Genomic DNA, 144,179 nt, shown 5'->3' on the forward strand with positions numbered 1-144,179 from the left:
TTGGGCAGAATAAGCCATCAGTCCGCTTTGTTGCCAGAGTGATTGGGAAAATCATTTCTACATTCCCAGCTATTCAGTACGGCCCTCTCCACTATCGCTCCCTAGAAAGGGATAAGATAAATGCTCTTAAGAGGAATAGAGGTCATTTTGACCGTCCAATGAATTTATCAGAGAATGCTAAGCAGAACTTAAGATGGTGGATTCTTAATGTGAAATGATTTAAATCCCCAATACAGCGGAAAGGACCGCAACATGAGATACGCACTGATGCAAGTGGGGCCGGATGGGGTGCTAGTGACCTCCGCATAAAGACGGGAGGAAGATGGAATGAACAAGAAATAGTCAGGGCAAGAAATAATGACATTAATTTCCTAGAAACTCTGGCGGCAGAGTTTGGATTGATGGCCCTTTGTGCAGAATTGCATGATGTGCACATATTAATCAGACTAGATAATACCACAGCTGTGGCATATCTAAACAATATGGGAGGATGTAAATCTAGAGACTGTGATGAGGTAGCACGCCGGATCTGGGGATGGTGCGTTGAGAGGAATATATGGCTAACTGCAGAGCACCTCCCTGGGCGGCTTATCACAGAGGCAGATACCATGTCCAGAAAATTTAATGACAAATCAGAGTGGATGCTTGACAGAGAGGTGTTCAATGATGTTGTGGGTCAATTTGGTACCCCAGAAATCGATCTATTTGCATCGAGATTGAATGCACAAGTACCTCGATATATCTCATGGTATCCAGAGCCAGAGGCAGAATCAGTCAATGCTTTTCTAACAGATTGGGGTCCGCTGAATTTTTATGCTTTCCCACCTTTCTGTCTAATTGCAAAATGCTTACAAAAGGTACAGGCAGATAAAGCAATGGGGATAATAGTTGTTCCGAATTGGCCCACACAAGCGTGGTATCCACGACTTAAAGAGCTTATAGTTGGGGAGCCCCTCTGCCTGAAAAAGAGCAGAAATCTATTAAAGCTGCCAGTCTCCAATACCCCACATCCTCTTAATGACCGTCTCGAATTATTGTGTTGCAGGATTTGCGGAGACAGTACAAAAACACAGGCCTGAGTGACAAGACAGTTGACATTATTTCAGCTTCTTGGAGATCCTCAACCAAGACACAATATGGAATCTACATCAGAAAATGGAAAGATTTCTGCAGACGCAGACAGGTTGACTTCATTCACACCACAACAAGCCTGGTTTTGGATTTCTTCACAGAGTTGTTTCACCAACAAGGAGCTAGTTACAGCTGTTTGAATACAGCAAGAAGTGCACTATCTACTTTGGTGGTGCTTGATGGTCCTCACACAGTGGGATCACATCCCGTCATATGCCAGTTTTTCAAAGGAGTTTTTCAGCTTAGACCCCCAGTAGCCAGATACAGTCACATCTGGGATGTTAAAGTGGTGCTAAATTATCTCCGAAAAATGTCTCCAGCAAATTCACTTTCACTCATGCAACTGACGCTAAAGGTTGTCATGTTAATGGCGCTTGTAACAGCACAAAGGGTGCAATCATTATCTCTTTTATCATTGGACAACATGATTTTGAAAGAGAGTTCTGTTGTTTTTTCATTTGACACTCTGCTAAAGCAACACCGGCAGAGAAATAAGAGTTGTTGCAGACACATTAAATTGAAAGCTTATCCAGCGGACAGGCGCTTATGTGTGCTTCGGTATTTGCACCAGTACGTCAGACGTACCGAACAACTAAGAGGAAGTGAAAAGCGACTCTTCATTAGTTACCGTAAACCACACAAACATGTGACGAGACAAACGATTTCGCGATGGCTTCGCACCACGATGTCAGCAGCTGGAATCGATACGGACACATTCAAGCCTCACTCAACAAGGGCAGCAGCTACTTCTGCCGCAAAGAGGAGTGAGGCTCCGGTAGTTGAGATTATAAGCAAAGACTGATGGTCTCGGGAAAAAACATTCCGAAAATATTACAATAAGCCCTTAGAAAGACAAACATTTGATTTGGCGGTGTTGGGGCACTGAATGCCAACAGATCTACAGTGTAGTACGCAGTACATACTGACCTGAGAGTAAAGACATTTACCTGCTGGTTGTACTGACCAATTTAACAGCCACACCAGGTGATTGATTTATTGTGTGTCTAATCTTCTTGATGGTATCAAATTGATACACATCTTTTTGCATGTCAATGTACCCACAGTGTCTTTGAACTCTCATATTATGCCGTACGGAGAATTACGAATTAAAATAGAAAGATTAAACGAGAACTTACCGTTCGAAGTTTGAGATTTATTTTAATGAGTAATTTGAGGGGAGGTATAATATGCCCCCCTCTTCCCTCCCTGGGATTACTCAAACTTCAGTAAGTTCTCGTAGTTTCATCTCCTGATTCTTGTGACTGTGGGCACATTGTTGCTTTGAATATTGTCGGCGCATGCGCGAGCGGGATCTCATATTATACCTCCCCTCAAATTACTCATAAAAATAAATCTCAAACTTCGAACGCTAAGTTCTCGTTTAATCTTTCTATTTTATTGCATTTTGCACAACTGCAGGATACTATGCAGATCAGGTACGTCATTTAGTTTACTCTCAAGTCAGGTATCATTGTACTCTGACTGTTTAGGACGGCTAAATATCCACTTTCCATATCAGATGACACGCGCCGTTGTCCATTCGTTTACTGCAAACTGCTGTAACATGAATATTCATAAGATGAGCGGACGTAGAGGAAACCCTCGCTTTGCCGACCGCCCATTTTTGAATTTACAAGTGGAAATAAAATGGGTGATTCTATTGTCCATCAAACCAAGTTTTGGTGATAAAAATAAAAAAAGAGTGAACAAATGAAGACAAAAATATTCTTCTTTCTCCCATAACGTGGGAAAAAGAAAGAAAAATATACGAGGCCATGAGACCCATGGATTCCCACGGGTGCCTACTTATCAAACCAAGTGACTATGATCTCCCCCTCCCTAAATAATAATGATTATTGTAATGATAATATAATAATAATAATAATAATGATAATGATAATAATGATAATAGTAATAATGATAATAATAATAATAACGTACAGTCTGAAGCAGATAAACGTGTGGTTCTATGATCTCCCCCTCCCTAAATAATGATTGTTATAATGATAATGTAATAATGATAATAATAATGATAATAATATTAATAATAATAACAACAATAATAATAATAATAATAATGTACAGTCTGAAGCAGATAAACGGGTGGTTCTATGATCTGTCAAACCAAGGTTTGGTGATAAAAACAAAAAGAAGAGAGCAAATGAAGACGAAAATATTTTAGTTCTCTCAGCACAATAGCAACAAAAACACAACTGGGATAGTCCTGCTCAGCACAAGATTACGTATGTTAGTGCAGTGAAGCAGTTTTTTGGACAGCTTGCGCAGGACTGTCTTCAGAAAAGCTTTTTATCAAGAGCAGAAAAAAGGGGGAAACAGATTTTTACAATTCTTAACAAACTAACATTCCCGCCTCCCTATAATATGTTGATCATCCCTACATTATGACTCTACTCTCTCCTCTCCCCTAATCAATAATAATGTTAGTAATAATAATAGCGATAATAACAATAACAATAATACACTGAAATAATGATAATAATACAATGGGCCAATGCAAATGAATGGGGATGGGGTGCTATGATCCACAACTAAGAGTGGGCAGAAGAGACACAAACAGGTATTGGATTTTTTTAATGTTTAGAACGAAATATCAACGATAATGTAGCTATTTGAAACGTCTATCAGTCGTAGTGTAACCTTGACATAACGGGGAAAAAAAAAAGATTACTATCCTTGACCGATAAACTTTTTTCCTTAATTCCCTTGATTCATCCAAATGTCAGTAAATTATATAAAATAATAATAAAACCGAATGACTGTGATCTCCCCTCCCACAAAATTACAATTTCAATTATGATGATAATAATGATAATTATAAAGATACTAAAAATAATTAACAGTATCAATGAGATAAACGGGCTGTTCTAGATCCATCAAACCAAGTTTTGATTATGAAAACAGAAATGAGGGAGAAAATGAAGACAAAAATATTCTTTGTGTATTTCATCTATCAAAACGTGGTTGAAGAAATATTAAAGAAAAAAAAAACAAAGCCCTGAGACCAGTGAATTCCCATGGGTGCCTAATACTTAAAAAACCTAATGACTATGATCCCCCCAAATAACAATAATAATCATAATAACAATATAACAATAGGGGCCTAATAAGAATAATAATATGATAATAATAATGATGATGTAGGCCTGTAGTCTAAAGCAGATAAACGGATGGTTCTATGATATATCAAACCAAGTTTTGGTGATTAAAAACAAAAAGGAGGGAGCAATTGAAGGCGAAAATATATTTTTCTCTCATAACGTGGGAAAAAAAAATAAGAATGAAAAAAAAAAAAGCGAGGTCTTATGAAACCAGCTGTGGATTCCCTCGGGTGCCTGCATGGATGCAAGAGCAGGGGGTATAAATGATATAAAAATCATAGTGTCAATAGTATCTCCCCGTTCAGACTGGAAGAATCTGTGGGCAGAACTTTCGGAGAATCTCATAGGCGTTTTTGGTAATTTGTGTGTGTGTAGGGGGGGGGGGGTGGTCATGGGTAGAAGAGAGGACAAGTAACGAAAATATTAGAAAACTTTTCTTTTTATTTCATCAATAACGATGTGCAAATCGTAAATAAGAGAAAAAAAAAATAAAACCCCTCAGACCCGTGGATTTCCACGGGTGCTGCTAGTCTATATATATAATACGCGAAGTTGTTGTTGTTGTCGCGGCCTTATGTATTTCCTGTTTTATTCCGGCGTTCCGGGATTGTCTATCTCCTCCCGAGCCGTCGGCTCCGGGCAGCTGCGACCGGTGCCGTCGGCCGCGGGAGAGTATCCTGCATCGAATGGCGCGGGTTTCGTCCACTCTCCGCCTCCGTGTCGACGTCGAGGACGAAAAAGAAAAAATAATGAGATAGATGCATAATGCATTTTTGTGCGTGACGTCAGAGCCGAGCGTTTAAATATTCACCGATCCTGCGCTGGACTCCTGCTTTCTCGATCGTCCATCTTTTAGCTGGCAGAGACAGTGGGGATACTAAAGATGATGGCGTGCAGCGAAATCTCTGTCATCTTCCTGCGGACACGCACGCACGCACACAATGTACTCCACAGAACTTGAGTTCTGTGATGTACTCTCGGGTGGGTACGGTATGCCATTGTGTGGCCTGCGCCTGTGTATGTATTGACGATGGTTACACGAAACACTATCTGCGTGCCCGTGATATGGACTTTCATATGGTATAATACACGGCGCGGTCGTAACGTACAAGGGCATTTACGTACAGTGACGTTCGCCATTGGCGTGCATTATTGTATTTTGCACAACTACAGGATATTATGCAGCTCAGTTCCGTCATTTAGTTTACCCTCAAGTCGGGTATCATTGTACTCAGACTGTTCAGGACGGCTAAATATCCACTTAAATTTTGTCCTTGCCGATCGTACCATTCCATATCAGAGTACACGCGTCGGTGTTCATTCGTTTACTGCATGGCTGCTGTAAACATGAATATTCATGAGACGAGCGGACGCGGGGGAAACCCTCGCTTTGCTGACCGCCAATTTTTGAAGTTACAAGTGGACATCAAATGTGTGGTTCTATGGTGCATCAAACCAAGTTTTGGTGATAAAAATAAAAAGGAGGGAGCAAATGACGACAAAAATTTTCTTCTTTCTCCCATAACGTGGGAAAAGAAATATTAAAGAAAAAATACGAGGCCCTGGGACCCATGGATTCCCACGGGTGCCTACTTATTAAACCTAATGTCCCCCTCCCCAAATATAACAATGATTATAAGGATAATATAATAATAATCATGATAATAATAATAATAGTAATAATAATAGTGATAGTTATAATACTAATAATAACAATAATGATGATAATGTACAGTCTGAAGCAGAAGAAGAAGAACATTAATGGTTATGATAATAATGATAATAAAAATGTACAGTCTGAAGCAGATAAATGGGTGGTTCTATGATCCATCAAACCAAAGTTTGGTGATAGAAACAGAAAGAAGAGAGCAAACGAAGACGAAAATATTTTATTTCTCTCAGCACAATAGTAACAAAAACACTAGGGGTCTATAGGCCTATATGAAGTAGTCCTACTCAGCACAAGATTACGTATGTTAGTGCAGTGAACCAGTTTTGGACAGTTTGCGCAGGACTGTCTTCAGAAAAGCTTTTTATCAAGAGCAGAAAAATGGGGGAAACAGATTTTTACAATTCTTAACAAATTAACATTTTCGCCTCCCTTGGTTGATCATCCCTATATTAAGACTTAACTCTCTCCTCTCCCCTAAATGATAATAATAATGTTAGTAATAATAATAATAATAATGATAATAACAATAACAATAATATACACTGAAATAATGATAATAATACAATAGGCCAATGCAAATGAATGGGGAGGGGGTGTTATGATCCATAACTTAAGAGTGGGCGGAAGAGACACAGACAGGTACTGGATTGTTTTGATGTTTAAAATGAAATAGCAATGACAATGAAACTATTTGAAACGTCTATCAGTCGTAGAGTAACCTTGACATGACGGAAACAAAAGGATATTCACAATCCTTGACCGATAAAAATTTTTTTTCTTAATTCCCTTGATTCATCCCCATGTTAATGAATAATATAAAATAATAATAAAACCGAATCACCATGATCTCCCCTCCCACAAAATAACAATAACAATAACAACAATAATAATAGTAATGATCATGCTAATTATTATAATAATAAAAACAATGAACAGTATCAATGAGATAAACGGGTGGTTCTAGATCCATCAAACCAAGTTTTGATTATGAAAACAGAAATGAGGAGGCAAATGAAGACGAAAATATTCTTTGTATATTTCTTCTCTCATAACGTGGTTGAAGAACATTAAAGAAAAATACGAAGCCCTGAGATCCGTGGATTCCCACGGGTGCCTAATACTTACAAAACATAATGACTATGATCCCCCTCCCCAAATAACAATAATAATTATAATAGCAATATAACAATAGGGGCCTAATGAGAATAATAATACATGTATGATAATAATAATGATGATGTATAGTCTGAAGCAGATAAACGGATGGTTCTATGATCTATCAAAGCAAGTTTTGGTGATTAAAAACAAGGAGGGAGCAATTGAAGACGATCAAAAATATTATATTTTTCTCTCATAACGTGGGAAAAGAAATAGGAATGAAAAAAAAAATGCTAGGCCTTGAGACCAGCCGTGGATTCCCTCGGGTGCCTGCATGGATGCAAGAGCAGGGGGTATAATTAATATCAAAGTCATATTGTCAATATATACGTCTCCCCGTTCGGACGGGAAGAATCTGTGGGCAGAACTTTCAGAGAATCTCATAAGCGTTTTTTGGTGATTTTTCCCTGAATGTTTGTTTGTTTGTTTGTTTGTTCTGCGAGGGTGAAAACTGTGAGTAGGGGGATGGTGGTCATGGGTAGAAGAGAGCACAAGTAACGAAAGAACCAGAAAACTTTTCTTTTTATTTCATCGATAAAAATGTGCAAAATCGTATACATAAGAGAAAAAAAATTAAACCCCTCAGACCCGTGGATTTCCACGGGTGCTGCTAGTCTATATAATATACGCGAAGTTGTTGTTGTTGTCGCGGCCTTATGTATTTCCTGTTTTATTCCGGCGTTGCTGGATTGTCTATCTCCTCCCGAGCCGTCGGCTCCGGGCAGCTGGGCTTGTGCCGAAAGGGTGGGTTGGGTGGTGGCGCGTCGCGTTAATGGGAACACCACCCTTCGTCCAAAGCCCCCCCCCCCCCCCGGTTTTGCCGAAAGGGTGCGTTGGGAGCGTTGGGTCGCGTCGCGTTGACTGGAACCCCACCCTTCGTCCAAAGCCCCCCCCCCCCCCGGTTTTGCCGAAAGGGTGCGTTGGTACTTTTTCTCATGTAATATTGAAAGACGAGTTTTGAATTTATATTTAACCTTCAAACAACCATTTCAAAGAAACTATCGTCCGGATCGGTTTACACTCTATTACCACTTGGTCTACAGCCAGTTTGCTGTTTGATATCAGTTGGTCTAATAACAAGTTGGTCTAGTCATCATTTTGTCCAATTACTGTTTGGTGTAATTGTTATTTGGTTTAATTACTATTTGGTCTACATTTGGTCTACTATTTCGTCTAATAATAGCCATTCGGTCTATTTTTGGTCTAACACCAATTTATATCATCAAATACCGATTTGGTCTATTATGAGTTGGTCTAATTCCATTTCGTCTAATCATCAAATGGTCTAAAATGAAACCAAATTTGTCCAATATAAATTTGGTGTACACATTAATTTTGGTCCATTGCCCAGTTGGTCTAGCCTCTGTCTATCATCATTTAATCTACACCCATTTAGTCTAATAACCATTGATCGTATTGTCATTTGGTCTAATAGCCAGCCTCCTGGTCTAATCAGGTACCATTTGGTCCATAATCGTTTCGTCTATATGACCAAATGGGCTATTTTTTTTTTTTTTTGGGGGGGGGGTTCTACGACTACGGACTACCCTCTGACCCTGCATTGAGGGAGAAAACAGATGTTCATACATATGAAATAAGATTAGGGTAAAGTTTAGGGTCCCTCGCCCCTCCCCCATGGTGCCAGACCAACTGGCTGTAGACCAAGTGGTAATAGAGTGTAAACCGATCCGGACGATAGCCTCTTTGAAATGGTTGTTTGAAGGTTAAATATAAATTCAAAACTCGTCTTTTAATATTACATGAGAAAAAGTACCAACGCACCCTTTCGGCAAAACCGGGGGGCTTTGGACGAAGGGTGGGGTTCCAGTCAACGCGACGCGACCCAACGCTCCCAACGCACCCTTTCGTCAAAACCGGGGGGGCTTTGGACGAAGGGTGGTGTTCCCATTAACGCGACGCGCCATCACCCAACCCACCCTTTCGGCACAAGCCGGGCAGCTGCGACCGGTGCCGGCGGCCGCAGGAGAGTATCCTTCATCGAATGGCGCGGGTTTCGTCCCCTCTCCGCCTCCGTGTCGACGTCGAGGACGAAAAAGAAAAATTAATTAGATAGATGCATGATGCATTTTTGTGCGTGACGAAAGAGCCGCGTGTTTTAATATTCACCAATCCTGCTCTGGACTCCTGTTTTCTCGATAGTGCATCTTTTAGCTTGCAGCGAGACAGTGGGATACTAAGATGATGGGGTGCAGCGAAGTCTCTGACATCAGGCACGCACGCACACAATGTACTCTCGGGTGGATACGATATGCCAGTGTGTGGCCTGCGCCTGTGTATGTATTGACGATGGTTTACACGAAACACTATCTGCCTGCGCGTGATATGGACTCTCATAATGGTATAATACACGGCGCGGTCATACAAGGGCATTCACGTACAGTGACGTTCGCCATTGGCATTGGCGTGCCCTAATGAAAACAACGAATGCTGTTATTTTATTGTATTTTGCACAACTGCAGGATACTATGCAGCTCAGGTACGTCATTTAGTTTACTCTCAAGTCGGGTATCATTGTACTCAGACTGTTTAGGACGGCTAAATATCCACTTAAATTTTGTCCTTGCCGATCGTATACTTCCATATCAGATTACACGCGCCGCTGTCCATTCGTTTACTGCAGAGCTGTTGTAAACATGAATATTCATGAGACGAGCGGACGCGGGGGAAACCCTCGCTTTGCTGACCGCCAATTTTTGAAGTTACAAGTGGACATCAAATGTGTGGTTCTATGGTGTATCAAACCAAGTTTTGGTGATGAAAATAAAAAAGAGGGAGCAAATGACGACAAAAATGTTCTTCTTCCAGTCTCCCATAACGTAGGAAAAGAATGTTAAAGAAAAAATACGAGGCCCTGAGACCCATGGATTCCCACGGGTGCCTACTCATTAAACCTAATGACTATGATCTCCCCCTTCCCAAACATAACAATGATGATTGTAATGATAATATAATAATAATAATGATAATAATAATAATAATTACTATAATAATAAGAATGATAGTGATACTTATAATACTAATAATAACAATATTGATGATAATAATGATGATAATGTACAGTCTGGCGAAGCAGATAAACGGGTGGTTCTATGATCCATATCAAACCAAGGTTTGGTGATAAAAACAGAAGAAAAAGAGAGCAAACGAAGACGAAAATATTGTATTTCTCTCAGCACAATAGTAACAAAAACACTAGGGGGTCTATATATGAAGTAGTCCTACTCAGCACAAGAATACGTATGTTAGTGCAGTGAAGCAGTTTTGGACAGTTTGCGCAGGACTGTCTTCAGCAAAGCTTTTAATCAATAGCAGAAAAATGGGGGAAACAGATTTTTACAATTCTTAACAAATTAACATTTCCGCCTCCCTTGGTTGATCATCCCTTTTATTATGACTCTACTCTCTCCTCTCCCCTAAATATTAATAAATAATGTTAGTAATAATGATAATAACAATAAAAATAATACACTGAAATGATGATAATAATACAGTAGGCCAATGCAAATACATGGGGAGGGGGGAGCTATGATCCATAACTTAAGAGTGGGCGGAAGAGACACAAACAGGTACTGGATTGTTTTGATGTTTAAAATGAAATATCAATGATGAAGCTATTTGAAACGTCTATCAGTCGTAGAGTAACCTTGACATGACGGAATAAAAGATATTCACTATCCTTGACCGATAAACTTTTTTCCTTAATTCCCTTGATTCATCCCCATGTCAATGAATAATACAAAAATAATAATAAAACCGAATGACTATGATCTCCCCTCCCACAAAATAATAACAATAATAATAATAATAATAATAATAATAATAATAATAATAATAATAATAATGATGCTAATTATTATAATAATAAAAACAATGAACAGTATCAATGAGATAAACGGGTGGCTCTAGAGGCATCAAACCAATTTTTGATTATGAAAACAGAAATGAGGGAGCAAATGAAGACGAAAATATTCTTTGTGTATTTCTTCTCTCATAACGTGGTTGAAAAAAATATCAAAGAAAAAAAAACGAAGCCCTGAGACCCGTAGATTCCCACGGGTGCCTAATACTTATAAAACTTAATGAATTTGATCCCTTCCACAAATAACAATAATGATTATAATAGCAATATAACAATAGGGGCCTAATGAGAATAATAACATGATAATAATAATGATGATGTATAGTCTGAAGCAGATAAACGGATGGTTCTATGATATATCAAAAAAAATGGTGATTAAAAACAAAAAGGAGGGAGCAATTGAAAGCGATCAGAAATATCATATTTTTCTCTCATAACGTGTGAAAAGAAATAGGAATGAAAAAAAAAATGCTAGGCGTTGAGACCAGCCGTGGATTCCCTCGGGTGCCTGCATGGATGCAAGAGCAGGGGGTATAATTAATATCAAAGTCATAGTGTCAATAGTATCTCCCCATTCCGACGGGAAGAATCTGTGGGCAGAACTTCCGGAGAATCTCATTAGCGTTTTTGGTAATTTTCCCTGAATGTTTGTTTTTGGGTTTTGTTTTGTTTTTATTTTTCTGTTCTGCGGGGATGGAAATGTGTGTGTGTGTGGGGGGGGGGTGGTCATGGGTAGAAGCGATCGAGCACAAGTAACGAAAGAATGAGAAAATTTTTCTTTTTATTTCATCAATAAAAATGTGCAAAATCGTATCTATGAGAAAAAAAAAAACCCCTCAGACCCGTGGATTTCCACGGGTGCTGCTATACTAAAAGAATAAAGTAGGACACGCGTGCTACCTTATGATTGTGACCCGCCACGTCCGTATCATGAGTGTATAGAGTACTCGTATAATAGCGAATAGCGTTATGTGAATCCAGTCTCACACTAACCCAAATCCTCCCATCAAACTAAACCTTAAATCCCATCTCAATCCCAACCCTAACCCTAAGTCCTAATAGGCGATATTGTCAAGGGAGTAAATCAGTGTTATACAAGTTGGGCTACTGCAATTAACCTAATGAATGGGGACCCTGCGGGAACGTATCGCTTGGATCCTCATACTATAATGAATGGGACCTTGCAGGATTAGCGACAGTGAACTGTTCGCTTAAAATCCTGCACCCATTTCGCTTTTGTTTAATGCTGCTATGTAATTGACAGATCTTGTCGTGACGTAACAATGATGCCTTCAGTGAAAGCATGGCTAGGGACTATAAAGCTCAAGCATAGTGCCAATGGAGGTGATCTGGTTAAGATCATACACTGTATAATGTATAACTACGAAGGTACCAAAAGTCAGCACGTATACTCTTGGTCTCTCTCTCTCATGGCTAGGGACTATAAAGCTCAAGCATAGTGCCAATGGAGGTGATCTGGTTAAGATCATACACTGTATAATGTATAACTACGAAGGTACCAAAAGTCAGCACGTATACTCTTGGTCTCTCTCTCTCATGGCTAGGGACTATAAAGCTCAAGCATAGTGCCAATGGAGGTGATCTGGTTAAGATCATACACTGTATAATGTATAACTACGAAGGTACCAAATGTCAGCACGTATACTCTTGGTCTCTCTCTCTCTCTTGGATGTTGATGTTCACTTCCACAAAAGATATTGCTCCTGGCTCACCGCAGTAACGGTCAAAGGTGGAGAGCATCAAAATCGTCTACATCTTCCGAAGATTGTACTGATTGTAAGTATTGTCCAGCAAAGATTTATGTGTATTTTGATCCAAATTGTTGCTTCAGGATGTAGGATGTGTGATCGGGTGGCCATACACCTGTAGTGTATGTCAGAATAAATGTGCACAGTTATTGTAGTAAACTGAACACTTTTCCTTTCTCGCCAATGGGGTATAGGGCTGTGAATGGTGAAGAAGAGAGTAACACCATATGATATACATTGTAGTAGTATGATTATAGGTGTTTGGGTGCAAAACAACCAGGGGCCGGATCGAGAATTATTGTAGGATTGTTGGTATGCATCATACAGGGAACTTCAGCCTTGATTTTTGTCGTGAAATGGCTCTTGCAAGTTCATTATTTAAGTGCGCATGTAGGCCTATTATAGTACTATTACACCTCTTTATGACTCCGCAAGTATCAGCATTATCATCAGGTTATTTCTGCAGTTACATGGGATTCAAGACAAGTGATTCAGTATTTTCCAAGGTCGGGGTTGTGATCAATACCAAAATTGCTTTATGTTTGTTTGCTTGATTGTTTGTTCGTTAACTTATTCTGTAAAGAGCAAGATTTTCAGAGCCTACAAGTTTTTGCAGTTGTTATGATGATCCACAGCATTTGTATAGCGCCACATTATTTGTTGTAGAAACATTTACAAAGGCGCAGACTCCTCCAAGAGAGTAGCATGATTATATATATATATACATTATGTGTGTGTGTGTATATATATATATATATATATATATATATATATATATATGTATGTATATATACATATTATATATATATATATGTGATTTATAGATATAGATATAGCGTTTACGAGACAGATCGAGGATTCTGGCATGTGCTCACAAATCTTTTCATAGTGGGCATTGCCACGAGCACATAGGCCCTACCACTTACAAGTGAAGAGTTTGTTTGCAAAAACCGATAAGTCCATATTTGCCAAATGGAGATATTTGCGATTAAAGGTCGAGAAAAATAAAGACAATAATAAGAAAATTTTTGCTTCTTTTGACCATAACTTCAAAAATGTACCTTTATATGTAGTGACTAATATATCATTTAAAAGGTATTATTTTGTACTTTACGGCAGAAACCGTACTTCAAAATCTTCAAAAATGGACTTATCGGTTTTTGCAAACAAACTCTTCAAGTGTATGTCTTTGAACAGTATAATACATGTATTTCTTTCACGCATACTTAGTACTAAGGTGTATGTACATGTAACAGCCGTACAGGTATATAATTTGTTTGTCAGTGACTAGAAATGTACCGTTGCTTGTGCATTATAAGGCTGTAGCGTTAAAGAAGCCACTACTAAGAGGCACTTCGATAATCACAAAACAAACAAACAAACGAAAATCAACGGTGATAATCAAGGAGTTGCAAGCAGGGGGCATCTGTGATATGTTGAACGCTCTTCTTTGCCCTAGTTGAATAAAATCAAAATATTTCATTCTATATTCGGCCAGTATCTAGGAGGCTCGCGCATGGTGCAGAACGTAAGGAAACCATGACACACTCTACGGACTCGTATAACGATCTTGGTCTGGAAGGTGCCGCAGATGACTCCAGTCACTTGGACAGGTATCTGTTAATAACGTCATTCTTATTTGAGATCATACCGATCGTAGTCTTTAACCTGTTAATACTCGTCGCCCTCAAGAGGAGTGCCATGATGGAGTTTCATGCTGTCGAAACCATCTTCTTTCGAGCGATTGCCATATGCGACATTTTTGGCGGGATCATGAGCGTTGCATTATTTTCGCTAGGGGAGGTGACATCGATTTATGGTCGACTTGATACCACTTGCCAGTGCTTTCTATCAGGGGTAGTCGCTGCGTTCGTGTTTTCATCGTTCCTGCTGAGTGGACTAAGTTTGAGTAAATTTGTCATTATCTTTTATGCTCTCACTTACCGCGCGTACCTGACGCGCGTAAAAGCTGGCTCGTTCGTAGTGACGGCAGCAGCTTGGGCCCTTCTTGCGTCTTCGCTCTTTCTCCCTGTGGGACGACTTCCTTTTGTCAGCACCGGCATTCTCTGCGGAAGTGGTGGAGAGGACTTGTTGTCTTCGTACAAAAAAGTGGTAATTAGCTTCGTTATCGCCAGCGTGGGTACTTCAGGGATTGTAAACGCTGTTATAAATACGTCGCTTTTGGTCTTGGCACGCCGCTTCGCGAAACGTATGAGGCGCCCTTCAACAGAAGGAACGACAAGCAGGGGTCAACGAAGGCTCGACCTCAGCGGAACCAAGACAATCGCCCTGTACACGATGATATCGTTCGTTAGCATCGGCTTACCCTTGGTGCTGATGGTGGTCGTCCCGAAGCTTGGTGATGGATGGATTGCTGATATTTTCTTGTGGCTGCTGAAGACCGTATATCTAGGCTGCTGGTGGTGCAAGATGTTCATATTTTACGCCACAGACACGCGATTCAAATCATGCGTAAAGAGCACATTACGGGCGATCCTATCTCACGGTACATCGATCGGGACCTAATCTTTAAATCCTTTCGCTGATGTCTTACTGTTGTGACGTATAACAAATCTGATAGATTCTTGCCTATCCCATTATTTGTTGTGTGTTTACAGAACGGAATTCATCCCACTCAACAAAGTCATTAGGCCTAAAGTGGGTCAATTTGTAAAGTGTAACGTGCAAGAGCAGAGGGATGGCGTTCGTGATCCATGGACAGCGGCTCAAAGACCTTCGATCTGAAAAACTGTATGAATTTAAGATCATGGTTATGGTGCAGCAAGACAAATGCCTCGTGAGAAACAATCTGTGTTGAAGAGAAGCAAAATTTACCCACTTGACAAAGCCTTCTTCTTTGAGTCTTCTTGAACCACTCTCTCTGTGATATTCTGAAGTCCTTATTGACCTTTGACACATGATTGAATGGCTTTAAAATGGTTTTTACGAATTATGATGTCCTACAGGGTCTGGAATCAAATATCAGTAGGCCCTACTATGTGGTGCTTTAAAACTCAGCGATTCTTCGCATTTCTTTTGCAACGGAGGCATTAAAATGATAAAATTGTCTACATTGCAGTGACATCAAAGCGCAATATCGTAGCAATAATGACAATGGTAATAGCGCAGCTGATTACACGTATCGTGATGGTCGGGTAATTGGATTGATCAATGGCAAAATGTTTGATAACATTCATGAATATTGCATTTCAAGCTTATCGTCTAAGTCTTATTTAGATATCTTCATGAAAAGATCATCAAAGTGGTATCGCCTGATGTAAGTTGTGCGAATTGTCAAATCATTTAGCAGTGTTGCTTTTAATTTTTTTTATATTTCCCTTACTTCCACTGATGGAATTCAAACTTGTATTATATTGTGAAGGGTACTTGCTGTGACGTGTATTGTTGATGATAGTTGTTCATAGAAGATTAAAGGTTGAACAGAGAACAAACTAAGTATCATCCGAAAGATTTATTTTTTTAGTGTAAAAGCATGTCAAAACCAGCTGCAAACAGTATATGTTGCGCCTTTATTGAACCTTAAATTTGAGCGGATTGAAATTGTTCTCACTAGATTTGGTCTTCAAAGGGCTTTAAAGGGTGTGTACAGTTCTGGTCGAGGTGAGGCTTTAGCATTTAACGTTTTGCGAGATATTCAGAAACCACTCTATGAGATGTCAAAAAATATGCAACTCTAAGGGGTATCCAAAGTCTTCGATGAAAATCGGTTTTTGAAATGGCTGAGATATCCAAAAACAAGGTGAAACAAAGAGATCCTATAGACGTGGCCTGTAGTCTTTTATTATTATCACTTTTTTTGATATCTCAGCCATTTGAAAACCAATTTTCATCAAATAAACATCGAATCCTTCTTAAAATTACATGCACTGTCATATTTTATAAAAGGTTTCTCATTATCTCACTCAATGTTCAAAACATGAATCCAAACCTCAACCAGTACTGTACAGTCCCTTTAAGATAAAGACTAAAGTAAGAATACATTTCAAATATCATATGAATTTACCACGTAAAAAAAAAAAACCCAGAAAACTAAATAAAAAAAAACAAAAACAGAACCAAACAAGCAAACAATCGAAACTCGGCCAGCTGATGGCAGATTACAGCATCTCCACATCAAATCCAAATATGTTGCTTCTGTATGTCAATATTTTTCCAAAACATTAATTTTTTTAAACTGCTTTTTCAAAAGCAGTAAAGGAACTCTATATTTTAGGGTAAGCATAAATTAAGACCTATAAAATATTAACACTTGAGATGAGAAGCAAAATATTTCAATTTTATAGTTCTTTGTATCCTTACTCTGAACATTTTTGACTGAGTGGATGTCCGTTTTCACCACTTTATCGGGAGAAATGTTGGCACAATCTCTCGAGAAGCTTGTAATGTACAATGTATGTCCTCATACCTAAAGTGGAGACTCCAGTTAACATGAGACTGGTTAGTTTCTGACTTCCAATTTTTTTCTGACTGCTTAAGAGACAACAGATCTGGTAAAGATTATGGAGCGTGTACCCACCGAAGGAAGGCGGGGTAATCAGCCAATGAGTTCATATTGGAACGTGCATTAATGGCATCTGTTGTAACACAAACCAAACCATTTAAATTTCCAGTGTAGCGTGGTTCACGGTATGGATAAATCGTTGTCTTGTATTATCATGGCAAGTTGGGTATCCCTCGAGAAAAATCAAAAAGCATTCCGAAAGACTTTTCTTTCAGAATCTTCTTCTTGCCATCTCTATATTGAACTCTCATTGCACGAATAATACATTGACACTTTTAAATTCACTGAATGTATGGGATTGTTCAAAATTCATTCAATCTGCTCCAAATCAGAAAGAAATATACATGTATATGAAATAAATGATGTTAGATTCTGCTATTTTTATGACAAATTTAAGACCAGTTGTAATCTTTATCGATACGGTGTATTCTGCAACAATATACATGTATAACGAATAATCATCAGATGAACAGGAAAAGGCTGTCCTGAAAGTTTTACTATGCCAAATGAATCACGAACAAATGATTCATTCATTAAGATTATAGTAAACAAGTTAAGAATCAAACCACATCAATGCGGGAGCTGATGGCTTACGAGTAGTGTTTTATTTCGACAAACAACTGAGATGAGTGATGAAAAATCTAAAGGAATCCAAAAGTACATGTGGATCCAGTGAATGCAGCAATATTACGATAGCACATGAGCAAAGTATGATGAAAATTGAGTAATTGGTTTAAAAAAAATCAAGTATTTAATCATGAATTCATCATGAACAGCATGATGATAGAGCATTTGATATTTGTGCAGAATGCATGGAGAATAATATTGTGACACAAGCCAATAACAAGTCGAGGGATTGTGTATTTTTAATTCAGGAAAAGGAAGTTTTACATACTTTTCTTTGCATTTCTTTAAATCATCCATGCGTGATGTGATGACATGTTGTGGTCTTCTCGTCCAGTACTCTCTACAACTGTAACAACTCTTAAATAAGACTCCTTCATTCTTTTTTTAAACTATGGAATGGATTGTCTGACTTTCCTCCCACTCCATTGAAATGTCCTACTGATATTGCTCCATTCATTCAATCCACATGCAAACAATAATGCTTTGTCTTCATTGACCTTTCATTTTTTTTTTACAGTTTTATTTGCCCAATTCACATGCTGCTTCATACCAAATACATGCATAATAATGAATAGTACATTTCGGAAAAAAAAAGAAATTTACATAGAAATTATGGTATAAGAGCTTGCCATTTGCTCACATGAAAATCTAGACGATTCTTTTTCATAGCTATGATACGTTGTGTATTTTCCAAATGCTTCATAGAAAACAGAACAGACTATCGAGTTGGAATAATATATTTGATATTACACGGAAATATAGAACATTTTGCATAATGGATAATTGTATTCACTAAATGTCCTCTTTCAACATGTAAAGTTATAAAACATATATCCTCATCTGTAAACATAACATGGCGGACATTTCTAGCTTTGAGCAAAGAAAAAAAAAGAACATTCATACCAGAAAGGTGACATATGGGTACATTTTAGAGAATTTTGATAATCTAATGTATTAATGTCTGTGGATAAGATTCAAAAAAGTTACAAATTGAAGAATCTCTTACTGTATATCTATTTTACATAGATAATGTTGAGCAGCGATTTTTCCATATACGAATATAAAATTGAAAAATTACGAATTCTATTTTCTATCATTAACATTTATCATATCATTACCCTTTAACTTATCATTATGAGTTGAGATGCAGTGCAAGGATATGTCCACATTTAATTTTATACGTGTGGTAGCTAGAGTAAGATCGGCGAAACAGCGTGGAGGATGTTTTGTCAAAAATCTGACAGAAATATGGCCTACAAAAAGTCATGGCTTTTTTTTTTAAGAATAAGAATGTGATATTATTTATGGTCTTAACCACGCACAAGTGGGAATTATAGGGAGTTTTCGCAAGTACGACGCGGCCGGGAGTTGAGCGTGCCGTGTGCAAAATTTGCTTCTGCACATGATCAAAGCCGAGAAACGTTCCGTCCTGGGGGAAAACAAATACACCAAAATAGCGTTCGGTCCCGATGCTGAGCAGCGAGTGAGCCAACCAGCCAGCCAGCCAATCAGCAATCTTGTCCATACGCTCTCGTCCTGTACAGGAAAGCGAAACTGTTTCGATATGGGGACGGGAGTCCGAGTACGGAGACTGTCACTGATTGCTTCCGCGTATTCTCGGTCTTCCCGTCGTGTAGCGAAAACTCCCTAATAAGAGAGCTGACGATGTTAGCGCTAGACAACTCTTTCCCACTTTGTTTATACACTTTTTAGAACATTTAATGGAAATTATGTTTTGCTAAATGATTACCTACCGGGTATACAACCCCGATCCTAAAGGAATAGCGGAGTGAGTTTACAAAAACAGAATGATTATATGAATAAGGGAAGGTATTTTTTTTTTTTGATAAGGCATTTTCAATGATTCATGTCGAAAGAGGCAATTTGATGAAGATGTGAATACATGTATTAATTAAAAAAGATAAACACGATGGCCCGAATTCACGAAGGTCGTACAAATGAAACCATAGTTTAAACTATGGACAAAAACCATGGAGCGCCAAGTGTTGAATGGAATATTTCGTAACGAAATCGGTCATTTCGTCGATGAAATGATTATTTAGTAACGAAGTGACAACATTCTGTAACTAAATGAACATTTCGTCCACGAAATGATGTTTCCTTAACGAAACGGTCATTTTGTCGACAAAATGACCAATTTCGTAACGAAGTACATGTATACACTTGGCGCTCCATGGTTTTTGTCCATGGTTTAAACCATGGTTTCATTTGTACCACCTTCCGTGAATTCGGGCCGATGTGTCATAGTTTTTGTGCTGTATTGCTTATTAAAGGCAGCAGTACACTATCATCTCCAGTTTCTCATTTGTGTGTGTGTGTGTGTGTGTGTGTGTGTGTGTGTGTGTGTGTGTGTGTTTATGAGTTTATTATGGTGTGACAACAGTGTTGCATTTCGGATACACACATACAGGAAATCTTGCATACGTTGTAAGTCACATTACTTACCGAAGTCACGTCGTCCATGCAGATGTTTCTTCTTCTTCTTCCTCAGTGGTGGATCCAGGGGGGACCGCAACCGGCGCGCCCCCCCCCCCCCTTTATTTTTTGTTGAAACAAAAGAAATAAAAAGAAAAAAATGGGGGGAGGAGTGCATGCGCCCCCCTTTAATTTTGTAAACGCTCCCCCTCTTTACGGAATTCCTGGATCCGCCCCTGTTCCTGTATACTGTCCAACACCCCGTAGTAGAGGCCAACCGGACAGGGGGTGCGCTGGTGTTAAATTGCGCGGAGAGAGAAGTGTGGGGTCTAGTTGCTTTGCTCTTGGATGTACTGTAGGGTTGCTGCTTTAAAGGAGTCTTTGTTTGTGATGTTGGAAATTGTCGATGGGAGAGAGTTCCAGTCTATTATTGTTCTTGGGATAAACGAGTATTTATAGCATTTTACCGAGTCTTTAATCGAATTCATGTCATGTCAGATGGAACGTGTGTGCGTGTGCGTGTGTGCGTGTGTGTACATACTTTTTGTGCTCACTGCGTCTCGATTGTATCCCTCACCCACAATGCATTGTACATGTATATTGATTTTAGCTGGCTTTTCGTATGAAAAAACCGAAATGTTATGAAGTGGAAGCAAGGTGATAAGCAAGGAATTTCCAGTCACGTTCATTTTTCTGGTTGCATAACCATCGCCACTTTTGTGTTCATATATACATAAATGCATAGGGAGAGTGTAAAAAAAAAAAAAAAAAATGCTTACTCGACCTACACATGAACGCATCGACAATGCAATTGAACTTGCTAATACTCAAAGAACCAGGGGTGGTACGAAAGATTCACTCTACAGATAAACTTAAGTCTGCGGACAGAACACGCCCACACCATATTAACGACAAGCTAGAGACAGGGTTGCATCAGAACCGAGTTCTCCAAAATAAATTTGGACCGATTCTGCCCAAATATGGCTTGAATAGGATGGATTCCAAATGTACAGTACAATTCGTTTCTGATTCGGGGATTTCCCCGAATCAGAGACGAATAGGTTCCGAATAGGTCCCGAATCAGAGCAGAATCGCCAAGATTTGATCCGAATCAATATTGGGCATCCCGAATTAAACCGAATGCCAGCCCGAATAGTCGCCAGAGTCGAGCCAAATGTGGCCAGAATCGAGCCGAGTGTGGCCCGAATGCCCCGATTACAGCCAAACAGACCCGAATGACGACCCGAATGTCGACCCGAATGGGGACGAATATGGCCAAATGCGCCGAACACGTCATCGACTTTCATGTCGGGTCCTACTGGCGATCTGGCTCTCTTCTTCGCGAGGATATTCGGGTCATTCTGGCCGCTCACTCGACCTATTCGGCTGCTATTCGGTTCACTTGCCTGTACATATTCTGCTCTATATTCGGGTAACGATTCGGATGGATTCGGGGTGGTATTTGTGGCAGTCTGGGCAGATTCAGCTCGATTCGTTATACATGTATTTGGGTCTACTTGGCTTGATGATTCGGGCCGTTACTCCCCTAACGATACGAATAGACCAGAATCTGCCCAGAATGTCCCAAATGGCTCCCCGAATCCAACCGAATTCCATCCGAATATATCCCGAATGTGGCCCAAATGAAATTTGTCGGGACCACATTCGGGAATATATTGGAGGGTATTCGGCTGGTTTGGAACATTTTAAAACCAACCGAATACCCTGTACCTCGACGAATGTTCCAGAATTCCTCCCGAATTTTCGCCCATTCAGGAAAGGATAGCAGAATACTCCCGAATCCATCCAAATACGTCTTTTACTCGGGTGCATTCGCAGCTGATTTGGTTCCGATGTAACGAGGTTTTATTCACTTTAGAGCAAACAAATGATTGTTGAAAATGAACAGACAGAATGTGACGGAGTCAAGTACAAAGCCCTCTTTATTAGTATGTTAAGAGATTCGCCTTCAAAGGTATTCGTGAAAGCCGGGGGAAGGTGTATAGTCTACCAAAACACTGCCCAATCATGGCTAACCGATTACAACAACTCCAAAAATAACTATGAATCCCACTCTACATGAAAACGACATTGATGGACACTGATCGATATTTTTTTTTTCTCCCGCAGACAATAACGAACCATAGAAGGAAGCAAAGAAAATAAGATTATGATGAAGACCAACCTAATGAGTAATCTCCTTGTAACGGAGAAACATTCATACGTGCTATCCAAGGAACTAAGCGATGCGAATGCATGTTGACTTGCACTGATTCATAACACTCTCATTATCGCTTATGTGGCAACAAGAATGTGTATCTAAATACATATATGTGTCATTTCATCACTTCATAACAATACACTGTATTTCTACTATTCTGCTTCATATTCCTTGGATACACCCACAAAAACCTTCTAAATCACATTTTTTTTTTCAATCATTGCTTAAGTACTAATGACTAACAAAAGACATTGAAATGCAACTTCCCACTGACCAAGCATAACTTGCATGTTACCCGACAGTGTCTTTCGTCAATCAAATTAGCAGCAAATCTGAATACAGTCGGATAATCAGTTAAGTGATGTCCTGTAAAAATTCCATCTGTCTAACTCTAAAAATGAGGCCCTCACATCATGTCCAAAAAAGGCAATCCCATCCGATTAAAGTGCTTTGGCTGCCACATTCTTTCGCCCTCCTGAACATTCAACATATTTCAGATACAAGGCTTTGTTGCCCCAATTACACTGAATGTGGAATCTTTGGTACAACACAGCCCACTGCTGAAACAGCGCAGATATTAGCACAGGGAATACTTTTATCACGGCTAGTATGAACATGAGTGCAACTAGCCTGTTGTTGTTGTTTTTTTCTTTGTTGTTGTGTATTTGTATTTTCCTACCTCTCACTCATTATACACAATAATTAAATTTTTTAATTAAATTTTTTCAGTTTCTGATGAAATACTATGGTATCCTTTTAAAGCAAGTGTGAGATGAACACAAAGTGAGTGACTCGATGAGATTAACCTTTCAGTCATAAATTTGGGGCTTTGTGAGCAACTATTTCCTCGGAAGATTTCCAACATATTTCGTTAAAGAATTTCCTGTTCATGATTGCACACAACTGTCCATGAATAAAATACAAAAGACTGATTTCAAATTGAAGATATAGAAAGTGATAGGCAAGAATATAGTATAGGATATAAATCAAAGAATGAAGGGATTCAAAACTTTTTTTGTGGGGTTTCTCCTATACCCTGAGTGAAGACAAAGTCATCATCTGCTACACTGCATGGGAAACTAAAATCTTTTTTAACAACTTTTTTTGTAATAATAATCACTGGAAAATACTTGAACTCATTGGATATTGATGACAAAATTCTATCTAAAAAAAAATGAATAAAAAAAAAATAAAGGCATAATTTACCATTTGCAGATGAAACAAAAACCCAGCATTAGTGCTTTGAAATAGTTCAAAAATGTGAGTTTGGGATAGAAACAACCACTGTAAATATTTGAAGCCGTATAATTACAGTTCCACCTCGATTATCCGGCCTCCTTTTATACGGAAATCTCTATTGTCCGGACACGTTCACGCAGTGAAGGACTGTTTTTTTTTTTTATCCAAAAATTGAGGAAAAAAAAAGTGACTTTAAACTCAACTAAAATTTCTACAAAACTCACACAATATACCTACAATATTCCCGACAGAACTAACATAAATTCACACCACATTATCATCATAAAAGTAAGCAGTCATGATCTATCGGGACTACAATTTTGTGCAGGCTAGCATAGAATACACCAACGTTGCGGGGTACGCTACCTGTAGCTGCCAGTGCACTGGGACGGCAGCTTGGACAGCAGCTATATACATTAACATTGTGTCTCCCATATCCGCCCAATTTGTTTATCCGGATTAGCGCCGGCCCTGACATGGCCGGATAATCGAGGTCGAACTGTAATCTTAAGTATTGTTAAATCCACAAAATAGGAACAACAATTATAATAACTAGAAATGTCGCTACAGCGACTGGTTATACCCCTGCCAAACAACATTTCATAAGCTTTGGTCAAAACAACATTTCATAAGCTTTGGTCAAAAAACTGAGGAAGTAGTTAAATCCGCAAGATCTTTCCTTGATCTTCTGCCATTAATATGCCGTTACCATGGCAACGTACTTTCGCGTACTGTCGAAAAATGCGTCTTGCACACCTACAACCAAAGGCACACATCTGTACCAAGTTTCATGGAAATTGGGCAAAAACTGAGGAAGTAGTTTGCAACACAAAATTGTCCATCATTTTGGCTCATAATATGTGAGCTGTTACCATGGCAACACACTTTTTGTCACTGTCAAGAAATGTGTCATGCTGACCTATATCGTAAGACAAACATTCAATATGAATTCCATGAGAATTGGAAGAACACTGATGAAGCAGTTTTGCCATGAAGCATTTTGCCCTATATTTTACCAATAACATGCCGTTACCATGGCAACGCACTTTTTGCCACTGCAGAAATATGTGTCTTGCACATTAACATATTCAGATGAACATCTGTACCTAATTTCATAAAAATTGATCAAAAACTGTGGGAGGAGTTCGCGACGCAAGATTTGTACCCATTTTTGCCCATAATATGCCGTTACCATGGCAACGTACTTTTGGGTACTGTCAAAAAATACGTCTTGCACATCTACAACCCAAGGCACACATCTGTGCCAAGTTTTATGGGAATCGGTTGAAAACTGAGGAAGTAGTTCGCGACGCAAGATTTGCAACGGACCGACCGCCCGACCGCCCGCCCGACCGACCGCCCGACCGCCCGACCGCCCGACCGTCCGCTGATTCCTATATACCCCCTTCAAACTTCATTTGGCGGGGGTATAAAAATGTTGCTAGACGAAACCATCTAGCAGTATGGTTTAATGAGATAAATACTGATACATGTATTTGATATGGCAGGAAGTTTTGTGATACAACAGACCTTCATACATGTATCAAATGTGATATATTGAACATTTTTTTAATTGCTGTTTTCAAGGGTAAACAGGACCTTTCAGTATGTGAGAGAGTATTTTGACAAAATATTGATAAAGACTGACTGACAGCTAACTGAACCCCATTAAACCAGCCTGGGCTTTTTGGTCATGCTGTATCCAAGGGGAAGTGGATTCCCCCTCCAAGATCTCAGCCACCAGGAGCGTGATCCCAACGAAATTGGGCATGCATAACACCCACGTTATCTATTGGGAATCTGTTTTTCGACTTTTGTTTTTTGCTTTTTCATTGGAAATTGTCACTGACCAATTAATCACTGACCATAATCAGCACTAAATCAACTAATCAAAGTGATTAATAGTAAAAAAAAAAAAAAAAAAATAGCCAGGTTTTATGAGTTTTTAATGACAGAGCACTGTTTTCCCTGTGAAATGAACACACAATCACAATATTATGCCCATACTGGCATGACATACAGTAACAAAAATGGGCGTGGCTTAGTAATGGTATGCTTGAACATTGCAAATTTGGTCTCAAAAGTTGTGCAAGAATTGAAAAGAAAGTCAAGAAGCCTAATTACAAGGCCTTCTTGACTTGCAAAATTATTGAAAAAGACATCGAAGGGGGGCAGTGAGTCTGCCTCTCCCCCCAGCCATTTAAAGGTTAAATGTTCTTTGTTCCAGTGTTTGGTACATCATGACTGATTAGTGGGAGTATAATTACCCTACAATCAATTCCTGCTCTGATGTAAGATACACACAGCTAGCATCACAATCAATGTTTACAGCAGGTTCCTATACAGAATTCTCCACAGTAGTCAAGTCTTCCTCTTGTTTCATTTGGCCCTGTCTTTGAGACTACAGTCAAACCTGCCTTTGTGGCCACCTGTCTATAGCAGTCACTCATTTAGTTTTCCCTGGGTTACGTGTACCAATCCAGATAGGTTTGACATTAGTAATACATACAGTCACTGATGAACATCACACGAAAACCACCCATACATCTGTCAATGTGTCATTACTTCAGAATCTACACGTGTATGTCTTTTGCCTGAGTTGGAACATACAACATGTGTACCTGACAGAGATGATGACAGAATTGCATTCTAAACATACAAATCATATTAACATGATACATGATCACCTGCATAAAAAAAAAAAAAATGACAAATGATCAGCAAATGAATTTCAATAACACTGACATTATAAGAAGTGTAACTTCCTATAAAGAAGGCTGTAAAACACTCTCTGTGTTGACACCATTACTTTCAATAGATTACCATAAACGTCATCCTTCTTTGAACACTTCAGCAAGTGCCATCTCCATTCTAACACTTCGTCTGTATCTCCAATTGTGTATCTGAGTCTTGATTGTTCCCTATCAAAGTTTCATAACACTCCTTTCTCTATGATCTTTCTCCCTCGCCATCCCCCTCCCCCCCCCCCCCCCCCACCCCTTACCATCTGATGGCAATATGCCTGTAAACACGTCCATGCATATTACTGGGTATCTCATACAAGGTATCATACACAATCTATAGATATAACACATAACCCCATTTCTATCTGCAGAAGATCCTTTCGATCTCTTGAAAGAAATGTCAAATGTCAACACAAAAGCTGCCTTGGAATGTGCCAATGTGTGTGCACATATGGACAAGGAGGTCACATCCACTATGCTATGGTGAGGTCACATGTACAGCCAAGACTCCAAGCTGACTCACTGCTGTACAGCCAAGACTCCTAGCTGACTCACTGCTGTACAGCCAAGACTTCAAGTTGACTCAAACATCAATCATTTCTTCTGAAGCTGCTGCTTCATGGTGCTGATCTTGGCTGAGAGTTGTCTGTTACCAGAACAGTGCCTCAGAACAATGTTCAAGTCTTCTTCACTCTTCTGTTGAAAGGCAAGTTCAGCTGCCTCTTCAAGGGCCCTTGAGCAAAGAAAGAGAGATACAAAGTCACTCTTACTTACAGGTAGAAACTGTGGCTGACAAAAGTGAAGATCAAAGCCCAAACTGGCAACAAATTGGCTACATTTGAAAACAAATGGAGATATTTCAATTTTCAATTTCCATAAATGATAGAAATTTACCCAAGAGTCTCTATTGATTTAGCTGGAAATAGAATACAAAAAGTGTTGCTCTTATCGTCAACACACACTTTTCTTGAATCAAGGTGCCCATGTAAAGGGAAAAGATGCCAGAAAGAAAATCCTGAAAGTTGACAATGTACTCACATTTCAGCAACTAACAAACAAAACATACGAGTTGTACCAAAGAGGTAGATCATAGGAGAAGAAGCCCAGGTATAATCTTCTTGTCAATTAATCAGGCATGGCTTGTTTTAAGTGTGTGTTCTGTACTCACCACTATAAACACTAGCATATGGTGAGCATATGAATGATTTTAAAAGAGGTATGATGAATAGCAAACTGAACTGCGTATAAAGGACGGATGAAGTTAAAGGGACATTCCAGACGATTTTCATAATTTCACATCGTGTAGTACATAAATTGACAACTCCATGTATAGATTTGTGGAATTTATTGTGGTTTTTGATCAGAGAAACAATTTTTGAAAAACCGTAAACAAATTACACTGAACAAGGATGATGACATAGGAGGTTCACATATTTCAGAAATGTAGCAGTGTAATTCCATTACAATACCGCTTGCTTGAAAGTTCACCTGTGTTTAATCTATGCACGCCTTCTTCTTTTGTTCTGCTTCCTTGAGCCCCAACTCATGCATACTTATGGTGACTCTGCCATGTCATCATCCTTGTTCATTGCAATTTGTTCTAAATTTTGACAATATTCTTATTCTTCATCTCAGCTATCGTAAAATCTGAAACTCTGTCCTCAGTATAACTAATTCATAGTTGTTCAAATGCAAAAATCTGAAAATCATCCAGAGGTCTCCTTTAACCCGTTGAGGACGGGCTGATTTTGCTACAACACGTATTTCCCGTAGACACCTGCCCAAGTATACTCGGGACTTGTCTTCAATGAGTTAAGCAGCCAACAGAGATATCAATAACCTTAATAAGATTTGTAAGAAGGAAAGGCTCAAAAGAAGAGCAGTGGCATAAATAAAAGTTAGCCAGGTTAAATGAAAGAATTTTTTTCAAACAAAAGTATGTCAAATAGCACTGAAGTACATTTCATAAGAGGGGGTGGGTACATTTCTGAACGGATCATTGATTATCATGGTATTGTTTTGCTTCATATAACAAGATATCCAACACATTACACCTCCACTTAACTTACCCCATTCTGACATACATCTTGACCCTCTGCTCTGGCGCTACCTTGGCTGCGTACTTATTGGCTTCATACTTGTTGTGATGTTTCATACACACCTCTACAAATGGCTGCAGAAAGAAAAAGGACAGGGCAAACTCTACTTAAAGGTACATCAAACACATATCAATGAATGGATAATCATGGTCACATGTTGTACATGTTGTACGATCTATGCCAAGTAATTAGCAAAATGGTAAATGATACTGATTAACAGAAAGGTGATATATCCAGCACAGTCAAACAAAAAAATTGATGTATTTCATACCATGCTACGTATACCCTGAATGTCCTATCATGACAAAATGCTACCACATGACTGTCTGATAATTCATGATGTAGCAGGAAAACTAGGCTAGTGACACATAATCAATTTGGGTATACACTATTTGCAAAAGCTGATGCACTGTGTCTGCTATAAAGCTTTTGTGTATAATGATGCAACTATAGGCCTGAAGAAGCCTCACTCCTTGTCTGGTAACAGTTCACTATTACAGTAATAAACAAATGGCTAAAAGTGAATGAAAGACTCTGCAAAATGAAAGCTTACCTCGTATCCAATAGGGGACTTCTTGCTCTTGGCAAATCGCTCCAACTCAATCCACTCAGATGCACCTGCAAGGGCATCTGTCTTCAGCCACCAGAATCTACCATTTGAGATAGCAAGGTGTTCTACATATTGAGTCATTTAGACATTGATAAGAATGATTAACTTGATGTTTCTTTGGGACATTTGATCATGTCACATTTGATCATGGTATTCTAGAATTTATAATTTTTCTACCTTTTCTTGAGGATGTGTGCCTTATTTCCTCTCATTTTGGATAACATAAACTACAAAACGACTGGCAAAGGATGGAATGATCAATCTATTTGACTTCTGTATAACAAACTGTCAAAAGAAATGTTAACATTTCTTTAAAAAAGAAAGACAACAGAGAGGTCACTTAAGGGTGTGCCAGTGTGGGACTATTACTCAGAATTGCCAATGCACAGTTAAAAACTTTGATAGAAAAGTTGAATATTTTCAGTGACAGTATTTCACACGAAGTCTAAAGAAAAGCATCCCTTTGTAGTGAGAGTAAAAATATGTCTAGACTTGCCCACAGAATCTCATGTGGATTTTTGAAGGGCAAAAACCTCACACAGCAAACCAGTACTTTTTACCCAAGCCTTACACTACTATGTATCCCAGAGTCTCTACAGATCTAGGTGTACACTGCATGTACAAAATTATCCCAGAGTTCTCTACAGATCTACACTGCATTTATCCCAGAGTTCTCTACAGATCTAAACTGCACGTTTCCCAAAGTTCTCTACAGATCTACACTGCATGTATCCCAGAGTTCTCTACAGAACTACACTGCATGTCTCTACAGATCTACACTGAATGTATCCCAGAGTTCTCTACAGAACTACACTGCATGTCTCTACAGATCTACACTGCATGTATCCCAGAGTTCTCTACAGAACTACACTGCATGTCTCTACAGATCTACACTGCATGTATCCCAGAGTTCTCTACAGAACTACACTGCATGTCTCTACAGATCTACACTGCACGTATCCCAGAGTTCTCTACAGATCTACACTGCATGTCTCTACAGATCTTCATAAACTGAATGTATCCCAGAGTTTGCTGCTGATCTACACTGACCTCTTGTCTGGTACTTTGAACTCTTTCCTAAGCTGCTCTGCCATCTTGCCAAGATTCTTGGAAATGAGTTTGTGGATAGTGTCATGGAGGGAGAGAAAGAGGTACTGCTCCCGGTATTGTTCCTGCATACGAGCCTGGTATCCTAGCAGCTTGATCTCTTCCTCAGTAGCCTGTCATAGGATGGAGGGCAGGGATAAAATTCAGTCTAGATGCACTGAGTGACATAATATGTGACCGTGCATCACAAAACAAACAAAAAGTCGCACCCCTCGATTTTACACGAGGACTCAAAAAATGTGAAATGGTTCAACCAAGTCAATCTTGAGTTTTTTATATTTTCTGGAAGACCTATCTTCTACATTTTTCTTCAGTTTGGGATCTCAACATGAATGGAAAAGTGTGTTTTTAGAAGTTTTTCTACAACCCTTTTTGGGGGGAGAGTAGACTAATCAGGTATGTATTAGAGGCCACTCTTCAAACATAAATGTGAATTCAGAAATAGTAGTAGAACACTTCAGAGAAGTTTGAGGAAAATGGGACAGTCTGATGTTTTAATGGATTGTCAAATTTTCTGTAAAATGTCATCAACATCTTTTGCTAATATTGCTGCATTCACTCTGTCCGCATACATTGTACGTATATCTGGCTAAATGTACCATGGTAGTGTACACTGGTAAATTGACGGGGTCAGTGTCGTGTATAACGGAGTGCAAAGTAATGTATACTAGTTAGTTACAATCATCACACATATTATGATGGGACCTATGAAATAAGAAGCTCAAAAATTGTCCAATACGTATTTCACATGTTTTTACGTGCAGACTATATGTGACCTGCCACGACAAAAGGATCAGAAAGTCGCTGACAGCTGAGCAGAGAAAATCGAGTTTGAAAGCAGATCACTAAGATTGGTCAAAACCATCAAATTTCAGTTTTTCAGGCAAAATTTTGTAGTCTAATGCCAGCTACTTTCCATCTACCAAACATGTGTGCCCATTATCACCTCTTTTCACAAACAATTTTTGGACAAGGAATTGTTTTGAGTCCATTTACTGTACAATCATCAAGATGTGTAAGATGTTGACTAGGACTTTAGCTCTCACCTTCATTGCAAATTCATTGCCAGCTTTCTTGTAGTTCTCCTGGGCAAGATTTAATTGTTCTAACTTCTTTTGAAGCTCCTGAAAAGAAGACACAGAAATGTGCTATTGAAGCAATCATCTGGGATCACTGTTAAGAGTCTGATTTAATATCGATCTTTGCCTTTGAAGGAAAAAATTGTATGTGTTCCTCAGGAACACTTTCCATATCTACTTGGCATGATGATAAACTAAGACATCAGAAATCACAATGACAATTACTAGAAAATTCATATTTGTCAAAAGTTTCATCTGTAGTCATCTGTTAAGTTCATGTGGTAAGAATAGAAACAAACTAGAAATGTCGCTTTGGCGACTGGTATGCCTCGCCATAATGCATGATTTTCCCAATAGGTCTAGATAGTACATGTGGACAATGTGTAATTACATTTTCACAAAATTGGCAAAATATTGAAATGACAAGTTTGTCACAAATGTGTTGAATGTTCACCTTCCTTGACCTAGGTTTAATTGGATGAATAGGATAGCATGTATCTAGGGATTTAAGGACTTTAACTCGACTTTGACCCATTCATACATTTAGGCATTAAGTAATTTTCAAGGTACAGGTGTGGAGAAAAAGTGCAATTTCTGAATTGAATAGTAAATTGTTACCATTTTCATCTGGCCCTTGACCCTAAAATTCATAAGATAATCACTTTCAGGTAAAACATGCATAATATGTACTAAGTTTCAAGATAACTTGAGCCACTTCCGAGATATGGAGGAAAAAGTTAGTTCAGCACTTTCACTTGATCTTTGACCTTTTGACCTTTGAGGCAAAAAAAGAAGGAAAAAAAAACTTTCCAGAGAATTTCGATTAGGTTACACATGTTATGCATACACCAAGTGAAAAAAAAAAAATAACCCTGCTGGCATTGCATGATAGGAGGGAAATAGTAAAATTTTGAAGTGTTGCACTTGACCTTTGACCCCTGACCTTTGACCCCATGAACCCTACATTCTCTAGATAATCACTTCCAGTCAGTATATGTATATACTATGTTCCATGAAGATACCTTGAACAATTTTCCAAGGTATGGAGAAAAAAAAAGAAGTTTTAATATTTTTACTTGACCTTTTGACCTTTGACCTTTGACCTCATGACCCAAACTTTCCCCAGAGAATCTTAATTGGGTAATACATGTATATACTAAGTTTCAAGAAAATATCTTCAGGCATTCAATAGATATGGTGGAAATAGTGAAATTTTATGTATTTGACCCTGACCTTTTGACCTTTGACCTTTGACCTCATGACCCAAACTTTCACCAGAGAATCTTAATCGGGTAATACATGTATACACTAAGTTTCAAGAAAATATCTTCAGGCATTCAATAGATATGGTGGAAATAGTGAAATTTTATGTATTTGACCCTGACCTTTTGACCTTTGACCTTGAGCATGTGCATCCAAAAGTTGATAGGCACAACTTCACCCCCTAATACACATACATGCCAAGTTTCATTAGGATACCTCAACAGGTTTTGATAGTTACCTTGTCCACAAAATTCATTACAGACGGACGGAAGGACGGATGGACGGACAACCCGAAAACATAATGCCTCCGGCACCACTTCGTGGCGGAGGCATAAAAATACTATAACTCTCCAAAGTGATGAGAACAATAGAAATGCACACTGTGATATCTGATATGCCATACTTTGCTCTAAATGCATTCCTCCCTGTCATACCATACCACATAATTCATGGTGTGTTTGGTTAAATACAAAGATGAGTAATAGCAAAGTTGATATAGAGGACACTATTACAGGACCTACCTGAAGCTGACCGCTGCGCTTGACTGCCATGCTTGCCATCTCCTGGAAATCATCATTTTGGTTGTAGATGTCTAGTAGCATGGCTGGATTCTGCTCTCTACAGAACTGAAGTCAGGATGATGTACAGGGCACAAAGAAGGGGGAGTTTAAAGTATCAAGATTTAAAGGCATGATTTACGATTTGCAAATGAAACAAAAACCAAAATCTAGTGCTTAAAAATAGATTTAAAATGTAAGTTAGGGATAAAAACAACCATTTGAATCAGTATAATTAATCTAAAGTATTGATATCCATACAAACTGTGAACAATAATTATGATATCAATGTTTCTGGACTAAACCATGTAAAGTTATGGTTTATTGAGACAAATACTAATATTTCCTTATATTTTAGGCTTTATTGCAAAATTTTTACATGGTAGGATGTTTTCTGATACAACTGACCTACACATATGTTCAAGATAACACAAATGTCATATCTTGAACATTTTGTAAATCGCTGATCCCAAAGGTAAACAGTGCCTTCAATCTATGATGGATGCAGCCTTTCTGTCTATTTTTTCATCTGCACAATGTGTAATTTTTCACATAATAGCTTGAAAGTGTTTCTAATTGACTTTTAAAGAGAAGAAGAGGAGAGAATGAGTACACCTGTTGAGCTCATGCAATATACTTTGATATTCCCCTTGCAGGCAGACGAAAACTGATATATGTAGCTCTATCTGGCTGTTTTCTATCATGTCTTCATTACCATAATGAGCCCATCTTTTATTCCATCCGCTGTGTAGTAATATTGATAACAATAATAAAAAGGCCTTCTTTACCCAGGGTAGCCTCTTCAATGTTGCTACTGCTACCAGACGGGCCTGCCATTATAATTACCCTAGTCTTGCCAGGTACCCATCTACATGTATACACCTGAGTTGAGATGAACATTGTAGGTAAAAACATCTTGTCCAAGGATGTGAGCACTGGACGGGCATTGAACTTGGGTCCTCCAATCTAAAGTCAAGAGTCTTTCCACTATGTCACAGTGCCCCCACATAATAGTAGTTCCTGTGCAGTACACAATCTTTGCCTCTCTTTCTAGACTCCATACAATTTGTTTCTTCAAAGTTTTGGACCATATCATCAGAATTAAGATACACTATAGGTTCAAAGAAAGAAACCAGTGGAATTTTACCATGGTGATAGTAAAAGATGAGCTTCAGGTACAGAAGGCTAGTGTGCAAACCACTGAAACACATTGGCCAGCCCGGTTATAGTTTGTTGTTACCAATATTCATTATTTTGACAGTTGGTTATTCCTAGGGTTTGGTAGTCTGAAAATGAAATGGAGTTTGTCAGACCCAAAGAGAATATGATGCCTGTCCGGTGATCAGGAGAATGTTGGTTTGGATTGAGCCCGAGTATATACGTATGCCTAGAAAGCATGTATGATTTTTCTCATGGCTACTACTATACACTGGTCAATTAGTGCTTATTTACATTGATAACAAGCATTTGTTAATTATTTGCAACAAAAAACAGCCAGATGCTTATATTCAATATGAAAAAAGATTGGTAATTCTGAAGGTTCATCATTAAATGAAGTAAACTTCTTTAGTCCAAACTTTCATTTCATTTCCCCACTACATATCGACCTTTGGAATAATAAACCTTCTGAATTCCAAACACCACCTGGCCAGTCCTACCTGCATGAAGAGGTCCTGTGCCTGGGGGTGGTTTCTTAGCATCATGAGGAATTCACCAATGTGAAGATCTTCCTTTAGGCGTAACAACACCATGTACACTAAGCATGGAAGAGATACAATATGCATCAAATCATTTACACTTTTCAATTCTTAAGAAAAAACAAAACATTTTGAGGGATAGATGCACAAGATTTATAAGATCAAAAAATTTTGAAAATGTAAGTATCTTCATACTCACTATTCATGTTATGAGCAAATATATCTACACCAACTGTCCAATTTGCTATTTCTTTCACTCTTTCTCTCTCTCTCTCTCTCTCTCTTTGACATTAATTTAACATTTATGATCTAAACTCGATGCTACTATTTTGGGCACAAATGCTTATCAAGAAATTATTGAAAACAGGTAAATCATTGCCTCCACATTAGAGTAATATTTAATACTCTAGTAAGTCAATAACACATATACAGTTTCCATGAAAAGTTTACTTTGCAATCAAGCATATGGGTTGAGTGAGACTAAGTGCAAAGTTATCAGCACAAAATGTATCTGAAAAAAGAATGCCACCAAACATACAATGTACAGTGGACTCCCATTGTAACAAAGTCCTCGAGAACAACAGTTTCCTTTCGTTATATTGAAATTTTGTTGTGACCAAACAAATAAACAATAAAGATACATAGAGTTGGCAATGTTGCAGCCTGAATTTTTACTACCTTGTAACCGGAATTTCATTATAACCGTGTTCTTTATAACGGGAGTGCACTGTATCATGTTGAGGCTTGTTCAGTGCAAGAGCTGTCAATTTTTCATGAATTTGACACACAAAAAAAGAATAAGAGTATGACTTAAATTTCTCATATGCAAACATCGTAGGTTGAGAAATACAAAGCCATATTTGTGGTTACAATTTATGAACTGTACACAACTGTGTATTTCCAATGTGGAAAATCAAAATCTTTTGATGATCTCTGTGTGGACAGTTGGCCATTATTATTGGTGATTTGTTGCCGTAATCTTGAAACTTTGTCCAAGTTGGGAATATAGAATTATGAATATTTCACATCTGTTTAAAAGGCCACAACTCTGATGCATAAGGCCAAAGATGTTCTGAAACCTTTACACATTTCTCTCTACCCATGAAACAAATAATTCACAGTACGGAATCACAACTGAATTGCTAATAACCAACATCTAGCATGTTTAATTCATCAAGAAATAAGTTTTTGTTCTCATATCTAACACCAAAATCCCTCCACAGCTCTGAATTGGCCAACACCAAAAGTTGCCAGCAACGTACCCAGATCTGTGTCTCCACTTTCAATGGCCTTGATGAGGGACGTTCTGTTGTCTCTCATTGTCATCAGGAGAGGAACTTGTTCTGCTGCCCTCGGCTCGTACTCTAGGAGCTGATGGGGTGAAAGGAGATTAAATAAGTAACAACATTAAGAGATGAACTTCACCAAATCCTATTCATTTAATATGCACATACATACATCAGCACAGATGGACTTGTAGGGTTATGCACAAGACTACTTAATTTTTAAGAAACTTGTCTTGGGGGAGGGACAGGCTTGTTGTCATCAAGCTAAGGACCAAAAAACAATGTAAATCTCATGTCATGATCAACTACAGCAGTGCTGTCAATCCTTTATTCATAGGAGGATTCACTCATACTGCATTTATAAGTGATTACTCTACCAACTAAACAATGAAGAACATACTCAGTTCAGTGTGTCAAAGTTTTCCATCAATCAGCAGCAGTAGCTACCAGGGTATCAATCTATTGAGGATGAGCTGATTTTGCTGCAACACACATATTTCCTATTCAACACCTGCCCAAGTATACTTGGGACTAGTATTCAATTCATTAAGCTATTTCAGCTGTAACTCTTTCTCTATCTATCTATCTATCTTTCCATCTATCTATCTTGTATCCATCTATCTATTTATCTATCAATCAATCAATCAATCTATCTATCTATCTATCTATCTACCTATCTATCTGTCTATTCATCTATCTATCCATCTATCTATCTATATATCTATCTATCTATCTATCTATCTATCTATCTCATTATCTGAATGGACAGACATAATATGTGACCCTGCACCTCAAAACAAACAAAAAGTCGCCAGACATAAATTTTTAGTTAAGACCATATTCTGAAAGAGAAGACTATAAGCTTTAAAATGATGTATAACTCAAATCAAATGGACTCTCCTAACCATCTAAATATTGGAAAGAAAGCACAAACTCAGGAAAAGTGTGAACAGAGAAAAGAGGCTCTGAAGTAAAGTGTCTATTGAAGCGCTTAATCTTTACCAAACCGTGCTGGCTGTGCAATGAATGGGACAAAAAACAGGAAGTAAACCACCAGAGTAACAACAATGAAGGGATTATCAGATTAAACTGAAATTAAGCATGCCTCATTAACACATTCTGTCCATAAGTAATGCCAACTTTCAGAGCAGTAGCACTATCCTTTCAAAAGTTATTAGAGTTGAAAGTGAAGAGTGCAAACAAGGTTTTTCAGAAATGAAAAAGGGATTCTAAAGACACACCTAATCACACTATTCTACCAAAAATGTTCGAGATAAACTGCTAAAAAAACACACTTTCCTGCCCGTTTTGTGATACCAAATTTTAGCATAATGTAAAAGAAGACCTGCTCTTTCAGAAAATATGAAAAAGTCAAGTTCGGCTACGTTGACCCATTTCACTTATTTTCAGTCCTCGCGCAAAATCAGTGTGTGCGACTTTATGTTCGTGTAAGACGGAAAGATGCCACCCTGAACATTGATTCATTTAGAAATCCAGTCCACCCTAAACCATGTTTACAATTCCCACAGTTTCAAAGTTCCTATATTAGTCAAGGCGCTAATTCCTGTAAGAGGCTTAATTAAGGAGTTCGTTCAACCCACCCCGCAGAAAAGGTTTGACCAGACAAGGTGGTAGATGGGACCTCTATGAACATCCCCAGGTAGTATGTGGTTCCAAATTGTGGTGTCAGTAGAATTTTACTGGCCACTTTTCATCATGATTTGTTGGAACAAATGTAAAAGAGTCTGCGCACGCCAAGACTATTACACGCACCACTAGCACTGCTACAGGCACCAGTGCCAGTGCTGCATGTAGTAGTCTTAGCGCGCATATACTTTTTCTTCGATAAACAAGGGTTTTGCCTGCAAACTAACTTTTCACGCCAAGCTGGGTTCGGTGTAGTGTAGTTTCCAGTCGTTTTTTTTTTTTATTATTTTGTCTTTATTTCAAGAGTTCAAGCAAGCCGAGTGAGAGCACATACCCGGTGATTGTGACGACCAAATCGCAATCACTGGGTGTGTGCTCTCACTCCACTTAGCGCAATATATACAGCGGGCTTCTGCATAATACACAAGCTGCAACTCAGAGAAATAAAGACGATAAAACGGCTAGAAATTAAGACTAGGGTCGGTACACGCTTGTCGCTATTTGGGGCACTGAAAACGACAAACTCACACAGTTTTTGCATTTATTTCATGAAGAATTCATCAAAACTGCATAAAACTATATATGTATATGTTGCTAAAGATGTCATCCATACAGTGGGATTCATTGCAAGTTATAATATTGTGCATGGTTACCATGGTAACCGGATGCCTAAAGGTGACTGGTAACCCCCAAAATGCCTCCTGCTGCTGCAAACATTGTTTTTTTTTTTTTATCTTATAGATGCAATAAAAAAAAACCACACAATTTTTTATTGATTTTCATTTAAAAAGTTTTCCCTGTTGCCATGGCAACCAGTATTATCCAATCAGAATTTAGTTGTCGATAACTCGAAAACTAAAGCCCATAATTTCAAAAAGCTCGATAAGCATGTCCTTCCTTCTGCATAAAGTGTACGACATCAGGCATATGTGAAGAATATTTTGAAGCATTCTCAAGTTACAGCAAAATTTGTAAGCAAAGGCATAATAAACGGCCATTGAAAGAAAGATATCATTTTCGAATAGTAAAATGCATGAAAAAGTTGCATCCGTCGTACTTTCAACAAAAATTTGACTTCAAAGCATAGGCAAATGTATATAGTGTTTAATAATGTATGGACACAAATTTCCCTTAAAAATAAGATGAATACAGAAAGCAAAGCCAATATTCTATAGTAGCTCTTTCGACTATTTACAGAGCGATGGTTATTCAAAACAATCCTGGAAAAGAGCAGAGGAAAGCAATTGATTGTTTATGTTCTTAAAGGAAGTTTATTCAAGAATACCGATAAATTCCTTTCTAAAGAAGGAATATACACGTGCGCTGGATTATCCATCAAAGAATTACGTGTACTTTTGTGTTCGTTAACTATTGTAATACATATATATGCGATATATATATAATAGAATGAAATATCATGATATGTAAATTTTATTCAAAACGTGCAGTAATGAATTAATGCTGAGGAGAGAATGAAGGAAAAATCTTGGGTGTCTTTTCCCTTTTTATCCCGACTAATTTTACAGTGTAGAGCTCATCTACAATGAGTGATGTGCACGAAAGGCAAAAGAAACAAACCTGTCTAAATTCCAGATATTTTTGGGAGTTACCAATCACCTGTAGGCATCCGGTTACTATGGTAACCATGGACAATATTATACCTTACAATGTATCCCATTGTATTGCTGACATCTCTAGCAACATGCACATATATAGTTTTAAGGCGTTTCGATGAATCCTTCGTGAAATAAATGCAAAAACTGTGATAATTTTGTCATTTTGTCATCATCGGCAATAGTAATATCAAGCCTTCGAACAAAGTTCGTAATCTTGGTGTTGTTTATGATGCAAATCTGACATTCAAAGACCACATTTCATATGTATCCCAATCTGTAAGATTTCATTTGCGTAACCTGGGCTCAATTCGGAGATATTTAACTAGATCAGCAGCAGAAAAACTGATGCATGCTCTTATTTCGTCTCGTCTAGATTTCTGCAATTCTCTGTTTTGCAGTCTTCCACAAAAAGAACTCAGTAAACTGCAACGTCTTCAGAATTATGCCGCTAGATTACTTACTTTCAAGAAGAAAACTGTGCATACTACCCCAATACTTCGGTCCCTACATTGGCTTCCTGTTGAAAAACGTATTAACTTCAAGATTCTTCTTCTTGTTTACCGTACATTGCGCAAATTTGCCCCTGTCTACCTTCAAAATACTCTTCATCTTCACCAACCACCACGTAATCTACGTTCATCAAACTCGCTAAAATTACAGGTACCTCGAATCAAGCATAATTGGGGGATCAGGCTTTTTCATATATGGGCCCAAAACTATGGAATGGCCTACCAAAATCTCTTAGAGAAGCATCTTCCATTGATAGTTTCAAAAAGAATCTCAAGACGTATATTTTTAATTTGAATTGACAATATTGTATGCCTGTATGTAATGTATGTGTACGTATATATTGTTTGTTGGTTTATTGTCTTATTATTTTCTGTGATACTGTTGTAACGTGACACAATATGTACTCTGTTCTATAGCGCCTTGAGTATCTTTTTTAGGTAGAAATGTGCGCTCTACAAGAGTCTCACTATTATTATTATTATTATTATTTTCAGTGCCCCAATAGCGACAAGCGTTACCGACACTAGTCTTAATTTCTAGCTGTTTTAATTTCGCCTTTATTTCTCTGAGTTACAGTTTGTGTATTGTGCAGAAGCCCGCTGTATTGCGTTAAGCCGAGTGAGGGTGCATGCTCAATGATTGCCACAAAAAACGGTTCGGGCATCACAATCGCTGGGTATGCACTCTCACTTTGCTTGCTTCAACTCGGAGAAATAAAGACGAAATAAAAACGTCTGGAAACTACACTACACCGACCCCAGCTTAGCGTGAAAAGTTAGTTTGCAGGCAAAAACCGATGTTTGTCGCAAAAAAAGTCTTTGTACGCTAAGACTATAACACGCACCATTGGCATTGGTGCCTGTAGCAGTGCTAGTGGTACATGTAGTAGTCTTAGTGTGCGCAGACGCTTCCTCGAAGAATATGGTCATGTCGCAACTAAAATGGCCTGTAAAATTTCATTGATACCACAATTTGATATCACATACTACCTAGGGGTGTTCCAGAGGGTCCAACCGACCACCCCATGCAGTCAAACCTTTTCTGCGGGGTGGGTTGAACAAAGTCATTTTTTCTGGGTCGCTGCGCCTGGACTATATTCTTTCATTAGCAATGTCATTGAACTTCCCATGTAAACTCCTGTGAACAATTCCCACAGTTTAATAGTCCTGATATTCTTTCATCAACAATGTCATCAAACTCCCATGTAAACTTCCCCTGTAAAAGCCCACGATCACAATATACTCCTTCCTCTAGTAATCCGCAATGAACATAATACTTAATCCTTCCTTTTGTTCTGTAAGTAATTCAGACTCCTGTATTTACAGTTCCCACAGTCAGTCCTTTGTCCAGTTCTACTACATTATTGAAACCAAAGTAATTGTTACATCAAAGACCCATCTCTTATATAGTACCTCACATGGTTAGATGGGTCATTCTGGATTCTCCTCTCTTGGGGACAAGTCCTCAGGAGCGATACTCCCTGGCCATACCCATGACCATTGTCATGGGTAGCTATATGGCTACCAAGTGAATTTAGGGAGTCTGCGTGTATATACATTTGTTGTTATATTCTACGTGGATACATTATATATTACCAATAAATGTGCACTTGTGTAAACTGCATATCATGGTATGAACCTGGTTTTCCTAGCGCTTCGCGTCTGAACGTAAGAGTTGTGATTGTACCACGCTACATCACCCGACATGGGACATACAATTCACGCTCTTACATTCGTTTTGAGGTGCACGGTCACATATGTTAAAGACTCTCTATGGATCATTTGTACATCAAAGTGCACACACACACACAAAAAAAAATTGTGACGATGATGATAGTGATATCATAATTCTAACAGCATGTAGTAGTAATACTAGTAGCAGTAGTAGCGGTAGTAGTAGTAGTAGTGATAGCAGCAGCAGTAGTAGTAGTAGTAGTAGCAGTAGTAGTCAGTAACAATAATAATAATGATAACAACAACAACAATTTACTTATTATCCATGCCGTCAATCCCTCGTTTGAGGCGAGTCCCCAACTTCCACAAAGAAAGTGGGGTTCTATACCGCTTTCAAGATTTTTCGTTTGGGAGTTGGGAGTCGAAGTATTTGTCCATTGCAAATAAACTTTCTGCTCGGCGTGACAAACCTGGAGGCCAAGCCAGGGTTTGATGACTCCAGCAGCTGTCGTATTACGTAAGAGCATGATAAGGATATCTGCCTGTGGCAGACCATTCAAAGTGAACTCAATTTTCTCTATCCTTTCTAAAGTTTTCAATTTTATATTCTATTGAGAAATTCTATGGTCATCCATTTTACATTTCGAACAAAAAAAATTGACCCGTAAATAACGAAAATACAGGAATAAGAAGGAGAGCATTGCCAGTTTGCCGGTGCTGACAATGTGCTATTTGGCAGTGAGTTACAACGGGGAAGTGAGACTACCTCCCTGGTTACAATCAGCCTGCTGATTGGATCATTGAGAAAGAGAGAGAGAGGGAGAGAGAGAGAGAGAGAGAGGGAGAGAGAGAGAGAGAGAGAGGGAGGGGGGGAGAGATGGGGGAGAGACAAAATGGAATGACAATAGTTCCGGTCACTGCAGCACAGGCATGCTCTAGTTACGTTCAGACGGGAGCCCTTAACCTCGAAGTTAGGAAACTTTGAGGTTAGAGCTTGTAGTTAGGGACCGTGAAGACGCACTCGTAGTTAGCAAACCTTGAGGTTTGCGCGATGTTTCGAGCCACGAGAAATCTTATGGTTAGCGCTCTAACCACGAGCCGCGGGGGTCTCCACTCGTAGTTAAGCACCGTGTGGACACAAAAAACAACGAACTCGAAGTTAAGAGTGACCTCGCCGTAAACTCCAGCCCCCACAATTTCCCTCTGCTTCCGGGTCAACCTCCCAAACGTACACCACAAATACACTACACGTGAAAAACCTAGACGCACGACACAACAACATCATCTTTTCTTCCCATGCGCTTGATCTCTGAAACTGAACACGTCGAACTCGCTACTGTATTCTATATTCTTCTCCGACACTTTAAAAAAAAAAATAAAAATATGTTTTCGACAAATATCTTCATAAAGGCATAAAGTCATCAGTGCAGTGCTATCTCTGCATACCATGACAGAGAACAAGAGTACCTGTAAGCGAGTCCGACAGGGTTGGACTAAAGAATAAATAGACGTCTTGTTAGCAGTGTGGGCTGCAACTTCCGGTTTTGTGGTTTTAACATCGAGTGGGACCCACTCCTAGTTACGGGGGGCAGAAGCTTTACCTTCGTCGTGTGGACACACGTCGTAGTTAGGGGGCAAGAGCTAAACCTCGAGGTTTCCTAACCTCGAGGTTAGGGCCTGCCGTCTGAACGTAACTTCTGTCTGCATACGCTGAATGTCTACACTCACACACACACACACACACACGTACACACACACACGCACCATGGAGCTACATAGCCCATGCCAAAACCAAAACAATCTCCTCCTCTCGCGGTGCCCCCCCCCCCCCCCCCCGGCGCTGTGGCGATGACTGATGCTTAGATTAGGCCAGGGTCAAGAAACAGGTGTTTTATATCTTTGATTTTAAGTCATTGATTGCCAAGATATACACTGGCATTATTTACCGGGGTGTAGCCTCTTCAAACGAGAGATTTGCGTCATGTCTTAATCATCACCACAACAAATCTACATATCTATTGATAATGTGCCTTGAATAACTTACTTTAACAGCCAGCTGGGTCCTCCCACACTCTGAGGCCTTCTTAGCAATCTCTGAGTAGGCAATACCAGGCGTGTCTCCAAGTTTGTTCTTGATGCTCTCTGCTATCGCTTCATCTGGTATGTGCTTCTGTTCAACCTGGACATGGGTTTGTGTCAACAAACAAAACACTGCATTCGATATACCACAGCATGTACTGGTAACAACCATTTTTCACTTCTGTAGCCACAGCATCAATAGAGACAGGAAAATTTGAACATGAAACGGTAATCTGATAGACTCTGAAGTGATAATTTCTCCTAAAACAAGACAAAAAGATAATCGATCATTGATATTGTAGCCATTACAGAATCTTCACAGGAGGAATGATAAAGCTTTACATAATCAAAAAGAAAAAAAAAGGAAAAAACACAGTCAGACTTCAATTTCTCAACAAATCATTTCTCACAAGGCAAGTGCCATAATGTGTCTCGCCCATTCGTGTACAAGAAATTGTACGCGAATGGGAAATAACAGATAAAAAGATATATAACAGATAAAAGGAGATATAAAAGGGTAAAAATTTATAGCAAAAAAGAAACATGCCATAAAAACTTAACATTGGGCCCATAAAGTTTGTTGACCCCTGCCTGTGACCTTTGACCTTGTGGTGACCATCCACTCCCAAAGGGACATCTACCATCCAAGTTTAGTCACAAACGGACCTATGGATCAAAAGTTATGACCCATAATAGAAATGCGCCATAAAAACTTAACATTGGGCTCTAAAAGTTCATTGACCCCTGCTTGTGACCTTTGACCTTCTGGTGATCATCCACTCCCCAAGGGACATCTACCATCCAAGTTTAGTCACAAACAGACCTATAGATCGAAAGTTATGACCCATAATAGAAACGCGCCATAAAAACTTAACCCGTTGAGGACGGTTAGATTTTGCTACAACACGCATTTCCCATAGACGCTTGCCCGAGTATACTCGGGACCGTCCTCAGCGGGTTAACATTGGGCTCTAAAAGTTCATTGACCCCTGCTTGTGCCCTTTGACCTTGTGGTGATCATCCACTCCCCAAGGGACATCTACCATCCAAGTTTAGCCACAAATGGACCTATGGATCAAAAGTTATGACCCATAAAAGAAACGCGCCATAAAAACTTTCGTAGGGATCGTATAGTTTTGGTTGAGAACATATTTCAGGTTTCTAACATTTTTGGGTGAGATAATGAGAAACCTCTTAGGAAATATGAAAGAGCATGTAATGCTATGAGGATGTCAATGTCTATTTGATGAAAATTGGTTTTGAAATGGCTGAGATATACAAAAAAAGAGCAATTCATTGAAGTGCGGGACCCACACTTTATTACGATCACTTCATTTTACTTTGTTTTTGGATGTTTCAGTCATTCCAAACCCAATTTTAATCAAATAAACTTTGAATTCCTCTTAAAGTGGAATGCTATGTACTTTATCATAACTGTTTTCTTGGTATCTCGCAAAAAGTTAAAAGCCCATTTCTCATCTCCACCAATACTGTACTATCCCTTTAACATTGGGCTCTAAAAGTTTGGTGACCCCTGCTTGTGCCCTTTGACCTTGTGGTGATCATCCACTCCCCAAGGACATCTACCATCCAAGTTTGGTCACAAACGGACCTCTGGATCAAAAGTTATGACCCATAATAGAAATGCACCATAAAAACTTAACATTGGGCCCTAGAGTTCATTGACCCTTGCCTGTGAGCTTAGACCTTGAGGTGACTTTCATATATGCTAAAATGTGAAACTTTGTATGACCCCTCTTCCCTCGAAGTTTGATTGCAATTGAAGCCCAGAGTAAAGAGTTATTGAAGTTTTTGCATCGTTACGGACAGACGACGGACGGACAGATGACGGACAGACAGACGCCACAGGCGATCCCTTAGTCTCCTCTCACCTCCGGTGGGCTCGACAATGAATGAATCAGACTCAGAACGTCATGAATTTGAAGAAATTAGTTCTGTTATGGAGTAAACTATGTGGTCCTGTCATAGCATAATGGGAGTAGGGCCTTGATACAGAAGTCTTACATCATGTTTTGTGTCTGAACTAAATCCTTTAATCTCTCTGTCTACACAGAGTCCAACAATGTGCATGAATTGAGATGGCAATTATTACTTTAAAAGAAAAATGAATTGTTGTCACAGTTAGCTGTTATACAATGTGTCAGCTTGGTAGGACAGTTTGTGTGGTTCCATAACATTTGCTCATGCGACAATTGCTCCCATGTAATATCTACACACGATTAAAGCCAAACATAAATTCTATCCACAAATACAACCCTAAATTAAACCCTATAAATAATCCTCACATCAAACTAAAACTTAAACCCTATCACAACCCTAACCCTAACCCTGAGTCCTTGGAGAAAACAAGGAAAAGTAGAAATTACGCGATGCGTAATATATGTCCCCGCCGGAAGTAGCATTAAGTAGCAAAATGTACAATATAGGTAAAAAATCAAGGTCAAAGGTCAAAGAAGTCAAAGGTCAAAATTCTGTGTAGACGTTTTGAAGCCCTCACCTAGTGCCATCACATAAAGCAAACAGAATCGAAATCGGGTTAGAAATGGCGAAGGAGTAGCATTTTGTAGCCAATGTACAATAAAGTTCAAAAATCAAGGTCAGAGGTCAAAGAAGTCAAAGGTCAAAATTCTGTGTAGAAGTTTTGAAGCCATCACATAAAGCAAACGGAAGTGAAATTGGGTTAGAAATGGCGAAGTAGCATTTTGTAGGAAAATGTACAATACAGGTCAAAAATCAAGGTCAAAGGTCAAAGAAGACAAAGGTCAAAATTCTGTGTGGAAGTTTTGAAGCCCTCACCTAGTGCCATCACATAAAGCAAACGGAATCGAAATCGGGTTAGAAATGGCGAAGGAGTAGCATTTTGTAGCAAAATGTACAATATACAGCTGTAGGTCAAAAATCAAGGTCAAAGGTCAAAGAAGTCAAAGGTCAAAATTCTGTGTAGAAGTTTTGAAGCCCTCACCTAGTGCCATCACATAAAGCAAACGGAATCGAAATCGGGTTAGAAATGGCAAAGGAGTAGCATTTTGTAGCAAAATGTACAATATAGGTCAAAAATCAAGGTCAAAGGTCAAAGAAGTCAAAGGTCAAAATTCTGTGTATAAGTTTTGAAGCCCTCACCTAGTGCCATCACACAAAGCAAACGGAATTGAAATCGGGTTAGAAATGGCGAAGGAGTAGCATTTTGAAGCAAAATGTACAATATAGGTCAAAGGTCAAGGTCAAAGGTCACAACTGAAATTCTGTGTAGAAGTTTCAAAGCTCCCATGTAGTGCTATCATATAAAGCAAACACAATCAAAATTGGCTCATAAACGACAGAGAAGTAGCAAATTGAACATTTTGATCTCACACGGACGCACAGATGGACGGATGGACACACGGACACACACACGTACGGAGCCCGTTTCATAGTCCCCTGCTCGAACTCGCTCGGCGGGGACAATAAGACAGGAGTAATTGTCGCAGCAGCAAATATTGTGTCACTGGTATGTGTACCTTGTAGCAAGCCCAGTGACCCAGAATGCGACTCTCTCCATCAGCCTCGGGTAGCTTCAGGTATTGACTGATTTGTTGTGCAAGAGCCCACTGTCTCCTAAGAATTAGTCTGGTAAGAAAGAAATATATAAGAGGCTTACCTCTTTCAAATCAAACAACACCTTTGCATTGCAACCAACATCTTGAATGAACAAATATACATAGTAGTAACTGTCCATGTACTGCATAATTCTTCAAAAGTGATGAAATTCTTCCATCGTTTTTTTTTTTTTTTTTTTTTTTTTATTGCAACTGATTGACATATTGCCCTACATCCATGTAAAATGTCAATGTTTAACTAGAGATTGTAATTTGTCATCACTGACAAATTAAGGTGATCCGATTTTTTTTTTTTTAAATCAATGATTCAACTCCTGATCGCAATAGGCATGACCATACAAGTTTCATCTGTGTTTAGAGACATTGGCCGTGTGATGTTTATATTCTCATTTAGCAAAGGGAGTCATATCTGCCATGTTTGGTACCAAATTCTGTATACACTATAACGAAGAAACAGCAACAAGTACATATGACCTTTGACCCACCTTTGCACTCCCAAGATGGAATCTGATGAAATAGTGGTTATTTTGTGAAATGATTCTTGCGACATCGTCTACACGTGTGCAAAATATGGGAAAGATAGGACAGGTATTCACCAAGATACAAGATGAAACATTTATGACCTTTGACCCTAATTTACATACCCAAGATGTCGTCCGATCAAGTAGTTGTTATTTTGTGAAATAATGTACTTGACATGAACTAAACATGTGCAAAATATGGGGGTGATAGAGCGTGTTTTTCTTGTGTTATTGCAAAGAGAGTTGCAGAAAGAAAGAAATATCTCAATACATAGAATATAAGCTTTAATTTCAACCAAGTTTTTTAACGTGATTCCGACATCGTATAAAAAAACGAAGGGCACATAACGATAGCGCAAAGTCTCAGCTACAACATATTAAAATCTGGGAGAAATTCACTGAAGGGTAAGTGAGCTAATGCTCGATAAAGACAATCATGTCAATTTTCACATTTACAAAAATTCCCTCCCATAGAGATAACACGTCATAACAAAGATACAGAAAGAAGTACATATGACATTTGACCCCAATTTGCACAGACAAGACGGCATCTGAGCAAAAAGTGTTTATTTTGTGAAATGATCCTTGTAACATGGTCTTTACGTGTGCAAAATATGGGAAAGATAGGACATGTATTCACTAAGATACAGGATGAAACATCTATGACCTTTGACCCTAATTTACGTACCCAAGATGGCGTCTGATCAAGTAGATGTTATTTTATGAAATAACGTTCGTGACATGAACTAAATATGTGCAAAATATGGTGGTGATAGGGTATGTTTTTCTTGAGTTATTGCACAGAAAGTTGCAGAAAGAAAGAAATATTTCAATACATCGAAGATAAGCTTTAATTTCAACCAAGTTTTTTCACGTGATCCCGACATCGTATCAAAAAACGAAGGGCACACTTACGATAGCCCTACGTCTCAGCTACAACATATTAAAATCATAGAGAAATTCACCGAAGCATAAGTGAGCTGGTGCTCGATAAAGATAGTCATGTCAATTTTCATTTCCATAAAAATTGCACTCCCATAGAGATTACACGTAAACTGGTCAAATTTGACAAGGTTACCTTCAATCCATTTTTTCGAGGTGCTACAGAACTAAAGAAAACTTGAAAACTTCAGACTTTGCAGAACTATAGGAAACAGAATAATATATCGTAAGTGATTTATCTTATAAATGACCTTTGCCAAAGGCCGAGTTAGATTGGCACCTAGAGAATTGTATCTTACACATGAATCAAATATACTCTGCATGATAGGCATAATATATGTCCACTACATTTTATAACATAAGTCCAACATCCTATCTGTAATATCCTTTCATGAAATTACCTGTCAATCAAAACTTGCAGAGTCAACCTTTTCAGTCTGTGGAAAGTACAGTTAGGAAATCATAACTTCAGCTTCACAGAGATGTAAACAAAAACAAAAAAAGGAAAGAAAAAGAAGAGAGGGGGATTGTGGATGACAAAATGCCCATGTCTCATGGTAAAAGTACTTCATACAACTCCATACACACAACCGGGAAGGTGCTCTGAGAAGATATATGGTTTTAAACCTATGTAATAGACATTATTTGACATGTCTTGTACATTTATCAATAGAATGCCACAGCATCTATGTACATCACATGTAATGAAAAGGCAATTTAGTAAATCTAATCACAAATTCAGAATAAACGTAACAATAATAACATCTTATTTACCCAGGGTAGCCTCTTCAGTGTTGCCACTGCTCTACCAGATGGCCTTGCCACTATTATTACCCTAGCATTGCCAAGTACCCACGTAAGCACTGGGCGGGATTTGAACTTGGGTCCCCCGATCAAGAGTCGGGAGTCGTATCCACTATGCCACAGCACCCCCAGAGCTTGCTGCAATTCATCTCAAGTATTTTGTGTGGCTGCAAAATCCCTATAATTCAGATAACACTAAAGCTCATCTTGTAAACATACTTTAAAAAGAAGCATTGTGATAATTATAAGCTGGAATTCCCAGTCTTCTGGAAGAGCAGTATTACAAAAGAGATATGTAGCGCCATTATCGCTGTGTTGTGACTGTAGCACAGCCTTTGTGACAAGGATACTGTTCGTAGGTGAGAGGAATCCCAACCTGGTAATCCCTGACTGCATTCAACATTCTCAGCAGCTTACACATGTTAACAAACTTGTCTGCATTGACACTGGCACTGAAGCACTTGCCAAAGGATGCAGCCTATAAGGAAAGCCACGGAAAAGGTTTTGTGATGTGACATCGGACAATACTGTCAAGACACATGTAGACAAGTGTTATACTGCAATACACATTGGCAACCACATGATGAGAGAAAATACATCCATGGTGTGACGTAAAATGTCTTGTGCAAAAAAAATACAGAATATCAGCTGGTCAATAGATCACGCCATCTTCTATACACATGTACCATGAATAAGCTCTTTTCGAAAACATGGGTCTACAGTTCAATTCGATATTTGACGTTTCAGAAATTCATGAATACAAATTTTTATTTTAATATATCAACCCCATCACACTTTAGTGGGCATTATGGTCATTGAGATATATTTGTCTCTTCTACATATGATATCAATAAAGTGGGGTTATCTTCAAAGCACTTTCTTCATGGTAACTGAAAGCTACTACTTCTGCTTGTAATTTTGTAGGACCAGTATATTTCTCAAAGCAGTTTCTCGTATCAAAAATTTCCTCTCTGTAATATAGTTAACACCTTGTATGTGTACAGTAAGTTATGAAACTTGTTGAAGGCTATACAGGAAATTCTGCTCATCCTCATTGGGTTAAGATGTCTGTTAGATGCTACGAACTCTAATGAGAGTAGTGTCACCTTGAGTAGAAGCCGTTGTGTGCTGGGTTCATACTCTGAACCTGCTGCTTCAATACACTGTTCAACAGCAAGGTTCAGTTGGTCTTTGATCATACGGATGTACTCATCTGCCTTCTGGCTCTCTTTCTGTAGAGAGAAATTTACACACACAGTAAAGTTTTACATTAGAAAATTTTACAGCTGAAATTGACACAAAATAAACGATGAAAAAGATATAAAACAAATGAAATAATCTGCAATTTTAGCTCATGCGTTACTAGCAGTAGAAATATTGAAAACAAAAAGACTTACGAGTTTTTACATTGCTCATGATTCTTTCAAGGATCCTTGCCCTCAGCTCATGAATTTAATTCTATAGGTGACATGGTTCCATCTCAAAACTGTCTACCATTACAAATCTAAGAGTAAAGTCATTTAGCTTTGTCATTCTCTTTAACAAGTGCATTATAAACCTCTTGTTGCATGAGTGACATATCATATCTACAGTTTGTACGTAAAACATCTAAGAATCACATCACTTGGTACATATCCCACTTTATGTTAAACACAAGTATTCATCTTTACTCTAGGACGAATTGAAGAGGGAAAAAAAATGTTTTGTACTCGTCATTTCATTGTCTCGAAATGTGAAATGCATACTTCCCTTCCTTGTGACTTGAAATAAAGTGTCTGTTTGTCTGTCAACACACAAAAAGGACTCTAATTCCAAACCTGCAAAGCTGCATTTTCATGATATATACTGAACAACCATAATAACGTTACATCACAAGAAGTTTTTTTTTTTTCTTTCAAATAAAATCACTAGTAGTTGCAGGGCTATCTATGATTCTTACATTGTTCCATGAGAACTGTTTTACTAGTCAAGTAAGTATGTAGCATGAATCTGTGTCACATCTTACACCACTCAACAAAGCTGTGACAAAGGGTATAGCATTAAATAGCACTGGAGAGACATGTGATATTATGGCCAGAATTCACACACAGTCAGACAATTTGAATTTAGTCTATGGATTATACAAAGTTTGACTGCATAAACATAGTAAAATTATCATATACACCAACAGACATCCAATGATGAGGTAACATACAGGCTTGTACACTGTACATACGCAGAGGAAAGGTATTCCTTTTATCACGTAAATTAGTCCATGTACAAAATTGAACTTATAAATGTGATTTGTATTTTTGTGAATTTGGGCCAATGTGGTTGGCATGGCTCTTACCTGGAATTCTCTGGAGGCTTCATACAGCATTGCACCAGGAGCCATCGACCCAATCTTGAAGATCTCCTCAACTACACCTACCAAATAAATGTAATACAATCCCTTAGCAACAGAGAATACAAAAAAAAAAAAAAAATCCTCACAAATTTGATAATAGACTATCACTAAACAGACACACGGTGTCAATGGATTACATGATTACAACAAATGTTATTAGACATCATGAGTTATTCCTAGGCTGTGGTAACAGAAAAATCTTGTTTATTTCATACCCTAGATGGCTAAATCTTTCTACTTCTGGGACCCTTGATACTTCAGACTTTATAATGAACAAAACCGGGAGATAAAGTTCTTTCATGAACAGTTTTTAACAGAACTTTGCCTCTAACCTTCACAAAAGATACTTTCCAAGATGTGTTTTTGACTCACATGACCTGCTCCACACTTAAATGTGTCTTGTATAATAATCACAAAATGAACATGGTGTTTATATATCAAAGTAGCTTTTGTACATGTAACACTGATACATTGTCTACTTGAGTCTGAGATGAAATTTTATTTCAGATTCATATTATTTTGTTAAAATGATATAATGAATCTGGGCCACTTTCATTTCAGACAGAAAGCACATTAAAGCAATTGTTAGTGTATTAACTCTTTGTTTACTATATCAACAGCTGCATACACACTGGCAAAAGATCATGAAGTTTGATTGCCAGTGTGACAACAAACTTCCCGCAAAACTTCTCATGGAACTTCTCGCAAAACTTCCAAAACAAGGGATATCTCCCCCACTTCAGCCATACTTCTTAATCTTTCGCCAGTGTGAGCATAAGAATCTGAAACTTCACAAAGTTTGTCATGTGAGCAGTTCACCACCTGTTTCTGGCCTGTACACGTGTACCTCCAAAGTAAGTGGTCATTGTGATGAACAGGAGTGTATTATGATGTCACAATCACCAGCTGTCAAATGGCACACTCTTTCTTCTTTCTTGCACACATGCACCACTATTGACCCAAACTGCTCAATCCAAAGATCAAGAAGTTTGGCTGCCAGTACAGTACAAAAGGCCAAAGATCGCGAAGACTTCACAATCTTACACTTCATAGTCTATTGCCAGTGCGACTGCAGCTAATGAGTAAAAGACAATGATGTTTGATTGTCATCCTCTACCTACCTGGGACTCTTTGTAGTAGTTCATGTGTGTGAGTTTGTAAGATGTGAAGACTGTCACTTTCTGGGACCAACACAGCATCTGTGTCCATGTTGTATCTGGTCAGTCTGGGCTAAGGTTTGAACAGGCTGATTTTCAAAGGCTAGTCTGTCAAAACTGTTCTCAATTCCTTTCTTCATTTAACTCAGACATGACCTGTTTTGTTACCTGATTTTCCACTGTAAAAAAAAAAAGATAGCAAATTGCATCCCCCCAAAAAAAAAAAAATCCTTCTACATATCAGTAAAGTGATTTGTTCAAGATGCAATTGCAGAACTTTCAAAAAGTCTGGATTTCTCACTAAACAAGCTGTGCACAGAAATACACAGCATATTGTAAGTGAGGTACAATTAATTGCATCAACCTTAAACTGAAATGAATGTGTACACAGTTTCATTTTATGGTTTTTCAAATCCGACAGGGAAAGGAAATGCCTTTAAGCATCATGTACCAATGCAGACCCCTTTCCCCATATGAATTTTGTCTTGTAATATGTCATCAATGTGATATATTATATTGGCAGAGTGTAGGGTTGCACGTACATGACAGACAACTGATGAATGCATACAATAAATAGTACAAATACTAATTTAACATGAAAGCCACTGAGGAAAAGGATACTTAATCCAGTCTTTTTTTGGTCCAATGACAAGAAGGAGATTCTCCCAGTAGCCAACCACAGCACCAATCCCACACCAGACTAACTGCCTTGGTCTCATCTGGCTACTGGTGTCAAACTCACAGTATGTTTTCTATACACAGAAATATGAAAATACATCAGCATCAGCATCATTATCAAAATCAAACAGTCTTCACCTTCATCATTATTACAGTTTTGATCTTCAATTTATCCTCTAGTATCTGGTTGAAAACCCTTCATGTACATGTATTTTCAAGTATGTTGGAATGTTGGCAAATTCGACACTCCATGTTAAACTATTTGGAAAATGACATCACTTTTTTATGATACTTCCCACATAGTACACAAGGTGAGAAATGATGTTGCAGCTAGGGGTGTGATGAGAATTCAACTTCCCCAAAATATGAGTATTACTGTAAAACATGATATATTCGCGGCATAAAATTTTTGCGAATTGGAGCTGACAGCCTTTTTCGTGGCATGAAAATTTCACGAAGTGCCACTGGCGTTCAATGCATATAGTGTAAACAAGAACTTTCGCGTGCAATTTCATTTCGCGAATCTTGGCGCTCGCGAAATTCGCGAAATTAAAGTGCACGCGAAAATTCCTCGTTTTACAGTAAGTGGCCATGTGAGAACTTTACTGCATGCAATGGGCAACTCTAGCAGTGTAAGAGCTACTATGATATTCAATTTCTGTTCACTGCCTCTGTGGCAAGTAATTGGTGGTCAGATACCAATAGAGCGCAAACTTTCGATAGGAAAGAATAAAAGGCAAAGCATTACTCTTTTTCACCCCCTTCTTTTCTTTAAATTTTCGATCCAAAATGGAAAATAAATACTCTTTCTGATTTCAAGTTTCCTGTTAAAGCTACAGGCCTCAGTGCTTCCAATAACCATTCACTTCAGGGTGGTGCCCCTCAGTAAATAACACTATTTTGGAGTCACTTCTGGCCATGGATTTAACTAGAAACACTACAAACACCATTTCTTGAATACCTTGAAATCTAACACTCTTGGGTTTTCAAATATGTCTGCAAAATTCAACTTTACCCTCACATTTTCTTTTCTTATGGAAGTGGCACAGAAAAGATTACTTGATACAATTTCACCATAATTTTTAGGAATGAAGTGACGTATTATCCTCCCTCATCAGAGCCATAAGTCCTGCTATTAAGATAAAAAGAAGAAAATGGAAAGACAGCACCACAGGCTTCTTTCCTCAATCCACATTATAGTATGAAGTTTCTCTACATCAATTGATGTCAAACCATTTGTGTAGATCAATGCATCACTTTGTTGCAGGTGATTCTTTTCAAGTTAAATCTCTTACCAATAGTTTGCGTTATTCTGGCATTTACGATGATACCTGCTTTATATCTTACAATTCAGCCCAAAATGAAATCTGGCAATATCATAGTATTTAATGTGAAAGAAATTGATTTTTCTCAAAATGCAGTGGATCTTATAACCAAACTAGGCCTCCTTGAATAAATAAAATTAATCACATCTCGAGAAATCTCAAAACATGATCATTAGAATGTCTTTCTTACCATGCCCCAAACAATAAATATGAAAATTGCCTAGGTAAATATAGCCCGACCAGACACTGTTACGCTATGCGAAAACAGCATCTGACGAGCACGGCATGCAGCCTCGAAGTGAGGAACCTCAACACAACTACAAAACTTAGGAACATGTATACTTTTCTCCTTTAAACAGAATACTTTACTCACGTTAAATGCATGTTTCTATTACAGAATAATAGTTCGCCACACTGGGTCCATGGAGACCACTTGCGATAAGTCCGTGGAACAAATAAATGACACTTTCTGGCGCAATTCCTGACTGTCGGGCTTCATCGTTGCAGGATTCAAAATGGCGCCTTGACTCATGCGCATGCGTACGCGTGACCGGATGTGCTCCAGAGCGAGCGCGTGTGCGTTGAAAGTGTCGAACAAACCTTGGCGTCTGCTACACAATAACCGTGGTATGGAGCTCAATGCTCCTCGCCCGATCGACCAGACGCCAGCCGCGGGCCAAGCCCAGTACAGTTTATAGCTGTATTGACCGATTCTGTGACGCGCTATGTGTATTTTTGGCATGGGCAGCGCCATTACGCGGTGTCTCAGCCGACCCCCCCTTCCCACTCCCCCACCCCTCTCCCTACATTAGCACGCACGCAGAATGAAAAACTGCTTTAGCCAATGGGCGTCTCGTACTGAGTGCGCGAATGCTTGCTTAGTGCGCGAACCTTTGTTACAAGTGCGCGATAAACATGTTGCCCGGGGGGTGGGGGAGAGCATGGGGGGTCGGCTGAGACACCGCAATTTGAGCTCATGGCTGCGCCCAGTGTCATAAAATGTCTGCTGCCCTCAACGAACCCGAATCGGTCAATACTAGTAACCGTGCGTACGCTGCTTGAGTGTAGCAGCACGGTCGACAGCGTGACCTTTTGAAAGGGCATTCACATCACGTGACCACCCGATATCTAACCTTGGCCTGGCGTGAAAGATTGTGTACGGAGTGGACATGCTGGATATGATGATCAATTTCGGTAAGTTTCATTACGTACATTTGAATACTGATAGCATCAGATGTAGAGTAAATATTGAAGAGTATACTCGATGAGTTTGAGGTGACAAAAATGATCGTAAGTATCAAAAGTCAAAGCTATCGTGATACGATTACGTCGCTCTCCTAGTGGTTGGTGGTCGTGCTCGTACAGCCCTGTCGCGACGTACCATGTACAGCGACTGGGCTGTGTATAGTTAAGGTAAATAGTGCAATTTTAATCTGGACTGAAATCATCTCACCTGTAAGTCTGAGGAGCCAATCCAGAGAAGTCCTGTGTCACTAAACAGTGTCAGAAGACGGTTGTCAAATGACACTGCCATCTCAATGAATGCATTCACTTCTTTGGTCTTTGTTTCCAGAATCTGTTCACATGACAATTGATGACGAGAGATGACAAGCCATAGAATGACTAGAGTAAACTATGACATCTCCTCTTTTGGTAAAATTAGTGATGGTATTAACCGTAGCAGCCCCTGTTTAATAATGTTTTTGAAATCATGTGACTTACAAAGCAAGACTTGTATTGTCAGATATCAGACACAAATTAATGATTATTTCATGATTTGAATATCCAATACATGTCTAGGACAATTTTGCACATAACTTTATGGATTTAATGCAGATACTCTTACAATGCTATCAATTACCACAGCAATAGCCAAAAATTCTAATGGTTGATTGGCTGTTTCAATGTATGACATCAACAATAACAATTATTGCCATGGTTTGGGGGCGAGTACGTTGTCATTTCCAGGGGTGGGGAGGGATGGTTATTTTGCTACATTTTGTGAAAGAGATTTACAAAGGTAAAGATTTATCATAGTAAAAGTAACGGTGATAAAACACGAACCTGTTGTTGTATGTCACTACGGTCAAGTTTGAAGAGACGTTTGTCCCTAGCCAATAGGATGTGATTCTGCCGATCTCCTCCAATCACACACCAGCTACTGGGTGGAGCATCCAAACCTGAGTGTTTACAAGTTCATATTCATGTAAAAAAATAATTTAGGCCAGATTACCATGATATTCATGATTACACAATACTCAAATGCATTAATATGACTGATGGCACAAGTTGTCATACATTCAAAGTTAGGCTTTGGGTTGATTCAACAAACTTTACTAACAATCTGCTACCACGAATAAAAATGACCTGGGATACTCGTGGTTTGATTGATAACTCTTGATATGATATATTATACCAAAATCTCAAGTTGCTTTATGTTTTATTACATTGCTAAAAAGATGACGAAAAAAAGAAAATGCAGACAATGGAGGAAATATATTATAAAACTAAAAATGTCGCTACGGCGACTGGTGTATGCCCCCGTCATAATGTATGGTTCTCCTAATAGGTCTATAGTACAATGTCTTGACAATGTGTGATGACAGTTTCACACAATTGGCAAAATATAAAAATGACAGGTTTGCCACAAATGTGCTGAATGTTCACTTTCCTAGAACTACAGCTGTAGGTTCAATTGGATGAATGATAATAACGTCAGAGTGCAGGTATTTGGGGGAACTGATGATTTTTACTTGACTTTTGACCCTTTTATAAGTTTATGCATTGAGTAATTTTCAAGGTATTGAGAAAAAGTATAATTTCAGTATCAAATGGTAAAATAGTATTATCTAAACCTGGCCTTTGACCTTTGACCTCACAGTTCCAAAGAGAATCACTGTTAGGTAGAACATGCATAAATATGTAAGTTTCATGATAATACCTTGAGTTACTTTTGAGATATGGAGGAAGAAGTGCAATTTAGCACTTTCACTTGACCTTTGACCTTTTGACCTTTTGGCAAGAAACTTCCAACAGAATATATATTGGGTTATACATGCATACATCAAGTTTAAAAAAAAAAAAAACAATCCTTCAGGCATTGCATAAATATAAGGAAAGTAGTGATATTTTGAGGAGTTGACCTTGACCTTTGACCCTTTAAGCTAAGAAAAAAATAAAACCAATTTTTCAAATCTTCCAAACCTTACTTTAAAATGACATGGTAATGGGAATCAGAGATGTCAACTAGTAATAAAACTACATGATACAAATTGTACATGTTTTTCAGACGTCTATAAATTAGAATCAACAGTTACATGGCTGCAAACATACAGCAGCATGTACTGTTTGTTAATTAAGCCCCCCCCCCCCTCCAACAAAAAAAAAAATAATAATAATAATAACAACAATTAAACAAATGCCAGATTACTGAGGTGATTTATTTGTCCAAGGGAAACAAGGGAAATGAACTCAGAATTCATACAGAGAGATTTGCTTCAGTCCAGAAGGGCCAAAGTCCAATGTTGGTTAGAGAAGACTTACCAGGTACTTCCATCATCTTTCTACTAGTCGGGTTGTGTACATCATTTACCATGTAGATCCGGTAGGTTCCAGTGAGAACAGCAACACCAGTACCACCATAGGAAGGGTTGTGGAATACCTTGGCTTCTATCACTTTGGACTCTCTTGCTTCCTGCAAAGTTTGTTTTACTCAGACTTAAGCATTGTTCTAATAAATATTAGTTTTGATTCTGCTCTTGGATATCTGTACTCTGAAAGATCATGAGTAGAATGCTATATCAAAAAGAAAAACAGAAGAGTTAAATGCATTATTACCGTCCAACAACTTTTAATCATTTACCAAATTTTTGATACATCATTCGTCTTCTTCAGGTTTTCAGATAATGACATTACAGCAACACGATGATGCTATTTTTGCAACTGATTGACAAATGCCCTACATCAACGTAAATTCTTGCCATTCTTGTAGTGCATACTGGAACCAACACATGGACTGAAATCCTTACCACGCAACTTCAGCCTTTGGTCCTGTGGTTGTTTGCTATTGCATTCATTGCTTATTACTCAGTCATCATATCAAACAAATCAATTGAAACAAGTTGAAATCAACCTTTCTTTCCAATAAACAATAATTATGGGGTACATGTATGATTGATAGTACCCTTTAAACCAATTGAAGACTAGTCCTGATTATTCTTGGGTTGGGGTAAAAGGGAAAGTCATGTTATAAGAAAAACAGTCCATCTTCAACAGGTTAACAGAGGCTGGAAACGGTATTTACACTTACCTGGCCCATGTTAAAGTTTCGCTGGTACTTGCCAAAGATGTCATACACCAAGACAGTCCCATCTTCTTGAATACACAGCAGATCCTCCGCTGTGGACCAGCCAATATGAATCACATGACCACTGTCCCACTGATCATGGAAATACAAGCAGAATATTATGTCATATTATCTGACTGCACAGACACCCAACCTCCTCTTTCCTTCTTTATTTGAACTGTATTTTGCTTTATAGTATGGTTACAAGTAGCCGACTATGTCAGAATGCAAAAAGAAGCATGGGGTGTAATGACTTGCCACACTGGCAAACTCATAATGATATTTACTGTGGATTACATCATTTTTTCCTTTAAAAAAAACTTCCAAGTTAATGAAGGTTTCCCTTCTCATATCCTTGGCGAGAGAATTGTAAAGGGTAAAAAACTTTCAATAACTTACATTGATTCTTGAGATTTCCCTTCCAGCGGCAGAGAAAATAAAGATGATCAGATGAGATGTTCCTCTCACTTGGGTCACTTTCCTGCCATCTCTCATCAGAGCTGATGGCAAAAAATAAAGTACATTTTTTTTTCAGTTTTTACTGTCTGCTATGTTTATTTCACAAGTGTTTGTCAAAAATTAATGTGCATAGTAATGCTTGTATTTACACAAATTAAACATTAATCAATTTAAGATGAGTCCCAAATATACTCGGGCAGGTGTCTATTGAAAATATGTGTTGTAGCGAAATCAGCCTACAGGTCCTCGATCAGTTAAAAAAGGAGCAAGTGGTACTGAAAGGGCTACATAATATGACTAATGCAGATTTGTATTTTGTAACATGTATGAAAGAGGACAGATGTAAAATCTTGCCCATAACACAGATATTTGCATTTCACTTAAAACTGTTATGACCATAATGAAACAAAACAAGCAGATACCGAGTCTAAATTGCGAGTCGAAAATAAATGTTTATCACAGGGCTATGAACAAATTTCAAATTAAATATGTACAGCTCCACTGCAAAAATAGCATAAATCCAGAATATTGCAGATCATCATCAAACTTGAACCTTGAAAACGACATATCACAGGAAGTCTATGCTGCCTGTTGATTTTTTTTTTCTCACAAAAGTAATGAGATAAAATAAAGAACTAGAAATGCTGCTACGGCGACTGGTATGCCTCCGCCATAATGCATGGTTCTCCTAATACAAATGTAGGTCTAAAATACAATGTCTTGACAATGTGTGATGACAGTTTCACATAATTGGCAAAATATCAAAATGGCAGGTTTGTCACAAATGTGCTGAATGTTCACTTTCCTTGAACTAGGCTTAATTGGATGAATGACTAAATGTGACCGTGCACCTCAAAACGAACATAAAGTCGCACACACAGATTATGCGTGAGGACTGAAAGTAAGTGAAATGGGTCAACCTAGCCGAACTTGACTTTTTCATATTTTCTGAAAGAGCGGGTCTTCTTTTACATTATGCTAATATTTGGTATCTTAAAACGGGCAGGAAAGTGTGTTTTTTTAGCAGTTTATCTCGAACATTTTTGGTAGAATAGTGTGATTAGGTGTGTCTTTAGAATCCTTTTTTCATTTCTGAAAAACCTTGTCCACACTCTTCACTTTCAACTCTAATAACTTTTGAAAGGATAATGCTACTGCTTTGAAAGTTGGCATTACTTATGGACAGAATGTGTTAATGAGGCATGCTCAATTTCAGTTTAATCTGATAATCCCATCATTGTTGTTACTCTGGTGGTTTACTACCTGTTCTTTGTCCCATTCATTGGACAGCCAGCACAGTTTGGTAAAGATTAAGCACTTGAATAGACACTGTACTTCAGAGCCTCTTTTCTCAGTTCACACTTTTCCTGAGTTTGTGCTTTCTTTCCAATATTTAGATAGGTTAGGAGAGTCCATTTGATTTGAGTTATACATCATTTTAAAGCTTAAAGTCTGCTCTTTCAGAATATGGTCTTAACTAAAAATTCATGTCTAGCGACTTTTTGTTTGTTTTGAGGTGCAGAGTCACAAATTGTCAGAGTGCAAGTATTTGGGGATTTCAGGATTTTTACCTGACTTCTGACCGTTTAATAAGTTAAAGGGGCTGTACAGTACTGGTTGAGGTGGGGATTCATGTGTTTTACATTCCTAAGTGAGATAATGAGAAACCTCTTATGAAATATGAAAGAGCATGTAATTTTAAGAAGGATTCAACATTTATTTGATGAAAATCGGTTTTCAAATGGCTCAGATATCGAAAAGAGTGATAATAATAAAAGACTACATGCCCCAACTTTATTAGGATCTCTTTGTTTCACGTTGTTTTTGGATATCTCAGCCACTTCAAAACCGATTTTCATCAAATAAACTTTTGATACCCCTTAGAATTGCATGCTCTTTGACATCTCATAGAGTGGTTTCTGAATATCTCGCAAAATGTTAAAAGCTAAATCCTCACCTTGACCAGAACTGTACACATCCTTTAATGCACCGAGTAATTTACAAGGTATGGAGAAATGTTCAGTGTAGTAAAATATTTCTATTAAACCTAGCCTTTGACCCTTGACCTTTGACCCTAAAGTTCCAAAGAGAATACTGTCGGGTAGAACATGCATGATTATGAAATTAAGTTTCTTTATGATACCTTGAGTTATTTTCAAGATATGGAAGAAGGCAAATTTAGCCCTTTCACTTGACCTTTGCCTTTTGGCAAGCAGCCTCCCATAGAATGTCTATTGGGCAATATATCAAGTTTCAAGAAAAATCCTGCAGGCATTGCATAAATAATGAAGGAAGTAGTGACATTTTGAGGAGTTGACCTTGATCTTTGACTCCCCTGACCTTTGACACATGACACAGGACAGAAGGACGGACGGACGGACGGACGGACAACCCGAAAACATAATGCCTCCGGCACCACTTCGTGGCGGAGGCATAAAATGACAGTGTGTCAATGTTTTCATACACCGGCTGTGAAAAAGAGATGCAAGAGGTTTACAGGAAAGGTCAACATAGCTTATTGATACCTTTTTTCTCTTTTTTTTTTTTTGGTACATTACAATAATTGGAATAATAATAATCGTTTATAATAATACAATGGAAATCATAAGGTGGCAATTCCATCTAATAAAGCATTTGAAGTCATGCTTCATCAAAATTAAAAAGTAAATGATTCTGTAAAATTTTGAGAAAAATAACAGTCCAATGACATATCTTATAATCTCGTCACTGGGGCGATAAGACCTCGTATCTACAAAATGTCAAATGTTCAGGAGAGCCAAAAAACATTACGGCCAAAGCACTATAGCGAATGGGATAGCCTTTCCATTGGCATACCGTGGTGGCTTCATTTTTGGAGTAAGAAGTTGGGATTTGGACAGGTCATCACTTAACCCATTATTTGACTATTAATCCAAAAAAAGTCATTTTCACCAAAATTGCAGATACAGTGCACTCCCGTTATAACGAAATGCTCGGGACCAGCAGTTTTCTTTCGTTATAATGAAATTTCAATACAATTTCTATAACGAAAACAAGGAAACCACGTATATATATCATATTCTGTTTGCTGAATACTCATCTTACACTGGAAAGCTATGTGAAATGTGATGGGATAACTGAATTACAATAATAAACGCAAGTTCCCCTCAGAAACTGTGCGTGACACAAGGAGCGAACACACAGCGGTGTGAAGCGTTCACCCATGCACAGACGCTATAAATGCTTGTTCCGCTACATATTTTCGAAAGCAATTCGCATTTCGTTATAATGGAGCACATTTCTTTTGTTTTTCTTTGTCTGTGGCGCTCGGAAAAGACTTTGTTATAATGGAAATTTCGCTATAACCGTGTTCGTTATAAGCAAATTTTGCACCATAGACTTTAATGGTGATAATTTTGGGACCAGAAGATTTACTTCCTTATAACGAAATTTCGTTATAACCGTGTTCGTTGTAACGGGAGTGCACTGTACAAGGTCTTGTCACCCCAGCGACGATATATTGGTAGAGTTTCAATCCAAGAATAGCATATGTTTTTTTTTTTTTTTTTTCTATTTCATACAATTAATGCATTACGAAGGCCATATTAGCCAGTCCAAAACTGGGCATCTTAATTTAATTATGGGTTCTAGTTACAGAAGCTAGGAAGCGTGCCAACCAAGAACCTTACCTATCGGACCACCAAAAGGAGCAACGGCTACTTTGAACTTCCTCAGATCAGCAACCTCCTGCCACATCCGATCCATTGTGTACAACTCAACTTTCCTGGAAAATTAAGCAGACACGACTATCCGTTGCATAGCGGGACGTAAACAATGACAAATCAACAGGATGAAATAATATGTGCTTCAAACACAGTGTCAGTAAGAGGAGTAGTCATCTGAACACTGAAGTAGCTTAAGTACAATAAAAGAGGAAACAAAAGCTCATCATATGCCAGCAGTAACTTGCAAGCCGACGAAAATGATAAAGCACTAGGAAAGACACTATTGGAATCATATACTGACAATGTGCGTACCGATAAGCCTAGGCTACAGTCCAACTGTAGGACCTCTGTCCTAGGCTATGACACTACTCTCTCCTATTTTATTTCTTTTCTTCTCTTAAGCCATAAGGGTTATTTCCCACCTCCATCTTGTCTTTTGTTTATCATCTCAGCCTTTTAGCTATTTTGCAATACACCGTCACACCATATAACATCCACTCATCTGCATCTTCAATATTTCTTTTTTGAGGGGTCATTATCGGTGCAGTATTTTTACTATATATTAGGGCCTAGGTCTACGTCCAATATAAAAATAAAGCTGTGCTTTCTCAAGACTCAAGGTCCCACTCACTCCCACGCAAAATTCCATCATGTAAGTTTAAACATCAACCTATACCTATTTCAATTCTTTATTTAATTATACAAAACAATTGCCGTACTTGTACCCACTGTTTTACAGGTGAAAATAGATTTAGATTGAAATTGAATTGAAATTGCTTTTCAAAAATAATCTGCCATTTATTGGTCAGCAAGTCACTTACACAAATACAGATGTGTGGGACTATGTTCAGGTACGCGAGAAATAACAAATTATGTTCCAACGTTACGAACGTATTCAGTCAATATCCCGATCTCTGGAGAAATACATTGCTTTTTCCTCGCAATTAGCAGAGAGTAAAGAGTCCTTAACATTGTCTTTTTTCTTCGAATTAGGATTCATATTGTCTCTTGGATCCTTACCGATAGAAAACATCGCCCAGGGGATTCCAGTCTCCCGTGACGTGCGCCATCTTGCTTGAAGGTTCTCTCGCCACTGCTAGCTCCGCCCACTTTTGGTCACCTAGCTCACGAAAACCTCCTTTTCGATCCGGCCAGGGTATACACGTATCACACAGAAATGTACAAAAAGACTTTCTCCATATTTATCCCTATTCGGCGCTTCTAATCAATGAATGTTTTCATGAGACTGAAAAAGAAATTAATGGACACACAACCAATGCATATTTATGATAGCTTATGATTCAGAATTTTCAACACAAAACCTATCTTGTTTTGGGGAGAGGGGCATGGGAACGGAAGGATTTCATGAAATTATTGAAAGCAACCCAAACAAAACAAGCTAAAATATATTTCTCCATCCTTCCAGTTATATGAAACTGATTCATAGAGGGTATCATGCTTACTAAAAATAAGAAAGAAGAAAGGATGTCATACATGTAAAAGCAGTGTCGGTTGACATTTGATTTCACTTGAATTAATTAAACATTAGAGAGGAATAGTTTTGTACTCTTTTTTACTCAACAGAAAAATGGTTTAATGTATCATCACGGAGCTGCAGAGATCCTAAACTTCCTGCATAAGACTATTTGCAAATGTCGCATTTTAGATTTGTCTGTTTTGATTTCCGTAAGTTAACAACATGTTTTGTAGGCTCAATTCATTTAGTTTGGTTATGAAAATGAAAGGGGTTTGCATCAGACTGTAACGTACATGTTCAAGAATGACGTTATCTTATTTGAACTTTGATTTTAGCCTATATATTATTTTGTTTTAAGTTTGTTAAGTGCTCCTTGCGTGAGTCAGAGCATTCTGCGTCAAAGCACGTTCTCTATTCAGTGGGGTTGTTGCTGTTATGTTCTCGCTAGAACTGGATAAAGATTAAAGGCATAATTTACCATTTGCAGATGAAAGCATTAGTGCTATAAAATAGTTCTAAAATGTGAGTTAGGGATAGAAACAACCACTGTCAAAATTTGAATCCGTATAATCGATGTTAAATGCTGTTAAATACACAAAATGTGAACAATAGTTATAATAAAAATGTTTCCAGACTAAACCGTATACAGATACGGTTTATTGAGAAAAACCCTGATATCTCCTTATATTTTAGGTTTTATAGCAAATATTTCATATGGTAGGATGTTTTATGATACAACATACCTACACATATGCATCAAAATGATATCTTGAAAATTTTTGAAATCACTGCTCCCAAAGGTAAACTGGACCTTTAATATAGCTTGTATACTCACTGTGTCTTTTCCATTATGGAGAGATAGGAAGACCAATGCATGGATCCAGAATAGGACTTACAGAAGAAGATGGTCTGCTTGTCCAGTTAGAAGAAGCTGTCTATGTGGGGACATTGGAAAACGCCGTTCAGAAAGCCCGTTGTTCAGATATAAAACTTTTGAAAGTATGAGAGGTAGAAGAGAAAGCCAGGTCTGACGTAGGAAAACTGGATAGATTGACAGCGATCTCGTAGTCGATGAATGGAGGAATGGACCAAGAGCAAATGTACTTATACACTTAAGAGAATGCCGGCGGTTCCATGAGGACTAATCAACAGCATGACGCTATGGCGTTTTTGTTTGTTTTTTGTTTGTTTGTTTGTTTGTTTGTTTGTTTGTTTGTTTGTTTGTTTTATATTGCTGAAATCAAAACTGTGTAGGGCCGGCTTTCCAACGTTTTCTTATGATGATTTTTTTAGATAGTGCCAAACCTCTTATGAAATATGAAGAGCATAATACATATCCAAGAGGAATTTAAAGTTCAAAATAATGAAAATTGGTTTTGAAACCATTTTTTTTCAAAACTGATTTTCATCAAAAACTCTGAAGTCTTCTACGAATCGCATAATCTTTAACATTCCATAAAATGGTTTCTAAGTATTATTAAGAAAGTTAAAGACTGAATCCTCACCTCAACCAAAACTATGCCATCCCTTTTACATGCGTATATTTTGGAGATTTGTCAGTATTCTCTTCTCTTTTTTTTGGGGGGGGGGGGGAGGTAAAGTGCACTGCATTTTGATGTGACGATAAGAAAAACACTCTCATCACTTCAATTCGATTCAATTCTATTTGATCTAATTGTATCTTTTCTCTTGTGCCATTGAATGGAACAGGAAACTCATATCCCTTCTTCTGCTGCAATGTGTTGGAGTATAAGAAAAGAAACTGAAGAGTTCTATTCTGTAGTTAAGCTGATTAAATTGTTTCAATCAGAGAGAAATGAATCAAAAAAAAAATATATATATATATGACAATGATAATTATCAAACTGATGCAAGTTTAGCTTCTAAAAATCAACTCTTGTTTCATATTCGGGCTTTCAATTGCGTTTTCCCTGCCAGTTTGTAAAGTTATCATTCATTCTCATTCTATATTGATTCAATTTTGTATGTTTGAAGCGGTGCAGTGATTTTGATCAAACGTTTTCACGTTTAATGCTTCAAAGTTCGTTTTTAGGCACCCAGATCAATGGTCACAGATTCAAATTCGGATGTAGACATTCAATTTCGTGTTTGGGCATGGATTTTCAGGTTGTGCATTCAAATTAGAGCGATGGGCTCGACAAGCACTTAAACGCACTTTCAGGCGATTTTCACAATTGAGAATTCAGTTACTCATAATGCGTATAATATATAAGCAAGAGTAATTATGTCTAACTAATCATTGATGTGACTTTTATTTTTCATTCTAAATTTTATCGTGGTAATCAGCAGTTGTTTATCTGAAAAAAAAAACCCCAGCTTTTCTTTTTTTCCTTTTGATATACATGTTATGTAAACTTCTACATAAAATCCTCACTAATTTCGTCACGTCACCACATGGCTCAATTCATTGAAAGTGAACCAGCAATCAAGTAGACTCTATCATACTATAAAGACTCTGCACTGTTATGGTTTAAAGTGTGTTACCCCGAATCTTCGTATCAATAAGAGTAAAGAGAACTGAAGTGGTGTTATGATCATGCCATAAGACGGCATGCTCGAACAAAATTCAACGGAAATGTATTTGCACTTTACCAATATAAGCTGACTGGACCGCAAGATTTTTCTTCTGTTGCAATGTCAAAGGTAATAAAATCATTACCGTATTGATACCATCGATTGAGTGAATAATGAACACTAAGATTTAAAATGTTTGAGGTCTTGTACCTTGTGCTGTAGGATTGCGAAAATATGAGAAAGGCAAGGATTTTAGTCCGATCAACCAAAGGGTGCCATATCACAAGTTCTCATTAAACCGTAAATCATCACAATCAAGAAATACTATATAGCGGGATGCCTGCTCGCTCATAGCCTCGGCGGACGCTGAATACAGATGACTGATGATGTCAGGCACTTACAAGTACACGCTTGTCATTCACAATTCCATATGCGAGATCTGTTATCGTGTTTAAACATAATCAATATATCTTAATGCATATGTCCATTCCAAAGTTTTCATTTCAGCAAGCAAGCGTTTCTAGATTTTGCATTCATTCGGGGGGGGGGGGTGTAGTTGTATAGAATGGAATGATGGAGTGTGGATGATTTGTTTTGTAACTATAATATCAAAAAGCTTCTAATGGAAAGTAAAAAGATCAAGCTTGAATAATGTTTTCTCGGCGCTGAAAAGGTTGACTTTTAAGAAGAGATTCTGTAAGTTTCCAACTTTCCATTCTTTTCTTTCTTTCTTTCTTTCTTTCTTTTTTGCTTCATTAGAGTCAAAGTAATTAGTGTCAACTACAAGTCTAACTATAGAAGTAGTAGCCTACATTAGCGACTAAGACTCACCGATTGAATATCTTTAATTTCCGTCACCCCTTTCAATAGCAAGACGATACGCACCCATTTTCCAACAGGATTTTGAAAACGAGGTCATGAAATAAAGGGAATCATTTCCATTTCTTTATTTCTTGCATGCACAGTCAGACAAAAGGCGTTCTCTCTAGCTAATGTCATCTTTAAAATACTTCATATGTATGAATTCTATCTCATAATGATGTGTCAAAATAAACGACAGCCACTGTAGAAAGGCAACAGTCGAGTAGCACATGGATATAACCACCTCATACTTTAGAAGCGTTGTCCATAATCATTTTAATCAAAGTTGCCATACACACAGTGATGAATGGCTATAGATAGATAGCAACAACAACAAAATTGTCGAAATGTGGGGAAAGACACAGGTTCGTTATTCCGAAGTTCATCATTCTGAAACACACAAATTCCTTAATACCCAAAAGTTCGTTTCTACGAAAGTGAAAAAAAAAAGTTTGTTGATCGGAACATTTATGTCGTTATTCCTAAAGTTTGTTAATTCAAATATGAAACAAGGTTCGTTATTCAGAAGGTTCGTTGATACGAAAATGAATGGAATGTGTTTTGACGCATCTTCAGATTTACGAGCCTTGAGAATAACAAGCAATCAGAATAATGAATTGTAATCTTAATTACAAGTGTATTTGTCACTTATACCACGTATTCCGTATAGTCATAGGAGACGTTCATACGTATTACATAAAAAAAATAATAATAATGAATATGTTTGGATGCACAATTTATGTTCATATCGAAGTTTCCGTTTCAATGAGCAATCGTGGCTGGTATTTTGAATACATTCTGTGAAAAAAAGAGAGTGTGGTGCGATGTAACAAAATTGACGGAGATGGGGATATATTGTAGCGTTTTTCAACAATCTCACGCAATACAGCAGTTAAAAGCTCCTGAGATGAAAAGTTGAGAGATCAAGCTTGACTATTGATTTCCCTGCGCTGAAAATGTTGAGTTGTTATGATTGAAGAGGCCATTGGATGTTCTAAGTTGTTGTTGTTGCTTTTTTTTTTATTTCACTTCTTGGTGAGGTCTTATTTTACCTTAAGGAAGTCAAGTAATATATTACAAGTTGAACAAGTGCATCAGTCATTTAGATTGATCAATGATATATGCTATTCTTTTCATATGGCAAAAGGAAAATTTAAAAGAAGCAGATTTAAATTCAACTCCTAAGCTGTCGGGCAGGTTTATAAATGCAGATAAGGTGAGGTAATGACTCCAAACTTTTTTATTGTTATCATTATCATTATTATTATTAGTAGTAGTAGTAGTAGTAGTAGTAGTAGTAGTAGTAGTAGTAGTAGTAGTAGTAGTAGTAGTAGTAGTAGAAACAGTAGTAGTAGTAGTAGTAGTAGTAGTAGTAGTAGTAGTAGTAGTAGTAAATAGTAGTAGTAGTATAGTAGTATCAGCATCATCATCATCATCCTCATACACAGCCAGGTAAAGATCCATTGTCTTGAGCTGATATAATCCTAAAGAGTGCATTTTACTGTCTTGTATATCGATAAAAATGAATGATGAAAAAGGATGAACGAAAAAAAAAAAATCTTATTTTAGATTTCCCTAAACATGAAGCCACTGTTAAATATTTTCAATTGTAGAATGAAAAAATTGGCAAAACATAAAATCTCAGAGGCAAAAGATAATTATTTGTATGTATCAGATCAACCAAAGTACATATATTTCAAACGATAAAAGTTTGGGACGTAGATCATAGATGGGAAAGCACTCCTAGAAGCCCGCTTGCTCAGTCCCAGCTGCTGCTAAATCCAGAAATAAATGATGATGTTACAAAATGTAAGCTTGCCAATTTACCATCAGTTGGCAAGACATAATATAATGATATTCGTATTTTTATATTACAATCACTATGTCAGGGTCCAATCCATTGTTGTCTTCAGAGATGGTGGCCAATCTTGATGTCATGACATGTCTCCCAGTAACGCTACGCTGGCTGATGCTGCGCCGTATTAATGTTATGTTTTGAAATAGAGCGGCATGGGCCAGCGGTACGTCCCTGAGAGAAAGAGATGGGATAAAGGGTGATGCAGATTACAATCTTGATGTGTGTCTGGAGAGCCATGGTATCCCTCGAACTCTTAGTTTGTTCTAATGGTTCGTACGTTTATCCAATGAGAATAAATCTCGATTCAGCCTCAACGCAATCAGTTAGTTAATTACTTAGTTAGTTAGTTTGTTTGTTTGTTGATTTCATACAGAATCCATTTTTTTTTCAGTAATATCACAGAAAACATCAAAATAATGATTACAATGTGTATGATTCCAAGAAAGGAAATTGATATGTGCAGTAATTTGATAGATGAAATTCATACAAGCTGTATTATATCACCAAATTTACAATGTGTAAATGAATAAATGAAATAAATAAATGATTAACAAAATATGCAGAGGAACACATCAACATAATTTTTGTTTTGTTTTAGTGATGGCATCATGACTTGGCATGTCCTTTTATTTTCAAATTTGTTTCATTTTCATGGTCATGCGGACAAGGTTTGTTTGCTACATCGCAATGAGGATCTGTGATAAACACGTTCACACAAACATGACATAAAATACACAAGCAAACACGAAGACACACATACTACACAATGATTGTTGCGTCATTTACATCGGGGAGGTTTATATCATAGTATGTATACATATAAATACCGTTACATGCGTACTGTGCTAAACAAGATGGATTGATTGATATTTTAACAAATAGATATAGACTGATAGAAAGAGATAGATAGATAAATAGATAGATAGAAAAATAGATGGATAGATAGATAGACAGATAGAAATGGATAAATAGATAGAAAGATATAGATAGATAGAAATGGATAAATAGATAGATAGATAGATAGATAGATAGACAGATAGAAATGGATAAATAGATAGAAAGAAAGAAAGATAGATAGATAGATAGAAATGGATAAATAGATAGATAGATAGATAGATAGAAAGATAGAGAGGTAGATAGTCACATAGATAGACAGATAGATAGATAAATATATAGTGTATAGACGGATATCTTGTCATGGGATCAGGGAGAGGGAGAGATTGCTGATGGCAAAACGACCTTCATGGATGCTCGTACATTATCATGCCCACGAAGAATAACATTCACCTACCGTTTTATTTAACCATGATCAGTCTCTACCACTTTATTTCTTGTCGATTTGTTGATATAATCATTATAAGCACTTAAAATGAAAATTTGTTTTTTAATTTCATTCTTCCAATCTTCACACGTACTGTTTAAGATCATACATGAATCAAAATAACATAATAGGCAAACACAAAACAATGATGATATAACCATGACAACTCTGAATAACTCATGGGTGGAGTGAAGTTGCCCTAAATTATTTTTATGGTGTCCTGTAGTGGTAAAGTGGTTATAGGAGAAAGTCCATTAGAATAATACAAATAGTACACTAAATCTGTATCATTCGTAAGATAATACAAACATTTCTTACTACTTTTATTTGGAACAGCTAGTGGAGGAGTGTAAGCCTTCTTCAAACAAATACGATTGTAGGAATGATTAAAAAAAATAAGTACGTTAGGGAAAAAATGAAATGTATGAAATTAACTTTTATGGTTGTTATTAGCTATATCTGCATTTCAACATTCCAAGTTACACACGTTAAAAGGATAAGTTCACGATTTGACGTCGCGATTTAGATTTTTAAACTGGATCAATTTCTCCAGCTTTCCTCATTCCCACCGCTAAGAATCGTTGCCCCGGAGTAAAGTCCAGATACAGGTATAGTTCAGCACCCACAATGCGGCCGTAGAATAGCGAGCGGTGTATTGTTATCCTCACGCCAATATCGACTGGCGATTTCCTGGGCTTAGATGCAGTTGTTCATAACATACAACTATATAACATACGCCGATGTAGTTACCTCTACTCCACGCCTTCGTTTCGAACTGCGGTTTTTAAGAGCTATCGATCGAGCTTTTAGGACCTGTGCATATATCATAGCAAAGTTTTCATTTCAATGGACAAACATTTACACTTAATTGCATCCATTTTATGAGGAAAGAGAATTCATTATATGACAAAGGTTGACTGAGTGGTGGTGATGATTTTTACCACTTAAAAGGTCACAAAATGACGCAGTTAAAAGCTCCGAATGAACAGTTTGAAGGTCAATCTTGCGTATTGATTTCCGTGCGCCGAAAAAGCTGAGTTATGTTTCTTAAAGAAATCGTTGTAGTTTTAGCATATTTGTTTTTCCTTTTCCCTAGTTTTTTTTTTTTTTTTTTGTAAAAGCCAAGTAAAGTGTTAAATAGTACAAGTTTTTGTGGATTTTTTTTTCAGAAACAAGAGAAATTGGAGATATTTTATTAGCGACTTGGATTGATCGAGTTAATCTCTCAATATATTTCACCTCTTTGAACTACACGATGAAATCTTAAAAAGATTTTAAATCAATATTCTCCGAGATTGTCTGAGAGAATGACATGATATATCCGAGAGGGTGGAAAGGGGATTACCCCCCCCCCCCCCCCGTAGGGAGCTTTTGTAAAACAGGGTACAAAAGTCGCCTTTATAGATCATTTAAAAGCAAATTTCTAAGGAATTAAACATAGTGAAAAATAATCAGTGCGAAGGACTATGATTATTACATACGGGAGTACATAATAATGTGATCGTGTGAGATCCTCGTCGAGGGAGCGAAGCGACGAGCGGGGGACTTTTTGTAAAAACAGAGAATGAAAGTCGCGTTTATAGAGAATTTAAAGCAAATTTCTAGGGAATTAACATATTGAAAAAATCAGTTGGAAGGACTATGATCATAACATAGGGAGTACATTAATAATGTGATGGTGCGAGATCCTCGGCGAGGGAGTGAAGCGACCTAGCGGGGGGAGGGTGTGGGAGGATACCCCCTCCCATGTTAGGGACTTTTTGTAAAAACAGAGTATAAATGTCGCGTTTATAGAACATTTAAAAGCAAATTTCTAGGGAATTAACATATTTAAAAAAATCAGTTGGAAGGACTATGATCTTAACATATGGGGGTATATTATGTGATGGTGTGAGATCCTCGACAAGGGAGCGAAGCGACCGAGCGGGGGAGGGTGTGGGAGGGGGATACCCCTCCCACGGTAGGGACTTTTTGTAAAAACAGAGTATAAAAGTCGCTTTTATAGAGCATTTTAATTAAATTTCTGAGGAATTAAACATAGTAAAAGAAATCACTGCGAAGGACTATGATAATAACTTACGAAAACTTTTCATTTTACTGTAAGTATGGGCAGAACGAGCGAGCCACTTTTACTTTGCAATTTATCTGAAATGTACTCATTAAAACTTAAACGTGATCGCATCGTTCGAACAATAAAAATATTCTTATAGCAAAGAAGAAAATGAAATGTGTAAGGTTTACTAAAGGTATGTTTCAGCGGGCACACTCGAGGACACTAGGCTACCATCTATACACTAAATTTACTCATAAGTTACTATTAGTGTATAGATACAATAATGTATGTTGTTAGTGTATTATAATTTTCGCCCCGTTAGGGGCGAAAATTTTTGCATTTTCAGTTATGAAATTACAACATTTAGACAAGAAATATGAGTGGCGCTCCGTCGGAATGAGTCGTAAGTCGCAAAAAATGAAATCGTAGTTATGCCTATAAGTGAATTCTACAGACTCTAAGCTTTACACTGATATGTAATACAACTCATTTCGACATCCCTATAGATCATAAAAACGAATATTAACCACGTTTGTTATGTCAGTTGATTTTCTAAATAACGGAGAAAATCGCTCTCAAAGTTCAGGCTATGTTCATGCTCACAACCTGTTTCTTTCACGGGACGAAACAATACAACTGTCCTGCTTAGCGACGGCGTTTACGCTCCATCGCACCCACTACCGTATAAGGCGATAGCTTGGGTATGTAAGATAATCAACCAATCGCAGGACAGGTCTATCATTAACGATTCTGACCAATACGGCAGCCCGAATGTAAACTTCGGCGCGTTTGTGTCCGTGCCGCTGCCGCCGCATGAATGAGTCGGTACGCGTTGTGTGTCGGCTGCGTTGTGGTTTGCCGCAATTTTTAACTCACAAACAATAGGAAACAGTAGACAGAAAAGAAGGCACGCAATGCGTCTTACGAGAAGCGTCTTTTAGCGAGGGCGTTGATCGCTTCCATTCTCCTCCCATACATGTTGTTGTCAATGGAAACTAAAGAGGATGCGTTTAGCAAGTACCAATACCTAAATAGAACCTGAGAACCTATTGTAGGCGGGCACGCAATGCGTCTTACGAGAAGCGTCTTTTAGCGAGGGCGTTCATCGCTTCCATTCTCCTCCCATGTTGTTGTCAATGGAAACTAAAGAGGATGCGTTTAGCAAGTACCAATACCTATTAAATAGAACCTGAGAACCTATTCTAAGCGGGGGTTCAGAAGACAGCATCGGTAGAAAAAGTCAATGAAGTTGATTAACGATAGTCGTCTTTTGAGATCGTGTTCTTTGCGTGTACTTAAAACCCTCAAATTACGCACATGGTCGTAATGTTGCAGAGCATCAAAAACTGCTTTCGCGTCTTTTCTGCTGCAGCTGTATACAGCCGTAACATTATGAATTCCCGCCATATTAAAGGCACATTTCCTTTATAGGCGTTGCGTGCACAGTAATTATCGCTTATCAGAAGTATCAGAAGTATCAGAAGCAAAGGTTGATGTAGGCTTGACAGCTTCACGTTGGGTTTACAATGATTCTCAGTCACTTTTCTAATAGCATAGCATATAAAAAACAATTAGCATAGCATATAAAAAACAATTAACTTGTAGCTTAAGCGGATTTTTTTTTTTACATCACATGTGCAGTTACAATCTTTCTGCGTTTGAGAAGTGGATCATAAATAATAATACTGAAAAATATTCGGAATTAATACTTAGGCCTTCTTCACTTCGTTTTGTATTCACAAACCTTATCAGAAAAAAAAATGATTGCTTGATTACTTTTGGGTAAAGGAACTACCGGAAAGGAACCGCATTTAATTTTCTTGTTAACGAACCTAAGCTAATAGCAAACCATATTTCATTGTGTGATTAACGAACCTTCAGAATAATCAATTGTATTACCCCCCTCCCCCAAGGAAAAAAAAAGCATTTCAATGTCATGCGTTGTCAATAGCGATAAAAGGCCCGTTTTTATTTCGTAGTGTGTCTCAGTACTCCTGTGCTTATTTCTAAGGATGTGCCTCTCTTAATGATTGCGATTGATGTTCAACTATTTCTTTCACGCGAGCTTGAACAGGAAGAAGCTAAAATTCAGGCAAGGAGACGAGTTTTCTTCCATGAGATGCAATCATTGAGACACATCTATTCACGAAAGTTGTGTGATTGCTTATGTGCTAAAGAATTGTGTCCATTACATGAATCAGGCACTATACAAAACGGTTGAAATCTACTGAAAGTCGAACTTCGTTTTGTTTTTTTGTTTTTTGTTCAATTTCATTTCAATTTTAAGCGGGGATAGACTAGAAATTAGTTTGTCTATACTGGCAGGAGACATTACAGTTTTCCAGTACATGCTCCGCATTTAAACAGTCGCCATATTTTCGTGGTCAGAATCAGATAATGGACACGTGATATATTATAAAAATGAAAATAGAAAACAACGAACACGCCATATGTACAAACATTATGAACTTCAATGAATTAAACTTACCTGTGATATTCTGCATAAAAACAAGCACGCCGATTAAATGATTTAATATAATTAATAGAGCACACAGCGATATCATGCATGGCAGATCAAATCAAGTTCAATTGGTGAGAAAGCTAAATGAAGTTAAAAAGTTGACTTCTTTTCGTTTCTCTTTCAATTCATGAAAACAGAATTACATTGTATATCTATTGAAGAGGATTGTCTCTGTTGCGAACGATCGCCATATATAGCACTGTTAGTCTCCTGCGCAAATCCGAATTCCTAAATACTTTAATTTTTGCTTGATAATGTAATGACCCTGCTCATAATTTCATAAAGGACTCGCACATTCAAAGTTTCAAACCGTATACTAAAACATTATATTGTATACGGTGTATTTCAAAAAACATTTTGAATGCGTTGCGTGTTAGCATGTTAATAGCACCAATCTGCCTTTTATTTTCCGTATACGTAAAGCGCACAGAAACGTAACCAAATGTTACAAAATACAGTGAAATGCATTGTACGGCGTGGTACTATCATTAGAAGTATATCCCATTCCTTTTTACTTTTATTTGCTTGAACCAAACCATGTGTCATTTTCGTAGCGACATCACTAGGAATTAGAATGTATGAAGATAATCGATACTCATTTTTTTTTTTTTGCGCTACTATTATAGCATTTACATTTTCCAACTTTTATTGACATGCAGTACTATGTTACTGTATTGTTACGATTACGAATGTTGGTTATGAATTCAAAAGACTGGTTTATTAATCGAACTACAAAGGTAATAGCTGTTTTGAAAGTAGTTCGATACAAGTTCAAAACGCGATCGAAGTCATTGTCATAGGGGGAACTGATAGCTCTAGAAAACTTGTTTAGGCTAGTAAAGATTGCCGTATAGGCAATCTTTGTAGAACGTTTTGACTTAGGCCGTCTATTGAGTATTTTGAGAAATTTAATAAAGAATTATTTGTTTTGATTATGTCAAGAATATTAGTTTGAACTATGAGAATAAAAAGGCGCGGTTACCCAAACAATGTCGTAGTTCGATTAGACAGTCATGATGGGTAAAGTGAATTCATGACTTGACTAATCCTTACAGAATTCATGATCACTTCTGTAAACCATCAGTTATGTCTTGTAATCGTAGTCAAAATTCTTTTGAGCGATGAGACGAAAACCAACAAACAAATTGCCGTGTATCATCGCTCGAGATTCCAACATTTGGCGTCACCCGACCAACAATAAGTGACAAATCAAATGGAATATTATGTTGTGGGATAGCAGACTGTGTTACGATTTTTAAATGTTTCGAGCAATTGTTTAAAAAAAAGAGAGAAAATGAGGCAAAGTTCAAGAAATTAGAAAAAAGCACGTAAATGCAGGCGATCATGTTTGATAATCATAGTAAGAGATTACAATCGGCCGTGCGGATGTATATGATTGCCTTATTTACATGTCTGATTTCTGTAAACTATGTGATATTTAAATTTAAGTTCCCTTCCCTCCTTGATAGAAGTTTTGTTGGGTTTTCGCTATAGGCATTTATTAGGAAACGCTGTAAAAACGACAACAAATGCCTACTATACATCAAGAGATGGCCTATACATACATGAAACACAAAAAAAAAAATCTCTACGTTCTGATATAAATCAACTGCTTGTTTGTTTGTTTGTTTGTTTATTTGTTTGTTTGTTTTGAATTACCATGGTCTTTGTCGGGGGAAAGATGAAGAAAAGTAGTAGAGTGTATCACTCTCAAATCCGGATGATTGCGATAAGTGTGTATCCCCGCCCTTTCTATATAGGTAAACGATTTAAGCTTGGTATGCTATTATAAAAGCCTGCATGTGTCACGCGGAAGAACTGATTCCGTGATCACTTTTAGCCTTTCATAAAATTCACGTTTTAAGATGGTAACGATAGCTTGTAGGAGATAGAGTAAGTTAGCGTCACTGACTGTGGTTCTGAACACAAAAGGAGACTGAAAAATTCCTTTACAAATTAGCAGACATAATGCCGATCCTCCATCACTGTTGCTCCATTCCGTCATTGATTCTGCTATCAATGGCGAAGAAAGAATACTGGTTGCGTGATTATCCACCCCTTGATAGCAGGAAGTTTACCTTTCATTGTTTAAGGCTTCGTTGATGCGGGGTTTACTCGGATACAAGGCGTGAACATTGCCGTCCGAGTTCTTTCATTCGAAATTCCTCAGAATACGCAATTCAATGGGCAATTAGCGCTGCTACTTGGCAAAGCTGTTAGCCAACCCAATTGTCCCAATTCTTTGCAGACTTGACCTCTCACATGTCAGCTACACGCAATACACGGCAAACAGCTTTCATTACAAACATTCTGATTAAAAAACAAAACAAAATGAAGAAGCACACTTTTGAGTAGCGACACAGCTTTCTGTCCCTTTCTCAAATAGGTCCTACTTCTAAAAAAATACACAGATGACTAGAGTCAGAATATCCTCCAAAGGGAACACGAGCTATCTGGGCATTAATAATGTTTGTCTTCCTATTTCTCTCCATGACGTCACGGCCCAAACCATCATTTCAGTAATAAGGCAATAAGTTTCATTAACCAGGGAAATAATAGTACGCATTACATACATTTGGCGAATTATCACACAAATTGTCGACTTTATAAAAACGAGAATAATTGACAACTTAGGCCCTACTATATCTCCAGAGATGAACTTTAAACAGCAAGTCACATACCAGGGAACGAAAGTTATGATTATTTGAACAAATTCATTAATGAGGCCAATTAATAACCGTTGTAAAAGTACACACACGCATAAAAAAGGTTTCGAGTTCGATATGTGATCATTGTATTAGCTCATAGATAAAGTGTCATAAATTTTGCGTGATCGTTCGTTGGAATTATTTTTTTCAGTGCGATTTGTGCGTCATGTCAATCACCACTCATTGAAATGGAGTGCATGTATCAAACGAAACTCGCTGGTCATGCAATCAATAGCCTTGGTCAGCTCACTATTATTGCGTAATTCTATAGCCCTCGCCGCTTGGCCGCCGACGCCGCCGCGCGCACCATGCTTTGTTTTGTCTTCAAAGGGGTCAAGAGCAATGCCTCATTAGCATACACCCTAGCAACGGAGGCGGAGTCTCGATCTGGCAAGAACAATAGGTGCGAAACGCAACGCAAAGGCGAGCGTTCGAAAAAAATGTAACCGAAAAAAATTGTCTCAGAAAAACGGTGATTTGGGACACTTGTACTCATTTTCACACGCTGAAAATTTCTGTACAAACAGATAAAACATAAAGGAATCAAAATCCGTCATAAAAAAATTTCGACCCGAGTAGTGCTTCCCCTTCATTTTCGGCTCATTACGGGAAAACTCCCCGTGCGACTTATGACTCATTTTGTCGGAGCGCCACACATATGCCTTTATTGTTCATTTTGGTCTTTAAATCAGTGATTAATTATTTGTTACAGGGGGCACTTTGGGGGGGCAAAAACTCGTTTTGCCCCCCCAACATTTTGTTTGGGGGGGCAAGTGCCACCCCTGCCCCCCCCCGCTTCCGGCGCCCTTGTAGGTCTACATATAAACATGCCATGACGCGAGTAACTGGGGACCATCTGCAAAATATGTACGAATTAACATACAAACAAACAATAACAACAACTTTATCGCCATAATTGAATCCCCTCCATTTCCTGAATCATTCCTGAGAAACGACAGTGACTGATGACTCAGTCAGGATACATCTATGGGCATACCAAGGGAAGATCAGGGACGTCGAATCTATGGGGGGCAAAGGGGCATTTGCCCCGCCCCAAAGGAAGTGTTTAGACAGACAAATCATTTATCCCCCAAGCAATTCCCGAGATGAGGACAAATCTCGAACTCTCTTAATGGAAAATTGTCCAAATATCGCCAGAACTATGCACCAGATGGTTGTATTGCAATCATGAACATGCAAAAGGTCCGCTATACAGGATAAGGGATAAACTTTGTACACTTTTGACATAGACGTATATTCCCTAATTTATCAAAGAGTGTGCAGCAGATCTTTCACTTAACAAAAGCAACCTAATATGTATAGAGGCGTCGATGGGGGGGGGGGATGGTTCTCAAATAAAAGTGGTACAAACAAAAGCGAAAAATATAGCTACAAACGGCAGTTTTTGGAGTGTAAAATTTTAAAATTTTAAATGCCATTCTCCTGATGTTGCTGCCAGTGATTGACAGCAGGTGCACCCGGTGCGCCCCCCTTAATTTCCAAAGCGAAAATATAGCTACAAACGACAGTTTTTAGGACTGGAAAATGTCAAAATTTTCAAGCTCACTCGCTTCGCTCGCTGGCATTTAATCAGTATGCCATTCTCCTGATGTTGCTGCCAGTAATTGCCAGCAGTTGCGCCCGGTGTGCCCCCTTAATTTCCAAAGCGAAAAAATACAGCCACAAACGGCAGTCTTTGGACGGTAAAATGTCAAAATTTTCAAGCTCGCTCGCTCCGCTCGCTCGCATTTAACCGCTATGCCATTCTCCTGATGTTGCTGCCAGTAATTGCCGGCAGTTGCACTCGGTGTGCCCCCTAAATTTCCAAAGCGAAAAAGTATAGCTACAAACGGCAGTTTTTTAGACTGTAAAATGTCAAAATTTTCAAGCTCGCTCGCTCCGCTCGCTCGCATTTAATCGCTATGCCATTCTCCTGATGTTGCAGCCAGTGATTGTCAGCAGGTGCGCCCCCCTTAATTTCCAAAGCGAAAAGTATAGCTACAAACGGCAGTTTGGGGACTGTAAAATGTCAAATTTTTGAAGCTCGCTCGCTTCGCTCGCTCGCATTTAATTATTATTCCATTCTCCTGATGTTGCTGCCAGTAATTGCCAGCAGCTTTCGCCCGGTGCACCCCCTTAATTTCCAAAGCGAAAAATATAGCTACAAACGGCAGTTTTTGGACTGCCAAAATTAATGTCAAAATTTTCAAGCACATTCGCTTCGCTCGCTCGCATTTAATCATTATGCCATTCTCCTGATGTTGCTGCCAGTAATTGCCAGCAGTTTTCGCCCGGTGCGCCCCCCCCCCCTTAATTTCCAAAGCGAAAAAATACTAGTACAGCCACCAAGGACATGTGGGTCTGTAAAATATCAAAATTTTCAAGCTCACTCGCTTCGCTCGCTCGCATTTAATCGTTATGCCATCCTGATGTTGCTGCCCGATTGCCGGCAGTTGCGCCCGGTGTGCCCCCATAATTTCCAAAGCGAAAAAATACAGCCACAAACGGCAGTCTTTGGACTGTAAGATGTCAAAATTTTCAAGCTCGCTCGCCCCGCTCGCTCGCATTTAACTGCTATGCCATTCTCCTGATGTTGCTGCCAGTAATTGCCAGCAGTTGCGCCTGATGCGGCCCCCCTTAATTTCCAATTCAAAAAGCGAAAAAGTATAGCTACAAACGGCAGTTTTTAGACTGTAAAATGTAAAAATTTTCATGCTCGCTCGCCCCGCTCGCTCGCATTTAATCGCTATGCCATTCTCCTGATGTTGCTGCCAGTGATTGACAGCAGTTGCGCCTGGTGTGCCCCCCTTAATTTCCAAAGCGAAGAATATAGCTACAAACGGCAGTTTTTGGACTGAAAAATGTCAAAATTTTCAACGCAAAGAGATTTCACCGTAGGAGGGGGAAACCCCCCTACCATACCCTCCCCCTTCGCTTGATTCGTTCCCTCACATAACCGCTTCTCCTAAGATCAAATCTTGTCTACGCCGATGATAGGCCCCATAGCAAGAGCTGAAATACCACGATTTTGTCATTCAATAATGTATTGTGAATATTTCATTTTCTTATTGTTTTTTTTTTAAAGAAAAGAAAACAAAATTTTCACCACAAGTGAGCACCAGATCGCTGAATTTCAGGTCTGAAAATGCAAAATCTTCCTCGTGTGGGAGAGGGATACCCCCCCCCCCCCCATACACACCCTTCCCCCGTTCGGTCGTTCCGCTCCCTCTCACAGATATTTCCCCCCCCCCCCCCCAAAAAAAAAAAAAAAAAAAAAATGTTTTCATACTTTTAAGGTCTGATTTTCCGCCGAAAGTCGTCTGACAAGCAAAAAAAAAAAAAAAAGCAACAAGAACAAAAAGTCTTTATGTTGTTGCTGCCACTTTTCTCCCACTTTATATTTCATGCAAAAGAGTGGGGCATCCGATCCCTGTCAAGTGTGTGTGTGGGGGGGGGGAGGGGGGCACAAAGCTTCTCCCCCCACCCCCCACCCCCCCCCCCAAAAAAAAAGGCTGCGCCGGTCCGGTTATGGGCTTGTAATCGTGGTGATGGTGACCATCCCCCCCCCCCCCCACTCCTCAGTATGGATTTACGCCGTTGGTGGTGGGGGTGTGCATAGAAGCTTGTTCTATGCTAATGAGTAATTTAAACTTCTGCTGGCAACACATTAGTTTCTAAGCCAAAAAAAGTGAGAAATCTCTTACTTTAAACACACACACACAAATAGCGTTTTGCTGAATTTAGACCATGACGGTCTATGGCCGTTGCTTCACCCCTTTTCGTTGGCATAAGAAGTTGATGACTCCAGCTCTGAGGAGGAGGGGATTCCCAGTCGCGTAACAGATTGGGTTGATGGCGAAACTCAGGTGCATGATAATCACTATCGCCTGAAAGCAAAACACAACAGACATAATGTGCTCTCCTTTAGATATACCTATACGAGTATATTTTACTATAAAATCAGGCGTGACATAATCAAATGCTGAACCTACAGTAACTTAATCAATGAACTTCGATTTCTTCAATTGCCACGCGCTCCTGACAATCAAAGGCAGATACTGATCGCTGACCATTATCTCTATTTACTTCTCTTTTAAAGTGGACAAATGATTTTCAGCCTTCGGTTCATAGGTTCTGCATGAAATGAAAAACATTAAACCGACCATGTTTGTCAGCAAAACGTTTGTTGCTGTTTTGTTTTGTCATTTGGTGGTAAGAAGGTAGGTAACCGGTTGCCGACTGATCGTCGACTTCCCCCACCCCATTGGTTTGCACAGTCAACCGTATCCCTTAACACGAAGGTTTGTGGGCGTCTAGTTGCACAGCAATTAAAGCCTGATAACCAATTTCTGTTTTCCAAGGAAAGGTAAAATGAACGCAATCCCTATACTAGTGCATTACTTTTTTTTTTCACAGATTGTACTATATAAACTAGTGTTTATAACAGGCCATAGTATCTTTTTTCGTATACAGCACAAGCCGTTGTCTATTACCGGTGATGATACCGTTACACGTTTTATTGGCCGAACAAAGCTATCCATAGCCTCAAATCCAAAACCCACCTTGCGGATTATGAGTGTGACACCCATTTTGGAATGATCAGGATCAGGGGCCGCGGAACGTTTTTTCAGTTTGGGGGGGGGGGGGGTGGGGCTGCGGGACCCCCCCCCCCCCCCCCCCCCGCTTAGACGCACCGGCGTAACCAGGATTTGATCTGGGGGGGGGGGAGGAGAGGGGAGGGGGAGGGGGGAGGGGGGAGGGGAGGGGGGAGTTACATACGAGGGAGCCCGAGCCAGTGGAGCAAGCGAGAGGGAGAGGGTGTGGGAGGGGGGTGTCCCCTCCCACAGTGAGAACTTTTTGCTTTTTGATGCTGTAAATGGTGCAGTTTCATGCATGTTTTTGCGTGCTTTATCGACTTGAAACGGCCCCACTTGTTTTAGGTAGCAGGATATTTTTATGTGGATTATTATTGAACAATTTGCCTATAAAGTGGTAGCATTAAATCTTTAAAAAAAAAACTTCTTGTATTGATTCTAGCAATGAATTTCATGAACGCTATATGTTAAGCAGTCAAACAGAAAAGGCATGCACACGAGGATATTCCTCCTCCCACACGAAGGTGATTTTACATTTCAGACCTGAAATTCAGTGATCTGGTGCAAACTTTTAGTGCAATACTTGGAGGTTTTTTTCTAGCTCCCCCCCCCCCCCAAAAAAATGGAAATAATTATGGCTTTTTTTTTTTTCAGGGAAGTGTTAATAGAAAAATTACGGCATTTAGCTCTTATTCCACATCTGTGTGTATGTACAAAGTCTAATGAGGTAGAGGGGGAGGGTGAGGGAGGGGGGTGCCCCCTCCCGCTCGACGGAGATTTAGCGTTTTTAGAATTGAAATAAAGCCATCTGAAGCACACTTTTTGTCGGAAATTCAGATATTGTCATTCCCAAAAATGTACTAGTCAATAGAGGAGACCAATCAACGGGACTGTGGCAAGATACCCCTCTCATATTCGCCTGAGGGAGTTGTTTTTTTTTTTTTCATTTTTTGACTTCAATTCAATAACCTGGCGCACGTTTCTGTTGGAAAATCTGGAAATTTGTCAATCAAAGAAGCGCAAGTCTGTGGAAGAAGACATAGCAGGATGATGTGGGGGGGGAATAAGAGATTCTGTATTTTCTGATTGCAGTTAAACGTTTTGGTGTACACATTTTGTGACATATAGTTGGAAAACTCAAAGTGTAGCCAAAGTCTACTTGTATGAACAGTACGGAAGGGGGGGGGGGGGGCAAGGAGAAAGCGTGGGAGAGTGCTATTCCCGCAACCTTCACGTATACGAGGGAGCTTTTGCCTTTTTAAAGTTGAAATTTAGATAATATCTCGTATACGCATACCTGATGGAATATGTGGGAGATTAGAGAAACAAATTGATCGGGGGAACTGAGAGAGGAAAGGGTTGATTAAGAAGATATTCCCCTTCTACATGAGGGAACTTTTGATTTTTCGTAATATAAGTGATAAGTCTTGTGCACTAAGAATTATTCAGAATCTAAAGGGGGCGACCGCCCCCATCGCCCCCATTCCTTTGTTACGCCGGTGCTTAGACGGAAACTTTATGTAAGGGCGGAATCTTTGGAAATTCAAATTTATGAATGTTGTGAATTTTTCAACGATTTTTCCGCTTTTTTCCTTTCTTTCTTTCTTTCTTTTCTCCCCCCCCCCCCTACGAACCAAAGTGTGTGTGTGTGTATGGGGGGAGGGGGGGGGGGCCTGCAGCCCCCCCCCCCCCCCCCGCTTCCGCGGCCCCTGATGATAAAGGCAATTGGGTAGACAAGAAGTGCATCTCTACTCTACACATCAAAGCGATAAAATCTTGATGTGCTTTCTGATGGTTTAAGAATATTGTACCTGTGATGTCCACTGTCTCAGATGCCGACTGCAAATATTTTTGAAAAGACGAAATGGCAATCGAGACCTATATTGTATGTCCCAATAAAATTTGCAATCCAATTTTTGCGTTGATAAATTTCAATACGATTGAACTGTGGTAAATGCTATAGGGTCTAAGAATATGAAGTAAAATTTCTGCGTTCTTTTCAAAAAATGAAATATAATTTGAATTATACTGAAACAAAAAATGTTAACTGTATTTTGCAGGAATCCCCATTCAATTTGGTTGAGTGGTCACAGTGAAAGCGGATCGTTGTAAAACAAGTCATGTCTATTTCTTCGAAGTATATGGCACTTGGATGCTCTTGGAATTGCATAATTATTCATATGTGAACACAATGGACAGAACTTTGAGGGAAGGGATTTCTGGCATGCTCTACAAAATATGACAAAGATCCTCATTTATCTTTGACCACTGAAACAAAGCGGATGTGGTTTTCTGTAAAATGTTGGTAATAAATTACATTTTTATATCCTGAAATTGTATTTGAACTGATCCACTATTTTTAAAGTTATCGTATTGTATTTTTTTTTTGGGGGGGGGAGGGGGAGACATACGGTATAATGCTTTCTGAAAAAAAAAGTAAACCACTTTAATTCAAACAACTTAGTTCTATTTAAATCATGTATCACACTCATATGAAATGTTCGTGAAATATTCAAGCTTTTCTTCTTCAGCTGCACATGGAATCTGGTCGCTTTCATTCTAGAAATAAAGAGTTTCCCATTGCTTTGGCTGTACAATGAGATGCATAGTCCTCAGAGAGCGGCTTCCGTGAGGTACAGGACCTCACCTATTACAGTATGATGTTTTATTCTACTAAAGAAAAGGTGCTTTTCACGGGCGGATCCAGGAATTCCGTAAAGAGGGGGCGCATTTACAAATGTTCTTTTTATTTCTTTTGTTTCAACAAAAAATAAGGGGGGTGCGCCGGTTGAGGTCCTCCCTGGATCCGCCACTTCTTTTATAGATACCACGTACGTAATTGAAATTACGAAGTAAGAAAGAACGACAAGTTGACAACGAAATTATTTGATAAAAGATCAAATAATTACCAACTGTGACTATTATGCGAAAATGGACAGGTATAATAAGCAAAACACATAACTGTGACGAACACACGCGATATCGAGTTGAGACTTGAAGGTGTTTTTTTTTTCCTTGACACAACGTATTCGTTAGATTAACTACTTTTATTTCTATAGATGGATAGTATTTGGCCGTCATATAAACATAACTTTGCAGGATTTGACCGTGAAGACTAGTCGCGTGTAGGCATTTTTTTTTTTTGTCGCAACAGTTGGTTGAAATACAATCTGTGTCAAAAAGAAAACAAAATGTAACTTAAGTTTGGAGGGCAACTATTTTAAAATTGTCTGATACGGAGAGTGCAATGTTGATTGTAAGGAAAATTAATTAATTAATTACATTAACAAACGCCATGCATGCCTGAGCACATGAACACATGAATGAGATCTGTCAATGGAAGCGGTAAAATCATTGGGCCATCCTGCACGACTGCAGGTTCGACGTGTTTATATAGGGTTTTTTTTTTTTTTTCTTACCCTGTCCTTTGAGGGTTCATAACCTTCAACATGACCAGGTTGTCGATTACATGGTCATTCCTATAAAGTCTTATTGTTATCCATTTTTCTCAATAAATATTCAAGACATGGTTTGTCGCAGCGGGCTATGTTGAATATGATGAACAGAGAAATGGACTGCGTTGGTTGGCCTAGCTCTGTGGGAGTGACACAAATCTGCATTCGTACAGGTTACATGGCTTAATAATATATCAGAAGCGGATCTAGAGGGGGGGGGGGTTGGGGGGTTGCAACCCCCCCCCCCCAAAAAAAAAAAAAAAATCCGGGGGCCAATTTTTTTTTATCTTATCTTTTTTTTTTAACTTGTAATTTTATTTTTTTCTATTTATGGCAATGACCTCTATACCAAAAATAGTGGTTTTTTAGATGCAAGAAAACGCCATTTTCACACACAGATTTTCAAAAATTCTCCCTACTGTGGGAGGGGGGACACCCCCCTCCCACACCCTCCCCCCCCCCCCCCCTCGCTCGCTCCACTCGCTCGGGCTCGGTCTCTATGCTCCCTCGCATACCGCCCCAACCCCCTCCTTTATATATAAAAAAAAAAACTAGATCCGCCCCTGTATATACACTTTCAATGACATATCTCATCCATGCAGTCAGACATGCTTTGTTCTTCACAGTAACACATACACCTGGAAAAGTGCAAGTTGTTATCACTATCTTTAAAGTCCATGTGCTCAGTCACGCATATTTGTGAACATAATTAGGTACCAATGGAAACAGGAAGAGCTTATCTTTGTTCATGAATAACATTGTGCTCTCTTTAGCTGCAATTATGAAATAGCAGCCCTCCAAATTGGACTACCTTTTTATGCGCACTGTAAAATCATGTACATCCAGTTAGCAAGCACTGAACCGCTAGCTAAATTCTCCCCCTCTCTTCATTAGAAATACACAAAAACAATGTACACACTCACAAATCGGTGGCCTTATCAAACCACCAAACATAACATCATTACTTAGATAATAATGTAGCCTAACATCTTTCTCTGGTGGCCACGGACCATTAGAAATAGATGCTGAGCTTTAGCTATGATTTTTGTGAAGTGAGAGTATAGAGAGACAAAAAAGAAGAAAAAAGACGTGGAAGAAGAGATCATGTCATTGCCGACGTTTATGTAATTTATCGGGCAAGTACATAAAGTCCATTATTATGTGATTTTCGTCTGTTTTGTGTTTTTAGTGATATGTGTACGTTCAAAGTTTATTGTTTCTGAGTTATTGAAGTACAAAGAGGTCAAAAAGTTCACTGATTCCATAGCTTCAACCTCTGAATCCTGAATTAAGGACTAGAATTATAGAACAATGAATTTGATAAAAGAGATGGTTTGCCTTCATGTATCATATCATTTCGCTCCATATCTAATTTCAGTTCTAAAACTAGCTTTAGAAAATGACAGCACAATCCCCTCAGTGGGTACATATTTCACATTCTTATTTACTTTTTTGTAGATTCGTATTCGACGAAGAAGCTGAGCTCCTTGTAAGCAGGTTTATGTCATTGTACGTGCTGCTTTCTATCTATGTATTATATAGATTCAAAACCGGTAGAGATAAAAGGCAACATTTTAGATATACATACATTTCCGATGGTGCCGAAAGGTATGCAGAAGTTACACATGATGTGAGTGACGTAAATTACAATGCCCGGCAAGCTGGACAGGAACAGAACTAAGAATATCTTGGTCAGAGTGCGCTGTGCACGGGCGTTGCCTCTCTTTCCACTTTCTATGTCTTTCTTCTCAGTGATGGGAGACCGAACCTTTGGGTGTACTTGTTGAATGTCCAGGCCTTCTGGCTTAGTGCAGGACTGATTGTCACTTTGAAGGGTGGTCAGGTCCGTCTTACGCGAATCTGTGTGAGGACAAGATAGATAGAGATATAAGACTCAAACAAAAGCCAGAGCACTGAACTACTTATATGCCATAATATCATTAACTTCATATTAAAACAGTAAATGTACCCTGTGATAGGATGTAAAAGTTAATTGAAAAAAACAACATATGGCAAATGACAAATACATTTCATTAAACATCTAAACAACGTTCAGTCACTGAGTCAGGGAAATACGTTTTTTGTTATCAAAAACAAACTTTTGTGAAAATCTCTTTCTGTTTTCCTTATATCGTTCCAAACATGTGACATCATACACTGTAGTAGTCTTCTCACCCAGCAGTGACTGCCCAGATACTTTATCAACTCCTATCTTTTTAACGGATTCTACCATTCCCTCAAAGTTTCACAATAAAGTGTTTTACTAATATTTCTGCGTTCACTCAATCCTCATGTATATGGAGATGGACTTGTCCTTTAAGACTCTAACAATTCGTAGTAGCTGGAGTACATGTCACCAATATCGACATTAGTCCGACAACAAGGCTTTACAGATGTCTTACCTCCCACTGCCGTGGAGAGAGCAGAGGCTGACGATTTCTTAAGGATTCTGCGATGGATGATGATGGCGTAGATTACAATGTAAAGCACACCGGTGAAAATAATGGGTATGTATCGAGTAACCAACATGAAGTAGATCGAAATCTTTAATTTCGTGCCCTGATAGCGGCTCAGACATATCTCGTCCCCAAGGGTGAGTTCCATCCCTAACATTATTGGCAAGAGATACAGATAGAAGGCAATTGCGAAGAGTAGGGTGATATAGACAGACGAAATAAGACAGGTGGCAAACTTTAAAGTCTTATTTTGTAAGTGCTTGAAGGGGCTCCATATGGAGCGGAAACGATCGACGGCGATTACAAGAATGAGCCCGTAAGTTACATTGACAGTATAGTGGGCGAAGAACATCAGCAGCTCGCAGGCAACTTTTCCAAATGGCCAGTATCCCATGAAGGTATTCACGCTGCGAAAACCAACCTCGATCCCGTTACACAAGTCAGAGATTGCTAGGCCAACGATGAAACAATTGGTGTAAGTCAGGAGTCTACGGTCATAAAAGATAGCAGCGAGGATCAAAGAGTTTCCGAAGACAGCGACCAGGGCAATGACCACGGACAATCCTCCAAACACAGAAATCATCCAGGAAGATTGAGCCATAGCCATGTTTCCTGATGTCGTATCATTGGACAAAACAGTTAAACTTGACAGACTGAAGAACTCATTTGAAGTTTCAGTAGACATCTCGAATGAAATTATTCTAATTGTTCAGTGCTAAATGAATCACATGAAAAGTTAAAGTGTAATGGCAAAACGTTCTTCCCCAGATAACAAATTAATATCAAGGCTCTTAGTTGCTTGTCCTATACTGCAAAGTCTCCGGGTGGTTGTAATGTCTGAAAAAGGTTTTCGCTGTTGGTGAGACGCAACAGATAAGGTAAGTGGGAAAGTGAAGGAATGAAAACTCTTGAAAATACTTCAGATTTTAAACCTAATAAGGGCTGGCTCCGAGTGAGCATGGAGATATTTCATGCGATCACTCCACCAGTATTATTTTATTGCAAACCATTCATAGAGCTTCATAAGTGCCGTTCAGTTTCTATTTTTCACGATTTACAGCAATGCGCATGTGCCAAATCATTCAATGCTCATTGTACCATTTATGCCACAATAATCTGCGACATGAAAACTTGCTTTTTGTGAGGATTTTTTTTTTTTTTTGTTATCCAAAACATATTTCGCGATATGATTATGGGGGCGGGGTTAAGTTCTGTCTGTGATGCCATTGGATAACAGTGCTCTACCCCGATGTAATTTGAATTACAGACGGTGGAAACTCGGGTGTAGACAGAGCGGAAGCATACTTCAGAGCACACAGACGAAAGTTAGAAATTGATTTAATTCAACGAAACAGACCAGCAAAAAAAGAGAAAGGAAGAAAGAGAGAGAGAGGGAGTATGTGTGTGTGAGTGTGTGTGTTTGAATGTGTGTGAGTGTGATACGTTTCGGGAAATGCTGTATTCTCAAGAGAGTGTAAGAGAATTTTTGTAATGAAGTGGATATTGAGCAATCTGATCAAGTTGATCAAGAATTTTTTTCCCCTTTTAAGAGTTATACTTTATCTGATATATTTATGTATATAGCGTGTGTTCTCTAAAAAAACAAAAAAAAAAAGAAGAAGGAAGTTACATTAAAAAGGTGATTAGTAGCACGAATTTCTTATTGGGTGTGTGAGTGATAAGGCACATTCGGATTGGCTTTATTAGGCTGATCAAAATAGCTTTTTCTGAGAATTACGCAGAATTTCATGTCATTTTTCTTATCAAAACAGGGTATGATTTGGTAAAAAGACCCAAATATATTGTACTGTATGCTTGAAAAATGATTTAGCAGCACAAGAAAGAAGAATACAGCTGCTTTTTTGTTGTTGGTAACATTAATTTCATTAACCCGTTTAGGACGTGTCCCGAGTATACTCGGGCTGACGTTTTCCAGGCTGTGGACTGGTCCCGAGTATACTCGGGCTGAGAGAGTGAAATGAACACGCATTTTTAAACTTAGAATTTCACCAACAATACGATGCCTATGTTGAAAATGATTTATATTTTGTGGGACTACATACATCAAAGTTGCCATCTGTGAACATTTTGTGATGATTGGTCATATCTTATGTCTATAAACAAGCAAAATATTGACAAACATGAGTGCAATTTTCACGACATTCAGACCTTCGCAACGGTCGGGAAACTGACCAATGACGAGCGACCAGCCGCACGCTCTGGCGATCTCATTTGCATCGGTATGCAAATTGTCACACTCAAGTGAAAAGCGTGCGTGCGGCGGTCAAGACCGTTGCGTGCACGCACCTACCTTATTAGCACACATTTACATGATAAAGTATTGTAGCATACTATTTCGTGTTCTATCAGGAATGCAATGTCGTACTTATGGATCTTCTATGAAAGCCACCTCGGCATGACAACCTGCTTACCATTATTGACATGAAATGTTGGCCTTCTTCTTCCGCTGCCGAGTCCTGGGATTTGCCAAAACTCGGCGAATTGAATAAATTCAAAAGTAAATCTTTTGCGTGTCCCTGCATGCATGTGATGTGTGTGAATGTTTTTGTGTCTGTTTGTTATCATGACAGCGATGTTACCTGTAGTTGTTTGAAGAGTTTTACCGTCATGAATAATATTCTAATTATGTTATGAAATCGTTAAAAAAAAAAAAAAAAAAGAAACCACTTGGTCAAGAACAAACCGAGTAGGGGATGTACTGCATACAAACAACGCAGTCGATTGTGCTACTTCATCGAAGTCGTAAATTCATAAAAATTGAATAGACCAGGTGGCCAGAGTATCAGGTTACATTGTACCTCCTTGAATAGACAGGATGTTGATACAAAAACATTCCTAAGACGCACTCGTAGACGCCATCTGAAAAGTCGGGGATTATGAGCATAATAGAGAAGTTCAGAGGCAGTCTCTTTTTTCTGCACCGGTCCATAGAATGCATTATAGTGATGTGCTTCGTATGTATTACGTAACCACTTTTACGGACCCCAATGATTTTATGGTTGTTGGGAAGCGAATGTGCAAGTTCTCATGTGGTTGTAACCAACATATATGTATAGAATTTAAACTTCGATAACGAAATACGCTGCAATAAAGCGAGTAAACAAGACATATGGCATTTTTTTTTCTCTCATACGCTTAGCATTCGCCAAAATTGTAGATATAATTATGATGTTCGGTATTTGATGTTTCCAGCATTTCAAAGAAGTAGTCAAAATAAAATAATATCCCATATTTCGATGATACCGACGATGGTGATGTCGACTGTTTAGTCTTTTTTGTTCTAGTTCTGTATGAATATTCCTCATAATATGCTAATATTCGGCTATAGTCGCTCTGTCAATTACTTATACATTTAGAAGTCTGAGGTGTTTTCAGTCCACTTCTTTCGTAAGTTCACGAGTCAATTTTTTTTTCGATCATTGAGTTCAATCTATTTATAATCAGTCAAATATGACAACTTATACCGAAAAAAAACCCGACTTTTCTTTTTTTTTTTCTTTGTAGAAAGCGCTCCAAATTTCCGAAGTGGTGATTCAATTTTGCGAGAGACGGAGATGTGATAACCACATCGCTTCAATTGAACACTTTGTTTAGGAGCAAGGTATTTCGGGCAATAAAAACATGAAATTAATGTTCTTGTCTTATCTCATGTTTATCGATGTAATCAATTTTTTTTCATGTTGCCATTGAAGTAATTTATGCACTTATCGTGCCTGTGTATTTTTTTTTTTTATGTCTACGTATATCTCTGCATTTAGGTATGCCTACATTCATTCATTCCATTAGACTTCGTGAAATCGCATTGAAGCATTTTCATATTCATAAACGATTGCAGCAAATGCTCGTTTCCTTTATACATTATGCTTATTGAATGAGATTGTTAGTACTTCATTTTTGTTTTTGTCTTTTATCGGGGGATGACTGGTATACACAATAAAAAAATATTGATTTACACTCATGACATAAGAGAAGATCATTTCAGCAAAATTAGCCGTCTGTTATGAGATATCAAAGAATGCCGGGAGAAATGTCGTTTATTTCAACAAAAATATCGTCTTTTCCTTATTTTCTGAAGTGATGTAATAATTGTAGGTCTTCAAGCCTGTGTGGCTTGTACTTGCCATACTTCCATGATCATGTCGGCTTCTTCTACAGCTGCCGGATGGCCAACCTTTTTTGTTGCTAAATTGAATGAATTTCTCCGTCGAACTCGGGAATGCTCACCTGCGACCCCGTTTGAAAAGACGCTCTCTCATATTGAGACGAATTTGAATTCTCAATGGACATTCTAATTTGAATTGTGTTAAGGCTACGTAATTTGAAGTGATAGGATATAGTGAAAGGAAACTGAGATTGAATGAACATCTTCATTGGGCGATCTTTTTTTTAAGGCGATTTTGAATTACCTAACTGTGAAATTAGAAGACAAACGTACACACACACACACACACACACACAAATGACTGCAAAATCTCTGCATAATGTTGAACCATTTTGAACACTCGGATATGCCGTTTTGCTCTTCCTTTGTAATACATTTGCCTCGATTAGTGCTGCTTCGATTTATCTTATTGCATCTCATCACTTTCCTTTCCAGCTATCCACTTCTTCATTCCCATCATCTACAATTAATCGTTTAGATTGAATATCCCCGTTGATGGTGGCGATCACCTTTCCAAGATACTTTGCCCGTATTATTATATATAATCTCATAAGATATCACCATAACACAGATTATAGGCAAACCTAGGCGTGTGTAATATTTCATTTCGTTTGCAAAAGTGTGTTCAGATTACCGTCCATGGAACTAAATTTAGAAGACCAGCCTATTTTTTATCTCTTTAACTCTCAATCTTTCTTCTTATCGCATAGACTCCGATGTTTCGTTTGCAGACCGGAAGAGCTCATAAATGCTCAATCAACTGACTTGAATAGGTGTTATATATATATATATATATATATATATATATACACAATAATCTATCCCGTTTGCTGATGATTATCATATCACTGTGTGACATTTAATTTCAAGTGATGTGCAGTGAACAATACCTTCCCGCCATTACCTTAGAGTTGTAAGGGAATCATGATTGTACATCAAATTTGCAACATACAACCCGACAGTAAACTTACAAATGCGCTCATTGATCTCCTTTATTCATCTCATGGAAACCTAAGTCATATAATTATGGTCGAAATCTGGAGGCAGTCATGATGGATAATTTCACAAAGCAAACGTCTTTATACAAAAATGCATGGAGTTCGCAGGTTTAGTCACCATTAGCTGTCAAAGATTGCAAGAAAGATGCAACGATTTATCTGAATATTGAACATCCCATCAGGCTCTTGTCAACATTATGAAAATTGTTGAAACAAAACCAAGAAACAAACTCAAATGGAAGATTGGTTTGAGAAACTCAACTTCGATGTTGCTTGAAGCTTTTTTTCTCTCTCTCATACTTATGAATGACAGCGTGATTATGTTATAAGATCGTTCAAAAAATCTACTCGGCCAACGAACCAAATAGAGGATATACTGTATAATAGTCATCATTTTCATACAATGCAAGAGCCGATATTGCCACTATGGGGTCTTACAATTATATTCATCATGGTGAAACACAGCGTAACATGTGTGCGTGTTATAGGCAAGAACACTTTGAATAGACCAGGTGGCCAGAGTATCAGGTTACATTGTACCTCCTTGAATAGACAGGATGTTGATACAAAAACATTCCTAAGACGCACTCGTAGACGCCATCCGAAAAGTCGGGGATTATGAGCATAATAGAGAAGTTCAAAGGCCGATTACAGACAGTCTCTTTATTCTGCACCGGTCCATAGAATGCATTATAGTGATGTGCTTCGTATGTATTACGTAACCGCTTTTTTATGGTTGTCGAAAATCCAATGTGCAAGTTCTCATGTACTTGATACGAACATGTATAACAGAATTTAAACTTCGACAATGACATACGCTGCAATAAAGCGAGAAACAAGACATACGGCAGAAGTTGTCTTTTTTTTTCTCTCTCTCTCTCATACGCTTAGAATTCACAAATAAAAATTATGATGTTCAGTATTTGATGTTTGCAGCATTTCAAAGAGGCAGTCAAAATAAAATTACATCCCATATTACGACGATACCGACAATGGTGATGCTGACTGTTTAGTCTTTTTTGGTTCTAGTTTTGTATGAATTCTTCATAATATGCTAATTTTCGGCTATAGTCGCTCTGTCAATTATTTATACGTTTAGAAGTCTGGGTTTTTCATTCCATCTCTTTCGGAAGTTCACAAGTCAAATGATTTCGCGATCATTGAGTTATAATGGTTTTAGCAACACACTACCGTTTTGTAGCTCAATCGATTTATAATCAGTAGCATATGGTAACTCATGCCTAAAGAAAAATAAACTTTTTTATGTAAATTTGTAGAAAGCACTCCAAATTTGCGAAGTGATGATTCAGTTTTGCGAGAGACGGAGATGTGATAACCCGTCGCTTCAATTGAACACTCTACTTTGTTTAGGAGCAAGGAATTTCGAGCAATAAAAGCATGAAATGTTCTTGTCCATCTCATAATGATGTGATCAAATGTTTTCATGCTGCTATTGAAGTGGTTTATGCACTTATCGTGGCTGCGTATTTTTTATAACAATTGCATTATACATCTCTGTATTTACGTAGACCTACTTGCATTCATTCCTTTAGACTTCGTGAAATCGCATTGAAGCATTTTCATATTCATAAACGATTGCAGCAAATGCTCGTTTCCTTTATACATTATGCTTATTGAATGAGAATAGTACTTCATTTTCTGTCTTTTGCCGGGCGATGACTGGTATACACAATAAAACAAAATAATATTAATTTACACTCATGACATAAGAGAAGATCATTTCAGCAAAATTAACCGTCTGTTATGAGAGATCGAAGAATGTCGGGAGAAATGTCGTTTATTTCAACAAACATATCATCTTTTCGTTATTTTCTGAAGTGATGTAATGATTTTAGACCTTCAAGCTTATGTGACATGTGCTCGCCGTTCTCCCATGGTCATGTCGTCTTCTTCTATCAGCTGGCGGGTGGTCAACCTTTTTGTTTCTAATATGAATGAACTTCTCCGACGAACTCGGAAATGCTCACCTGCGACCCTGTCTGAAAAGATACTCTCTCACATTGATGCGAATCTGAATTCTCGATGGGAATTCTAATTTGAATTGTGCTAATGCTACATTTTTTGAAGTGATAGGACATAGTGAAAGGCAAACGAGGTTGAATGAACATCTTCATGGCGCTATCTTTTTTTCCTTTTTTTTGTTGGCTATTTTGAATTACGTAACTACGAAATTGAAAGGCAAACGTACACAAAAAATGACTGCAAAATCTTTGCATAATGTTGTACCCTTTTGCCCTTTTTTGCCGTTTTGCTCTTCCTTTGTAATACATTTGTCTCAATTAGTGTTCCTTCATTTTATCTCATTACATCTCATCACTTTCCTTTCCAGCTATGCCCTTCTTCATTCCCATATATACAAACGTGTATAGATTGAATATTATCATTGATGGTGATGATCGCTTCTCCAAGATACTCTGCCCATAAAATTTATATATGTATATATATATATATATATATATATATATATATATATATATATATATATATATATACATTACATATGTATTATATAAAACGTAAAAAGATATTACCAAAACACAGGTTGTAGGCAAACCTCATCTTGTATAATTTTACATTACGTTTTAAAAAATCTTTTCAGATTATCTACCGTCAATCAAACAAAATTTAGATGACCAGCCTATTTTTCTCTCCTTTTTCTCTTCTCATCGTATAGACTCCCCTGTTTCATCTGAAGAGCTCATACATGTTCTGTCAACTGGCTTAAACAGGACCGGTGTTTTATTCTTAGTTTTTTTTTTTTTTTTTCTATGTAAGAAATAACGATACTCATTTAGGTTGGTGATTACTTTTTATAATAATTAAATATATGTCTTGTATCACTGTGTGAAATCTCATTTTACTTGATACATAGTGAATAATCATTATCTTCCCGACATTACGTCGAAGTTGTAAAGGAATTGTAAGATCGCACAGAAAAATAGCAGCATCAAACCCCGATAATAAACTCACAAATCCACTCGGTGATATCTTGTATGCATCCAATGAAAACCTATTATGAGTCGCATGATCGAAATTTGTAGGTAGTCACGATTGATAATTTCAGGAAGCAAACTTCTTTATACAGACTTCTTCAGGGGATGGCAGGTATCGCGCAAGCGTGGATTATGCATTTTTATTCGTCTCAAAGAAAGAAAGATGCAAAGATTTGTTTGAATATTGAACATATTCCAGGCTCTTGTCAATTTTATGGGAATTACTGAAACAGAACCAAGAAATAAACTCAAGTGGACGTTATTCTATTACGAAATTCGACTTTGATAAATCAGTATCACCAATTCTACTTGTAATATTACATCGTTGATGGTTTGCCTAGTGTTGAAATAAAGCCACGTGCTTCTGTTACAGACACGCGAGCTTTGTATTTGGATACAAGTAGCGGGGACAAACAAGGTGTAACAGATTTTCAAATGTTGTATACAATGAATAAACTTCCTTCTGTTTCCAAAATTCATTGACTAGCTATGGTAAGGAATTTTGTGAACAACAGGTAGTCAAGAGTGGGTTCGCGTGCCTTTGATATCGCCACAATACGAGATTTACTTGGCGTATCTTACAGTCGTGTAAATGGAAATACGCAAGCCTGTACACAATCCTCCGATCAATCGCTTTTCATTGAAAGACTTTGAAGGCTTGTGATCAACGGATTACAGTTTCCATAAAAGATTGCCTCCATGAATCAGTAAATTGTGATCAACGGATTACAGTTTCCATAAAAGATTGCCTCCATGAATCAGTAAATTCAAGACAATTATGTAGTAGAAATTTGCGACACCCTCGACATAGCCTGGTGCCCAATAATAAAAGACGCTATTCATTTGAGTTGACGAGGGAACGTAAATTGACGATCGTACAGTACGTGAAGTTCAAACCGCGCGCGCGAACTCAGATAGCGAAGGGAAGCGACATTATTATTCATGAGCGGTCGTTATTCATCCAATCAGAAAGCGGATTCCTACACCGCATACACGGCAATTTGATGATTGGGTAAAGCGTGACCGTAAGTCACACCCCCTTAGTAACCCTCGGCTCGGGCTCGATTTTGGAAAACCTGTCCGTCTGTGGGGGTGTTCGCTCGCCAAAGCAAACCGTCCTAAACGGGTTAATATTATGGATTTGATATTGAATGAAACTCAAAGAATATCATAAAACAAAAAAAAAGTGTATGTGTGTGTGTGTGTGTGTGTGTGTGTGGGAGAGAGGGAGGGAGAGAAAGGAGGAAACTGCCAGCACCACTTTGACGCGATGACCTATAGATTTTAAAAGCAATTTATGTCTTGCGTGATAAAAATCTTTGTGAAACCATGCAGGGTGGTAACCAGTTACATCACTAGAGGAATTGGGTCATTCGTAACAATGAGTAAGTGCTTTCGGTATGGGTGATATTACTCCGTCTGACAGCATTTCGATTGACTTCAACGTGTGATAATAATGGCAATGAAATACTCTAGGCTTACTTGAGTTCAACATAACTCTAAACTACACACACAACCACGACATAATCAAGCGAAATGATTGTTGTGCCAAGTGTACTAAAATGTGTTAAAAACTACCGTTATTTTATTCACTTAAAAAAGTGTATTAAATCGCTTAAGTTTAATCTTTGACTTCTTGATTTAGAACTAATGTCCTCACCGTATAGTAGCGTTAACCAAAATTTGATTTGGTTTGATTTTATTTGATTTGATTTATTCACAAAATCAAATCATATCAATTAAGCTATAGTAAATAAGATTAAAAAGGAGGTAACATAGAAAAAAGAATGTTTAGTGTTGATGTTTACCCTTGACTTGCTGTAATCTAGCCCCTATTTTTATGTCCTAAACAAAATCTTCTTGCTGATTTCCAACAACTCGACTTCCTTCCGAACTCCAACATAATTGTGTATAGTCTTTCCTCTTTTAAAGGGATCTGAAGTATGTTGATTCAGCCAACTCCCTCAGTCTTTGAGCATTTAGCTTGAAATTTGGCACACCTGACCACTATGGTACGTAGAAGTGCAAACTTAACCTTTCGTCATTGTTGATCATTGTGTTGCCATGGTAAGCGCGTAGTTTGAATGAAAATCATACAAAAATAATGTGGATCCAGGTGACTCCCTCAGTCTTTGAGCATTTGGCTGAAATTTGGCACATGCAACCATTATAGTACAGAAATATGCAAACTTTATGTTTCATCATTGTTGAACAATGTGTTGTCATGGTAACAGTGTATTTTGAATGGAAATCATACAAACATTTAGATTCTCCTAACTCTCTCTGTTTAGAGCATTTTGGCTTCAAATTTGGCACATGTTACCTCTAAATTACCTAGATGTGCAACAATTCTTTTGTCAGTGTGGAAAATGTGTTGCCATGGTAATAGTGTATTTTGAATGAAAATAATACTCTAATATTGTGAATTCAACTAAACCCCCCATCCTTTTAGCATTTGGCTTGAAATTTGGCACATGTGACGGCTATGATATATAGTTGTGCAAACTTCATATTTTTTTCTTAATGTCAAACATTGTGTTGCCATGGTTACACAATTTTTGATAAAAACCATAGAAATCGTCAGTTTATTTATCTTGCACACTCAGTTTTTGAGCACTTGACTTGAAATGTGGGACATGTGACTAACAGTGAGCAATACATTTATTCACTGTTGAACAGTGCATTGCCGTGGGATTTTTTTTTCATTAAAAAGTAAAAAAAAAAATAAATAAATAATCCTGGTTGAGCTAATTCCCTCAGTTGTGGGTGGGGATATATCAATCACAATGAGTGATCATTAGTTCTAGTTAAAACTTCATATATCTTACTGATATTGCTGCTTTCAGGCAATTAACATTTATGTTTTGGCTTTTGTTGCCTTCTTTTATTACACTCAAATCGGATTATTTTGGTTTTGACTATTTTTCCGTAGGAGCCATACTCTGCATTGTTTCATGTCATAGGACATTTGGTGTTTGAAAACGTCATCCTTTAACTTGTATAATATTCTGGGCAACTATACTCGACACTTGATACTCATGGATTTCCGATCTTACAGATCCTTCGCATACAAACCATCATTCCTTCACTCTCATACAAACGAAAACATTGGCATTCCAACAACCAATGTGGAGAAATTACATCGAATCACAGCTTAATCGACACATACACATTGACACCCAAGCACATATACTCACACACACGCATGAACACCCCCCCCCCCCCACACACACACACAAGCGAACACATAAAACATGCTCACACGATCTTGCCATATCACTAAATGTGTGTATTAAGGTGTAAAAGCATACAGAAATTATATCATCCTTTCCTCTCTCTATATAGTAAAAGAAAACGAGGAATGTTCGCGTGCATTTTAATTTTGCGAATTTCGCGAGCGCAAAGATTCGCAAAATCAAAATGCACATGAAAGTTGCTGTCTACACTATGCGCATTGAATGTTAGAGGTAACTCGCGAAAATCAATGCCACGAAAAAGGTCGTCAGCTCAAATTCTCGAAAATTTCATGCCGCAAAAAATATCGTGTTTTACAGGAGGTTAATTTCCTTCCTCGGAAACACGGCGATGTTGCTTGATTAAAATATCCTGTAGTGAAAAAAAAAAACCAACCTCTTCTGAATATAATTCTTTGGAATCAATTTTTGACATTATCATAAGGTACGATCGATATCTGTCCTTCTCCATATTTCCGTCTGCCTCTCTTTTCTCCGTGTGATGCCAGTCAGCATACACTCTGGGTTCGTGTCAGTTCTGTGTTCCATAATAAAGCCATCTGTTGTAGCATTCATCGATTTAAAGCCTGTTTCTTGTATTTTTTTCACAAAATGTTCATGTTCAAAAACGGTTCATATTCCTAATTAAAAGTTAAATTGAGTTTATTGAGTCTTATTATCTTGGTAATTATCACTATTCTATTCTCTCTCTATCTATACATATATATATATATATATATATATATATATATATATATATATATATATATCATTATCTACATGTGTATTTATAATATATATACGTTTTAATACGTATGTGCGCTTGTGTGTGTGTGTTTTACACGAATATTTATGTGAATTAAGAATGTGACAAGCAATGGTTAGACTTGCAGGTGATGACCTCGTGATCTTTCAATCATCAATTCATTTTATCACTTTTAAAGAAAACCAGTGTCAAAGTATAAGTAATGGTTGAGTGAAAGCAGTATTCTTCAAAATTTGTTTTTCATTACAAGTACGCTTTCAATCGCCTCGTTCCAAACTTAGGTTAAGGGTACTATCATTATCCCTGCTTTTTGAAAAGGCATAAGTCAAATAATGCCCTCTCATTATGGCAGAATAACGAAAACATGTTAAATTTGCTTTATATTTTCTTTATTTCATGCTGTCCATAATGAGGTTTGGAAGTGTAGTAATCTTCTTAGTTTTTGCGATTACGGCAGCGAGAATGAAAAAATTCATAACTTTTGAATCGATTATCTGATATTTTTTAAACTTTCATTCATATTTCTTTATACTGATTTTGCTGCTTTCAGGCAATTAACATTTATGTTTTGGTTTTAGTTTCCTTCATTTTTGACATTCAAAACTCAGACGTATTGGATTATCTTGCAAAATGTTTTACACTGTTTTAAACTGTTTTAACCCATCATGTAAATCAAGATATCTTCTACATCATGAATAAGCTCTTTTTGAGAACATAGGTCTACATTTCAAGGCAATATATGACACACATGTATTTCGGAAATTTCTGAATGTACAATTGTGTCGATTTTTGTCTTAATATACCACAGCCTGACATCATATCAAACAGTAAAATTTGTAATGAAAAGAGAGCATTATGGTCATTGAGACACATTTTTCTTTTTTACATACAAGTATCAACAAAGCAGAGTTATCTGCAAAGAATTTTCTACAAGGTAACTGACAGATACTACTTCTGCAGGTAGTTTTGTAGGACCTGTGTAGTTCTGATGGCTGCTTCTTATATCAAACATTTCCTGTCTGTGATAATGCTTCTTATCTTATGGGATACAACGTTGTATCCAAGTTCTTCAAGTTATTCAGCCTGTTCCTTACAGGAACCTAGTATACCAGGTTCCCTTGGCGTCAACACATTATGGGAACCTGGTATATCAGGTTCCCAAAATGTAGTGAAGAGTGTCTGCATTCGAAACCTAAATTCATGTCAATTTGTGTTATTCTCCCTAGTAAAATGGCTTTGATATACAGATGAGTTTCTTCTATCAATATCAATTTTCTTTCTGAATGAAAACCCTGTGTATCGCAGTATTACGTGCTTGTTTTCCAACGTAGAGTGTGCTTATTTTGGTGTAAAAGCTCGTATGAGGATATACACTCAGCAAAAAAAGAAAGTAAACAGTTTTTCGAGTTCATATTTTTTAAAGAAGATTTTGATGAAAATCAATGTATTATATACCATATTAAAGGTAATTTAATTGGCTATTAAGCTCATAGGTCGATTAAAAAGAAAACTTTATGCGTGAGTGAGCACATTCGTTTTTGTTCTCCAAGGCACAAAGTTAAAAATTGCAAAAAAAAATGACATGTTCTCTTTCATTTGCAAATGCCCTTCACGATAACATTGACAACAAAAGACCACTTAAATACAATGAGAGACATGAATGAAATAGCAAAAAAAAAGTTTTCTTTCTCTTTATCATCTTTAAGAAAAGCAAAGTGAGAAACTAAAGGGGGAAAATAAGAATTTTCAGTCAAGTCAAATTTCAAATGATATAGGGGATAATAAGTATACAGATGATTAAATGAGTAGAATGTCTTAATTTATTTCTTTTAATATAGTGTTTTAAGAATCAATATGAGACAAATTCAAGAACCAGACAATATTTACATTTTCCTACTCTGAAACAGAGTTCAAATTTCTACCATTTTTGTTAATTATCACTATTTCTCTTATTTCATTTGAATTTAGATTTGACATAAGATTCTTTATTTTCCTCCATTATTTCTAGCCTTCATTGATCAATTGGGCTTTAAAGATATCAGAGATCAAAGGTTTATTTTTGCAACTTAATTCTTATTTCGTTCTGTGTGAAATTGTTGTTTGTTCTTAATGTTCCTTGGGAGGGCACATACGCATGAATGACAACTTGTGCAGTTTTGCAATTTTTACTTTTGTGCCCTGGAAGAGAAATTAAAGGTGTTCACTCATGCGTGAAGTTTCCCTTTTTGTTGACCTACAAGGTTGATAGCCAATTAAATTACCTTTAATACAGTATATACGTTAGCTTTCAGCCAAATATTCTATGAGACGAATAAATTTGGAAAAGCGTTTACTTTCTTTTTTTTGCTGAGTGTACCTAGCAATCACAGCTGAACTCAGTAGAAATTCAGGTGCCTACTGGAGAACAATCAGCGCATGCTCTATTCATACCTTGTGCCCAATCGATATTTGCATTGTTCAATGGCACATGCAGCTGAACGTGGAAAGGGGATACATACCGCTTGAGCACTTTCGCACAAGTGGACTACCAACCTGTCATTTTTTCATTCATTTCACACATGCATGTTCACATGCATTTTCTTTTTCATTTCCTATCAATTTACACAGGTAATGCACTTCAAATGATTACATATCTTGGAACATGATAATCCATATTGGTTCTTAAAAAAACTTGATGGAAATGAAAATTGAGGGGCTGCTAAAACGCGAACTTGTATAGTGCAGTCCCCTCACTTACGTTACATTACTGCAATAAGACTTGGCTTTATAACACAATACTACGATACATGTAATGTATCGCACAAGCTAATCATTGAAATTATACAGTTTTCATTCAATATAATCGGATGGTAATATGAAGCATACGCTTTCACACATACACATACACATACAAACACACACACACACAAGCGCACACACATACATGCACACACATACGTACACACACGCACGTACACACACATGCATACATCCACATACATTGTGCAGACACAGAAGAGAGTGGGGAAAGAGAGGGAGGGAGGTGGGGAGGCAGAGGGGGAGCGAAGGGCAGGTCAGCATTCTCGATGCAGGGTGAAGAAAAAAGAATAATTTCAAGCAGTCAAGGTAATCATGGGATACAATGAGCTAATCAAATATTTCTTTAGATTACTAGAGAATGATTTCAAACTAATAGAATCTTTTATATTTTTCTCGAGTGAATTCCAAAATTTTGGGCCACTGTAAATAAACGTGGATTTTGTAAATATAGTTTGGGTAAGGGGCAAATGATACTGCTCTCTCCATTTTTATTTCTTTTCTTGTCTTATTTCCCACCTTCATCTTGTCCTTTGTTCCTCATCTCAGCCTTTTAGTTATTTTTTTCTGTTTGTTTGTTTTTAATTAAAAGTTTGTAAACAACTTATCAAAGTGGAAAGTCAGTGAAATGAAATGAAAATGAAATGAAATGTTCTCGCTAGAACTGGTTAAAGATCAATATAGCTTGTATACTCACTGTGTCTTTTCCATTATGGAGAGATAGGAAGACCAATGCATGGATCCAAAATAGGGCTTACAGAAGAAGATGGTCTGCTTGTCCAGTTAGAAGAAGCTGTCTATGTGGGGACATTGGAAAACGCCACTCAGAAAGCCCGTTGTTCAGATATAAAACTTTTGAAAGTATGAGAGGTAGAAGAGAAAGCCAGGCCTGACGTAGGAAAGCTGGATGGATTGACAGCGATCTCGTAGTCGATGAATGGAGGAATGGCCCAAGAGCAAATGCAACGACACTTAAAGCAGAAATTTGTAGAGAATCTAGAAATATGACAAGTTTGATATCTACGGAAAGCTAAGAAGCTAGTTAACAAAACTGGATATCTTTTAGACGATGTAACTTTACCCCTAAACTGGTTTTGAGATTTAAAAAAACACCCAATTTCCATGACCACGTAGCTCCGTTCGCTACAAGAAACTTGTTGTTGCTCTTATTTTAAAGGAAGAAAGAAGAGATAGAGAAACTAGGGGTCCTATACAAATAATTTACCCCAGACAACACCAAGATATACAAAAACATTATAAATCTTTGAGATATAAACAAGAATATTAGATACTAACAAGAATATAAGATACTCGGATTTGAGCGACGTCACCAAATGTGTATGAGCTGATTTGCCGTACGGCTATAATATGTGAGACCCGCTCTGGCAAAACCCGATACTTCTCGGCAAATGTGATTTTGCGCTACAGCCCGAAAAAGGTCAAAAAATTACCTCAGGAACCAAATAAACATTTTGGTATCACGTTGTATTGGAAATGTTCTAGTTTCTGATTGATATCAAGAACATTTCGAAATACAACTTACAAAACGTGGAATTTTGAAGAGAAAAGTGGGATGTCAATCTCAAAAGTTGGCCAAAATCTTACGTCTAAAGACCAAATTGCCTTCGCCTACGGCGAAAATGACTGTTCTTTTGGCGATCGTGTCTTAGATATTCTGCATTGAACCCTGACACATTTGGTACCTACAGAAAGCTCTACCTCTGCTTATTCCAAATATGGTTATGACATGATGTCATGATACTCACTTTTATTCATTAATTCGTCTGAAACATGCGTAAGTTTATGCAAATCGTCTCCCAGACGCGTAAACAGCCTTGTTACCAAGACAGGTGATCGAAATACGTGTTCACGATTGGTCAACTGCGCCGAGGACCCCCTAGTTTACAAACAACCTACGTGTAATACTAGGTGTTTCAAAAAAAAAAAAAAACATTTCCCACTTTTGATTCCTAATAATTCAAAAACTATATATCAGATAACATTGTCATTGATATGAGTGATAGCTGAATAGTGTACAATTTGGTTGAAGGTGGTTTAAATATGAAAGCATAAACCAGTTTCATGAAATCCATGATTAATTTCACAGTTAGGTTCCAGATTTTGCTCTATTTTCAACCCTCTGTACAAAATTTCACTTTGCACAGGGGTTGATGGGTGTGTATGGGAGTGTGTGGTTAACACCCTGACAATGGTCCTAAACAATGGTTAGGGTGTGAATGCTTCATTATTTTATTCATGAGAAATTCCACTATCACAACTAGTCTTTATTCAGGCTCTGGCAGTATCTGTGTAAAGTCAAACGCCTGCCGATACTGTCGTAGGGTCTCGACAGCGCTCTCCCTACTTCTGAAAAACGAAATTACAATGAATACTTTCTGTTCTATCGTAAACATGGTGACAGGAAGCAAAGAAAATCAATTAGAGTATACACTTGTGTAAATGGAGCCTTAAATAAATCTACTTTGAAACATATCGCCCCAATGATAAATGGTGCTGAACTCTTCACCAAAAATGATTCTTTTTATCAAAAGCGAAAAATTTGTCAGACTATTTAATTAGTAGACAGTTGTATTAAGGGGAACTTTAGATCATTTATGCTTATTTATATCCCAAATGTAGTGGTATGTGAAGCAAAAATTGAAAATATTGTGCATGCATTTTACCCTTTACCGTGCATGAATCCAGACTAGCAGTGCCCAGGGCAATCCACATGAATTATTGATTAAGTATTTATGTGCCTGGGAGCACGAGACCAACGCCTAGTCAACAGGTGGTTCAGGCATGTCCATTGTTCAGGGCATTGTCAGCACACACTCACATGTACACATCATTGGTTCCTGTGCAAGGTTCAATTTTTGTACAGAGGGTTAAAATTTGACCAAAATCTGAAACCTTACTTCAAAATCAATCTTAGATTTAATGAACCTGATTTATGCTTTCACATTCAAATTACCTTCAACCAAACTGTACACTATTCAGCTATTATTTATATCAATGACAGTTTTATCGGATGAATAGTTTTTGAACTATTAATGATCAAAAGTGGAAAATGTTTTTTGAAACACTTAGTACTATGGGAATCGCTGCAGCAGCGGTGCATGCTTGCATGCAACACGTGTATCGTGAGTGCTGCTCAGCACGGAAATGTTGCAGTTTCCCGCTTTGTTAGATTGTGTGGGGTTTTTTTTAGCAAGTTGAGGTAGAAATTAGAATTTAAACCAACATACAAGAGAAAAGGAAGGTCACATTTATCTTACAAACCCTCATCTTGCCATTTCGAAGAAGAAAGAAGCTGAAATCACGGCATCAAGGAATGCTTCTTCACTGCCGATTCCGCTGGTATGTCGTGCGTACACGGCGATCGCGAATCTGGAGCTGATTTCGGTAGGTTGTGTGCTTTTCAAACGTCGTATTTCCGTAAATTTATGGGTGTAAAAATGTTATCCAATTTAAAACCATTTTTCCCCCATATCATTCAGAAAGTGAAAGACTGAACCCTCACCTCAACCAAAACTATACCATCCCTTTTACATGCGTATATTTTGGAGATTTGTGTTCTCTCTTTTTTTTTTCTTTTTTTTTTGGGGGGGGGGAGATAAAATGCACTGCATTTTGTTGTGACGATAAGAAAAACACTCTCATCACTTCAGTTCCATTCAGTTCTATTTGATCTAAATGTATTTTTTCTCTTGTACCATTTAATGGAACAAGAAACTCATATCCCTTCTTCTGCTGCAATTCGTTGGAGTATAAAAAAAAACAAAAAACCCAAGAGTTCGATTCTGTGTTTCGGCTGAACAAATTGTTTCAATCACAGCGAAATGAATTAACAAAAAAAAAATGACAATGATTATTATCAAACTGATTCAAGTTTAGCTTCTAAAAATCAACTCTTGTTTCATATTCGGGCTTTCACTTGCATTTTCCCTGCCATTTAAGTCATCATTCATTTTCATTCTATGTGCTTTCAGATTCATATGTTTGAAGCGGTGCAGTGATTCTGATCAAACGTTTTCACGTTTAATGCTTTCAAGTTCGTTTAAGGCAGCCAGATCAATGGTCACAGATTCAAATTCGGATGTAAACATTCAATCTCGTGTTTGGGCATGGATTTTCAGGTTGTGCATTCAAATTAGTGCGGTGGGCTCGATAAGCACTTAAAAGCACTTTCATGCGATTTTCACAATTGAGCATAGAGTTACTTATAAGGCATATTATATAATTATATTCAGAAATAAGCAAGAGTAATTGTGTCTAGCTAATCATTGTTATGACATTTATTTTTCATCTTAAATTTTATCGTGGTAATCAGCAGTTGTTTATCTGGAAAAAAAAAATACAGATTTTCTTTTTTCATTTTGATATACATGTTATGTAAACTACATAAAATCCTCACTAATTTCATCACGTCACCACATGGCTCAACTGATTGAAAGTGAACCAGCAATCAAGTAGACCCTATTATACTATAAAGACTCTGCACTGTTATGGTTTAAAGTGTGTTACCCCGCATCTTTGTATCAATAAAAGTAAAGAGAACTGAAGTGGTGTTAGGATCACGCCATAAGACGGCATGCTCGAACAAAATTTAACGGAGGTGTATTTGCACTTTACCGATTAAGCCGACTGGACTTTTTATTTTTTTTTCTGTTGCAATGTCAAAGGTAATAAAGTCATTACCGTATTAATACTATCGATTGAGTGAATAATGAACACTAAGATTTAAAATTTTTGAAGTCGTAGGATTGCGAAAATATGAGAAAGACAAGGATTTGAGTCCAATCAACCAAATGGTGCCATATCACAATTTCTCATTAAACACGTAAATCATCACAATCAAGAAATACTATATAGCGGGGTGCCTGCTCGCTCATAGCCTCAGCGGACGCTGAATACAGATGACTGATGATGTCATGCACTTACAAGTACAACCTTGTCATTCACAATTCCATAATATGCGAGATGTGTAATCGTGTTTAAGCATAATCAATATCTCTGAATGCATATGTACATTTCAAAGTTTTCATTTCAGCGAGCAAACGTTTCTAGATTTTGCATTCATTCTGGGGGGGGGGGGGTGTAGTTGCATAACATATAACGATCGAGTGTGGATGATTTGTTTTGTTGCGACACGGATTGTCGCCCCTACACGGATTGTCGCCTTCTGCTCGGGGCGACAATCCGTGACGGGCGCTGGCGGCACGGATTGTCGCCCCCGTCACGGATTGTCGCCTGGCGACAATCCGTGACGCTTGTGCAATTCCCAGTTTTTGACCTCGAAGGCGACAATCCGTGTTGGCAAAAAAATTTGTTGCGACACGGATTGTCGCCCCGGGCTCGGGGTGGTTCCTCCGGGGTTAAGCTTTGGTGGGATGGGTATGACTGGTTAGTTATGCGTATGTGTGTGTGTGTGTGTGTGTGTGTGCGTGTGTGTGTGTGTGTGTATGTGTGTGTGTTTGGAGTATAATAATTCAATATGTAGAAACTGTGCATGTGTGGTGGTTGTATAGTGGTAGTGGTTTGTTTGTCTGTGTGTATACGTGTGCATGTATGCTTACGTGTGTATGTGGAATATAGTGGCGCTACTGTGGCAATACAAACGCCTTCAGAGTGTATGAGCACGTGTTTAAAGAATTCACACCAGCGTTGATCTAAAAATAGTATGGGTGTGTCAACCAATATCAGCGGTGAGGCGGGCTAGGCGAGAGAGAGACCGAGAGAAAATACATACGAGGGAGGTACCGTCCCCAAATGTTATTTGTCTTTGTTCATTTTTCACTGCAGTCATTTTCTTCCATCAGTCTTATAAACTAGAACGTCCATACCACTATTCTTTGTCCCAGATTAGGTTTTGGCATGTTTTATGCATGAGCAAATAATTTCCACACGCCGTAAGTAATTTGTCAATCGTTAGTTGATTTTAGCACAAACGAACTGCCATTGCACACCGCTAATACATACGTAATACAAACAAACACCAACAAACACTCAAGCAATCCTCATAATGCAAATAAACCAACTCAACACTTTTTTTCCTTGATATTTATTGATTTCATTCAAATCATTCGTAAATCGACCCATTTTGGGTGTAACATGAACAAAAAAAAAGTTACAAATGGCAATTCGAAACACAAACAAATCCATTTGTCAATTTATACTACAAATAATCTCACTTCAACATAGATAACTCGATTATAGACCAACCCTACTGATAATTTCTTCACGAGAAAGTTTTGACATGTAGGGCCCTACCAAACCTTTATTCCTTGAATAATATTGGTTTGGATCATGTAACACCTTCTTACTTACAAGGGCATAAAAAAAAACCACAAATACATTACACAAATCTAGAATGAAATCAGTCATAAAAAAAACCCGACCACCCCCTCCCCTCCCCAACCGAAACAAAACTAGGGCCTACATCTATCACAAATATTAAATCCTACCAACATCTGTCATACCATTTATAACTATCCTTCTTCAAATCCAATCCCCAACCCACCAACCCCTGATTAAACAAAACCTAAATCATCCCATACCCACATTCACCAACCCAAATACATACACACACACACACACACACACACACACACACACACACACACACGAAGGTTCGTTATTCCGAAGTTTCGTTTTTTTCCGAGGCTTCATTTATCCGAAACACACAATTCCCTATACCTAGAGGTTCGTTGATCCAAAAAATGAAATTCGGAATAACGAACCTTCGCAATAATGAGCCTTCGGACGAATGAGCCTTCGGACGAATGAGCCTTCAGAATAACAAACTTTTGCAATAACGAAATGTAACCCCCTTCCCACATACCGACGCACACCCGAACCGGTACCACATTCCTTCCTGATGAAACGATTTCCCAATGTTGATAAATAAGACATAATGAACCGTATGCAGAAAAGCAGCATCCGCCTGCACGCAAGCTCCACTCCGAATTCAAATACAAATCTGCCAAACAAACTCATCAAATTCAAAGCTGCTGATAAAATCAATATCAACGTTTATGCCAGCAACAGCTTACTAGGTATCCCTTCCCACGCGCAGCTAAAAAACACATACGCAAAAAACTGACATAATAAACACATTCTTCCATCACACACACACAGACACACACACACACACACACAAATGGACACTAAATTATCATGTGCACGCGCACATACACACTCCCTTGAAACCTCACCATGACTTTCTATATGGCATGTTTGCATGGATGTAGCCATGTAAGTTATGTGTTAATATTTCAATGATTATGTCCAGAACGATATTACCCAGCAAAATGTGCTTCGAGGGCGGGCGACAATCCGTGCCGCCAACGCCCGTCACGGATTGTCGCCCCGAGCAGGAGGCGACAATCCGTGTAGGGGCGACAATCCGTGTCGCAACATGTTTTGTAACTATAATATAAAAAAGCTTCTAATGGAAAGTAAAAAGATCAAACTTGACTATTGATTTCTCGGCGCTGAAATGGTTGACTTTTAAGAAGAGATTGTGTAAGTTTCCAACTTTCCATTCTTTTCTTTCTTTCTTTCTTTCCTTTGCTTCATTAGAGGCAAATCAATTAGTATCAAGTACAAGTCTAACTATAGAAGTAGTAGTCTATATAAGCGGCTAAGACTCACCGATTAAATATCTTTAATTTCTGTCACCCCTTTCAATAGCAAGACGAAATAATGACAGATTTTCCAACAGGGTTTTGAAAACGAGGTCATGAAATAAAGGGAATCATTTCCATTTCTTTATTTCTTGCATGCACATTCAGAAAAAAAAGGCATTCTCTCTAGCGAATGTCATATTTAAAGTACTTCATGTGTATGAATTTTATCTCATAATGATGTGTCAAAATAAACGAGAGCCTCTGTAGGTAAGGCAACAGTCGAATAGCACATGGATATCACCATCTCGTACTTTAGAAGCGTTGTCCATAATCACTTTAATAAAAGTTGCCATTCACACAGTGATGAATGGCTATAGAAAGTGAAATGACGAAGCGTAAAACAGCAGCAACAACAACAAAATTGTCGAAATGCTGGGAAATACACAGGTTCAGCAGTTATTCCGAAGTTTATCATTCTGAAACACACAAATTCCTGATGCCTAAAAGTTCGTTTGTACGAAAGTGAAAAAACGAATTTGTTGATCGGAACATTTATGTCGTTATTCCTAAGGTTTGTTAATTCCAATGCTATGATACAAGGTTCGTTATTCCGACGGTTCGTTGATCCTAAAATGAATGGAATTATTATGTTTTAACGCACCTTCAGATTTACGAGCCTTCGGAGTAGCAAGCAGTCAGAATAATGAACTGTAATCTTAATTACAAGTGTATTTATCACGTATACCACGTATTCCGTATAGTCATATGAGACGTTCATGCGTATATCTAAAAAAAAAAAAAAATCATAATCAATATGTTTGGATGCACAATTTATGTTCATATCGAAGTTTCCGTTTCAAAGAGCAATCGTTGCTGGTAAATTGAATACATTCTGTGAAAAAAAAAGAGAGTGTGGTAATTCAACAAGATTGACGGAGATGGGGGTATAATTATTATAATGATTGGGGGGGTTTTCAACAATCTCACGCAATACATCAGTTGAAAGCTCCTGAGATGAAAAGTTGAGAGATCAAGCTTGAGTATTGATTTCCCTGCGCTGAAAACATTGAGTTGTTATAATTGAAGAGGCCATTGGATGTTTTAAGTTTCATTTTTTTTTACTTCACTTCTTCGTGATTTCTTATTTTACCTTATGAAAGTCAAGTAACGTATTACAAGTTGACCAAGTGCGTCAGTCATTTGGATTGATCAATTCAATTCAATTCAATTCAATCTTTTATTGTCTGATTTAAAAAAAATACAGAAAATCTTCCTCCACAGGCAAGATAACAGAGCATTACATGACAAGAATAACAAACAGATCACATATAAAACAAGTGACTGATAATTAATTAACAATTCGATAGGCCTACATCATCAAACGATATATCGTAACTAATTAAACTGAAATACTAATGAAATGAAGAGGTATGTTTGAGACTATGAAAATAGAACATTAAAATATACTATTGATGCATTGAATCTTTTCAACATGCTGACGTCTGACTATGACAAATATATATCAAAAATGCAAAGTCATAAATACAAAATTACACAGGCCCTACAAATATGTTGGGAGTGAAACATGTGTGATGTACATAATGTACATTATACAGAAACCCAGGGATCACATGCCACATGTGTGCTCAAGAAGAGCAGGAATAAGAAGAAAAAATAGAGGTGGAAAAGGATGGAAAGGGTTCCCTAGAACAGCTGCCTTTGTGGGCACACATTGTAATACAGTGTTGTTATGCAAATATGCATGCACACGTATGCGAAAACGTTCCGTGATCATTCCAATAAAATAACAGAGTGCAACAATGAATGTTGCATAATGTAAATGTAAATCACAGTCCATGTGTGCTCAGGAAGCAAAATAGAAAAGATAGAGGGAAAGAAGCAGAAGATAGACGGGAGGGAGAGGGATTTCCAGGAAAAGCTGCCTATGTGGGCACACATACAATATGATATGCCTTACATAAATACATATATCAAGATTCCATTAGTCAATTCACAAAGAGCTTTAAATAACTTCCATAATGAGACATATCGATAAAAGCACATAGAATTGCACACTTATACATGGTGAGCTGTCTTGAAAACCTGTCAATACAACAACGTTATCCTATAGTACTAATATGCATTAATTACACTGAAAAAGTGCCCAGAAAAAAGCAGGAACCATGAAAAAAAAAGCACAGGATTCCAGGGAAGAAGACAAATGGGGAAAGGGAAGAAAGGAGTAGGCCTCTCAAGAGAGATGTTTATCAAAACTCACAAAGAATGTAGTATGCAATGTACATGCAGTTGAAATGCATGAATGAATAACATTCCAATGTCATTCACAAGACAGCCTTATAGTTCAACGGTGAAAAACAATAATAAGGCACATTTTATTACGCATGAATGAATAAAATTGCATTCATATCATTTATAGACTGTCTCATAAAAAATATACAAATATCACAGTGATTATCTCAATAAATAATCGCCATATACATGTATCACACTGCATGTGCACCCACTAGTAGGAACCAAGAGAGGAAAGAAAGAGAGAGAGAGAGAGAGAGAGAGGAAAACAGAAAATAGAAGAAAAGGGTCGAGAGCTTCCAAAGAACTAAACTTTCCGGGTTCAAATTCAAATCTATCAAAACATGTGGGCTATTGGAATTGACAAAACAGAATATTGAACGAGAACCTGTGCACCTCATCAGTGGTTCCACAAACAATCAACCGAATATGTTAAAATCATTTGACCATGCAATTAACAATATCACCAGCATGGAAAAGGAATAACAGAATAACAAGGAAAGCTAAGGAAAGCTAAGGAACCAGAGTCACACAAGTACCCGAGAACAACATAATTTATAGAGTAGAGTAAGAGAAATCAGGAAAAGAAGTACTGATAGAAAGAAGAATTAGCAGGAAGTACCACGGTACATGCAAAGACACATAATATCCTCTACCGTTTAACAGAACCATTGAAGATGTGAATGGCATTCGGAACAAAAGACTGGCTGAATCTAAAACGTACTGTTTTAGGAACACTCAAACGAATGCCTGACCGGTTATACTTAAATAGGTGACGCACCTGTGGTCGACTGTCGAGCTTGTGATAAACTGTAGCTAAACCTAAGCAACATGATGCAACATCGCATTGCAGAAACTTTCGAAACTTAGACAAGGGTTCCTTCATCATGGACATCAGTGAAGCGTTTCATGACTTTCCTTTCGACGGTGATGTTGATGATCAGGTTGCATTCTACCACAGTACCATTCTGGATGTGCTCAACAAACATTGTCCGTCCACCAAGCGTGTTCATCGTTTTTGCCGTCATCCACCTTGGTATACGAATGAAATTCACCAAGCGAGACGTTCACGGCGAAAACTCGAAGGGCGCTGGAGAAAGTTACAAACACCAGAGAGCCGCCATCAGTACCTAACTCAGATTCATGCTGTCTGTTGTCTCACTCACAAGGAGAAATCAAAGTATTACAGAGAAAAATTGAAAAGTGCAGATGTGAAGAACGTGTTTCGTGTCCTGAACACACTCTTGAATAGGTCGCCAGCAATCCTACCTGCAGACATGCCATCTACATGTACATCATTGCCTGACAGATTTGCCACATTCTTTGTAAAGAAAGTGGAAAAGATTAGAGAAAATCTCCAACTTAGGAACGAGGAATCTCATACTGACGTCTGTTGAAGTGGATCGATTGCGGATACATCTGGAGCCGAGCTGGCAGATTCGGATGCCATCACAGCTCAGGAGGTGTACAAATCAATTCACTCTGCGCCTAATAAGTCATGTTTGCTAGACCCACTGCCTACGTGGCTGCTGAAGGAGACCATCAACACTTTTCTCCCGTACATTGCATCAATTGTTGACATATCACTCAGTAGTAGTGTCTTCCCATCGTCGTTGAAGGAAGCTGTGGTGACTCCTCTGATCAAGAAACCAAACCTAAATCGTGATAACTTGAAAAACTACTGACCGGTCTCCAATCTCTCATTTCTTTCAAATATAATTGAGAAAGCTGCTTTGTCTCAACTCTCCAACTACCTGGATACGAATGATATCTATGTTGAGAACCAGTCAGTTTACCGACGTTGGCATATACTGAGACTGCGCTCTTGAAGGTACAAGACGACATCATCAGAGCACTGGACAACAAGCTCGTTACCTTCATCGTCTTCTTAGACCTGTCTGCCGCATTTGACTGTGTTGACCATGATATTATGTTGGCTCGATAGCTTAACGAGCAACTTTGGCATCTCCGGGAGTGTGAAAGCTTGGTTCACCTCTTACCTCTCCGACCGCAGCTTCAGGTTGAAGGTTACAAGTGAACTTTCGGAACCAATGTCTCTTGCTTTCGGAGTTCCTCAAGGTTCCGCAGGCCCGCAACTTTTCAGTCTATATACTCAACCCATGGCTGACATCATCAGTCACCATGAGGGCATACAGCATCATAGCTATGCTGATGACGAGCAACTGTACACCTCTGTAGACCCGAAGGACAGTCAGGCAATTGAACTTGCTCTCACCACATTATCTGCATGTGTCAGGGACCTACAGCTGTGGATGGACGGTAATCTGTTGAAACTGAACTGTGACAAAACTGAATTCCTCGCTGTTGCTAATCCGCGGTTCCATCCCTTGATATCTGGTGTCACCCTGACTGTTGGTAATGTCGTCATTCATCCATCAAGTTCAGTTAGAAGCCTGGGTGTCGAAATTGACTCCTCCATAAAGCTGAATCACCACGTTTCTTCTCTAAGCAGTTCGCTTCATTTTCGTCTCTCAAATATTGCACGTATCAGGCCTTTCCGCGATCAGAAAGTTTGTGAGCATGCTGCTCCGACGTCATTATGATGATGCAAAGGTCTGAAGATACTCACAGGTACGACCTTTGCTCTTCCAACGTTTGCTCCTACGACAAATGTTCCGGCGACATTTGCTCCAGCGACGTTTGCTCCGGCAACATTTGCTCCGATGACAATTGCTCGAAGGACATTTGATGCAAAGGTCTGAAGGTACAGTCAGGTACGACATTTGCTCAGGAGACAAATGCTCCGGCGACAGTTGCTCCAGCGACAAATGAAAGTTAAGAACATCAAAACACGACACCGTCAGCGTTGGACTAAAAATTAAACTAAAATTGAAATACATTAATTTTAAGCGCCCCGTCCAGCAGGGGCGAAAATTTCGCAATTTTCAGTTGTATCATTGACAAATTTGAGACAAGAAAAGTGCCTTATTGTTTAATTTTGTCTTTAATTAATTGATTTATTAATTATTTCTTAACATTCCGGGGGCACATTCCTTCCCCCCGAAGAAAAATTCTTGGGGGGGGGGGGGGGCAAGGGCCCACTCTGTCTCCCGCTCCGGCGCCCATGTGTTCAATTCAATTCAATTCAATTCAATTCAATTCAATTCAATTCAATTGAGTTTATTGATCTGATCCAAACAAAAAGGATTACAATAAATTTCGACAAAAAATATATGACTTTCACAATTGAGGAAATAACGAAATAATATGACTTTCACAATTTTCAAAATAACAAACTAATATGACTTGTACAATTGACAAAATAACAAATACATGAATAGCAAAATCAGAAAATACGTATCTATGAAACATTACCATTAACATAATTCAGCGAACTGTAACATTGCTAAATCAATTATAGTGTTATCAAAGTAATAAGTGGGGTACCATGATGATTAACTACCGAAATAAAATCGAAGATTTCTTCTGGCCATGTTTTTAACACCACCCCCCAAGAAACCCAATAACAAATCCATTATCCACGTATTCTTTTTTGCACTAGGAAATAATGTAAATTTTAGACCCACATATAGGTTTATAATCAGGGGGCAATCTTTTTTGTTTTTTAATCCTCGTTCTTTCTCTTCTCCTTTCCCTTTTCTTTTTCTTTCTTTAGTTTTTTTTTCTCTTTCTTTCTTTTTTTTATAGCAAAATCATAGGGGGCGCCTTGGCGCCGCCCTGCACCCATACATAAATAAAAAAAAAAAAACAAACCAGTAAAAAAAAAAAAAAAAAAAAAGAGCCCGTTAGGGATGTTTTGGATTGCGTGTACGCTTTAAACGAATACCCTTGTCGCTGGCTATTTTTTTTTTTCAATGTATTCCTGCTCTTAGCATGAGAGAGAGATATCACAAAGGGTTGTTGGTTTTTAGGGTTAGCTCAATGAGGTTATTAGGTGATCTCTTTTAGTTGCAGGATCGTTGACCAGAACAATTTCTATCGACATGTTTTGTGTTGTCTCTAATTTAAATCAGCTTCGGATCCTGAAAGAAATTTTGAAATGGTCTTGTAACTAACAAACAGTCAAACAACATCCCAATTTGAGGAGAACTTTTGCTTTGCATTCTTTGGACTGTGTTTCTCGCATATGTTTTGCCTCTGCTGAACGCATTTTTGTAATTTGTTGACGACACGCTTCATTCCGAAAAAGAGTATTTATGGCAAAGAAGAGAAGGAGTAGCAATTGCAATGGAACCATAGCCAGTCATGGACACTCAGCGTGCAGCAACCCTGATGGACGAGTAAAAAGGACTCTAGCTTTTAGCGTTTTAGCTAACGACGAACAATAATGGGGGAAATGTGACAAGATTGAATTATCACGTTACGCAGCTTATAACAATGCAATATACATGATTACGAGTAAAGGAGTATACAAAATACGAAGATTACATTCCTGCAATACCAAATACTAATATCAAGAAAATACGATCTAACATTTTTCTTGAAACATTGACCTCCAATCTATTGTGTCACTTTCAGGAAAGTTCCACAGACTTGGATCAGTATGTGAAAGCGTAATTTGAGTTAATGATATTGTGAGAAGAAGAAAATATGGGTTTCCTTGTTGAATTGTGTATTTTTGTTATTTCGTTTCATTCGTTCGTTATCTTTATTAAGGATTCTCCATTTGATCTTACAAAAGTAATTCAAAAAGAGTCAATATGCAATAACTATGAATAAAACAAACAAAGAAACAAAAACATGTATAATTCCTAAGAGAAGTTTAGGAAGATTTTTTTTCCGCCGGAGAAATTGTGAGGAGGGCATTTTTCACCCTTGAAATTGTCTCATCTTCAAACAAATTTCGTCTGATATAATTTCACCAGATCAATTATCGAACCGTTGGAACGAATTGCCGTCGGAGGACCGTCCGAGCAAATGTCTCTGGAGCATTCGTCGCCGGAGCAAATGTCTTACCTTTGTATAGCAAAGGTGGTACAAGAAGTTTTCGAAGGAGCAATATTGTCGCTGGAGCAAATGTCGTACCTGTCTTTACCTTCAGACTTTTGCATCATATGACGTCGGAGCAAATGTCGGAGGAGCAATTGTCACCGGAGCAAATGTAGTACCTGTCTGAAGGTACAGATGTACATTTGTGCCTTCAGACTTTTGCATTAGGCCTATATGACGTCGGAGCATTTGCGGTAGGAGCAATTGTCGCCGGAGCAAATGTCGCCGGAGCATTTGACGCCAGAGCAATTATTGTCGCCGGAGCAAATGTCCCCGGAGGAATTGTCGCACATTAGGAGCAATTGTCGTAGGAGCAATTATCGCCGGAGCAAATGTCGCCGGAGCATTTGACGCCAGAGCAATTGTCGTAGGAGCAATTGTCACAGGAGCAATTGTCGCCAGAGCAAATATCGCCGGAGCATTTGTCGGTGGAGCAAATGTCGGTAGAGCATTTGTCGCCGGAGCAAATATCGCCGGAGCATTTGTAGCGGAGCAAATGTCGCGGAGCATTTGTCGCATTTTGCGGAGTAATTGTCGTCGGAGCATTTGTCGCAGGAGCATATGTCGTGTCACCGCTGTGAGAGCTCAAGAATAGATTATGCAAACTCCATGCTGTCAGGTACTCCTACTTCTTCAAGTAATGTCCAGCGCCTTCAACGTGCTCAAAACCGTGCTGCAAAGCTGGTTTTTCTAGCCAAGAAGCGTGACCATGCCTCTCCTCTTCTTCAGCAATTACACTGGCTCCCTGTGCAAAAGCGAATCATCTACAAAATCTTGTCAATCACGTACAAATGCCTTCAGAATTGTGCTCCATCTTACCTCCTGAGTCTACTTTCACGTCACCAATCTAAAAGACAAGGAATGCGGTCAGGCCAAGACCCAACCCGGCTGTCTGTCCCTAGGAATCTCACTCGGACAGGACTTTCTTACAGGAGACAGATCCTTCTCGGCAGCTGCCCTACGCGTATGGAATCGGCTCCCTTAAAGTATCAGGGAATCACCATCTCTGTCAGTTTTCCAGAAGTCGTTGAAGACTTTCCTTTTCAAACTGATTGATTCATTATATACTTTTTCTTTCTTTCTCTCCTTGTTGTTTTTTCTATCTTTCTTTTCTCCTACCTCCCGAGTGAAAGATGGATTTGTGAAGCGCTGTGATACATATGTACTATTTGTAAGAGCGCTATAGAAATACTAATATTGTAATTGTAATTGTAAGGGGATGTGAGGAATCATGCATGATTCTTTGAAGGTTTGACCAAACTTGCTTCTCATACAGTTCAGTAACCGTAGGTAAGTCTGTGTGAGTGATTCGTTGAGCAACCTTCTTTACTCTTTCCAGTTTTTTTTTCAAGTTTTCCTTGGATAAATTACCACAAAAGCAGACAAGGTTAAAGGTCACAATACTTTGTATCAAGCTGCGATAGAAAAGTACAAGAATGGTATTGTCTACCCGAAAGTCCTTTAACTTCCTTAACAAGTACATCCTCTGTTTTGCTTTCCCTGCTATGACCTGTGTGTTAACATTCCAGTTCAGTTTATCATCAATCTTTGTCCCCAAGTATTTGTAATCATGTACCTGCTCTATAGGGTGCCCATGGATAATCAGAGGGTCATGAGGTTGAGGGGAACGGCGGAAGTAAAAAATCATTTCCTTTGTCTTCTGAACATTAAGCATCAAATGAGACCTGTCACACCAATCAACAGAGATTTGAACTTCATTGAAGTAATCATGTGACTCGTGTCTTAAGAAACCACTTATTACAGTGTCGTCTGCATATTTGATGACAGAACAGTTAGTGAAAAGCGAGATACTTTCACTGGTGTAGAGGGAAAAAAGAATTGGAGATAGTACACAGCCCTGTGATGCTCCAATATTAGTTTCTTAATGGAAGATATCCCATTGCACTTTACCCATTGTTGCCTGTTAACAAGAAAGTTGAAAATGATCCTAACAAGTTGGGGGTTAACGTTGAGATGAAGCAGATATCCAGCCAGCTTGTGTGGGACTATGGTGTTAAATGCCCTCGAAAAGTCAACAAATACAGCTCTCACAAATGCCTTTGGGGTTTCCAAGTGTTGAAATACATTTTGCAAGAAGACACGACCAGCATCATCGACACTTCTGTTTGTTTGGTAGGCAAATTGAGCAGGATCAAAATTGCCAGTATAAACCTCGAGGGCTTTAACCAAAAGTTTCTCAAAACATTTCATTACACAGGATGTAAGGGCAACAGGCCGATAGTGATTCAACTCCGAGGGTTTATTTAATTTGGAAATCGGAATGATGATTGACGATTTCCACAGCTGCGGAATGAAACCAGTGTCCACACACAGCCGGAAAATGTCTCGAAAAACCTCATCAAGTTGTTGATGGCATGTTTAAGAATCCTGTTTGAAATTCCATCAGGGCTACCAGATTTGCTGACTTTGACCTTAGCAAACAGATTACGAACATCTTGAACATCAATTGTTAATATCTCTTCTGATTCATTAATTTTGATTTGCAACAATTCTAGTAAAGAAACATTTTCAGCTGAAAAGTCATGAGTATCAAATCTGCTATAAGATTCACATAGCTCATTAACAAAGTTCTCATCTAACTGAATACTACTCTGTCCGTTCTTATATCCTGTTATGTTTTGCATCTTCTTCCAGGCTGCTTTTGCATCACATTTTTGAAAATCATATTCCAATTTCTTCTTGTAATCAGCTTTGCATATTAATCTTGCTCTGTAGCTCTTTCATTAAGGGTCAATTTCCATATGAGAGAAAGCAACACGTTTCTGCTTCAAGAGCTCCTTTAAATCCTTAGTGATCCATGGTTTATTGTTAGGATAGACTTTAAATTTCTTAACAGGAACAATGGAGTGAACACAGAAGAGGATGTAGCTATTGACAACGGAAACCTTGTCTTCCACGGAATCTGCACTGTCGAGCAGGACATCCCAGTCAGTACATTCGAGGCTGGCGCGCAGTTCCTCTATGGCATCTGGGCTCCAAACATCTCGTTCGCCAGTCACCGGCTTACTCCTTTTAAAGGAGACCTCCGGATGATTTTCAAATTTTTACATTTGAACATATATAAATTAGTTATACTGGGTACAGAGTTTCAGGATTTATAATGATTGGGATGAAAAATAAGAATGTTTTCGAAGTTTATAACAAATTGCAATGAACAAGGATGATGACATGGCAGCCTCACCATAAGAATGCATGAGATGTGGCTGAAGGAGGCAGCTCAAAAGAAGAAGGCATGCATAGATTACACACAGGTCAGCTTGCAAGCACGCGGTATTGTAATGGAATGACACTGCTACATTTCTGAGATAATATGTGAGGCTCCTATGTCATCATCTTTGTTCAGTGTAATTTGTTTAAGGTTTTTGAAAGTACTGTTTCTCTGCTCAAGAACCACAATAAATTCTACAAATCTATACATGAAGCTGTTGATTTATGTACTACATGATGTGAAATTATGAAAATCGTCCGGAATGCCCCTTTAAGTTTTGTACGGTAGTGTTCTCAGAAGAATATTGTAGTGGTCAGAGTTCCGAAGTTGGGGGCAAATACTGGCTTTAAACGCGTCAGGGATATTACAGTAGCACAGATCAAGCAAGGCATCGTTTCGCGTAGGACCCTATTTTCTTGTACATATTGAGTGAATGATGGCAGTGTAGAATGCAGGTTACATTTGTTAAAATCACCCAATATGATTTTAGCTGAGTCTGGAGATGAATTTTTCAAGTTCGTTGACCTTAGCCGCTATTTGCTCACTTGCCACTTTCACGTTGCCCTGTGGTGGGACATATACAACACATACAAAAATGTTATGGAGTTCCCTTGGTAAATAAAATGGACGAAGACCCATTATAAGCAGCTCATAATCCGGAGTACATACTTTATCCTTAACTGACCAGTTATTGCACCACCCATTGTTAATAAACATGCACACTCCACCTCCTCGAGTTTTACAAGTCAGCTGTCCTGTCACCTCTGATTAGTTAATGATTTGTCACGTCTATTGCACTGCCCGGGATATCTGCTTGAAGCCATGTCTCTCTAAAGCAAAGTAAACTTGCTTCTTTGTACTTGTGTAAATATCGTACATTGGGGCGTAGTTCGTCCATATTGTTTTGTAAAGAGCGAACATTTCCGAAAACAATTGTCGGTAGTGGTGGTCTTAGGCCGCGTCTTCTCACCCGTCGTCGCAGTCCACAGGGCTTACCTCTTTTGCGCAGCTTAATCTCCCGCGGAAAGCTCTCGAAACCGCTCGGCTTCACTCTAAAAACGCAAATGTTGAATCAACATTTAAAAGGGCCGAGGAGTGACAGCATTTTTTGAAGTGTTGCATCCAACTTTTAAAATAACATTTTAAATGTTGAATCTAGCAGGAAAACCAACACTTTCAAAATGTTGTCACTCCTCGGCCCTTTTAAATGCTAATTCAACATTTGTGTTTTTAGAGTGTTGCTGCCCGCGTCCGATGGGCGGTAGGACAAGTGCTCCGCCCGTGTGAACGAAATCCGTGTTCCACGGGCGTGGTCGTACTCACTCGGGAGACAGTTCGTGGTTGTAAAAAACCTCGAAATGAGCAAAATTGTCACCAAACACAGCATCCAGCCAGGTCTTAATGATACAGCTCCCATTTTGTCAACAGTTAAACCGTACAAATCCACAACTTATTCAACAAAGAGTGAAAAACAGAACACGAAACAGGAACATAAAAAGCCAGCGGTGGTCGCCACAGTGCAGCGCCCTCAACCAAAAAGCCAAAAAGATCAATGATAATATATGCCATTCTTTTCATATGGCAAAAGGAAAATTTAAAAAAAGCAGATTTAAATTCATCTCCTAAGCTGTCGGGCAGGTTTATAAATGCAGATAAGGTGAGGTAATGACTTCAAATTATCTTATTATTATCATTATCATTATTATTAGTAGTAGTAGTAGTATAGTAGTAGTAGTAGTAGTAGTAGTAGTAGTAGTAGTAGTAGTAGTAGTAGTAGTAGCACAGCAGTAGTAGTATAGTAGTAGTAGTAGCGTCCAGTAGTAGTAGTAGAGTAGTAGTAGTAGTAGTAGTAGTAGTAGTAGTAGTAGTAGTATCATCATTCTCATACACAGCCAGGAAAAATCCATTGTCTTGAGCTGATATGATCCTAAAGAGTGCATTTTACTATCTTCCATATCGATAAATGAATGATGAAAAAGGATGAATGAAAAAAAAAATATTGTAGGTTTCCCTAAACATGAAGCCACTGTTAAATATTTTCAATTGTAGAATGCAGAAAAGAAATGACAAAACATAAAATCTCAGAGGCAAAAGATAATTATTTGTTTGTATCAGATCAACCAAAGTACATATGTTTCAAACGATAAAAGTTTTGGACGTAGATCATTATGGGAAAGCACTCCTAGAAGCCCGCTTGCTCAGTCCCAGCTGCTGCTGAATCCAGAAATAAATGATGATGTTACGAAATGTAAGCTTGCCAAATTACCATTAGTTGGCAAGACATAATATAATAGTAAATAGGTAGAGTGAAATTTGCGTTGTGATTGGTTGGATAGCATCACGTGATTGTGTAAAAAATTTGTTATAGTGGCACGACCGTGCCACTATAACGCTTGTGACAGTGCGTGCCTACGCTTTATGTACGAAGAGATTCGCGCAAGGCCTAGGGAGGGCCGCCGAGGGCCATCATAGGGACGTACGAAGTAAGACAAGGCCAAGCATTTCAACGTATGCGCGTGTTGAGCTCTGAATGTAGGAGTTTATAATAGTTGGGGGCCTAAGGGCTCAAAATGGGCTGTTTGGTTCAAATTCTTCCAAAAGCACCAAATTTGGCTTATAGGTCCCTTGTACCATACTCTTTCGATTTTTGATGGGCGCCAAGACTAAAAACCCTTGGGGCCGCCATATTGGTGATATCCAATATGGCCGCCATCCGGGCTAAAGGTCAACTGCAGTTACAAATTGAAAAGGGTGATCAAAGCATGGACCTACGTAGGTCCATAAGCAAGGAGGTACTAATGTGGAAGGGTTTACGGGGTTAGAGAATGCGATTCTAAATGTCACTTCTGCAATTCAAGGTCACTAATCACCTCTCAAGGTAACTTTCAAGGTCAAATAAGGGTCAAATCAGGCATTTCGGGCATTTTTTGAAATGGCGTCTGTGAGCATTCAACTGGAATTTACTGGTACACCTATTTTGTCCCATTTGTCATTTCTTCCATACTTCTTCAATGATCAATTAGGGCCAAGAGCGGTGCCATCCCCCTACATATCAATAATGATTATGACAAATAAATGAAAAATTATATATATAATATATGTACTTATATATATATATATATATATATATATATATATATATATATATAGTGAAATCTTTGAGCACAGAAAATGGGTTTCCATCGGTTTCGTTTTCTTTTCTCATTTTCTTTGCTCAAAGTTTCGCTATTTATCATTTGTTTCTGGTCAGTTTTCCCTCTCTTTGTTTCAATATATATATATATATAGTATATATATATATATATATATATATGCCTAAATACGGCTGCCATCCTATTCCAAGATGCTGAATCAGGGTGCAATGGCAAAGAGGGTAGCAAACACACCTAATCTTATTTTGTCTTCATTTTTCTTTCTGACGAGATAGCTGGATAGCCCGTTACGGATATGCAACTAGATGGTCTGTTTGTAAAGCTGGCCAGTTGTATGTGTACTTGGGGTGGACCACTGGTCTTTACTGGTTTATGCACCTTGAGTTTTCCGATAACGGAATGCCGATTCGGGATCTTTTCATGTGTCTGGGTTGGTGATTCTTTCACACAATTAAGGGACTTATATCCAAGTGATGAGGTGCAAAGTGTTGTGCCTCTACTAGAGGGGACGGTATGACAACACACACCATTGCTTAGCTAGACTTGAGATAAGTGGGATTCGAACCCGCGCCGGAACACAAGTCCCTAGACCGCAAGCCATATGCTACCGACTGAGCCACCTCGTCACCTTTTATGGTCAATTATATAACTTTCCAGCTGGCAAGCGATATGATTCTCCTCCTGCTGAAATTGGTGTATGCCTGCTCTCCTTTGGCAAGACAGCGTCTGCTTCTTCAGTGAAGGAAGCAATGGCCGAAGCTTCCAGGGAATCGAGTTCCTCAATTCAGGTCAGACCAGTTTTCTAGGGGCAGTAAACTAAATTTGATCATTAAAGTCCTTTAATGGCAGTATCTTATCAGAGTAGGTGAAGACAATTCAGCTGAAGGTTTTGTTCTTATCTTTTTTTATTCTCTTTTTATCAAACGAAACCGTTTCTTTACTGAAAGCGCAAATGACTAGGGAAACTAAACACCTATTGATGTTGTATGGGATATTGATCCTGAAGAAAATAATCTTAACATTTTTGTGCAGCAACACTGTGCAGTCCTCTGACAAGAGATGGTGATGGCACCACTCAAATCTCAAATTATGATTGAAAGAGCATAGCGGCTTGCTGAAAATTAAGATTGAAAAATAAAGAACTGCCCTCATTTATCAGCGCACAGATATCCAAGAATAAATGGGACGGACAACTCATCCTGAGCACCTGATTCGAGACGGAAATATCCAACAGGAATTGTGATCTCACAATCCTTCAGCTTTCCAACAACTTAGATGCGATCTCCGCAAAGATATCCTAACAAAGGATGACATAATGTTTTCTGAAAACATTTTCGGAAAACAGTATACAATCGCACGGATGAGCATAACATCACATTTTCGGTAGTGTGCTTTTTAAAATCCCTTTGATCTGAGGGAGTTACAGGTGGGTCGTAGTATTGAAAAAACAAAGGCCTTTCCAGCTTTTTCCTGTACAGCATACCTCTCTTCCAGAGCCCAACATCAGGCACTGACAGGGTGCGACATTACTTCAGACTTGCTTTGATGTGGCATGCAAAATGCCTAAGTAGTATGGGTCAGCAAACCAGAGCTCACTGACACATTAACTACTTTAATAATCGTGCTCATGTCCAGCAAGGACTGATGAGCAACAAGGTTTATGGGGCAGCCGGCGTCAACGAGGGTAGGCATCATCTCGTCATAACGTGGGAGCAGATCATCAGAAACTACCCTATCTGCTCAAGCGGCGCTGTATCAACATTTCGAAGATGAGTGCTGCTGCAAGTGAGTTTCTACTGGAATCATGACAGCATGGGTCATGATGTGATCCCTGACTTCAGGGAGTGGAGTTGGAGGAAAGATGGCACAGGTACATGACAATTACTAGTACTATCAGTCACCCTCCGCAATGCTTCAGTCAGTACCAAATTTCATTCTTCTGCACCACAGCTGTTTCAAGGCATGCATTGGGAGGTTGAAAACATGGAAATGAAAAAAAAAAAATAATGAAATGAATGAATGAATGAATGAATGAATGAATGAATGAATGAATGGATGAATGAAGGTGAAAATGCACAATGTAGAGCAGGTGTCAGACGAGCCATGGTCAGTAGTTTGATATTGCTGCAAAATTAAAGAGGGGGGGGGGGATTGAGGGCCTATCTGACGGGAGGAGACATAGTCGCAATGCCAGCGTCTCGAAGAAATTATTTTCGCTGTCACAACTGATGCAATTTCCATAGCGACGTCCAAGACGTCCTTAAACAAAGGGACAACTTATTTGCTTGGAAGTCACGGGGATGTTGGCACGGCTTTTGCAGTCGCAGGGACTTATCAGAGACGTCTTTTCTCAGCGACTTCTCCCTTTCGTCGCCACTATGTTATTAGGGTCTCCACAAGACGCGGGGACATCTCGAAGATGTTGCAGACAAATTTAGTCCCCACGACATGGCCACAGTGATGGAGACTTCGCAGAGACGTCTCGGAGACAAGCTGGAAGACGGAAATAGTCTCTTCAAAAATCGAAAATGTTCGATTCTCCTGCGAATCCCGGAGATTGGGCTCGTCTCCAGGAGACGTGCGTCGTAGAGATGTTGCGGAGAGTAGAGTTGCAAGCTATAGTGTTCAGACCAACGAGACACCAACTTATAAAGTCTTGTGATATCATACCAATTTGCGTCCAAGCACTTTGGATAGAATCTTAATAGACCCGAGAAGGTGTCATGAAAGTTGTATTATAGCATATCTAATCTGTACCCTGTTAATGGTGTCACTGTGGCACCTGTGAAATATGCTTGTTCCCTACATGGCGTCACCAGGACCGTCATGTTCTCTGAACGGCATATTTAGCTGTGGAGGCACATAAAAATTCCTATAGAATCGAACTTTGATACACAAGTTCGAAAATAGCAAATTGATGCCAACCTGATGTACTAAAAACTCTCTTAAACACGACAGATTTTTTCTTTTTTCATCCAGATTAGAAGTGATCTTCATAATTATTATTCCATTGAATTTAAATCTGAATTATGAATATCTATTGTGATTGAGGATCCCTGAACTGCAACAGAGAAATAAAAACACTTCTCTTTTTAGTGGCAACGTCAAGGATGCTGGTAATATAGAGAGTAGCCCCCCCCCCCCCTATTGCTAAACTATTAATGTATTCGGTAGCAATAGGATTCTATTTCTCATATACGTATGTTTTTAATTGCATTCCTTGCAGATGAAGATGAAAATAATAATCCAATAATCAAATCTTGAAAACTCTTTAAAAGGGCATTACCCATAATTCTAACTAGCTCTTTTGGCTGTCATTAAAGCAAATGCAAATATATTGAATTCCGCAAATATGACCAGTCGGTGAGGACATTTCCTCTTAGCGCCTGTAATGTAAAAATAATTAATAGAATGATTTTGACATGAACTATGATATAGGGAGACCTTATAAGAACCTTTAGGGAGACCTTATAAGGAAAAGTTGACATCAGACCATAAAAACAACTTCAGAATCGAATTCCTTGACCCATAAAACCTCTAAAGCTCACTTTTCAAATTATTGTAACACTTTAAAGGTTTTTAATACTGGCCTTTAAACGTAGGTGGCAGCCATATTGGATTTTGCAAATATGCCACCCCGGAGGGCGCCCTTCACAAGAAATTCGCCTTTTTTTTCAGCCGTCGACAACTGCAATTCTATCACTAAGGCTGGCATTCCTGGAATATTGTCTATGCATGGGCAAGCCATTTTTTTCAATAAACTGTTATGAATACAATGGCTTGACCCCTAAATGACCTTAAGATGACCTTATAAGGAAAAATTGACTTCAGACCATAAAAGCAACTTCAGATTCGAATTCCTTGACCCAGAAAAGGTCTTAAACTGACTTTTTAAATGATTGTAACCCTTTTATGTTTTCAAATGCAAGTGACCTTTAAACCTATATGGCGGCCATATTGGATTTTGCCAATATGGCCGCCCAAGAGGGCGCCCTTCTTGGCGCCCATCAAAAATCGAAATAGTATGGTTTGGGCTACATGTGTGCCAAATTTTGGTGCTTTTGGAAAAATTTGAACCAAAAATCCCTTGCGCCCCCGACTATAAGCGAGTCTGCTGTGTGATGTGCAATACGCATACACGGCTGTACTAGCGTATCGCACGCTGTGTACGTAAAACTACGGTAGGTTGCGGTTAACTCTGCGTACAACAAGTGCAGTGCCGGAGGTACAGTGAGTCTTGTTAGATCTAAATTAGGGCCTAGACCTACGGAAATGCATGTAGATCGAGGAACCTATTTACTATAACACTTAGCGCATGTTCTATTAATGCACCAGTACTGGACTATAGAACTCCAAATACTAAATTATCCCTCGTGCAGTTCTCGTGCGGCCTCGGTGAAACAAAACAGCACTCGGGATAATTTAGTATTTGTCGTTCTCTAATCCAGTATAGTGCATCATAGAGCATGCACTATCTGTATAATGATATTCGTATTTTTATATTACAATCACTATGTCAGGGTCCAATCCATTGTTGTCTTCAGAGATGGTGGCCAAGCTTGATGTCATGACATGTCTCCCAGTAACGCTACGCTGGCTGATGCTGCGCCGTATTAATGTTATGTTTTGAAATAGAGCGGCATGGGCCAGCGGTACGTCCCTGAGAGAAAGAGATGGGATAAAGGGTGATGCAGATTACAATCTTGATGTGTGTCTGGAGAGCCATGGTATCCCTCGAACTCTTAGTTTGTTCTAATGGTTCGTACGTTTATCCAATAAGAATAAATCTCCATCCAACCTCAACGCAATCTGTTAGTTAGTTTGTTTGTTTGTTGATTTGTTTGTTGATTTATTTGTTGATTTTCTTCAACATGAATTCATGCAGAAACCAATTTCTTTTTCAGTAATATCACAGAAAACATCAAAATAATGATTGCAATGTGTATGATTCCAAGAAAAGAAATTGATATGTGCAGTAATCTAATAGATGAAATTTATACAAGCTGTATTGTGTCACCAAATTTACAATGAGTAAATGAATAAATGAAATAGATAAACGATTAACAAAATATGCAGAGGAACACATCAACATAATTTTTTGTTTTAGTGATGGCATCATGACTTGGCATGTCCTTTTATTTTCAAATTTGTTTCATTTTCATGGTCATGCGGACAAGGTTTGTTTTCTACATCGCAATGAGGATCCGTGATAAACACGTTCACACAAACATGACATAAAATAAACAAGCAAACACGAAGACACACATACTACACAATGATTGTTGCGTCATTTATATCATTTATTATTATCAAACTATGTATACATATACATACCGTTACGTGCGTACTGAGCTAAACAAGATGGATTGATTTATATTTTAACAGATAGATATAGACTGATAGAAAGAGATAGATAGATGAATGCATAGATAGAGAGGTAGATAGATAGATAGATAGATAGATGGATAGATAGATAGAATTGGATAGATAGATAGATAGATAGATAGATAGATAGATAGATAGATAGAGATACAGTAGACAGAAATGGATAAATAGATAGATAGAAATGGATGAATAGATAGATTGATAGATAGATAGATAGATAGAAATGGATAAACAGATAGATAGATAGATAGATAGATAGATAGATAGATAGATAGAGAGAGAGAGAGAGAGAGAGAGTATAGACGGATATCTTGTCATGCGATCAGGGAGAGAATGCGATTGCTGATGGCAAAACGACCTTAGGGATGCTCGTACATCATCATGCCCACGATGAATAAAATTCACCTATCGTTTTACTTAGCCATGATCAGTTTCTACCACTTTATTTCTTATCGATTTGTTGATATAATCACATAAGCACTTAAAATGAAAACGTTTCTTATTTTATTCTTGCAATCTTTTCACACATACTGTTTAAGATCATATTGAATCAAAATAACATGATAGGCAAAACACATAACAATGATGATATAACCATGACAATTCTGAAGACTGCATCAATATAATAAATAACTCATGGATGGAGTGAAATTGCAATATATTATTTCATGGTGTCCTGTGGTGGGAAAGTGGTTATAGGAGAAAATCAGCTAGAATCATACAAATAGTGCACTAAATCTGTATCATTCGTAAGATAACACAAATATTTCTTACTTCTTTTATTTAGCTTGTGGAGGAGTGTAAGCCTTTAAAAATGCGATTTAGGAATGATTAAAAAAAATACTTAAGGGAAAAAACGAAATGTATGAAAAAAAAACTTTTATGGTTGTTATTAGCTATATCTGCATTTCAACATTTCAATTTACACACGTTAAAGGGATAAGTTCACGATTTGATGTCGCGATTTAGATTTTAGTCGATGAGGAAAATCAATTTCTCCAGCTTTTCTCATTCCCACTGCTTAGAATCGTTGCCCTGGAGTAAAGTCTAGATACAGGTATAGTTCAGCACCCACAATGCGAACGTGGTAGAATAGCGAGCGGTGTATTGTTATCATCACGCCGATATCGACTGGTGATTTCCTGGGCTTAGATGCAGTATTTGTTGATAACATACGCCGATGTAGTTACCTCTACTCCACATCGTCATTTCGAACTGCGGTTGTTAAGAGCTATCGATCGAGCTTTTAGGACCTATGCATATATCATAGCAAAGTTTTCGTTTCAATGGACAAACATTTCCACCTAATTGCATCCACTTTATACGGAAAGAGAATTCATTATATGAAAAAGGTTGACTGAGTGGTGATGATGATTTTTTTTTTTACTTAAAAGGTCACAAAATGACGCAGTTAAAAGCTCTGGATGAATAGTTTGAAGGTCAATCTTAGGTATTGATATCGGTGCGCTGAAAAATCTGAGTTATGTTTCTTGAAGAAATCGTTGTTGTTTTAGATTTTTGGTTTTTCCTTTTTCCTATTTTTTATATAAAAACCAAGTAAAGTTTTAAACAGTACACGTTTTTGTGGATTCTTTTTTTTTTTCAGAAAAAGGAGAAGAGGGAGATGTTTTATCAGCGACTTGGATTGATCGATTTAATCTCTCAATATATTTCACCTCTGAACTACACGACGAAATCTTAAAAAGATTTTAAATCAATATTCTCCTAGACCGTCTGAGATATTGACATGATATAGAACGACTCACTTCAATCTCCCCGTACTGTTATGTGATACACGCAGCCAGATAATAGACAATGTCCTATTACATTATGATAAACTTTATTCTTACCAAAAAAAAAGTCAATTACAGTGGGTAATTGTACAAACCTATCAGTCAGTAAAATGGTCATTGATTTAATTATTAAAGTCATCTGAATACATAGATTTAAGAATAAATGTTGTATTGCATGATGGCATGTTTCAATTAAAGTTCAGGCTTGTTCAGCATTTTTTCGTGTACTTACGTATTTTACATTGCGAACAGATGCACACTTCCTATAATTCATTTATTTTTCTATTTGTTTATGTATTCTATATTCTTTACCCAGGTTTAGTAGCTCCACCACAGGTTTATACTACTTATCTTGAGGAGCATAAAGCAAAGAAACAGTTAATGCAAATACACCAAGTAGAATAGAGCAACACAAAGAAAACAATATAAATGTGTCACGAATGGTCATTGTTACAAAATAAAGTAAACCAATCATCATCAACTAAGCATTATTAGAGCGAATTAGTTATTTTCTATTTTAGGAATTGCAGTATATTTCTCATACTTTGTAATGCAGTGAAATGTAGGATTACCCAACAAAAGAAAGTATCACTGAATAAAGCGCAATGTTCAATTGCTATCATCGCAAAAGTTTCATTTAACAGAGATTTTGCTAGGATCAATAAAGCTCAAGCCCTTTATCCTCAGTTTCATTGAATGTTATCTATAACTACATTACATCATCAATAACTCTTGTGCCCGAGAGTACCACTTACTAGTTTGTTGAGGCTTAATGTAAATATATAAAAACCATGACTTTTGTGCTTACAGCTGACAAATCAAGCAAGAAATGCACATGTGCTACCAATTGAGCGTGCCTATGAACACTGAAAGAAAACGTGCGCGTACTGGAGTATGTTTAGCGTGTATATTTATTGTGTGTGCGTGGAGGGTGTGTGCATAGAAGCTCGTATTGTTTTATGCTAATGGGTAATTTAAACTTCTGCTGGCAACACATTAGTTTTTAAGCAAACAAAAAAAAATCTCATACTTAAAACACACACACACACACACACACACACACACACACACACACACACACACAAATAACGTTTTGCTGAATTTAAACTACGGCCGTCTATGGCCGTTACTTCACCCCTTTTCGTTGGCATAAGAAGTTGATGACTCCAGCTCTGAGGAGCGGATTCCCAGTCGCGTAGCAGATTGGGTTGATGGCGAAACTCAGGTGCATGATAATCACTGTCGCCTGAAAGCAAAATACAACAGACATAATGTCCTCTCCCTTACATATACGAATGCATTTTACTAAAATCAGGCGTGACATATCCAAATACTGAACCTGTGATACAGTAACTTAATCAATCAACTTCAATTTCTTCAATTGTCACGCGCTCCTAACAATCAAAGGCAGATACTGATCGCTGACCACTATCTCTATTAACTTTTCTTTTAAAGTTGGCAAGTTGTTTTCAGCCTTCGGTTCATAGGTTCTGCCTAAAATGAAAATATTAAGCTGATCATGTTTGTCAGCAAAAAAGTTTGTTGCTCTTTTGTTTTGTCATTTGGTGACTACGGGGGGGGGGGGGGGGGGCACGTGCCCCAACCCAATCCGCTGGTAAAAATAAAGAAAAAAAGGAAAAAAAGAAAACCTACCAAAATGGTAATTCAAGGGTTAGTAAACTGCTTTTGAAATCGACATAAAAGGGTGATCAAGAAAAAAAATATTTTTCTAAAATTTCTTTTAACCATAATTAAAGAGGTATATAATAGTGAAACATCGTTCAAAAAGCCCGGAGACGACAACAGATTGTGATTCCGTTGATTCCTGGTTGGCATTTTTAATATAAGCAGGATGTGCGCACTGTACTCAGAACATCGCAACGGCAAAAAGAGTCGCTGCAATGTTGCGCAATGTGATGTAGGTTGACTAGGTTGTACACATTAAATGCTATCAAAGCTAGATCATTGATTTTACAGTGTTGCTTTACAAATTAGTCTATATCAAAATGCCTTGCATTGCCAACGATAAGACTTGACCTTGGCCATTTCTTAACTTTTCCATCTATATGAAACACACACACTCACAAACACAAACAATTAGGGGGTGCTCTATGTAAGGTGCAGATTTTGGACATCCTTCTCCCGCTTGGTCACTTGGACGCCCCCTCGCTGGTCATACCTCCCCCAATCATGAACATAAATCGACGCCCTTGACTACCAGTGGCGGATCCAGGGGGCGCACCGGGCGCCCCCTCCCTCCAAAGCGAAAAAAGACATTTACAGTTTTTGGACTGTAAAATGTCAACATTTTCAAGCTCGCTCGCATTTAACCGTTATATGTCATTCTCCTGATGTTACTGCCAGTAATTGCCAGCAGTTGCGCCCGGTGCGCCCCCCCCCCCCCCCCTGAATTTCCAAAGTGAAAAAATATAGCTACAAACGGCAGTTTTGGGACTGTACAATTTCAAAATTTTCAAGCTCGCTCGCTTCGCTCGCTCGCATTTTAATAATCATAATGCCATTCTCCTTATGTTACTGCCAGCAATTGCCAGCAATTGCGCCCCGTGCGCCCCCTCCAATTAATTTCCAAAGCGAAAGAAATATAGCTACAAACGGCAGTTTTTGGACTGTAATATGTCAAAATTTTCAAGCTCACTCGCTTCGCTCGCTCGCATTTAATCGTTATGCCATTTTCCCTGATGTTGCTGTCAGTAATTGCCAGCAGTTGCGCCCGGTGCGCACCCTCCAATTAATTTCCAAAGCGAAAAAATAAAGCTACAAACGGCAGTTTTTGACTGTATAATGTTTAAATTTTCAAGCTCGCTCGCATTTAATCGTTATGCTATTCTCCTGATGTTGTTCTATTCTCAGTATTTGCCAGCAGTTGCGCCCGGTGAGCCCCCTACCCTTAATTTCCAAAGTGAAAAAAATATATAGCTACAAACGGCAGTTTGGGGACTGTAAAATGTCAAAATTTTCAAGCTCGCTCGCTTCGCTCGCTCGCATTTAATCGTTATGCCATTCTCCCGATGTTACTGCCAGCAATTGCCAGCAGTTGCGCCCGGTGCAACCCCCTTAATTTCCAAAGCAAAAAGATATATTTTTATATATCTACAAACGGCAGTTTGGGGACTGTAAATTGTCAAAATTTTTCAAGCTCGCTCGCTCCGCTCGCTCGCATTTAGTTGTACCGTTAACCAATTCTGATGTTGCTGCCATGAGGTGCCCCCCCCCCCCAATGTCTTGACCCACGGTACGCCACTTGGTGGTAAGAAGGTAGGTAACCGGTTGCCGACTTGATCGCCGACTTCCCCCACCCCATTGATCTGCACAGTTAACCGTATCCCTTAACACGAAGGTTTGTGGGCGTCTAGTTGCAGTTGCATAACAGCCTGGTCACCAATTACCACTTTCCAAGCGGCAGCTTAACTGAACACAATCCCTATAACTAGTACATTATTTTTTTCTCATAGATTGTAATGACCAAGCGTTGTGGGACCGGACCGGACCGGACCGGGCCGTCTGTAATGAAAATGACGCACCCAATCGGAGGAGTCTATATCAAGTCTTTGAGTAAAATACATGCAGGTAAGTTTTCACGCGCGAACCTAAAGGGGATGGCGAGTAACCGATCAGTGGGAATCAGTGGGAATGCTGAGGGATGATTGTTCCAATCCTTGTGGGATTCATTTAAGAGTACATTACATATCTACTGTTGTGTGAAAATTATTTGCTTCAGAACGGTCTCATATTCAAGTAATGTGCAGATTAATGCCCCGTCACTGACCAGGGACGCTTACCTGGAAGCATTAAACTGCACATTACTTGAATATGAGACCATTCTGAAGCAAATAATTTTCACACAAGAATAGATATATAATGTACTCTTAAATGAATCCCACAAGGATTGGAACAATCATCCCTCAGCATTCCCACTGATTCCCACTGATCAGTTACTATAGCCATCCCCTTTAAGTGTCCGAAAACACAACCCCCATCATACTATACAATCTATAGTGTTTATAGCAGGCCATAATATCTTTTTCATATACAGCATAAGCCGTTGTCTATTGCAGGTGATGATACCGTTGCACGTTTTATTGGCCAAACAAAACTATCCATAGCCTCAAATCCAAACCCACCTTGCGAATTATGAGTGTGACACCGTTTTGGCATAATCAAAGCGATTGTTTAGATAAGAAGTGCATCTCTACACATCAAATCGATAAAAACCTGATGTGCTTTCTGTCTGATGGTTTCTACAGGAATATTGCACCTGTGATGTCCAATGTCTCAGATGTCGACTACAAATATTTTTGAAAAGACAAAATGGCAATCGAGACCTCTACTGTGCATGTCCCAATAAAAATTACAATCGGATTTTCGCACTGATAACTTTCAATACGATTGAACTGTGTAAATGCTATGGGGTCTAAGGATATGAAGTGAAATGTCTATGTTCTTTTCGAAAAATTAAATAAAATTTGAATTATTTTGAAAAAATACAATATATGTTACCTATATTTTGCAGGAAACCCAATTCAATTTGTTTGAGCGGTCACAGTGAAAGTGGATCGTTGTAAAACATGTCTGTCTATTTCTTCGAAGTATACATTTGGATGCTTTTGGAATTGCATATTCATGTGTGAACACAATGGACAGAAATTGGAGGGAAGGGATTTCTGGCATGCTCTACAAAATATGAGAAAGATCCTCATTTATCTCTCACCACTGAAACAAAGCGGATGTGGTTTTCTGAAAAATGTTGGTAATAAATCATACTATACTTTCATATCCTGAAATAATAATTATATTTGAATTGATCCACTATTTTTTAAGTTATCGTTGCGGTAGGTACCATGTGTATTTATTTTTTTTTTTTTGGGGGGGGGACATACGGTATAATGCTTTCTGAAAAAAAAATGTGAACCACTTTAATTCAAACAACTTAGTTCTATTTAAATCATGTATCACACTCATATGAAATGTTCGTGAAACATTCAAGCTTTTCTTCTTCAGCTGCACATGGAATCTGGTCGCTTTCATTATAGAAATAAAGAGTTTCCCATTGCTTTGGCTGTACAATGAGATGCATAGTCCTCAGAGAGCGGTTTCCGTGAGGTACAGGACCTCGCCTAGCAGAGTACGATGTTTTATTCTACCAAAGAAAAGGTGCTTTTCACGGCGCGTTTACAAATGTTCTTTTTATTTCTTTTGTTTCAACAAAAAATAAGGGGGGGGGGGCGTGCGCCGGTTGAGGTCCTCCCTGGATCCGCCACTGCTTTTATAGATACCACGTACTTAATTGAAACTACGAAGTAAGAAAGAACGAAAAGTTGACAACGAAATTATTTGATAAAAGATCAAAATAATTACCAACTGTGACTTTTATGCGAAAATAGGTATAATAAGCAAGACTTGAAGGTGTTTTTTTTTTCCTTGACACAACGTATTCATTAGCTAGGCTTCTTGTATTGCTAGATGGAATGTATTTAGCCATGATATAAACATAACTTTGAAGGATTTGACCGCGAAGACTAGTCGCGTGTTGGCATTTTTTGTCGCAACAGTTGGTTGAAATACAATGTGTATCTAAAAAGAAAACAAAAGGTTGTTTAATTTTGGAGGGCTACTATTTTATAATTGTCAGCTACGGAGATGCAATGTTGATTGTAAGGAAAGGGGAACTCTTCTTCTTTCGATTGGTACCTAATTACGTTGACAAACATCTGCATGTCTGAGCACATGAACACATGGATGGGATCTGTCAATGAAAGGGGTAAAATCATTAGGCCATCCTGCACGACTGCAGGTTCGTGTTTAGGGTTTTTTTCTTACCATGTCTTTTGAGGGTTCTTATTCTTTAACATGGCCATGTTGTCAATAACTTGGTCCTTCCTATAAAGGCTAAACTGTTATCCATTTTTCTCATTTCATATTCAAGACATGGTTTGTCGCTGCGGGCTATGTTGAATATGATGAACAGAGAAAATGAACTGCGTTGCTTGGCCTCTGTGGGAGTTACCAATTCATCGGACATGTGGCCATGCTAAAGGTAATGAACCATAAAATGTTTGGAGAAACCCTAAACACAAACCTGCATTCGTACAGGCTACATGGCTTATTTTGGCCACTTTCATTGACATATCTCACCCAACATGCCGTCACACATGGATTGTTCTTTCACCATAACACACAAACATGGGAAAAGTGCAAGTTGATATCATTATCTTTACAGTCCATGTGCTCAGTCATGCATGTTTGTGAACATAATTAGGTACCAATGGAAAGAGGAAGGGTTCGTTCTTGTTCATAAACAATACTGTGCTCTCTATAGCTGCAATTATGAAATGGTAGACCTCCAAAGTTCGCATCATTCCGCTCCATATCTATTTTTTAGTTCTAAAACCAGCTTTAGAAAATGGCAGCACAATCCCTCAGTGGGTACATATTTCACATTCTTATTTACTTTTTTGTAGATCCGTACTCGACGGAAAAGCTGAGCTCCTTGAGTGCAGGTTTATGTCACTTAAAGTGCTGCTTTCCACCCACGTATTATATAGGTTCAAAATCGGTAGAGATAAAAGGTAACGTTTTAGATTTTATACATACGTTTCCGATGGTGCCGATAGGTATGCAGAAGTTACACAAGACGTGAGTGGTGTAGACTACGACGCCAGGCAAGCTAGACAGGAACAGCACTAAGAATATCTTGGTCAGAGTGCGCTGTGCACGGGCGTTGCCTCTCTTTCCACTTATTATGTTTTTCTTCTCAGTGATGGGAGACCGAACCTGTGGGTGTATTTGTTGGATGTCCAGGCCTTCTGGCATAGTGCAGGACTGATTGTCACTTTGAAGGGTGGTCAGGTCCGTCTTATGCGAATCTGTGTGAGGACAAGTTATATATGGAGATATAATGCTCAAACAAGATACAGTGCTCTGAACTACTTATACCCCATATTACCATTTATTTCATTTAAAACAGTAAATGTAAGCTGTGATAGCATAAGGGTGGGATTTCACGGAGCACGCGAACGATTTGCGAAGGACGCGAATGACAAAATCCAACATTCGGAAAAGTTTTTCTCCGAATGTGTTCCGACAATGAAGCCGAAAACTATTCTTGCGCAATTTGTGCGAAGTTTCCACGACGTATGTGCGAATGTCGTGTGTATCATTGCTAAAGTACAGCATGTTACGTACACGAAGAACACGCGACGGAAATGCGAACAACGAAAAATTTTCAATAATCATGGGAGAAAATGTACCCAAGGAGAGGTGGAAGCTGTCTTGAGTTGAATTTTTTTCTTTCCTCTATTTCTCCTTTCTTTTTCTCTCATTTTTCTATTGTGTGCTTGCCTACATTTTTTTTCCTAGGACGTATCTCCACGAGTAAAGCATATGATCTTTTTTTTTTTTTTTTGCAGTTCCTCCAACACATAATCTCTATACTTCAAATGAAATTTTACATACTTTAGATTAATTTTAACTGTATTCTGCGATTTTTTTTTTTTGTATATCAAACATTTCTTTCTCTTTGCTAGTCTTTAATTTCTTTTGTTACTATTATTGTTGATAATTGTTTGATGTTTAGGTGTATGCTACGATTTTTATTTGTAGAAAACGTATATGTCATACATCCCCCAAACGTGCGCTAAACGTTCGCGAGAATGTCTCAAAAGGTACGCGAACAGTTTGCGATTACGTCGTAAAATGATCGGAAAAACTTCGCAGATTTCGCGTAACATACGCGAGACATTCTCCAAAGTTTCGGAGCCTGTTTAGGGTTTCACGAATATTTTGCGAACATCGCGCGTTTCTTGCGAAGGTCTTGCGCATATGACGAGGCTTTAAAGACACTTTCGAGAACAATTCACGAGCAAATCACGACCAAGTGTGCGGAAAAGGTTCGCAGAAAATGTCAAACTTTTTTGAAATTCTCGCCGAAGTAAAAACGACATTCGCGAACAATTGACGACGCTTCCGAACCCTCACGTTCGTTTGGCGATCTTTTGCAGACCAAAATGCGAATGCTGGATTTTGCCATTCGCGTCCTTGGCAAATCGTTCGCGTGCTCCGTGAAATCCCACCCTAACTCCTCAAAATAAGTTCTGCAATTAAAACTTGATATATCATATTTGTCTTATATCTGCATTGTCTCCAGTAAATATGAAATTATAAGAAAACCTGATTAATTGTCTTTAAAATGATACCTATTATAACTTGCCATGATTGGGTGTTCTTGGAATGTGCAAAACAAGGGACAGGAACGTGATAAGTCGCAACAATTCTGCTACTGATAATGTACAGTTTTGATGAAAAAAAGGCCAAAGGAATGAGTAATGCTGAAATGGCAGCACTTTCAAAAACTCCCATTTCCTAGACATTAGATGGCTGTTTGGTAAACCTTCATGTTTAATTTTAATCTGCAGATACTACTGCATTTTTTAATTCATGGATGAAGCCTGGAATCTAATGGCAATCTCACAATGCATTCTTTTCAAGCACATTCCTTCCTTGAAACGACAAAGCAAATGGGAATTACACTGTTTGACGTAACACGTTTGCTCTATTTTGCAACATTTCACATTTGACCTTTCCTCATACTCAGTCATACTGTGCATTCCAGGAATTCCCAGTCATAGCAAGAGAGGTGTCATTTCAACGATAATTAATCAGGCTTTCTTATGATGTCATATTTAATGAAGATAATGCTGGTATAAGAGAAATATGATGTGTCAAACTTTAATTGCATGACTAATTTTAGGAGTTTAAAAGTTATTTGCAAAATATACGTATATCTAAACAACGTTCAGTCACTGAGAAGACTAGTACAGCTTGTGATGTCACATGTGAAAAATCGTAAATATAAAAAGAAAATATAAAGAGATTTCAACTTATTTTCACTTTTCTCCCACTATAAAAGAATAATTGACTTGCCTCTCTCAGAAGGCAGGGACAACAATAATATCCCCCTCAACATACGTTAGTGACAAGTCAGGGAAATGTGTTTTTTTTTTCTCCAAAAACAAACTTTTTGTGAAAGTCTCTTTATATTTTCCTCATATCGTTCTACGCATGTGACATCATGCACTGCAGTAGTCTTCTCACCCAGCATAGACTGTGCAGATACTCTATAAATTCATAACTTTTGAACGGATTGAACCGTTTCCCCCAAAGTTTCACTGTTACGTATTTTTGCTAATATTGCTGCATTCACTCAATCCTAATGTATATGGAGATGGACTTGTCCTTTAAGACTGTAACAATCCGCAGTAGCTGGAGTGTATACCATCAATATCGACATTAGTCTGACAACAAGGCTTTACAGATGTCTTACCTCCCACTGCCGTGGAGAGAGCTGAGGCTGACGATTTCTTAAGGATTCTGCGATGGATGATGATGGCGTAGATTACGATGTAAAGAACACCGGTGAAAATAATGGGTATGTATCGAGTAACCAACATGAAGTAGATCGAAATATTTAATTCCATGCCCTGATAGCGGGTCAGACATATCTCGTCCCCAAAGGTGAGTTCCATTCCTAACATTATTGGCAAGAGATACAGATAGAAGGCAATTGCGAAGAGTAGGGTGATATAGACAGAAGAAATGAGACAGGTGGCAAACTTTAAAGTCTTATTTTGTAAGTGCTTGAAGGGATTCCATATGGAGCGGAAACGATCGACGGCGATTACAAGAATGAGTCCGTAAGTTACATTGACAGTATAGTGGGCAAAGAACATCAGCAGCTCACAGGCAACTATTCCGAACGGCCAGTATCCCATGAAGGTATTCACGCTGCGAAAACCAACCTCGATCCCGTTACACAAGTCAGAGATTGCTAGGCCAATGATGAAACAATTGGTGTAAGTCAGGAGTCGGCGGTCGTAAAAGATGGCAGCGAGGATCAAAGAGTTTCCGAAAACAGCGACTAGGGCGATGACCACGGACAATCCTCCAAACACAGAAATCATCCAGGAAGATTGAGCCATAGCCATGTTTCCTGATGTCGTATCATTGGACAAAAGAGTTAAACTTGACAGACTGAAGAACTCATTTGAAGTTTCAGTAGACATCTCGAATGAAATTATTCTAATTGTTCAGTGCTAAGTGAATCACATGAAAAGTTAAAGTGTAATGGCAAAACGTTCTTTCCCAGATAACAAATTAATATCAAGGCTCTTAGTTGCTTGTCCTACACTGCAAAGTCTCCGGGTGGTTGTAATGTCTGAAAAAGGTTTTCGCTGTTGGTGAGACGCAACAGCTAAGGTAAGTGGGAAAGTGAAGGAATGAAAACTCTTGAAAATACTTCAGATTTTAAACCTAATAAAGGCTGGCTCCGAGTGAGTATAATGGGGATATTTCATGCGATCACTCCACCAGTATTATTTCATTGCAAACCATTCATAGAGCTTCATAAGTGCCGTTCAGTTTCTATTTTTCACAATTTACAGCAATGCGCATGTGCCAAATCATTCAATGCTCATTGTGCCATTTATGCCAAAATAATCTGCGACATGAAGACTTGCTTTTTGTGAGGATTTTTTTTTTTTTTTGTTATCCAAAACATATTTCGCGATATGATTATGGGGGCGGGGTTAAGTTCTGTCTGTGATGCCATTGGATAACAGTGCTCTACCCCGATGCAATTTGAATTACAGCATGTGGAACTCGGGTGTAGACAGAGCGGAAGCATACTTCACAGCACCAGACGAAAGTTAGAAATTGATTTAATTCAACGAAACAGACCAGCGAAAAGCTGGAAAAGAGAAAAGGAGATATAAAAAAGAAAAAGATGAGAGAAGGAAGAGAGAGAGAGAGAGATAGTGCGTGTGTGTGTGAGAGAGAGAGAGAGAGAGAGAGAGAGAGAGGAAGAAACTGCCAGCAGTACTTTGACGCGATGACTTACAAATGATTTATAGATGTTGGAATCAATTTACGTCGTTCGTGATAATGTAGACCTACAATTGTAGTTGTGAAACCAGGGTGGTAACCAGTTACATCACTAGAGGAATTGGGTCATTCGTAACAATGAGTAAGTGCGTTCGGTGTGGGTGATATTACTCAGTGTGACAGCATTTCAATTGACTTCAACGTGTAATGATAATGGTACTGAATTACTCAAGGCTTACTTGCTCTAAGGATGAGTTTAACCATGGACCCTAGGGTCCATGGTTTAACCTAGCTCTAAACTAC

The 144,179-nt window shown here is 38.3% G+C and overlaps 1 protein-coding gene across 1 annotated transcript; it reads right to left on the reverse strand.

The window, feature by feature from the left end:
• Positions 1 to 26,793: 26,793 nt before the first annotated feature.
• Positions 26,794 to 90,126, reverse strand: LOC140237810 (vacuolar protein sorting-associated protein 16 homolog). The gene is made up of 22 exons (XM_072317739.1): positions 89,466 to 90,126; positions 88,652 to 88,923; positions 59,481 to 59,609; positions 58,715 to 58,865; positions 57,236 to 57,351; positions 56,625 to 56,747; positions 53,790 to 53,920; positions 53,133 to 53,227; positions 51,955 to 52,031; positions 50,732 to 50,857; positions 49,976 to 50,103; positions 49,223 to 49,258; positions 47,260 to 47,368; positions 43,707 to 43,841; positions 36,193 to 36,301; positions 34,892 to 34,989; positions 33,198 to 33,302; positions 31,381 to 31,458; positions 30,278 to 30,447; positions 29,171 to 29,267; positions 28,588 to 28,691; positions 26,794 to 27,251 (listed from the first exon to the last, which is right to left on the reverse strand). Exons 1-22 carry the CDS (start codon positions 90,124 to 90,126, stop codon positions 27,113 to 27,115), a joined length of 3,189 nt encoding a protein of 1,062 aa, XP_072173840.1. The 3' UTR covers positions 26,794 to 27,112.
• Positions 90,127 to 144,179: the final 54,053 nt, after the last annotated feature.

Source organism: Diadema setosum, chromosome 14, assembly GCF_964275005.1.
Source record: "Diadema setosum chromosome 14, eeDiaSeto1, whole genome shotgun sequence".
NCBI lineage: Eukaryota > Metazoa > Echinodermata > Echinoidea > Diadematoida > Diadematidae > Diadema > Diadema setosum.

Excerpts from the sequence above, each read along its gene's own strand:
- LOC140237810 (XM_072317739.1), bottom strand. The coding sequence starts at position 90,126 with ATGGCTATGGCTCAATCTTCCTGGATGATTTCTGTGTTTGGAGGATTG. Across the intron at positions 43,842-47,259 it reads GTCACTGGGCTTGCTACAAG|GTTGAACAGAAGCACATACC; the intron begins GTACACATACCA and ends ACCCATGTCCAG. Across the intron at positions 31,459-33,197 it reads AGCGCAGCGGTCAGCTTCAG|GAGCTTCAAAAGAAGTTAGA; the intron begins GTAGGTCCTGTA and ends TCTTCTTTTCAG.